This window comes from Lynx canadensis, chromosome C1 (genome assembly GCF_007474595.2).
Source record: "Lynx canadensis isolate LIC74 chromosome C1, mLynCan4.pri.v2, whole genome shotgun sequence".
Classification (NCBI taxonomy): Eukaryota; Metazoa; Chordata; class Mammalia; order Carnivora; family Felidae; genus Lynx; species Lynx canadensis.
Window position 1 is genome coordinate 189,193,841 of NC_044310.1, and position 134,162 is coordinate 189,328,002.

General features: G+C 39.5%; 1 protein-coding gene and 1 pseudogene across 3 annotated transcripts; one reads left to right on the forward strand and one right to left on the reverse strand.

The window, feature by feature from the left end:
• Positions 1 to 34,878: 34,878 nt before the first annotated feature.
• On the forward strand, positions 34,879 to 70,213 carry CD28 (CD28 molecule). 3 transcript variants are annotated; one of them, XM_030325313.1, is made up of 5 exons: positions 34,879 to 34,883; positions 36,672 to 36,801; positions 57,422 to 57,778; positions 58,008 to 58,132; positions 63,486 to 70,213. In XM_030325313.1, exons 2-5 carry the CDS (start codon positions 36,747 to 36,749, stop codon positions 63,612 to 63,614), a joined length of 666 nt encoding a protein of 221 aa, XP_030181173.1. In that variant the 5' UTR covers positions 34,879 to 34,883; positions 36,672 to 36,746; the 3' UTR covers positions 63,615 to 70,213. The 3 variants fall into 3 exon arrangements, with proteins under 3 accessions (XP_030181173.1, XP_030181172.1, XP_030181174.1); XM_030325312.1 differs by lacking the exon at positions 34,879 to 34,883 and having other exon boundaries at positions 36,630 to 36,801; XM_030325314.1 differs by lacking the exons at positions 34,879 to 34,883; positions 36,672 to 36,801 and adding an exon at positions 56,858 to 56,879 and having other exon boundaries at positions 63,486 to 63,820.
• Positions 70,214 to 113,688: 43,475 nt separating this feature from the next.
• Positions 113,689 to 114,122, reverse strand: LOC115519904 (annotated as a pseudogene).
• Positions 114,123 to 134,162: the final 20,040 nt, after the last annotated feature.

Sequence of the window (134,162 nt, forward strand, 5' to 3'; positions counted from 1 at the left end):
AACTGATGGACATTGGGTTGTTTCCAGTTTATTAGTATAACAAACAAGTACTTAATTAACATTCTTACGTATGTATCTTTAACTCAAGAACTTATCAGTAAAGTAGATAAATTCCTAGAAGTCTGGTCCCTGTAACTGGCTTGCTTTCCTAAAACAGTTCTTTTTAATTTTACCCATTTTCATTGCTGCAATAACATTTGAGAGTATAGAAGATTTTTCAATCTACTGACTTGAAAGTCTTCAAATATTCAAAATTAATATTTATTACTTTTGGCAAACAAATATCAAATGTTCTTAATGACTAAATTAAAACATGTGCTATTACTGATTAGTAGGCAAGACAAATCTTTCCAACTGTTTGACAAGCCATCAGGAAAAATAATCCCTTCTTCCTCCATGATCTTATACAATACTTTGTGTATACCCCTTCTGAAGTACTTATTTGATTTTGAGTTATGTTCTTAGGCATCTTTCCAGTTAAAATGTTAGCTCCCTGAGGGCAGGGTCTGTACCATAACCCTGAAGAGATCTTATAAAGCATGTCTGTTCCTCAGTAATCTTTGTAGATGAATTTACAGTCACAACATTTTCCACTTGCTTCTCCCCCATTTAGCAGCTTCCACTTCCTCTTTTTCCTTGGGTTTTGAAATATAATATTTGCCCAGGACAAACAGACACAGGGCTTGGGAGGCAGCATTGTGTAATGGATGTTAACTTGGCCTGGCTTAGCTCTTGGCTCTCTGATTTATGAGTTCTATGACGCTGGGAAAATTGCTTAACTCCTCTGAATCCTAGTTTTCTTCTCTGTAAAATGGAGATAATATGTTCTACTTCAAAAAGCGTTGTACAGATTAAAGGAGATCATGTTTTAAAGACTTCAGCAAGGTCTCTAGGGTAACGCTTGATAAAAAGTAGCTCTAGCCATTATTATTTCCTCAAGAGTACAGATATACTTAAAAAAAAGCCATTGGCTATTTCTTGCCTTCCACTCCAGTGGACATATCAACTTCTGGATTGGAGACCATGAGAAGTTCAAAGTTAACGGAGATTAGGTCTGAGATTTGTGACAAAATCAATCTGGAACATATGTCCATTGATAAAATTTATGTGTTTTGTTTTTAAATGGTTATTTATTTTGAAAGAGAGAGAGAGAGCACACGAGCAGGGGAGGGGCACAGAGAGAGGGAACAGAAGATCTGAAGTGGGCTCTATGCTGACAGCAGAGAGCCTGATGTAGGGCTTGAACTCAGGAACTGTGAGATCATGACCAAAGTCAGACACTTAACCAACTGAGCCACCCATGTGCCCCCCAGATTTATGTTTTTAAAACTGACAGAGGTGCTTAGAGTATCGAAATAAAGAAAGAATAGGATTGGGCTAGGTATTAACCATAGGAATATTTTATTAGGATACAAAATAACTTTGGGCAGTCTCTAACCTAAAGCACTACATTATACAACTCCAGGGAATTTAAAAAGAAAAGAAAAGAAAAGAAAAGAAAAGAAAAGAAAAGAAAAGAAAAGAAAAGGTAAAAGTTGAACTATGGTGACCTTTGTTCTTTCCTAACTAGCAACCAAACTTTCAGGATGACAACCTACTTTTGCCTTTTTTGCCCTAGGACCATTATTGGTATTTACCAGGTTTACCTTACTGTACTTGAACATATGTGGCTGAACTTATTTTCCATGTAACAGTTGAGTCTTAAAAATGTGGGATCATCTCGTCGATCTGCTCACTAAATTTTGGTCAGGTTTCTGCATCCATTGCGGGAGGTGGCTCTGGGAAAATGCTGAGTCACTTGTGTGTCACATTTCCAATACTGCTTCCCTCTGCATGGATCTCTTCTACATAAAGCCAGTTATAAACAGCAAGTGCACTTCTAAAAATCTGTGGAGCAAAAGACAGCAACATCTTCTGGAGTTAAGCAGAATTCACATTTGGGTGAAAGCGAGCTCTCTTTCAAAGGCAGAGTTTTAAAAAAGATGAGCAAAATGCAGACTTCCTGAGACCAAGTAAATATCCTCTTCTACGGAAGCAGACACTTCTTCCTCTTCCTCTAAGGAAGCCAGATCCTGATTCTTTTTTGTTGTTGTTGTGGTTGTTCAAGACTTAGCAGAAACACTATGCTTTATTTGATAAAGGATTATTACAACACAATTTCTATCAGGGTGAAGTGCTTCACTTGACTTTTGGCCAGCTAAGCTCACGGTCATTTAGCGCTTCTGTAACGTCCGACACGGTCACATGCCTCTATGTGTATGCATTCTGTATTCTTTTAGGAAGCATTTTTTAAATGTCGTTTTAATGGAATCTCATTAGAAGCAGCGGTTGGACTTTGCATGTGACCACATTTGTTTTCCCTGGTGTGGATAGACATTCAGATAGTCTATAAGCCCTTTTGAGTGATGGTACCACCCACCTGTGAGGCCAAAGCGGTTGTAAAATCAGTTTGGTGTACAGAAGGTCTTTTGGTTCTTTTGTCAAAGGAAACCTATAATTGTAAAACTCCTCCTTGATTTCATTGTTTACATAGACATAATAATGTTCCCTTGTCTTTTTTCTGTTATGTGGTATGTGGTCATTCTCGATGTTTTGAAGAAGTTAAGTAAGACCCTTAAGTAAACATCTTAGGGAAATAGCTAAGATCTAAAGCTGGCAACACTTTGTATTTTCGTCTATTAAAAAAAAAGGGACAAAGATTTTTTTTCAGAAGCCTTCACCCTCTCCCCTCACCTCGACCCCCCCCCCCCAAAGTCTCTAGTATATCGTTGTGGACTTTTGCCCCAGAAGACTATGTCTCCACATAAAAGTTATGTAATCCTTACTTCCCGAATGGGAACCACCTGAGTACTTAGAAATAACAGTGGCCTCCCACGTGGACAGGCACGTTGGCTGCTGTGTGACTGGAGTCCTGCAGCACAACAGGGGGCCTGCTGGAAGGGACAGGGGAGGAATCCTCTGCAGCAAGCACAGCTGTGTAGCAGGGCTTTGATCCCACAGCAAGGCTGACTCCAGTCACCTCAGTCTCCTTCAGCCACCTGACTGGGCAGGCGTGCTGCCACTGCTTCTAAAGACTTCTCTCCTTTTTGCTTAGGTTGGTTGTGGGATGAGGATAGAATATGGGAAGTCAAAGGAACAACAGAGTATTTGTTTGTTCCTCCATTCATTGATTACAAATGCAAACATTTACTAAGTGCTCCTTATGGCCCAGGCACTGTGCTCAATGTTTTACATACATCGTCTCTCTTAATTCTTACACTAACCAACAAGTAGGCAAATTGCAACCTTCATTTAGCAGTTGAGGAGACCGAGCCTTTGCAGAGGTTAAGAAACTTGCCCAAGGTCACACCATAGTGAGAGGCAAAGCTGGGACTCTAACCTGATGTGATGCCAAGGCTGTGCTCTTAACCACTGTGCTATACTGCCTCCCTGTGTTGGAACATCTTTTATCTCTTATCCACAGCAGGGTGGGAGAGAAGTAGAAGATAAGAAACCTGCCAGATGCTAGATGCCGGGGGGTGGGGGGGGGAATACTATTATACATTTGTCATTATATTAACATATTATTATAGTAAGGCATGTTAAAGTGTTATGGTTATACAAACAACTAGGAAACTTAAATAGGCTCCAGCAAACATAATGCAAGCTGTTTGATCTCTAAAATATGATTATAATGATCTCTTTCTGTTGGGCTCTGTCTCCGGTTTTCTGAAGTGATCTTTTGTTTTGCATGAACAGTTGTTGCTTGAGCAATATGCCAGCTGTAGGGGAACAATTCATGACTCTACCCCCCGCCCCCGTCTTTCTTGCCTCCCCACCACCTCTGATCCTCCCAAGTGCTATTATTTTGAATTTATATGATTGACAGAGATGAGACATTTATTTCTTTTACAAAATTTATTGAAGCAAAAGCATTGCCAAAAGAGGTCCCAGCATTGTATCTGGTTCAGACACAGCACTTCAGGGGAGAAAACGGCTGCCAATACAATTTAGTTGGAAGGTGGAGAGGCTGAAAGAGGAGGAATACTTTGGGGAATTTTGAGCACTCTGTTCTCAGAGTCTCCTATTTTGGGCACCCTGAGGGATAGTTCCATCTCAAAGCACAAATTAGAGTAAGAAGAACTTCTGAGATTACATAATGTCCTCTGATAGAGACATCAGATTTAGGGTTGGTCTAATTTACTTTGACTACTCACTTCTGAAAATTGCCTCTGGGATACAGAATCATCCTTAACTTGAGCCTCTCCCCCATTCCATATTCTGTGTCAAGGAGTATGCCCAGATAACCCAAATCCGATAACCATACAGATAGCCAAAATCTGTATGTATTCCCCAGGTCTTCCTTACAAGTATAAAGCTTTTTGTCACAGTGGAGGGACTCTGTCTTCTGTGTTTGTAGTACACTTTCAAGTGCTAGAATTACTGGCAACAGAAATGAAGGGCTTCAAAGAACCAAAACTACAGCACCATTTCCATGATGATAGAACAATATCTCTTGTTGTCCATAAAAGTAACCACAGCAAGGGCACAGCTTATGTGCTTGTCTTTTTGCACGATGCCTGTGTTTGAGAATAGCCGTTTGTGGGCTTTTCTTTGATGCCTTTTATGTTCCTGAAACAAAGCGTTTACATGCTTCAGAAAGCATACAATCTTTCTTCCTCGTTGACCTATTATACCACATCTTTCACTCTTTGCAAGACGAATCCCGACAGATCTCAGTAGCAGTGTGTCTACTCAGTTGTAGCAAAGATCAATTGTACAAAATTCGGTAAAAGATTCAAATGCTGCAGTGCCATAGCATATTGTTTAAAAACTACCGTCTGATGTACTTGAAAAGTAGATCATGACAAAAGAAAGAGCAGAATGAGAAAACAGAAATGCATCTGAGGGTGCTTGCCCGGATGGCCTGCACAGGCACCTGAAAGCAGACCTTTAGACTTCGCCTTGCAAGGGTGACAATAGTAGATTGTTTTGTGTTTTAGTGACACTCAGAGTTTGCTTTTGGGAACATAGGGACATGAGGTAGCTTGATGAAGCCTGGATAATGAGCCAAAAATTTCAATGGATTCTTATAGTTTGATGATTTAGAGGTAGATACACTGGAAAGTAGCATTAAAATATATATGCTTAAAAGCTGGCACTTGTTCGGTATTAAAAGATTAGGTTGGCAAATGCCTGCCACGCATTTAGGGAAGCTTATGGTATTATCACTCCATGTTGGGAATTACCCAAGTGATTTGAGGGAGATTAGGCAAGTTTATTTTATTCTTATGCACATGAATTTAAGAATTTGGCTGGGAAACTTTCCCTTTTTCTTAAGGCAAATGTCTAAAGTTGATCCCTTTTAAATACTACAGAATTCATTTTCCTCAACTTTCTTAGTATCATAGCCAAATGAAATACTGAGTAGTTTTGAGAAATGGATCTGAAAGAGGGAGGATGAATAAAACCCAACAAATTCCATTCAGAGTTAGCCTGTGCTTAATGCTTACATGCAGTGTGGCTAGGGCAAAGCTACCTGGTTCAAATATTTGTGAATTGTCTACCATGTACCAAATTTCTATTCTAGGCTCTGGGGATAAAACTGTGAGCAAGATAGATAAGTTTCTGCTGTCACTGATCTTAACTTAGTGGGAGAGGCAAATGATAAATAGGTAAGCATACAACTAAATACATAACATTTCAGATAGAGAGGAGTAGAGAATGATAGGGTGGGAAGGGAGCCATGAGTGTTAATTCATAATGAGTATTTAGGGAAGTTTTTCTGATAAGGTCATATTTGAACAGAGGACTGATGAGACAGGTAGGTATCTACGGCAACCATGTTCCAGGCTGGAGAACGTGAAAGGCAAAGAACTTGCAGCAAGCTCCCGTTCTGACTCTGGGTTCATCCATGTGACTTGCTTCGGCCCGTGGAATGTCAGCAAACACAATGACAAGCAGTGACTTGAAAAGCACGTGTGTTTCTTCTTGCTGTCTTGCATGATTGGACCTATTTTCTTTTTCATGTCTGCCTTGTCACGAGAACATACCCAGGTTAACCTGCTCGAGATCTATGAGAAGCATGTGGAGAAGAACCAAGGCCATATTAAACCAGCCGATGGTCAGTCAACTCCTAAACGCCTGACAATGTTCAACTAAGAGCATCTGAAGTGCATTCCCAATGTATGCCTTTGATTATAGGCATGTAAGTGACTCAAGTTGAGACCAGGGAAACCACCTGCTGACCCGCAGACTTACGAGGGATAATAAACGTCTATTGCTTTAAGCCACAGAGTTTTGGGATGATTTGTTATGCAGTGCCACTGTGGCAATACATAACTGATATAGGCACTCAAGGTTCTTTGCAGTATGGCTTTGTCCACCTCTTTACCCTCCCAATGCGCTTTCAGTTCCAGCAACTGATTTACCTGAAATTCCTGAAATGGGACATGGCTTATCATGAATTTCCACATGCTATTCTCATTTCTGAGATGCGCTTTATGCCCGTCTTTGCCTTGGCAACTATCCTTCTTTTAAGGCTCAAGTCATGTGCTGCTGTTCTGGAAAATCATCCTGATGCCCGATGCTGGGTTAAGTGCTCCTTCCCTGTGGCTGTATGAGCATCTCGAGTACAGAAAGGCACACCCATGATTACAATGTACTATACTACGTGTTCTCTCTCCCCTATGAGCAGACGCTGCCCAGAGTCAGAGACTGTGTGTTCCCCATATCCTGAATATAATGTTTGGCGTAGAATAGACTCTCTCCACACACTCGTAAGCTTATTAAAGACATTTATTTACCTTAATAAATAACAGACTTCTAAGTCTCACAAAGAAAGGAGGAATACTAAGAGAACAGGGAAGGCTTCATAGCAGAGGTAGAAATTGAAATGCTCTTTTAGATTTAATAGGTGGAGAGGGTTTGGGAGGTAGAGAACATTTCAGGCAGAAGTGAGAGCCACGAACAGTGGCATAGTGTTATGCTGGTGGTTGAAACATGCAGTATTATTGTAGCAGAGGATTCAGAAGGAGGCGTAATAAGAGGCAGGGCCATTTTGTGGGGATTTGAACAGCACGATAAAGTTTCTGGGCTTCATTTTGCAGGAGAATTACACCATAAGAACCATATTTAAATGGGTTACTTTGGAAGCAGTATATAGGGTGTTTTAGGGGTCAGAAGAAAAAGAGACTGCATATGTGGAACTATCTACACGTGGCATTTGGGACAATTCAGACAAAAGGCAATGGTGAGCGTGGGAATGTGGAAAAATATATACAATATAGTAACTAAATGTGGGAGTTGGGAAAGGAGAGCTAACCGAAGATGACTCCTAGATTTCCCTCCTAGTATCTGGGAAAAAAATAACAGGCTTAACAGGAACATTAAATCCAGTTTGAACACACTGGATTTGAAATGTACATAGGTGGAGATCTCTAGCAAGCAGAGAGAAATGTGGACTTGGCTGAGATAAGAGCTGGCACATTTGGGGATCTTTTGTCCAGAAAGGATTGTTGGAAGAACAAAGCCTAGGGAGATGAGAAGTTCAAGGGCTGATCTACACATAATGTCTTTATTCAGAGGACAATAAGAGAAAGTGGGGCATGCAAAGAAGAGTAGAAAGTAGAGTCAGATAGACTAGAGGGTGCACAGTGAAAAGAGTCTAAGAATGGACTGAGGTACCAGTTTCAGATAGAAAGAAAAGCTGGTGGGAACGAGGACTGGGAAGGGGCTAGTGGATTTGATCATCAGCAGAATGTTGACATCTTTAGGAAAAGAATGTTTTGGCCTATGGTTATGGATCAAATTGCAAGGATCGAGTTGGGATAAATGAGAAATGGAGGCAGAGAAGGTAGAATTCCAAGAAATTTGATAAAGGGAAGAAAAAGAGAGATGAAATAGTAGCTGAGGGTCGAGAAAAGACATTTTTATGATTTGGACCTTTGTATAGATAAATGGGTGGGGTGGGGGTGGGGCTGGAATAAGGGATGGCTCAACAGCTCGCAGAAGAAATGGAAAAAAGTAGAATTGAAAACTATATAAGGGGAGATTTGCCTTTAGTAGGGGAAATTGTACTTTTCCCAAGACAGGACATAGAAGAGGAGCATTTATCCTTCACCATTATGGGAATAACCATGTGTTCACATGGTCTGTATTTGGGCCACACTCACAGTGACAAAATATCACATTAGGTGATCAGAAACAAGACTAAGGGCAAACAAGGCTGTTGCAGGGAGGTAGACATTCTGTTGAGTGGCTTTCATGTCATTTGCCAGGAAGTGAACTGTCCATTCCCTGCCCCACCCTTTACCTCCTTTCTTTCTGTCTTTGCACAGAAGTTGATGGTGTTCTGTAAGGACAGCCTGGGGAATTGATGGGCACCTCAAAAGGAGGGCCGCTTTGATCTCTGCTCAACCCTGATCTCTTGGGTCTTGTCTCTCTCTCTCTCTTTCTCTCTCTTTTCGGTCAGGGAAAGGCCGTGTCTCTTTTTGTGGATTCCCAGTTCATGGTGTGCCTGGATAAGGAAGAAAGGCTGTCCCAGTACTTTCGACTGTGCAGTGCTTGGCTGCATGTCCCAGTTCAGATTCCAACACACCCTATATTCAAGAGGAAGCTTTCAAGTCTGAACTTTGGGCAACAGAGAATGAAAGCATTTATTTTCCTTCTGAACTGTCTGTGCTTTACAAACACCTCAAGGGAAATACTTCTAATACTGGGGCCCTAATAAAGAACATAAGAAAAAAAAATTATTTTACCTTTCTGACGCTTTGTCCTTCTCCTGCACTCACCCAACAAATCCTAAACCCTAGATCAATCCAATATCTGACTAGACATTGTTATCATTTTGCTTTAAACATGTGCTACTATGTCTAGGTGTGTTCCTTATAAGATACCTGTGGTTGCATTTTGTTTTGTTTTTAATCCAATCTGAGAATACCTGTTAAAAAATTTTAAAAAATGTTTTATTTATTTTTGAGAGATAGACAGAGTACGTGTGGGGGAGGGGCAAAGAGAGGAGACACAGAATCCGAAGCAGGCTCCAGGCTCCAAGCTGTCAGTGCAGAGCCGAACTCGGGGCTCGAACTCATGAACCACGGGATCATGACCTGAGGCAGTCTGATGCTTAACACACTGAGCCATACAGGTGCCCTGAGAATACCTATTTAAAAAGATTTTTTTTTAATGTTTATTATTGAGAGACAGAGAGAGACAGAGCATGAACGTGGGAGGGGCAGAGAGAGGGGGAGACACAGAATCCGAAGCAGGCTCTGGGCTCTGAGCTGTCAGCACAGAGCTCGACGTGGGGCTTGAACTCACAAACTACAAGATCATGACCTGAGCCGAAGTCGGACACATAACCGACTGAGCCACCCAGGCACCCCAAGAATACCTATTTTTAAATTGGGGAGTGTAACTTGTTTATGTTTACTGTGATTACTGACCTATTTGAGCATATTTATATCACCTTTTGGGGAGATTTTATAATACTTTTTCCCCCCACTTTTTTAGCATCAATTAATTTTTCTTTAGAAGAATCTCTATATATATATCTATTTTCTTTAGAAGAAATATATATTTCGCATTTTTTAATGGTTACTTTTACATTTTTAACACATCTACGTTAACTCAATGAGGTCTAACATTAATAAACATTTCTATTTTCTCTCAGAACAATATAATATAGCATGTTTAAAATCTGACAACCCCATCCCTTATTTCATATATTGGTTTCTAGAATTTTAGTTCAACTTTGTTTTTATTTCCCACGAAACGATAACTTTACAACTTGATACATTTTCACAAAGGGAATTAACTCATGTCACAACCCCCCAGATCAAGAAAGAGAATATTACTAGAAATCTAGTAGCCCTATTTGTGCCTCTTCTCAGTCACTACCCCTCTGAAAAGTAATCGTTATCCTAATTTCTATCATCATTAGTTAGTTTCATTTGTTTTAAATTTTACATGGACTCTTGGCTTCTTTCTTTGAATATTATTTTTATGAGATTCATCCATGTTATTGGGTGTGGTAGTAGTTTGTTCCCATTGCTGTAAAATATTCCATCGTATGAATACACATATCTTATTTGTCTAGTCTTCTATTGATGGCCATTTAGGTTGTCTTTAGTTTGTCTAGTCCACTATGGGGGCAACTGGGTGGCTTGGTTGGTTAGGGGCCCAGCTCTTGAATTCTGCTCAGGTCATGATCTCACGGTTGGCGAGATCAAGCCCTGCGCTGGGCTCCATGCTGACAGCGCGGAGCCTGCTTGGGATTTTCTCTCCCTCTCTCTCTGCCCTTCCCCCTTTCTCAAAATAAATTAAAAAAACTTAAAAAACACACAAATAGTTCACTATGAACATCTTGTATATTTCTTTTACATCTGTTTCTGGCTACATGCTCTGAGTATATGTTCATAGGTGCCCATTTCTGCTGCACACGTGGAGAGATGCCATCAAATATGCAATTCATACTTTCACCAAAATATGTGAGACTTCTAGTTGCTTCACTTTCTCACCAATACTTGGTACTGTTAGTCTTCTAAATTTTAGCCATTCTGGAGTCCGTGTAATTTATTTTCATTTATTAGTTATTTCTTGATGATTAATGAGGCTGATCACCTTTTCTTCCGTTTATTGATCATTTGGATATATGTTAAAATTCTTTCTGAGGTTTGTACTTGATTATGAGCTCATTTCTAGGTCAGATTTGCTTTTTCACTGTGGAGCCCTATGTGATTTAGGTCGTGAATGTGCACTCTAGAGTGTCTTGTGGATGTGTGTTCCTGAGATGTTCTGTACTTGATTCCGGTGGGACTCTGTTCGACTTTTGGCTTGGGATTCTAGCACATGTGGGTAGTACGAATTTGAACCTCTCACCTGGAAGGGGAATATGCTTGGTGTATCAATTTCTTATAAGGGGAGTTTTTCTGTTTGCATCCCAAGATTGAGATAAACAGCACATTTTATCGCTCCTTCTTCGGAATGCTAGCCAGAGATTTTCTAGATTAGCATTGTCTAAAAGAACATCCAGTGATGATGGAAGTGTTCTATATTCCATGCCTTCCAACATGTTAGCCACTGGCCATAGGCAGTTATTAAGTACTTGAAATGTGTGACCTATGAATTAAATTTTGAATATTTATTTATTTATTTATTTATTTTTAAATGTTATTTATTTTTTAGAGAAAGAGGCACAAAGAGAGGGAGATGGAGAATCTGAAGCAGGCTCTGCACTGTCAGTGCACAGCCTGACTCAGGGCTTGAACCCATGAACTGTGAGATCATGACCTGAACTGAAGTCAGACACTTAACCAACTGAGCCCCCCAGGCACCCCAAGTTTTATTTAATTTAAATTTAATAGTCGCATTCAGTTAATAGCTACCATACTCGATAGTGTGATTCTAGACCAGTTTTCATAGACTGGGCCACCCATTAAGGATCTTGGATATATGCAGTGTCTCTGTCAACTCCCCTCCGTGTGTGGGCTTTAGACCATGTCTCCTGTCCTCATTCTGCCGAACCTGGTCCCAGCATTTAAGCTCTGAATGCTTGGACTGTAGTGGCATCAGTTGGAGTTGTCTTTACTTTCCTTCTCTGATTAAGCACAACTATGTACAGTATTACGTATTTTTGCAACATTGTATTTGAGTGTTCATAATGGAGAAGGGATAAATGTTAACTCAGTCTGAAGCTCTGGTTCTCATGTAACTTCTCAAGCTATTTATCTTCTGTTACCATCACCCTGGAAACTTTCACTGCTAATAGCACTCCACAGCATTATATTTAATGGTTTAATCCTATCCTACATGCCCTGAGGAAAGCTTTGGCTTTGTTAACCACTGATTTCTTAAAGCAATCTCTTCTCTGGCTTCTCCCAAAGCACCACAGTTTTCTTTATACCTGTATTGGTTCTCCTTTTCAGGCTCCTAGGATTTCTCTTCTTCTACTTTCTAAGTTGAAATATAATTAACATACAGTGTTGTCTTAGTTTCAGATGTATAAGATAATGATTCAACAATTTTATACATACATACAATTCTCTTCTTATGCTTACCTCCTTCCTATTACCTAGAGGAATCAGTCCCCAGTCTTACTTCTTTTCTTGTCTTTTCTTTCTTTCTTTCTTTCTTTCTTTCTTTCTTTCTTTCTTTCTTTCTTTCCTATATACATCTTCCCATGATGACTTCTTTCAAATTTGTGGCTTCAATAATATTTTATAAGCTTATGACTCCCAAATTTATTGCCATTTTTGAAATATTAGCTGCTGTATCTCAGTTTTTCCTTTTCCCCATTGATTTACCACTCATCCTTGCAAAAACAAAAACAAATCCAAAATGTAGTAGATTTTTCTAGGCTCACAAGGCCCAAGAGGAAGTGACAAGACTCCAGTGAAGAAATAGCTGCACAGTGTATATAGGCAGACATGACTGGGACCTTTGACTCAGTGCTCCCCTGATTTGTCACCAATATAATTGTAAGGGCTTATAGAATTATGGGAGCCTGGCATTACGAGGAATCGTAGAGATCTTCTTTGGTTTATTTTTCAGGTGAGTAGTAAGTGGCACCCAGGTCATCCAGAGATGCTCTACCTGAAGTTATCTTAGGACCAATGAAGTACGACTCCTTCCCTCAGTTTGAGTAAGTTTAACTTAAGGAAACTAGGAGAAATCCCTGTTTCTACATGGCATAATAACCGGTAGGAAGTTCAGCAGATTCTAGTTATATCAGTTGTTACAAATGGTATTGTATAACAATCTTATGTTACAAATAAAATGGCAGAAAACATACTTAAAAATATACACTTATATACTTAAAAATCCTCAATATTTTCTTTTAGTAATCATTTAAGTGTGTGTGTGTGTGTGTGTGTGTGTGTGTGTGTGTGTGAAAGTTACTACAAAGAGAAACTTTGAAATTTCTTTTCTCTAATCACGTGTCTACTTCAGCCAATGTTTACGGCGGCAACATTATTCCTCATTATTCCTCCTCTTTTCCTGTTTCCTCCAAGGGTCATGTGAAAAACTGTATATAATTCAAAAGAGATATTTCTATAGTGAGAAAAAAAAAACCCTCATATTTAAATCAATTCAAGCCTCTTCCTGACATCTAGGCTGTATCTAGGACACATCTGGACATTGAAAACATCCAAATTTGACTGAGTTTTCCAATTTTCAGCAGAACATTTGGTAAATAAAAGAATAAGAAACTTATAATAACATTTAAAAAAAGGCAACGGCATTTCAGTGGGGCTTATTCCCCTATAGCACAGCCTTTATCTCTTGTCCTTTGTCAGACTTGCCCCACATTGGTGGAGAAGGCTCACATTCACAGGGTGTGGTTTTTGAGGTTGCCACATGGCCTTGCCATGACTTAAAATATCTCTCTCTGGCTGCCACATGGCCTAGGGAAGCACCAAACACAAGACTCATTGACCTCAGAACTTGGTGCCTTATGACTGAAGGCTTTTCCAGGATACTCCCTAAGTTTCTATTTCTAAGTATCAGGAGCACTTCAAGCCTTAAACCATCATCTTGATTGTCTCTTCCTCCCTTTAGTAAAGCTGAGGGTAAAAATTAATTTTGGGCACAGAAGGTGAATGCTGATGTTCCTTGTTCCCCTGCGAACACTAATCCTTACTCTCCAGAAGAAAGTATCCCATCTTCAGCCTAATCCTTTGGAAATTATTTGAATAAGAGGTAGGAGAAACCCATGGGGAAGCTATTCTGGGGAAGCTATTCTACATATAGTCCCAGTCCTTGGGGTACCTGCAGTGTACAATTCAGGTCCAATTCTCTACTGTGTGGATGCATAGAGGGCAATTTACTTCAAGTTATTAAATGATATGTGTTTAAAATTTTGGAAAAACAATCATCTTGAAGGAAAAGGCAAAGAACATTCTTAAGGGAAAGGGATTGTTTTTTCTCTATATGGAAAGGAAAAATGAGATAAATTGGTTTAAAGAGAGAAAAATAAATATATTGCAAGGGAAACTTTCTTCATCAAACATTTTTGAGCGCCTATTATGTGCCAGAGATAGTTCTAGGCTCTAGAGATATAATAGTCAGTGGATTATACAGACATCTACTTTGGCCTCACGGACTTCCTGCTGCAATGGAAGTGTGTGGCAGGAGATGTATCCTAGTGTGTGTGTGTGAAGAGGGGTCAGAGGAGATTTCTCTCAAGACCTGAAGCCAAGACCTGAAAGGAGTTAGATGGACAAAGTCTCCAATTTAGTTGGGTTTCATTTTCAACAATCCTGTTACAAAACAAAACAAAACAAAAGAAAACTTCAGTTCAAATTTATTTTTTTCTACCCTTCATGGTTGCCTGATGGAGATACAATTTTGATTTCAATAGGAGAAATTGGATTGCTACCTCTCTCTCTTCCCCTTTCAGGGATATATATTATTTCTTACATCTCACTGTACTGTATCATTAACTGTTTTACAGGTTGGTCTCCCCTTCTGAATTGTGAGTCTCTTAGGGTCAGGGACTATGTCTTAATAGTCTCTGTTTGGGCACAAAATAGTTCTATGATGAGCAAATAAAGAAATTAAGGGGCACCTGGTTGGCTCCATCGGTTAAGCAGCTGATTCTTGATTTCGGCTTGGGGCATGATCTCACGGTTTGTGAGTTCAAGCCCTGTGTCCGGCTCTACGCTGACAGCATGAAGCCTGCTTGGGCTTCACTCTCTTTCTCCCTCTCTCTCTGCCTTTCCCCCCCACTCATGCTCACTCTCTCTCAAAAATAAATAAATAAACACTAAAAAAAGCAATCAAGATGGATGAATAAAAAAATAGGTGTGGTTGCAGCATCATTTTGCATGGAAAAAAAAATATATCAAAATGTCCTTTGTCCTATCCAATTTATTCAACCCTCAACAAATTTACTGAACATCTCTATGTGCAGGCCCTATGTTTGTCATAGGAACGTGAGCAAAACAGACATGGTGTTGGTTCTTGTGGGGTGTACGGTCTGATGGAGGAAAACAGGCTTCATATACATTCTCACTCAAGTATCTAATTCCTAACTCTACCAAAGGGGACAAAGTAGGTAGAAATACTGAAATAAAAGATTTTAGCACAAAATAGCAGGAAAATTTAAAGTGTTGTTAGAGTTTTGGATATCTGTAAGAAATGTAACTCCTATTTTCTTCCTCTCTCCCCTTCTATATTCCTGTAATAACGAAGTTTGTAAACTCAAGATGCATAATTTCTATATAGGGAAAAGGGCATACATTAATACTTATTCTAGATATTTCAGCTGCTTGGCTTGGTTCCATTGCTAATGGCAAAAACCAACTTTTGGTAAACACCAGTCTGATTTTCCCTGAAGTTGTTTCCCAATGGTCTTGATATTTAGTGAGTCAGAACCTTGTTTTGCATGGAAGTTTTGGAGCTCAAAAAATTACCAACCTCTAAATCAGGGTGTACATTCTTCCATATTGAGCTTATGAAAGGATAAATAGTTACAGAGATAGACAAGAAGAGCAGTAGTCATTTGTACTGCTGTCCAAATGTCAGGAAGACTACTCTTAGAAGCTTAAGAAATAATTATACATGACACAGCATATTTTTATTTCTGGCTTCAGATCTAAGAAAATAACTTAAAATAACTTCAGTATTAGAAGGTGAACATTGGAGGAGCAGAGTGACCTCTTTAATATAGTAGGACAACACGCTACTATTAAGTTGATGTTTCATAGCTCCTTGTGAAAATTGTGGATATGAATTAGGGGAAAAAAATCAGCATCCTTTTCTTTTCTGTTTTTTTCTCGTTTGCCTTTTTTTCTTCCCTTTTCTCCCCCTGAATGCTATCATGTAGACCTCCGAGTTGTGTTGCTAATATTAATAATGCTTGCACATATGCTTTTGACAGTAAATAGATATGGAGCTGAAAAGGCACATGTAGTGGTATGATAATACTGGAGAATACTTTTCACAGGTATTTTATTTCTCCCGTAAAGGAAACTGATAATAATTTGAAAAGGAAAGGCTTATTTGATACTGTTGCTTAATATTGTACTATTCTTTTTTAAATGTTTATTTATTTTTGGGAGAGAGAGAGAAAGAGAGTGAGTGAACAGGGGAAGAGCAGAGAAAGAGGGGGACTGAGGATCTGAAGCAGGCTCTGCATTGACAGCAGCGAGCCCAATGTAGGGCTCGAACTCACGAACTGCGAGGTCATACCTGAGTCAAAGTTGGATGCCCAACTGATTGGACACTCAACCAGGTGCCCCAATATTATACTACTCTTGATGAAAATACGAACTTTAGTTTAGCCTGGTATCGAATTACTTAGCATTTTAATAAAAATATGAGAGTTGAATTGGTAGAATAAGGATAGCCAATTCAGAAAGATGGAATAAAAGAAAAACATAAAAGCGTGAAACACCACTGACAGCTCCACAGCTAAAGCAGTCCACTTCCCCAAACCCATAAGCCCTGTGTTCACCTTGTCAGCCACAGAGAACAGACAATCAAGGATTGTGTAACAGAAGCAGAGAGTAGAATGGGGGTTACCAGGGTGGGGAGGTAGGGGAAGTGGGGAGATGTTGGTCAAAGGGTACAAAGTTGCAGTTATGTGGGATGACTAAGTCTAGAGATGCAATGTATAACATTACGACTATAGTTAATAATACTGTATTGGATACTGAAATTTTACTATGAGAATAGATTTCAGGTGCTCTGGAAACACACAAAGAAGGTGGATGATATGTTAATTAGCTTGACAGAAGCGATAATTTCACTGTGTGTATGTATGTCAAATCATTATGCTGTACACCTTAAATGTATACAATTTTTATTTAAAAATGTATATATATAGGATGCACTTCATATGTCCTAAATCATGCAGTTTCAACAGTGTGATAACTTTCCCAAGGAGGTGACAACTGGTTCTTGTGTTTGTGTGTGTGTGTGTGTAGAATCGTAGTCTTTAGAGGATAAGCACATGCACAGTATATAAAAAGACATAAAGTATATCTATGATACTAATTCTCATAGGGTAGGGAGTAAATAGAAAAAATGTCTAAAAATGTTCCGTAGGGGGAGGATGATAATGAGAATAAATGGTTGAGAAATTGCCCTTAATGTTATCTTCATGATGTGTAGAGGAGATAATTTACTTCTATGTGAAACTACTTAAAGAATTTGATATTTATGTTAGCGCATTAACTAGGAAACGGCCACGATGGGATGAAGCCTGAATGGTAGCATGTTTAATAAATGATGGAAGAGCCTGAGGCAAACTGATAGGCTTCTCAATAGCCTTATTATAAATCTAACAAACCTGGGCTCGAATATACTCTGTTTTGGAAATAATGAAGTGGTAGGAAGTAAATCCCCTTTTGCTTATTTATAGAATCTTATGGACAGAATCTATAGTTTCCACATGTACTTGTACAGTAGACATTGTCTTATCTGACCTCCACTAAATTTACTTGCCAGATTAACAGAGGTTCTCCATACTCTCTGTAATAATCTCTGGCTGAGGTCCATGGTCCAGGGTAAAAGGCTACTCACTATTATATCCCACACTTCTGTTCTCCCCAGCTGATTATATGCTCACTAAGAGTCAGCTTGGTTCATTCCCAAACCTGCTAATACCACTTGCGTTTATTACTATATTTAGTTTGTATTTAATGAAATAGCAGGTAAGCCTATGAAAGCAAAAAGAAAGAGGATTATTGTTTGCACAAACACCAAGTTGAATACTTTAGAAAGAGCCAATAAAGGGAGTCTCAAATTTAAATTGAGAACAGTCAAAGTGGTTGTGTGCTTGATCCCAGCCATGTTCAAGTACAAGTACAGAAAATGTAGAGCTTTGGATTGAATTAGACTTGGGGTTTTTCCAGAGGAATATAAAGGAGGGAGAGAAGGCAGGTCTAGGGAGTTAGTGAGTTAGTGAGTATAGGAATGGATCTTGTCTTTAAGCTGGATAAGGAGGAAAATGAGAACACAGAGGGAGGAGAAAAAGGATGGCAGTCCTGGTCGACTGGAGGGGTTTGAGGTAATGGAATCATCCGAAATATTGGAGATTGTAATTGATTGGAGAATATAATGCTTGAAGTTGAGATCACGAGGGATGCAGTCAATGGTAATGACAAGATAGGATTGGTGGATGAAGTGTTGTAGAGGGCAACTCAATAGGAGTGAATAAAAAGGTTATGGGATATCACATTATATTGGAAGGATGTTGAAATCACCAAGAATGACTTCAGGAATAAGGCTGGGGAGAGACAGTGAAATGGCTCAAGCAATAAAGAAGAAACATGCAATTCAGTAAGCGGTAAGTCAATAAGTGCCAGAGGTGCTCAGAGAACAGAGAACACTGTGGTCTGCTATGCTGGGCAAAGTGTTGTGGAGCAATGGGGTTAACCTGGGTGTTGACGGTTGAAAAGTCAGGTTGGGATAGACAGAGAGGACCGGAAGGTCTTTCAGGTGTGGGTCATAGAATGAGCAAAGGACAAATGGCAGGAAAGAGCCTGGTGTATTTTTGAGGTCAGTGAGTTTACCGGGTGTGGTGGCTTCGGATTCAGAAAGTTTGGAATGCCGGACTGAGGATTTTTGTTTTTGTGCTTTTTGCTTTTTCTGCAGAAAAGTAATTATTGGTTGGCTATTGTCTTCTCTCTGAGTTCTGATCTTGACTGATGCTATCTTGTGAGCCAGAATTCATTCTTGCATTGAAGTTTAAGGTGGTGAGAAATTGCCTACGCTTGTAAACACAGGTGAATAGGCAAACATATTGAAACATAAAAGGGCAAATGGAAATAAGTTAGAGAGTTAGAAAACAAAAATTGAGCCTATGCCCAAGGTTACGTAGAGGCTACATTTGCAGAAGCTTGTGCCTTGTAAACCTCAGATTCTTTATCTTTGAACCCTGATCTTAGAGTTCTTTATCTTACAATGTCACTTCTTCACTTTTGTGATTTTTTTCCATAGAACTAAAAGTAAACTAAGTTAATTCTACCACCCCCACTTCCCTTTGACTTTCCATTCACTATTTTTATGAAGCACAATAACAATCTACTGATTTGAGAGGAGATATTATACCATACAGAGAATGTGTATGTGGAGACCATCTGACCAGGGTCTTCTCTTCCTTTAGCTAGAACAACATTTAAAGCTAAGTTATCAGAAAGTTTCTAGGTGATATAAAATCAGAATAAGGTAATTTTTTTAGTGACATCAGGCTATGCAATGCCCAATGATTTCTGTTACTCTTCATCACTTATTCCAATCGGGGTCCTGGGGGCAAAGAGATCGTGTACTCAAAGAGACTTTAACGTTGAAGAGACTTTAACGAAGGGATTCTTTACAGGGGTGCAGGCAGCGTAAAGGGTACTAACAAAGATGATGAGGCACCCAGGGAACTAGCAATGTTGAGGTTCTGTTACTGTTCCTAGGCCTGAAGGGACACAGAGAGCAAGTGGTATTAGAGGACCCAGCACAAGTGTAGCCACAGGAAGGGTGGCCAACAAGAGCTGTGGCCACAAGCAGAGGATTGCAGCCCCTGCCCAAACGTCACCAGTTGGGGAAAGAGCAGACAGAATAAACACTCTGGTCTCACTTTCCACACCCTCAGGCTTCTCCAATATCTGGAACCCAAGTGGAATCCAGAAGGCAAGGGAGTTCAGATGATGCAGCCAAAGTGGCTAGCCTCTCAAGGTCCAGCAAAGAAGAGAAAAGTCAAGACTAGATCTGGAGAGGAAAAAAGAAGAACCAGCACTCTACTCTTTCAACTCTTCAATTCCCCAGAGTTTCATGTGTTTTCAGTTTCTCCCAAGAGCAAAACTTTAAGATTCTGAAAAATTAGGGACACCTGGGTGGCTTAGTCGGTTGAGCATCGGGCTCTTGACTTCAGCTCAGGTCATGATCTCACAGTTTGTGAATTCGAGCCCCGCATTGGGCTCTGCGCTGACAGTGCAGAGCCTGCTTGGGATTCTCTCTCCCTCTCTTTCTGTCCCGTCCCTGCTTGCATACTTTCTGTAAATAAATAAACTAAAAAAAAAAGATTCTGAAAAATTAAAAATATGAAAAAAATTATTTTTGTCATTAAATTAGGTTTAGGGTTTTAAAGAGGGATCAGTAAATAGAACATATTAGGAAATAGTCCAAGTGAATGGCAGGTGGAAGCCAAAATACCATGTTTGTGATTGCTTAAGTTATGTTGGAGGGAACAGCTTAGTGTGAGGACCCGTGAATCTACCAACTGAGCCCAAAATTCATTGGTCTTATCTGGCACCAAACCCTGTGGGGGAAAACCTGTTTCTGGAGAAAGCAGAGAATGCCAGCTTCCTGTGGGCAATCTGCCTCGCTTTCCCAAAGGAAGAAGAGGAGGAAAGAGTAGGTCTACCCACCAGGGCAGCTGGAGGCTTCAAGTCCAGCATGTGCCTCTTGAGGCCAGCTCCTTCTCAAGAGGAAGATGGATGAGACGAGGCTGCACATGCCTACTTATTGTCCCCAAATTTACCAGGCAGAGAATTTTCTCCACTGCCTGCCAGCAGGGTGAGTTAAGAATGTTGGAGGGAACTGCCTTTTGTTGACCACATTTTCTCATTAACCAGTTCATTCAACTTACACACAACTCTCAGGAACTGGGAACCCTAGAGATGCTGAGAATGCAAAGATGAATAGGATGTGATTTATCCCTGGATGGTAATCAGAAGAGCAGCTAGCAGTTATTGAAGATGTACCTTAAGGCGGGATGTATTTTTCGTTCATTTGTCGTGAAAGATTCATGGCCATCGTATCAGACTGATACCATTGCTAAATTTATTTTATAGATGAAGAAACGGAGGCATGGCAAGTTTCAGGGACTTGTTCCAAGTCACAGAAATTAGTAGAAGAGCTGGGATTCAAATATAGGCCATTTGGTCCCAGAGCTAGTGTTCTTAACCCCTTTCCATGTCACAGGCCAGTGCTGGAGACAGGCCTGTGCACAACTAGTCACAGTGTCACGAATGAGGTAAGTGCTACTGGAGGGATGTACAATGTGCTAGGAGAGCAGAGGAAGGAGTGACTAAACAGGCCTGAGTGCATGACACCTGTGCAGTTTCCCTTGTCCATTGCCAGAAATTGACATAGTGGAGTCTTTTTAGGGCATGCTTTATTATTACTATCCATGGATTCAGATACAGAGCTCAATTTATGTTGTCCTTCTGCTTCTCCCAAGCACAACAGCACTTAAAATAATTTCTTCCTGACATCTTGGATCCCTTCCAAGGTTCTGTTCCAACTTTTGGACAAGGCAGAAACAGGAAGAGGATGTCCTAATGTTCCCTGACTAGAGATTTGAGTTGGAATTTGGAATAGTTTTGTGATTAAAATCATTGCTAAGACTCTATTGTCCTGCACTATACATATGTGTGTATGTATACACACACATAGTTTATATATAAACGATATATAGTTTATAAATCACTAAAATCTTCTGTAAGTTTGAATTTCTATACCTTTATACTTTATAAGTCTTATGTTACATGATGATGACTTTTTTTTTATAATGTGGGATTTTCTCACCTCAAACACTTTTTTTGGCTATGACTCTATCATAAGTTAGTAGTAACATATCACAAACTCTCCTAACAACAAAAACAAATTCACTTTTCTATATCATCACTCTAGGTAGGAATTATTTCAATTTGGCCCCTTTTAATGAATCATTTCACAGATTATCTTTAAGATACTGAACATCCATATCTTTGGTTTTTTAATCACTTGATACTAGAGTAAATATCATTAAGTTTATATGACCAGACTGCACACTATAAACTGGTGCTGTTGTCTGTCTCTAAGAGATGGTCCATTCATGTCAGGATATTAAGTACACCCTGCATTTTGGTGTAAACACCAGGTGGGATTCTAATCCATTCAGCACAGAGCCCCTCACTCTTTCCTTCTTGATGAATGAAAATCTCTGGGAAGTCCCTGCTCAGGAATTCTCTATACCTTTTGAAGTCCATAATCTCACTCCAAAATGACTCAAGAAGAGGGCTGGGTCAATTCCTCCCAAGCCTCCTTTATTCACAGCCTATTTCTATTCTTCAGAAACTCACAGAAAAAAGCCCAGGTTAACATGTATCCCTTCTTGTACTAGGTTACTCTTTCAGGGTTGCAAGGTAGGAGAAATCCTCCCTCCTGTCCAAAGTTAAAATCGCCTGGGAGCTTTGTGCCCCTGACTCATTCCTATCTTATTTTCCTTCTAGGGCCGTCGAGAAGCCATTGTGAGACAAAGTGATCCTCACAACCATGGGATAACCTTTGGGTGAAAGTAGTCTTTGGTTTATAGAATAAATGATGACAATACTCAGAACCAACTAGAGCAGAGGAGTTTCCCAGGTGGGGGTACAGCCCTGCTTTCTGATCTGGCCAGACATCACCACACAAAGTGCACAGGTGCTGGGGCTCTACTCTCATGGCCTTTCCTTCCTTACTACTGGTGTACCATGCTGGCCTGGGCGGTCTGACAAATGGGCCAGTTCTGGAGGGGGGCACAGTACAGTAGCTTTGCAGAAAAAGAGGCTGTGTCTTCTGATGATTTAACCATCACCAAAGGAGTAATATGAAAATTGACAATTGTAGAAAACCACAGGCTGCCTGTTGGTATTGATTCTTCCCTTCCCTCCCCCCCCCCCATAGTAACAGAATCCCTAACACTGGGATTGTGGGAACAGCCTTGAAAGCTCTGCTGCTCATATGACTAAGTTTCGGCCAATGGGATATAAGCGGCAGTGGTGTTATTTCTGGGTTACGCCCATTATGGGGAGGGGCAGGCCCTCTCTTTCTTCGACCTACTTTCTGGTTGGCTGGGATGTTGGTGTGAAGGTATCCATCCTGGACCACGTGGGTTCAAGGATGCAGAACTACACAATAGAAGGCATCTGGGCCTCTGAGCTTTGAGCTGCCATACCAGTCCTGGACTGCTTACTCCCAGACCATTAGCTGAGAGAGGAAAAACCATCGATTGTGTTTAAACCACTATTATTTTGTGTCTCTGTCAAAGCAGTCAAGACTTGATCCTAAATCAGTGTGACTTTGGATTTCAGCAGAATAGAGTCAGTTTTAGTTGAGAACATTGCTTTGTTATTGCAATTCATCTGTTTCAACAGGTAGCGTGACTCTTCTCAGAGCTCTATAGCTTTCATGTAGGGTGTTGCCTTTTGGGGTGTACATAGAAAAAGAAAGCCCTGTGAAATTGGGCCTCTGCTAAAATAGAGTAGAGATCTGGAATTTTTATTTAGACTCAGAAATCCTGCCCAGAACTGTCACTTACTCCAAACGCTGCCATATTTCTCTGGCACTCCCCGTGATTGATGTCTATAAGAGCAGGAGTACTTTCTCAGACACAACTATAGTGTTTAAATTTGTTGCTAGGACATCCATGGAATTTCCATATTCTATCCCAGGAAAGAAATCTAATTTTTCTTTGATGCTACATTCTTCTTTAGCCAGAAATACAAGGCAACCGCTGTTTGCTGTAGTGTTTTGGCAGAACTCTGAAGCGTGGCCTGGATCTGGGAACCCACGATCCAAGAATAAGGCACCATTTACGTACAAAATTATTGAATTTGGGTAGAAACTAGGCTCAGCTATGCTTGTGAAGCCACTGTCTTGCAGGGTCAAAAAGAGCTTATTTTTCAAGTAAGTGTGTTTCACTGTTTACTGGCGACTACCAAAATAATTATTTCCTGTGTGGGTCACTGGGAGTGAGGTAATTCCAAAGAAAATGTTCCATTGTGCTTACTGGGCTGGGCAGTGCTACAACTCCAGACATTCCCTTAAAGCAGCAGTAACCATGTTGAATGATAAAGTCTTGTTCATATACCCCTAGGAGGGAGATTCATTTTCTAATTAATATTTGCAGGACCTTGAAAGAGATGGCAAGTATAAATGTACACACACACACACACACACACACAAGAACATATCTCTGGTGCCCTTATGCTGATTCATTTAAGTAGTTTTATAGATGTTTTACAAAGAGAATGTCTATATGAACCAAGATAATGCTCTCTACTCCTTTCTTTTTTTAAAATTTATTTTTTATTTTTGAGAGAGAGAGCATAAGTAGGGGAGGGGAAGAGAGAGAGGGACAGAGGATCGATCCCAAGTAGGCTCCACTGATAGCAGAGAGCCTGACACGGGGCTTGAAGCCGTGAACCATGAGATCATGACCTGAGCCGAAGTCAGATGCTCTACTGACAGAGCCACCCATGTGGCCCATCTGCTCCTTTCTATGTAAAAGTTGAAACTTACTTTGTAAAGTAGTTAATGGTTTACCTGTCTTGAGGGCATGCTTCATTTGCCTGTGTCTTCTTAGCCCACATTAACAGGCCCTTCACTGAGTGCAATGCTCATTAGTCATCTGTGGATGAACGTATGGCTTGTAAAGGAAGTGAATTTCAGGGAGGGGACTACTATTCTAAAACTGATGTCCCTGGAACTATGACACTGAGATAAGAGAGTTTTTCAGAAGGAGTTCCTGGTCAGCTAGAATTGGTGTATTCCTAAGGCACCAAAATCTATGGTTCCAGAGATTAAACAATTCTGTACTTCCTACTACCATATTCCCCAGGTTGAGAGAAGTAAGGCACGGAATTATCCACACCAGTTGTTAGATACTGGCATAGCAGGTACAGTGAACTGTGGCAGCCAGATCAATAGGTGATAGACAATCGAACTAGGCTGGATGGACTACTACTAAATTTTTTGTTGAGTTCCTATTATGTGCTGAGATACAGAGGTGAAGAAGCCAGATGTGGTCCTTGCCCTTAAGAAGTTTAGCTTCTAATGGAAGAGATGGACAAAAGTACAAATATATAAAATAACTATAAACTGTGGGCATTTAAAAAAGTAAGCTGGATATTGAGGTAGGGAATAAAAGAAGTACCTAATTTAAATATGGCAGCCAGAAATGACTGTCAGGAGGAGAAGCAAGCCTCCAGAAGAGCCAAGGGGAAGAAGATTCCAGGAGAAAGCTCAAGTGAAGTCCTGCTGCCTAGAAGAAACTGGTGTTTCAGAGGATTAAAAACAACACTCATGGGTCTGCAGCAGAGGGAGGGAGGGAGGGAGTGTGCTCTGACAGAAATTCTCCAAGAATTTTTTGATTTACTGTCAAGGACAGACTATCAAATGGAAGACGTGGAGTGCTTGCAGTGGTCAGGGGGCTTGATGTTATCATGCAGAGCAGGAGGTCTGAGGCTGAGTGTGGTCCTTTCACTGGATATTGAAAGTCTCAGCACTGTATGTCTCACCCTGTTGAGGGACAGTGAGTAGAATGGAATGTTGGAATTCATCTAAAATGCAGGAGAAAAACAAGCACAGGTGGAACGGTCGAGCTTGTGATTCTGGCCCGGTATCAGGCCCACATGAGAAAACCGTGGTTGGGAGTGGCTATCTGTGCCTGGTGAGGCATGGAATTGGAGGCTGAAGAGCATACTGATACTGAGGTCTCTAATGTTTTTCACACTTTCTGCTCCTTGACCTTTCAGGATATAAGACATCTGGGATGTGTCCTTTACGAACGTCATTAAGATGCTGCCAGATTCCAGCTGAGGCTGAAGAGCATGTGTGTGTGTGTGTGTGCGCACTTGTGTGCACCCCACAGGTTGGTGGATGGGCTGCTGATGGCAGCCAGATGCACTGGCTTGTTCTGGGATTGTTAACCAGGAGTCTGATGTAATCTCGGGCAGGAGAGAAATTACATCTTCGTTTTCACTAACCCCTGAAACTTAGCATTGCAACAATATACTTAGGCCACAAATCACAGTAATTTTAGCAGTACTCATGACTTTGTCATCAGTAGAAATCACATGATTAAGAGAGGGGTTTTTAGGCTTTCGGACCACCAGTGGGTCCTTGACACAAAAAAGTTAAGAACTGTCAGATGTCATGGACACAGTCTCGACAGTTGGATGTAATAGGAATGTTGGGGACAGAATTTCCACACGTCCTCTTGCATATCAAGCCATGTGAAGTAAGTACTGAGGCAAGACTTACTCATCAACCCCATGTTTGTGCAAATGCATACATATTTTTAGTCAGCTTGTGGATCAATTCAGAGACTGAGTTTCTGAGAAATAAAAAGAGAGGGATTGATCAAGGGAGACTTAGAGAGAGAGAAAGAGAGAGAGGAGGGAAAGTGCCCACAATCTTGGGTACAAAGACTGCATTTCCATCAACGTTTCTTAAGTAGACGGCTGGAAAAAAGCAGACATAATCTTGCAACTCCGACCTCCTGGAGGAAGGCCATTCAGTCAGCCTGAGTCTTCCCCATTTCCTCAGGCTGTAGACCCAGGGTCCTCAGAGGTGACACCTCAAGAGTGCACAATGCAGATTGTTAGCCAGTCTGCCACCTCCCCCGGCTTAGCCACTCAACAGGTGCTATTTTTAGGAAGTCTAATTTCTCAGCAGGGACGTAACACCAAAAGCCCTGAGAAGTCAGCCTGGTTTCCCAAAAGTCTGAGGTGGCACCCAGAGAGAAGAAATCCTTTCATGCCCCTCTGCTGAAATTAAAATATTTCTATTTATGCACCCTGAGGCGATGGAGACAAAAAGGAAAAGGAGATGTTTGTTCACTTTTTCAGAGATTTCAGAAACCGGATTTAAAGCTTACGAGGCCATTCACTCGCTCCCAGCCTCCGCCCTCCACCCCACAAACTGAATGATGGTTTCTGAACGTGCCTCTTCTGTTGATTCGTGGTCTAGTGGAAGCTCTTTCTAAAGGGACGGTTTAATGAGATGATGGTTTAATTGAGAACAGCAAGGAATCAGAGAATTCAACTCTCCCAGGATCGGTCTCAGAGCAGCAACAGAGCGGTTCGGTTCTTTTCTGCTACTAGTAGTCTTCTCATCTGTAAAATGAACCAGTAGCCAGGGCTCCTCCCCATGGCTTCTATGAGATAATGTGTGTGAATTGAAAGGTGCCTGGTCAATGGTCATTAATCTGGAACTGCTTTCACTTCCGTTTCCCTAGATGAATGTGCCAATCCCAAAGAAGTGCCCTCCTTTTTAATTAATGCTAGGTATTAGATTATGATCTAGGCCTATTTCCTATCACCTCTTTCCTTTTCACCCTACAAATTATCCCATCTTACCTCTTCAGTCTTTCTGCAGTATCTTCCTTGCTGGATCATGAAAACATGCTTACCTCTCTGTATCTTCTACCTTAAACAGACCCTCCTCCTGACCTCACATCTCCCTCTGGCTCCTGCTGCCTCCTGTCCACATGATTGGGACCCATCTGCCTGCAGAGAACAGTGTTCTGCTCTGGCCCCAGTGGTAGCTTAGTGGTAAGGACTCTGCTCCTGTAGGTGGGGCCTCTGGTTTTCTAGCAATGACCTAACTTGGCGGGGTGGGGGGGGGGGTAAGTCTGCCTAATTCTGGGGAGCCTGTTGTGGCTGCCCATCTTAGCCACATTCTCTGGTAGTACTCTTACCAGTGATATTTGCATCTTCACCAAAGCCTGACTCCTTTGTCTTTTTCAGTCTTACTTGATTTAAAACCGTATTAGCAAGTAGAAGGGAATAATTTGTTAACCTCCTCCAACCCCAACAATGTAAAAATGCCAAGATTTAAGGGACAGATGGGGGAAGAGTAGCCTGCAATCTGATCTGTGTTCATGGCTTTACTATAATCCCAGTCAGGGAGCCACAGAGAGCCATTCCTATCCTTCCCCTGGCCCTTCCCATGCTCCTACTGAAATCCTGGTCACCATCGTGATTCAGGCAGCTGACATCAATCAGTTGGAACTGATGTAAGAAATTAAACCTACCTCACAGCCTGGATCTAGCATGCTTATGTTCCTAAACCTGTGTCAGCAGCCCAGACCTGCATGCTGACCCATATTGTTCTCAGTGCAAAGAGCAAACTTCTTACCATGGCATGACTGCCCTGAATGCCTGTCACCTCCCTTGCCTTTCCACAGTGTTCTTTCTGCTCCAGCCACACTGAGCTTCTTATGGTTCCTTAAACAAGCCATGAACTTTCAGGGTTTTTCCTAGAAGAAAGTTCCCATTCTTCCCCATTGCTGATTGGGCCAATTTTGCTTATCCTCCAAACTGTAGCATCCCTGCCTAGAGAAGTTTCTCTAAGCAAGTTAGGGGCTTCTTCTTCAGTGTTTCTTCCAGACTTGAGTCTCGCCTGGACTCTCAGCACGTAGAACAAGGCCTTCTCTATTGTGGGCACCAAACATGGGTTTATTGGGTGAACACGTGCCTTTTCAAGGTCACTGCAGACTTCCTAGTGTTGTTTGTTCTGTTTTGAAGCCCACTAAATAGTTCCCATTTCTCTACAAAAGTCCTATTTGACATAGCAAAGCTGGATAAACTTCACACAATGAACAGCAGCATGAGAAATCAGAATCGTTTAGGTTCTTGACATGGATGAGATTTCCCTGTGTTTCCAATATTGATTCTGGCCCCTCAATGAAGAGAATGATGAGTTAGCTTTTAGTCACTTCAAATCTGAGCAGCCTAATATATCTATGTATCTATATCATCTATATCTATATCTAATCACCTATCATATAACAGAAACTAAACAAACCAGTTTAGTCTGAAATTTTCCTCAAGACCGTGTATGAAAGACTTACACACTATGGTGTAAATGGATGTTTCTGGATGGATTCTTCCTTTTTTTTTTTAAGTTTATTTATTTATTTATTTTGAGAGAGAGAAAGTGTGAGTTGGGGAGGGGCAGGGAGAGAGAATCCCAAGCAGGCTCTGCACTGAGTGCAGAGCCCGATGTGGGGCTTGAATTCCTGAACCGTGAGATCATGACCCAAGTTGAAGTCGGACGCTTAACTGACCGAGCCACCCAGGTGACTTGGATGGATTTATAAATACTACATTTGTCTGGACCTTGCCTCAGACCATAGCCTTGCTCTCAACAATTCTATATATTACTCAGTGCTACCAAGAGAAGTGTAGTCACCATCTGTCACCATATAACATTCTTGATCCCTTACTGTTGGGCTTCTTGTTATAGTCTTTTCTTCTCATGTTTCCTTTTTTCCCTTCCATAATTTCTAGGAGAAAACATAAAATCTTCATTTTTATCATCAGTACATATGGAAGGTTAGTAAATGTGTGTGAGTGTATAAGATGTGGGGGTATAGTGACTTAGAAGGGAAAATCCTGCTTTTTCTAAAACTTAAAGGAGAAAATAGAACTTAAAAACTTGGAGTTCTTTTAGCTTATTTCTATATCTGGCACATAGGAAATACTTAATAAACATTTGCTACAATTGTTCTTTTAATTTTAATATTATTAGTATAATAGGATCCAGTACTTGAAAGCAGGTTGTTTTTACACCAAAGCATGTGTAGGGAATATACTCTCCTGGCCCTACACTCTCCATAGGAAGTAGAGATTGTATATATTCTCTGGAGTTCATCCAAGCTACTTTTGGGACAAACAGGATCATGTATTTGGAACAGAGGTCAACAGCTGCTACTCCTCTGTGGCATTCCGGAGATGTGGACAGATGTATTCAGATTGACCTTCCCTATTCTGTGAGTGTGGGAACCAGTGGGAAGGGGTAGGGGGAGGGGAGATACTGTAGCAGGGAGGGTGGGAAGGTTCCCTTGGGGCCCAGTAATATGAGAGACCACTGAAAATAATGTTGAAGTGAATAGCTCTATTTCCTGGAGGTTCTGGGCTAAAAACATGTTAGGGGGATGAAGGCCCTTAAATTTTTTCTAAAATGAGGAAAACCAGGCATGACAGTTTTCCCAAGGCCAGGACAAGAGTGCACTTCCTGAAGAGGTCAGAGGTTTCCTCCTTACCATTCCACTGATTGCACAGTAGGGAATAGAAGAGGGTCAAAACAGGTTTAATACAAGATGTGGAATGAAATACATTCCTTACTTTGGTGTCCCAACCCCAGTCATATTTAATTAACATTCCTGTTACCAGGAAATATCCAAATATCCCAGTGGCTTCAAAAACTTAAAAATTCAGCCCGACTCAAGGTCCTTGGTACCTTTGTGTAATGCCAGAAATAAGGCAGACAGCTGGTCTTCTATAAGACTGAAAGAATGTGGCTCCATGAGGCTGTTAGATTTTCTGAATAATAGGATTTGAGAAAAGCACAGTAGACTTCCCTCCTAATAATACCTTTAGGTCCTAAAACCTGTAAATTCACATGGTCGTAATGGGTTAGCCAGAATCTGGTTGTTGGTAATCTTTCTCAAACTTTCATGATGGTGATCGATATTTTCTGTACTTGCCACTCTTCTTTTTCCCCCAGATTACCAAATGAATGAACCTGTTTTCATGAAAACACCTTTTCCTAAAGCTGAGATTAGCATTGCCTAAGCTCACCATGTATCTTTGCTGATGGGACACACATTCCTGGTCTCATCAGGATGGATTCCTTTACTGACGATGTCAAAACTCTACACATATTATTTCTTCCTCTCGACTGGGTCAGCAGAAAAGTAATGAGAACCACACACTCCTGATTGAAGAAAGACTTTGCAAGTCACAGAGAATTGTCACTGAATCTTTTTTTTTTTTTTTTGGTATAATTAACATACAATGTTATATTAGTTTCAGGTGTACAATATACTGATTCAACAATTTTATGTATTAGTTGCTACCAAGATAAGTGTAGTCACCATTGTCACCATATAACATCATTATTGTACTATTGACTATATTCTTTATGCTGTGCTTTTCATCTCTGTGACTTATTTATTTTATAACTGGAAGTTTGTACGTCTTAATCTCCTTTATCTATTCATTCATCTCCATTCACCTCCCTTTGGGCGATTACCAGTTTGTTCCTGTTTAAGAGTCTTTTTGTCTGTTTCTTTGCTTCTTTATGAAGTTGGTGCTAAAGGTCAGATGTGCCTATAAAAAGATACATTTCTCTCTAAAATCCTTGCTCCTAAACACTGCACTATCAATTACATACATATTCAAGCTGCTGTTGACCAGGGTTATGTCTGCTTCTACCATGATGTATGGATCCAGACCAAATGGAGCTTATCCCTGGTTTGCTACTTACTGTGTGATTGTGGGTAAATTACTTAAATTCTCTAAGTTTCTGCTTCCTTATCTATAAAATGGAGATATTAATAGTACCCACCTACTAGGGTTGTTGTGGAGATTAGATGAGATAATGTATGTGTAATGCTTAGCTACTAGCAGGAAGTCTCCAGGAAATGTTAGCTCCAGCTTTTTTTATTTTTTTAAATGTTTATTTTTGAAAGAGAGAGAGAGAGAAAGAGAGAGAGAGAGAGAGGGAGAGAGAGAGAAAGCTGGTGAGGGGCAGAGAGAGGGAAACAAGGAATCCAAAGCAGGCTCCAGGCTCTGAGCTGTCAGCACAGAGCCCGATGCAGGGCTTCAACTCACGGACCATGAGATCATGACCTGAACTGAAGTCAGATGCTCAACTGAGTCACCCAGGCACCCCTGTTAGATCCAGCTTTTACCACTTGGAGTGGTAGACCTGCCTCTCTAAGTGCTCAAAAGGTTTTTAGGTAGTTGTTTTTGGCTATTTTTTACCATATTTTTCATGTAATCCTTGATAAAACCCCCTAGATGGTTCTTGCAAAAAGATCTTTTTGTAATAGCTGTTTACTCAGTGGGATTAGTCAACAAATACGGCAGTTATTTTTTTGTTTTTCCTTTTTTTAGGCGTAATGTTTTTCAAGATTTGGTCCTGCTGGCTTGTGCTAACATGCATGACTTTCTTAATGTCATTGTTGTCTATTTTTTTTTTTTAAGTTTTTCGTACCAACAGCTGAGGTGATAGTACACAGATCAGAGAGAAAATCTCAGGCTTCATTATTTTCCCACAATCACCATGTGAGCATTTGAACCTCTGTAAGTCAGAGTTTTGGGGAGAATTAGAAACTAAAATGAAAGGCAAGTTTCTTGCTGGAATTTAGATCAAAGAAGATAATATCCTGGTAGGCTTGCTCTATACGAGTTAGAGAGAACCACAGGGCTTCTCATCGTTGTTTGGGTTGACAACTATAATTCTTTATATTCTTCAGTAATACTTTGTAGTTTATACTGGTGTATGTTACTATTAAAGCATTGTGCATCAAGGAGGAATACTATGCTAATTTCTTTTTTTAAACATTATTATTTTTTTAATGTTTTTTTTTTTTATTTTTGAGAGAGAGAGAGAGAGGGAAGGGGAAACAAAGTATCTGAAGCACTGGCCCTACGCTGAGAGCATAGAGCCTGATGTGGGGCTTGGGCTCATGAACCCTGAGATTATGACCTAATCGTGACCAAATCGTGACCTGAGCTGGAGTCGGAGGCTTAACGACTGAACCACCCAGGCGCCCCTATGCTAATTTCTAAAATAAGAGTTCTGGTGGCGCTCACGCTATGAAGTAAAATCAATCCATATAAATATACCGAACATACATTCAATGATCCATTTTGGTTGATCCAACAAACATCTATTCAGCCTATTATAAATGTGGTGAAATGGAGATTCATGAAATCTGATTTCTATCCTGATGGTGGGAAGAGTTACACATTATGTGAGATATAAACAGCTTATTGAGTGAGGTATTTTCATCTCCATTTTACACATGAGGAATTCAGACTGTGAATTTCTAGGATCATGTAGCTACAAAGTGGCCCAACTGAGGTATTTGACCCCTAAACTCACAGGACTTCAAATCTTAGCCATTGGAATTCAATGTGTGATTTTCTCCCTATTCCTACCATTTCTCCAATACCAGCTGGATGTCCTACAGTTCAATTCAGTTCTGACACTGTTTAGTTAGTGTCAGATCCTACAAATTAAGGACTCAGTCCCAGGAGACTTCCTTCACTTCAGATGCCAATTCCAAGTCTCAAGTTGTTCATTTGTACTTCTGTCTGGCTTGCCTATAAACTGGGTTTCTACGACTCCTTACTTAGGTCAATAATTTGCTAGAACAGCTCACAGAACTCAGGAAAACACTTACCAGTTTATTATGTAATAAAGGATATGACAGAGGATGCAAATGAATAGCCAGATGAAGAGAGATATAAGGTGAGGCGTGGATTCTAAGTTCTGGAGATTCTGTCTCTGTGGATTTAGGGTGCATCACCCTCCTTGCTTGTGATATGTTTACCAGCTCCGAAGCTCCTTGAACCCTGAATTTCAGGGATATTTACAAAGGCTTCATCATATATGTATAACCAATCATTAACTCAATCTCTAACTGTTCTTCCCTCCCCAGAGGATAGGGGCTAAGCTTCTAATCATAGCTTGATCATTCTGGTGAACTGCCCCCATCCTAAAACTATCCAGGAACCTACCAAAAGTTGCCTCCTTAGAATATAAGATGCTCCTATCACCCAGGAAATTCCACAGGATTTAGGAGCTGTGCGTCAGAAACTAGGGTCAACGACCCAAATATTAAAACAGAAGATGCTCCTAGCAACTTCATTGATTAGGAAATCACAAGAGTTTTAGGAGCTATTGCCAGGAGCCAAGGACAAAGACCAAAATATATATTACATCACAATCTTACATGCTCTGAGATTCTTTTCTTCCCCCCAGGCTCTTACCCCTAGCCTTAGTTCCTATTAGGTTTCAAATAGCCTATAGAATTTGGACACTTGTATTATATTTTTTTCTACAAGCCATGTAGTTGGGACTTCAGTATACTTGTTGATTGAGTAAGGTCATTTGTTTCATCATGTTGCATATGTCCTTGCATTTCAAGAGCATGTGCGGATTTAAGGAATCTGGAGTTTCTCCAGAAAAGTACATGTGCTGTTTTATGAAACACAGTTGGATTTATATATCCCCAGTGCCGTCTTGGCCCACTAGCTCCTTTCCTCTCCATACTCCAGTGACACAGGCTCTAATAAGATATCTTCTTAAATATGCCTTGCAATGGAAACGTGACACACATTCCCTATTCTTTGGTCCTGAAGGAATTTACAACACTGGGGAGGGTTGAAAGCAGGGAGTCAGTAAAGTGCTGTGGTTAAGGAATAGCGGTTCAAGTTTGAAAGATCTAGGTTCGAATCCTGGCTGCACTGCTTCCTGCACTTCCTAACCCTCTCTCAGGGTCAGTCTTCTCATCTGTGTAATGGGGATAATAATAGCCTCTTCCTTATAGTTTGTGTGAGTATTGAATGAGATCAGGCATGTAAGCTGCTTGGTACATTAGCGCTTGCTACTATTATTGGAAATGCACTAGAGTCTCAGTACTGTACCCATGTACTGAAATGGGGTCCCTTATTTGACCGCTATCATTTCTACTTCTTAGTATATGTGAATGCTTTTGAATTTCAGGAGGAAATGTAAAAGGATTCTAATAAAATGAGTTACTTTTTTTGTGTGATACATTTTTAAAAAAAGAAGTCAAAGTTTGTGTTTCTTTTTATTCTAAAGAATGAAAACCAAATAAAGTTGGTCAAGTAATAAAATCAAGTACATTTAATTACTTGATTAAGTCATCTATCCTCTCTGGGCTTTAGTCTCCTTTTCAAAATAAAGGCATTAGACCAGATAATTGCACTATTTCTTTCCACTTAATTTGATTCTATTAAACACTACCGTAGATACAATATTAACTAGATGCTATACCGTCATCCTTGGTATACTTGAAGATAGTTATTAACTCACATCTTAGCCTTTATCAGTCATTGGAAAGTTTGGGTGGTCTTCGTTTCTACTATACATATTTTTAACCCTGGTAATGAGTTTCAGAGCCTCCAATTCTAGATCTGTGTAGTCTGGTGGCTCCAGAATAGGGGTTATCCTTTAGAGAAGGGTACCTTGCCTTCTATCACTGCTCCTGGAAAGATTTCAGGCCCTAGGTAAGATCTAGAGGGTCAGAGCCAGGAATACTGGGTCAAATTCTAGAGGTGAATTTTCTCCAGGACTGGGGACACGACTTCATCATTTACTTTTAGTTCAGAAGTGTAAGTGAACCACTGCCAAATTGCTCAAAAGTGCAGAGAAATATGTCAGTACAAAAGGGTCACCAAGATCTGTTTGTGAGAAAATTGAAATGAGGACAAAGAGGGTCTGTCCGGAGACAAAATACTTTTGATCTGTCATTTACCAGATGAGGAGGAAGAGACATGAAGACTTTTTCCACTTGTAGCTAGATCATCAAAGATGTTCACAGTAGCATTTCAAAATAGCAAAAAGTTGGTAAGAACATTAAGGGATTTTTTTTAATGTTCATTTATTTTTGAGAGACTGAGAGAGACAGAGCCTGAGCAGGGGAGGGGCAGAGAAAGAAGGAGACACAGAATCTGAAACAGGCTCCAGGCCCTGAGCTGTCAGCACAGAGCCCGATGCAGGGCTTGAACCCACGAACGGTGAGATCATGACCTGAGCAGAAGTTGGACACTTAACCAATGGAGCCACCCAGGCATCCCGAACGTTAAGGGATTTTTAAGTAATTTATGATATAATTATAGGACGGGATATTATATATCAATTAAAAATGATGTTTATAAAGAATACTTACATGTCATGGGAAAATGATTACGGTATAACAGATAATAGTATATATCTGTTGAAAATATAAGTAAAACATAATATTAAATACATGAAACTCTTAATAGAAAAACCTATGGAAGGCAGTGGACCAGAATATTAACAGTGTTTATATCAGGGTGGTAAGATTATGGATGAGTTTTGTTTTAATAATTATTTTTAATAATTAAAAAGGTAAAATGAATCTTTTAATAAATTTTATATATTAAATATGTCCTTTCACAGAATAAAAAGCAGGACAGGTTATCTTAAAAAAATACATAACACCCCAAATTAGGGTAGTCATATAAAGCTTAGATTATCAGGAAAGGAGGAGAAAAATTACGAGAAAGGTCTTGAGAAAGCCAGTGAGTGCAAGATCTTGGCCTGGATGGCCAGATGAGGAGAGCAGTGTTGGCTCCACCAGTGGGCTGGCCATATATGCAGAAGGCCTGGCCAGCAGCAGAGGGTTGTGGAAGCATGGTGACTCGTCTTGGGGAGCCTTCTAGAGAGCCTGTGTTCATGCCTCTTACTTAACCTTGAATGGTTCCTTGAGGAACCTAGGGAGATACAAAGGGGCTTTTGGTTACACTAGTGTCATATGTGAAACTTTTTGACTTTCCCGCTGCTCAGGGAACCCTATCCAGATACTCACTGGGCTGGCACCTGCGTGTGGGGTGTGTTCCTCAAAGTTCCTGGAAGGGGGTTGGGGGAGGCTTGGTATAAACTAAGGCTTGTGTGTTGAATGCTCCACAGAGCTACATATGTCTAACACAAAAGTTCAATTCCTAATATTTATAACTCCTCCCAACACCGATAGGGATGTTTCCCAAACCCTGTAATTCTTGTTGTTGTCTTTTGGACACAATCTCTCCTCATGCTATAAAAAAATCTCTCTGCTGCGGTTGGTTCTCTTCCTCTTTTGAGAATACTTTGTTTGTCTTCCCTTCAATTCTTGGTGGGTTTCAAGCACCTATTCCACAAGCTCTGATACCTGTGTACAGAAAATAATTCTCATCAGCCCATCATAGAGTAACTGACATTCTTTTTCAATGACAAGAAAAGCTTGTCTTTAAAAGAAGAGGAAAAGTCTAAAGTCATCAAAACAATGTAATATCCTGTGTGAAATGTTGCAGTCATGATGCCTTGTGGTTTAAGTCCCTTGATCATGTGCCCTGAGTTGGTGGTGGCTGTGGATGACGGAGACACTCAGACTCTGGCAGGTGCATCTTCAGCTGCCCTCGCACTTTGGGCTCCTCGGGGAGGAGGGGCTGGAGCCCTGGCCCACCGTTAGCACAATGATCCTCAGGCTGCTTCTGGCTCTCAACTTCTTCCCCTCAATTCAAGTAACAGGTAAAGAATTTTGATTTCTTTCCTCCTCTCAGTTTTTCTTTTGAAGTTTTCGATTGGCTTGGCTCATCTTAAATTTCAGACAACTTATGAAATGTAGTTTTTCAACTATTTGAAATGTAGTTTTGCTTTCATATGGCAACCTGCTATTTAGGAACTCATTGATTCTCAGTCTACAGTATAATATTTTAAGAAACATTGTTTGGAATTAAGTAAGATTTATTTAGCTAGTAGTTGACAATGTTTCAGGGAGCTCTAAAAATTATGCTTTGAAAAAAAATTAAGACAATTACTAAAGGAGGGTTGGTTCTGAAAGCTCTGGATTTAGACCACTAGGGTTCATATCACAGATCCATTTCTTACTAGCTGAGCTTAGGCTAGTATGTAAACTGTATGAGTCTCAGTTTTCATGTCTATAAAATGGGGATACTAGTAACTTCATCTCAAGGTCACTGTGGGGATAAAATGAAAAAAATCTGTGTGAAATGCTTAGCACAGTCAGTGCTTGGCTTGCAAGATGAATGTTAGTCGTAGTTCCTATGTCTACTCAAATTGAATTCAGTGTGTCAGAATGAATTCTGGCGTCATTGCAGAAGGTGGCACAATCCAAAATCCAAATGCTAATGGAGAATTAGTTTCTTTTACAATTGGCTGAAATCTGTTACCTTAGATTAAAATCCTTTAAATTCCCAATGATGATGATGAAGATGATACACTTAGTGCTATTATAATGGAACTCCTTTTCAGATTAAGAGATCAAGGGGTAGGGATGTTAATTTGTCCGAGTATATACAGATATGAGTTGTTGGTTCAGGGTCTGAACCACCTTAATCTGACTCTTCAGCTCTTGACGATTATACTATTCTGCCTGATGTGATGTGGTTTACGATTTCATAGCTCCAGATATATCCAGGGTTACATTATCTTTGAAAATCACAATTCCGAACAGAAAGAGCTTGTTGCTTTGGTGGGCTGGGGACGGGTATTCGAATCGTTCTCAGAATTTGAAAAATGTCCCGCTTGGCTCAGGATTTGTACTGATTAGTGAGCACATCTAAATAGGATAATTATTTTTCCTTTAAGGTATGTTGACTAGCCAGTATCTTCAATGTTCTTTCTCATTTATTTTGGTGGTGTGGAGACTGCATTATTTGATGTTGTTCTTAACATCATGTGCATGAACTCCAAAGGGTATAATTTCCCAACCTGCACAAGTGAAATAGTTACATATACACCCATCTATTCCATTGCCTTTTGTGCCAGTGAGCACATTTACAAACTGTGTGTATTTATAAAATGTGCCGATACAACGAAAGACATAAGCTGGTGATGAGCTAGGTTATGCCCCAGTATCTGGTGCCAAGCATTTAAAACTACCAAATATATTTTAAAATAATTTAAAAAATTTCTTTTAGAAAAAGGTCTTTAAACTATTTTTAAGGGATCTTTAAAATTTATTTTTAAAGATATTTAAAATTTCTCAATTTGTTACATAGTCAAGGATAGACGGAAAGGAAATACAAGCCTCATTCTCACCGAAACTATTCAAGTATTTGTACACAAAATACTCTCCTGATGTGCTTTGTGGACAACCATCTGTCATCAACTCACTGAATCTCTTTTGAAGATATTTTTTGTAAGATGCAAAGCTTTATATTTTTCCTTTAGAACATTTATTGAAAGAGGAGTAGCTAAAACTGTCATTAAGGATATACACATGTGGGACCTCTGCTTTCTACTTGGAGATATATCTGCATTTCAAATGCCAACTCACCCCATAATAACTTTTAAGATTTGATACTGAGTGGCCGTCTAATGAAGTAGGGGTAGAAATGCTTTGAAATGCTTCTTCCAGTAAGAAAACTTATGAGAAAAAATAACTACAACATAAAAAGATGCATGATCCATTCTAATCAATGATGCAAAACCTGCCATATGCTTTTTGCCTCTTTGTATTTGCCTTCCATAAAGAAATTATAGATAAAATAATTCTCTTGTCACACTGTAACTGTCCTCCCTAGGATTGAGAGAGATTACTGGTATGTCTGTGTTGAAGCATGTGTGTGTGTGTGTGTGTGTGTGTGTGTGTGTATGTGTGTGTGTGAAGAACTGTTCTTTTCCATTATTTAAAAAATTTGAACTCACTGGCTCACAGCATAGCTTAAAATGTTTATTCTATGAAGGTTAAACCTAACCTGATTCTTCATGATTTTAATGACACTGTAGAAAGATCTTTACAGCTGACTTAAAAAAAATATAATTTAGGAAGCATGAGGAAACCTTAACTTAGACAAATCCTTTAAGAAAGTTCCATGTTTCCTACCAGATTTGGGCAACTGTGCAGTTGAGATCTACAAATTGAGAGGATTTTGTTGGACTTTCAAATAGAGTCCAACTTAGAATTGCAGTCCTTGAAAGGGAATCAAGTTGTGATTGATGGTAGAAGGAAAGTGCATATCGTAGATGGCATTGATCATAGATTTTTCAGCCAGTATTGGTTATTTTCCACTAAGGCTAATCATCCAGCATGAAGATAAAAATCAGGAAAACACCACTTATTTTTGTATGTGAGGATTTCTTTTCATTTTTCCCCAAACCTCCACAAATAAACTGTCCAAATGTCCAGTTTGAACACAGTGGATTTCTCCAATGCTTTTGCATTTCCCTTGGCACTTCTTTTTATGAGAGAGGCATAGAAGGCAGGAGGAAGATGATTTAAAAAAAAAAATCATCAGTGAAGCAAGGTAATTAAAGACTTCATTTTTAGTTCAGCAAATGACCCCTCTGAGGTCGTTGTCCACAACAAGAAGTAATTGACCTCTCACAGGAAAGTGTTGCTGTGAGGCTGGGCTTAGGAAAGATAAGATAGATGAGCATTGAAAATGCTATACAATCGGCAGATTGCTGTATCTCATGACATCCACTATACTGTAGCCCGTTTTTCTGACTATTAAAGAATCTACTGGGTGTTTTGTCATCTCAAGTAAATTTGATGGACATTTCAAATGTACAGACATTGCTTAAGAATTTATTTTACTCTACTCCCACACATATGATTAGGATTATTACTTTTTATTTTTTTAAAGACAACCATCCAGACAGGACTTTTATAGCAAGGACCATAAAACCAATATCAATATATCAATACCAAGGAATAGAATGAGTCATTTTCACAGACTGATTAGAAAGAGAAATCAATCTGTGATTGTAACTCTGAAGCTCTCACATTAAAACCCTTTTTATGGATGGGAGGTGGGGATCTTGCTGCCTCTTCTTTAGACTTAGACTGTCTTCCCTTTTAATGTCTTCATTTTATTTTCCTGAGTGGAGAAATGCCACAAGATTACCATTCAGCTTTTACAACATGTGGTTATTTTCCTCCAAGTAGTTCCTGTATGCAGTGTGCTGACGTTTACAAAATGAAAATTTTTATGCCACTAATATCCTAGAAGACAATTCCATTGTGGTTTATCATCTCTAAAACAATAGCTCTTTATTAACTAGTACGGGCATTGATAAGGATACACGATTGCAAACTTTCTCATCTACAAATTGGAGGGCAGGCAATCTTTCGAAGCAGTTATTTTATAGTAGGTCACTTAAAAGGATAAAATCTTTCATTTTTCCCTTTCATCTTGGTTAAAGTTTTGCTTGCCTTTTTCTTCAAGAAACTTGTTACTTATGTAACTTCATAGAGGCTGGTACTTTTCTCCTTAGTAGATGGTTTAGCTGAACTCTTGGAAAAAATGACATCTGGGTGGTTTTGTGACTAACTGAAGGGGTCTCTGGTTTTTGAAGACGTGTTAAGGAATCTGTGTCTCTTTTATGGTCATTTCTTGACTCTTTTGGTCTTAACATGGTGTTGTCATAAAAAAAAAAAAAGGTACCCAGAGCTTTCAGTCTGAGAATCGTTGCATAAGAATTGGTCCGTGAAGCCGGAGAGAAGGCAACCCAGGCCCCAGGGAGAAGTGATTGCAAAGTAGGGGTCAAACTTCTTGCTTGCCACTCTCATTTTGATGATTCTGAACATTAGAAGAGAGGAACACTGGATGGAGTCAAGGGCTCCTTGGTCACTTGTTAGAGGATGTGAAAAAGAGAGTTTAGACTTCTTTGGCCTAGTGTTTCAATACTCACATCATAGGCATCTTGATTTAGTCTGTGTGTCACCATACATGTTACGTGTGTTTATATTTTCATTGCTGGATGGAAACCTGCACTGTGGTGGAGAATTTCTTAACTATGAGCTGCAACTTTATCTGTGCATCGCCATTACCGTCATCTTGTTCATTTGTCATCATCTTCATTATCTGTGGGACTTCAGCTGTCAAGGTAACTGGGTTAATGGTTCCTGATGGTGTCATAAATGTCACCCACTCATAATTCACTCTGACCTCTGATCTAATCAGGACCCCTTTTCTGCAGTATCTAAGTCAACTTTGTGGCTCATGATTCGCCATGTAATGTATTGATTATAGCAGGAACTCCTATTCACCCACTCATTCACACAAGAATCTGAATTATTGACATATCTTGCATTTTAACAGTGACATAGATTCCCTTGTTAGGAACTGAGGTGGGTGGGTCTTTTCTTTTCTTTTCTTTTTTCTTTTTTGTTGTTTTTACTTGCTGAGATGGTAGAGGTTGTAGTCTTCATTGTTTAATTAAGAACACTTGTCAGATGCTGAAGTGGCAGAATATCACTGTCGCTAGATCTGCAGCTTTCATGTGATGTGATGACTTTCTTTGATATTGGACACTACTAAAAAAGAGGGTACATAATTTAAGACCAGCTTTAGGAACATCGGGTCCAGGAGGGGTCTGTTTCTGATCCACAGACTCTGTCCCATAGAAACTGGGAGAGAATGGGCACGTATAAGAAGACTGTTTCCTTTCACGTTGGAGCTCCTGGGAGGACTAAAACCAGGCTGTTACTAGGTTTCTGTTCTGTAAAGTGCCTGCTTTTTCTTGTGCTTTAGCAAGACAGGTCTTCATTCATGTACTCATTCTATGGGTATTTATTAATATCTTCTATGTGCTATTCTAGGTTCTGTGACTGATATAAAAATCCAGTTTGAGTTTCAATGAAGTACAAATGAGAATTGTCAAATCTTTCTAGAATTTTTTTCTTTCAATTTAGTATCATCGAGAATAATTTTCTGTTCACAGTAATTTATTTTATGCCAAACAGTTACAAACAGAATTCTCCATGCAAGTGGTGGATTCAACCACAGATACTTAGAGATGGGCAAGAACTTAGACATCTCTCCAGCTATAGAAAAGCAAGTTGTGTTGATGGTTCCTAGACGATGCTCATAGAAAGGTGACTTTGCAACATGTCCTGGCATTTTTGGATGATCTTAGACCTGATCCATCTCACTTATCCAGTCTATTTTCTTTCATTCCCTAATATAGGATCCTAAAACCCAATATTGCAGCTTTCTTCATAGTCGCACCTACCTGAACTCTGTGTTTATGCCCTTTCTGATGCTGCATCCCTCCTGGAACTCTCTCTCTCTCTTTCCATCCATCCAAATCCTACTCATCTTTCACTTTAGAATACAGTGCAAGATTCACCTCCTTTGAGGAAGTTCTCCTTGGGCATCCAGCCTGTGTTATGGACTTGTAAGAAGAGTCCCAATGGGAACGTAACTCAATCTAACAAATATTTAGTAAACCTCTGTTATTTTTTTAATCTCTGTTGGAGTCTGAAGGAATATAAAAAGAGGAAAAGCATTATAAAGACTTACTTAGCACACAAGAGCTGCTTGTGTAATTAACCAAGTTCTCTCTGACTTTATGATCCAGTTGAGAAGACTATACATGACAGGATATGGCAGCTGGAAACAGATAACTAACTTGGGGCAACTTCCTCATGCTGTTTGGTGCCTTAATGATTTTGCATGTATTATTCTTGTAATCTGAAGTGTCCCTTACACCTCTCACCTGAAGAAGCCTTCTCTGAGACCCTAAAAGGCAAAGTGAGGGACTTCTTTCCTTCTCAGGTTTCCCAAAACTGTTATTATGCATTTATACATCTTTTTATCTGTTTTTTTTCCCCTAGACTGTGAGCTCTTTGCAGGAAGAATCATGTCTTATTCATCCTGATAACTTAACACGCTGAAGTTATAACTTATTTCAGCACAGTGCTGGAAGCATTATAGGTGTTCAACAAATACCTGAAGAAGGAAATGAATGAGTTACTACTAAAATGAAGAAGCATAACATAAATATGCTAGTAAGATTAATGCAGAATATAAGCATTTATGGAGAGGTGGGAATTGAAGTGGATATTAAAAAATAGGATTTGAATGGATGATGTTATTAATAAATTTGCTAGCTAATACTTATTTAGCACTTATAATGTGCCAGACACTGCTCTACCCGGTTTTCCCTATATTAAATCACTTATTCTTCCCTGAAATTCTTTGAAACAGTTACTATGATTATCTTATCTATAAGATGGGGACACTGAAGCATGGAGCAAATAGAGTGACTTGCCTGTGCTCACACAGCTAATAAATGAGTAAATCCAGACACTCTTGCTCCAGGCTTCATATTCTTACCAATTCCATGTTACTTCAGGAGGGAGAAGCAATACAAATAAAGAAATTAAACAAGGCATACTGTTCCGTGTTCTTGGAACAAAGGACCAGTCTGAATGTGTGGAGGCTTGGAAAGTTAGGGTAGAATCAGGTCAAACCAAGGATTGAATACTGATAACCCAAGTTCAGACTTCATTTTCAAGGCCTTGTGAAGCAGCTGGAAAGTTTTTGGAAGCAGGATGGTCTAGAATGCCTAGAGATTAATGGTAAGGAGGTCATGTTGTAACACTCTGCACTTTGCCAGGAGAAGGGGTAGATTAGAATTTGGGTAGCAAAGGTGGGAACAGAAAGAAACAACTATTCTGCGAAAGGATTGAAAAGTAGAAACTCCAGGATTTAGTGCCTGAAAGAGAGGGAGGGATTAAGAGTGATGCCAAGGTTTTTGGCTTAACAGGGGAATGGTGGTATCACCACCTGAGATGAAGGTGTTGCTGTGCAGCTGAATTTGGGAGCCAAATAGTGTTTAGTTTTAGACACACTGAGTTTGAAATAAGGGCCTGAGATGGCAGAAAAGTGTCCAGTACAAACCTGAAGCTATGGGAGTTGGGTAAGAAGAAAACATCTAGGAATCCTCATCTTTGGAGTAAAGCTGATGTCATGAGAATGGATGGCCACTAGAAAGGAGAGAGTATAACTATAGAAAAGCAGAGTTGAATCTTACCTGGCAAACAGCTCTGGTTAGGAGTTGGCTAACAAAGATGACGAGCCAGTGAAGGAGACATAGACTGTATTTGGAGAAATAAGAAAAGAATAAGTCTCGATAGAACACCACTAAGGCCAAAGGAGGAAAGAATTTCAAAAAGAGATAGTGCTTAATAGCATTAATTGTATAAGGGGAGAAGTGAATAGTGACTTGGGGAGGTATTGGTTTTGGCTCAAAGGAGGCCAGTTGGAATTTTGGAGCTTAGAATGGTGGGGAAGCAAGGTAACACTTCAAAAGGTCAAGAAAAAGTGGAGGGGAACAAAATAGAGATAGTGGAAAGAGAGGAAATTGCTAGATTAGAGACAATTGGGAGCTTATATCACCTATAATGTCTACCATTTTTTCATATATGGTAGGTATGTAATAAATGTTTGCAAACTGAATGACTTCATTACGTTTGACATGTGGAAGAAGCCAAATGCTGTTCTTGAGGGAGGGAGTGAATAAGTGAATGTGCAGTGTTGAAGGGGCGGAGGGGAGAGAAGACCATTGGGAAATAAAAGAGGAAGAGGGAGAAAAATAAAGGATAATGGAAGCAGTTTTCTCCAGGAGATGGGGAGGGAGATTTGGGGCACAGAGGATGGGAGTGTTAGAGAAAGGAGGATAAATGTCTAAGAGGAATGAGGAAGAAAAGAAGAGATTTATAGGGGCAGAGATATGTATGTTAGTATGGAGCTAGGGTAGATGAATGATTCCATGCTGGCATACCTGACATTAAAAACTTTTATTAAATGTGTGTGTGTGTGTGTGTGTGTGTGTGTATATATATATATATATATATATATAATTCTTTCAGAACAGACCTGGGTGTTAAACCTGTATCAACAAGAGCTACTGGATAATACATACCTTGACTTTGAAGGCTTAGCCCATTTGTATTTTAAATTTGCTTGAGCCTTCAAAAATGAACAATATGGCTAGACTTGGCCTCAGCTCATGCCTGAGATAAGAGGGTCACAAGGTTCAGAACAACCTTGCCCAACATCATGGGCAGGGCTCCAATTTCCAGTCAGGGAAGTTAATCTCAGAATCTCCATGTGTTTTTCAGAACAAGGATGTAGCTGCTTGCCCTTGGCTTTGTGGAGGACATGTCTGTTATTCTACAACCCCCCTCCCCCCTTATTTTCCCCAAACTTAAAAGCTAAAGTCACTGATTTCTCAAGGAAAGGGGATGTGATTAGGAGTTTTAGTCTGTTGAATTGTGACAAAACTTTTCTAGGCCCTCATTTCCTTGTCTGATATGTGAGGAGGTTGGATCTGAAGACATCTCAGGTCTATTTCTGGTTTAAAAATGCTTCTTACATGGAATAAGAAATGCTGGCTTTTATCTGCCCTCATGAGGCAACTCAGCCACCTGCCCCTTTGTGCATGCTCTTATGATCTGAGAGAGAAAATACAAAGAATTGCAGAGCAGACATCTCTGAAATTGCTTGGAGAGACTGCAAGCCAGGACATTAAGTACTAAGATGCTTAGAAATTATGGCAGGACTTGGTCTTTGCTCCCTCTCTTCCACCTTCCTGTATAATGTTAAGGTTCAACATAGTAATTACTTTCAAACTTCCAGGTCATGACATTTGTCTAGAAGATTGTGTATGTGCCAAGGTGGCCTCGAGGAGGCTCTTTGGAGATGTAAGATTGAATTATCGTCATACTGTTTATGTAGAAAGCTGTGAAGTACTGGTTACCTACCATTTGGACTACAGGTAACTACTGTAGTAGTAGTAGGTAATTACTACTAGGGTAATAAAACTGGATATTTGGGAGTGGTCTGGCAGCTTTTGTATAAGTTAAGGTGCTCTTCCTGGTTGGCCTCTTAGATTTTCCTTCTAGCATTTGGAGCTGAGAGGACAATTGAGGACTTCTGAATTGTAGGGCTGGGTCACATCACACTCATTTCCGTCACTTTGTGCTTAGGAAGCTTCAGTCCTGGAGCGCTCACACTCTGCACTCCTGGGCAGCGTCCGAATGGGGATGGATGATGGGGATGAATGATAGGGATGGCTACGACAGTGCAGGCAATGGCTTTCGGCAGCCTTAACATTAACTGTTATCTTCATACAGAGGACATCCTGATGTATGTGTTTATCTCCGACTTTCTTGAGCTCTGGTCCGGCACATCTAATTCCTGGACCTTTCCTTCAGGATGCCTTACCCACCTCTCAAATCCAGTGTATCTAAAACTGAACCCTATGGCTTTTTTTTCCAAACAAATTTCCACTCTTCACTTACCAAATTTTGTTAACAATGCCTCCACTGCCACCTTCCCCCTCCCCCCAAACTCTGTGTCCTTTCTGATTCTTGTTCACCATCAGTGAGCACAACCAAGCGCCAACTCCACGTCCGTCCTTTCCATCCAGCCCCCTCCGCAGCTCTGGCCCCATGAGCTCACATCAGAGCTACTGCAACAGCCTCCTGATTGGTCTCTGCCTCCCCTCCACCCTCCTCCAGCTAGTGCACCCCGCACGGCAGCACTTACCACACCGTTCTCAACTCAGCTGTCTTCAATACCTCCCGTTGCCTTTCTAGTAAAATCCAGATGCCTTTTCTTGGCATTGAAACCTCTCTCTGATTGCTATCAGCCATCTTTACCTATTTCCCCTTTATGTAAAAGGAATGTTCTGCTGGTCACCAATGAACCTTTATGCTAAAAGTCATTCCCTTGATCTTAGTCTGTCTAAATTTGCCCCAGACTTCATGGCCCGGCTAAAGGTCAGTCTGCACAGAAGCCTCCAGAATCATCTCATCTGGAAATAAGGCCTTTTTCATGCGAGTGTCCATGACAGGGCTCCTGCACCGCACGCGCTTTGGAGTATAGCTAATTGTGCATTTGCCTTAGGATTTCACCTAGAAGAAGGAGGCTGAGTCTTTTACATCTCCCAGGAACCTAGGACATTTTGTTCTATTACTTATTTACTGAATAAATGCATGACTTTGTCATGGCAGAAGTCAGAATACCAAAGAACAATTTTCTGACACATTGAAATTTCTTTTCAGAAAGTACTCATTGATCATTTTGATAATTTTTCTCTCTTCAGAATTAATGACTAGGTGCTCAGATGGGACTTTTTGCTACTGAACTACTTGACCTCTGAGTTACTTTCCAACAATTGCATGGAGCACAATAGTTTTTCAAAAGGACAAGAACAAATGTCCTCTATGCTAGAGTGTCCAGCCTGTGTATAAAAAGATGAGGGTGAAACATGGAGCTTAGATTGGTGCTGGTTAACAGCAGCTTGTTGAGTAAATTTATTAATTAGGTTTCTATTTCTATTTTTATTGCTACCTATAATCATTGTACTTGTTTGAACTAAGGAATCTGGATTTTGTATACAAATCATCCTTTTGATACGAGTAAATATGCTTGACAGAACTGATGGTTGTACACACACAGTCTTGGGCAGGGCTGGTCCCGTGGCCGGTTTCTCTGAAAAAAGTCATTGCATCTGTCATGGTGGCCTCCTCTTCATGATTCTCTTTCCTTCTGGTTCTGGTAGGCTTACCCTGCCCATGCCCTTTTAGACCTAATGGTGGTCATAATTGCTGCCGTGAGCCAGTTTCTAGCATTTGCCTTGTGGTTCCACACTTTTGACAACAGTCCTTTTATAAATAAGCCTTCCTCCTATTGCCCAATTTTGATCGTGCCATTTGTTTTCCGCAGGGATCCTGAATGAGGCGCTCTCTCTCTCTCTCTCTTTCTATATATATACACACATACATACATATGGCTGGCTTTGAAAATACAACATGCTTTTTCAAAGCTCTTTTTTTGGAGGAGCTTTCCTTAAATCTTTATTCCTTGTGAAAATGGGGAAATTTTTAAGACAACAGTCATTAAAAAACTAGATGGAACAACCACAACGTGATTTTGAAAATGTAATGTGTATTTTTTTTTTTCATTTTAACATGAATTTCAGAGAGTCTGGAGCCATTCAAGGTATGCTAGGTCATTCCTAGCTTTGTTTTTAGCTCAAAGAAGATGGCAAAATTCTGATAAGTGTTTTGTAGTCCTCTTTCTCACATTTGTATGAGGCAAAGCCACCAGCTAGAGTTATCAGAGTCACAGACAGAGGAAAGAGCCACTTTCCTCCCAGAAAGCACAGTGTGTCTTACAGTTCCCTGAGCAAACACTGGATTGGCCTGTGAGCAAGCCTGCCCTTAATGGAGCCTAAAATGGAGCAAGTGGTCAGATGGCCACGTGTTAAAGAGTATCCTAGGCCTGAAGAGGAAATATACTCAGAGGAAAGTTACAGTAACTTCACCGGCTCTGTGGTCAGGAGGGAGGTGCCGTACCCCAAGGAAATCAGCGTCACCTTCATACTGCGTTCGCAAACACCACAGAGCAAGATAGTTGAAAATAGAAAGCTTTCATTTTCTTGGGTTCCTGCCTGACACGTTAAATTCTGTTCAGTCAGAATTTTAAAAAAGGAAACGACGTGATTAGGATCTTACGATCTGATTTTTAAGCTGCAAAAAAAAAAACAAAACAAAACAAAAAAAACCCTCTGATTGTGATGTGCAGAGATGGAACCCAATAAAGTTCTTGAGAGGTTCTGAAAGAAAATCACATTGCCAATTAAAGATGTATTATATTTCTACTTACTGCTTCCTTAACGTCTCAATGCAAATATCAGTCTTGAGTGCTGTCTACTCTACTCTCTAGTTCACTAGCCCTAGGTGCTATTCTGTTTCTCTATGGTGCTATAAGGAAAAGGAAAGATGGCATATCATAAATTAAACATGATACATATATGTAATTCACAGGTGTCCTGAAGAATTTGCCCAGTAAGGTTTGAACTGAAAAGTGACTATGTTTCAACTAATGTTCATGTTCAAAGTGTTTTGTGCAAGTGCATTACAGGTAAAGAAAGTTTGAAAACACACTTTTTCTAGGGGTGCCTGGGTGGCTCAGTCGGTTAAGTGCCTGGCTTCAGCTCAGGTCATGATCTCACAGTCTGTGAGTTTGAGCTTCCAATAGGTCTCTGTGTTGACAGGTAAGCCTGGAGCCTGCTTTGGATTCTGTGTTTCCCTTTCTTTTTGTCCCTTCTCCACTCATGCTTTGTCTCTTTCTGTCTCTGAAAAAAGAATAAACCTTAAAAAAAAACCCAAAAAACCAAACACACTTTTTCTAAATATGACCATGAATCACCAGAAATCACGTGAATCTGCTGAATGCACAAAGTTGGTTTTCTATTCATTCATGATTTAAAGCATTATTTCTAGAAACATAAATAAATAATCTTAGCTGTTCCACTATTTGTGTGACCTTGTTTAAAAAGTCACTTACTTTTTTCATTTTCAGTTATCTCTTCTATAAGATAAAGGGTTGTCTTGGATTATTTCCAACATTCCTTCCAGCTGAGCACTTTTTGCATGATGGTACTCCAGCAAAATGGTGGAGAAAATTGAATTTAATTTGGTTTTATCTTGATCTCACTCCATTTATTCCCCTACTCAATTGTGTTTTCCTCCCTAATTCTCACTTCTAGTACCATCCAACTATCCAGTCCTGCTTTCAGATGATCTAGGATCACTCACCGAAATTGTGTTGAAAGTTTTACACAACGCAACCCAGAGGGAAAAGAACAATACATTACAAGTCATGAAGCATGAGCCACGTCCTTACGGTCACTTGTCCTAAAACTTGGGCAACTTATTTGGCCTCTTTAACCTCAGTTTCCCTATCTATAAAATGGGCATAAAAATGGCTGTCCTGTATGTTTACTTCAGAGGTTTATATGGAGTTCATATGAGATAAAATAGGAAAAAGCATTTTGTAGTCCTATGACTGTAGGCCACAATTACTAATTGAAGTCAATATGTTCCCTACATGGCATTTTAGGATTCATCTTCTTTTGAAATCCAAGCATTAACTGAGCTGGTGAGAAGCGTCCTTCCAGGGTCAGGGTTCCTTCTCTGGTGCTTGGAACCACACCTTAGAGATGGTTATCCGGTTCACCTGTGCAGAGAGTTGACAGCTATTAATGTAGTAATTGACCCATTTACAATAGGGAAAAAGGGAAAGGTTTTTGTTTTTGCTTTTGTTTTGTTTTTTTGTAACCAGTTCTCATGGAAGCACATGTAACTTCCAATTTTCCAAAAGTCAACTGTATCACAAGATCCACAGATTATCTATGGGAAATCTTTTAGTTCTCACTGCCTTGCTTATAAGGAACAGATAAGTACATTTTCGCCTCCAATCTTATTCTTCATGTTGCCTGTTGTTAAGGAGGAGTTGTGAGGGAGAGAGGTTTGAGGTTATAGCTTCCTGTCCCCACACCTTTAGCTGATTTAGCTGCTAGGAAAGGCTTTGAAAGCAAAGCACTAAATTCATCATCAAAACAACTTGTCAATTCAGTTAGAGAAATGTCAGTCAAGCGAATCTTTTGAAACCAGAAGCAAATACAATTGTTGAATTTACAGTATTTTTCTTTTAATGTAGTAGGTTTGACCTAGGTGGACCTTGCCTAAGCACTCGCAAGAAGGAAACCAAATATCCACAGGGAAAGGCTTGGTCTGCTAAGACCAAATTAACCTGACAAGCATGCTTTTCACTCCTAGCATGAACTAAAGAGCAAAAAGGAATCAAATAAATGTTAGTATGGGGAAGCTAGATATTTCTCTAGTTTTTTTGTGAGTCTAGGTATGTTCTTAAATTTTACAATGTGTTCTTAAATTATTTGAAGTACTGTGTGGATTCCCTGAAACTCAGAGAACCAAAATACGTATCAAAGTCCAATGTCATTTGTTGTTTCCGTTATTGGTTGCTATGACTTATCCATGTTATTGCCCCACTCCCCTAGAGTAAGAGGTGTGCATTTTTACAGTGCTCCATTTTAAGAAAAAATAAGAGGAATCAGAATTAAGGTGTCTACTGTAAGTTGTAATGATCACATATATTCAATATCACTTAGAGGAATTGGTTATCTTTTTCTACCACCAAAAGTGAATTTCCTTCATTTAGTGTCTCTTTAAAGCAGATGTAGATTTTGAAGTCCTATGAGATGGTTTCACATTTAGGCTTCTCTGAATGATTGACCTGAACCAAGGTGGAACCAAGGGCTATCAGGATATAAATGTTGAAAACAAGAAGTCCTATCAGCCAATCCTTAACTTGGGTTGAACCCTAAGCTAGAAACCATAGCCACATGCTCACACATATTTGGCAAACCACTTGAAGCATAGCACCTAATTTTAAAATTGTGTGTTGACATGGAAGACAGAGAAAAGTAAACATTGACAAATACATTGGATGTCTCTTTCATCAAATGGCCACGTAATCAATATTTTTCAAGCTTTTTCCTGACACAGTATTAGTACAGGGAGTCACACACAAAAGGATTATTCCTTCCCTCTTGCAGTTGTTGGATGTGCCATCAACCGAGAGAATACCGAATATGTAACAGCCAGCCAAGACACTGGGATCTTGGGTTGCTTTTCCCTGAGAAATTTCTCAATTTGTAGTGCTGAGGTAGAATATGTTCAGGAGATATCCCAGCAGTCTTAAACATGCTGAGGTTTGACTTTGGAGGCTCCACGATAAACAGAAGGAAAATATTATCACTATATTATGCTTTGTGAAGGAAAATCAGTTTCAGGAGAGGAAGACTACCACTTCTCCTTTGTGAAAACAGAAAACACCGAACAAAGTTCCAGGCAGTCAACTGTGTTCCCAGGAAACTTGGAGGTAACTCACATTTTCTTTGCAGTGATCTCTTAGGCTGGAAGAACGTCTTTTCATAGCCCAGATGTATAACCTTTACCTCAGTTTCTGAGCATAATGAGTGAAGAAGAGATGTAGGCAAAACAGTATTACTTACTTGGTTGGTCTGTGGGCCTGAGGACAATCATTTTTAACTCCTCCTTCTCCCTCACTCACCACATCTAAGCCAATGCTGAGTTCTGCCAATTTTTTTTTAACTGTTCCATCTTTATTAGAAAAGAAACCAGAAAAAGGGAGTGGGGCAAGCCCAACCCTAAATGACCCCTCCACTATGACACAGGCAAAGCCCGGCTCATCCGGGCATCAAGGTGTGGACACGGCCACCTAGACTGGGCGTGGACATGGTTATACAAAGTCAACATCTCATAGAAAAGGTTGAGTTCTGCCAATTTTAACCTGTAAATATTTCTTGAGTTCATCCACTTCTTTGTAATTGTAGTTCAGGCCCTTATCACCTCTTGCCTAGACTACTATGATTGTATCCTAATGGTCTCCATGTTTTCTTACTTGTGCCCTTCAAATTTACCTTCCATATTTTTTTTTATTTATTTTTGAGACAGAGAGAGACAGAGCATGAACGGGGGAGGGTCAGAGAGAGAGGGAGACACAGAATCCGAAACAGACTCCAGGCTCTGAGCGGTCAGCACAGAGCCCGACGCAGGGCTCGAACTCACGGACCATGAGATTGTGACCTGAGCCGAAGTCGGCTGCTTAACCAACTGAGCCACCCAGGCACCCCTCCATATTTTTTATAAAATGAAATCACCTTTCTGCTTACGATGCTTCAATAGGTCCTCGTCACCTGCAAGAGAGAGCCCAAGCTATGAACTCTGCTTGTTTGCCAATCTTGTCTTTTACAAGTCATGGTCCAGCAAAATTGAGGTAGCTATAATTCTCTACCTCTGCCATACTCTTTCTCACCTCCTTATCTCCTCTGCCTAGACTCTTCTTTTTCTCTCTTTGTCTTATATTCCCTGCAGTCCACTACTTCATGCCCCATGTCCTACCACACAGTCTCCTACTTCACCCCACCCCTGACACAAAGGCTCATCTTAGCTAGGCTTTTACTTAATAAGTTTGTTGAATAAGTGTGTGCATACATCAACACTTAGGTCAGCACTCACTTTCAGAAATCCTGAGCTGGTTCTCCAGTCACACCCAGAAACACTGTGCAGATCACTGTGCCAGTATTTTAAAAGTAGCCGTTTGTTTACGTATCTTTCTTTCCCATCAGGCTGTAAGCTGCCCGAGGATAGAAACTGCGCCCTGTTCATCTTTGGGAAATGAAATTTTCTCTTCTGTGTGCATCTTGGGAAGGTGTCATATTCTGAGTTACACAAGAATATTAAGCAAACTACTGGAGTATAAATGCTAGAGCTTCTCTTTCTTCTTCCGTCTCCCTTCCTCTCTCTACCTCACTGTGGGTGCTGGGAGAAGGAAGCCAAAGTGGCTAACCTTCCAGGGTTTCTCTCTAGATTTTCTTGGTTTATCTGCTTATTCTCCCTTTTATTACCTTGGCAAAGAAGTCCTGTTGTCATCTTTTTCCTTATAGCAGCTCTTGAAGGCAGAGCAGGAAGAGTTTGACTGTCTCTTAAAACAGAATCCAAATAATTAGTAAGAGAAACAACCCCTGGAGGGCTCAGTAAGCGGAAATACCAATAGCTAACCTGTACTCCTTGAAAAGGAGGGCAGATGCTGGCATTTCTTGCTGGGTTTGGTTCTTCTAGTCAGAAATGGCTCAATGATTCTTTCTAGGTAAGCAAAGTCTAAAACCAAACAAAATAAAACAAAACAAAACACAAGTTGCATTTCCCTATCATAACAGGTTGAACTTTTTGATTCCTTACATGTGCTTTTCAGTGCTTTTAGGGAGTGTTTGAATGAATCATAAATGAAGCTCAGTTGTTGAGACACACATTTTGAATAAGGATTTAGTGAGCTGGTAATCAGGCCTAGCTGCTGATAACAATGATACAGTCAGATTACCATCTTTCACTTATTGACTATTTAATGAGATCCTATTATTCACATGGTACCATACAAAGAAACATAAAAGGTTGTCCTTGCTCAAAGAAGACATGGAAACTAGAAGTCTAGAGGAAATACACACAAGTCAAAAGCTTGAAGTATATGAAACAGGAGGTGCTCAAAATGTAGAACCTGACCAAATGATACAGATAGTAATCGTTTTGAGACCTGAGAAGGGAGATATTCTAGGCCATGAAATTAGTTAACAAAGTATGGAGAGAGCAATGCTCACACAGTACGTTGCTGAGATGTTGACTTAAATAGTCTGGCTAATGGAGGCTTGGGTTTGAGGAAATGAGGTTGGAAAAGCCCGTGGAGGCCTATGAGTTGAGGATAAGAAATGAGTTTTCAACTGTAAGGTTCTGTAACCACTGAAAATTAGAATCTCCTGAGAAACTGAAAGTACTGATGTTTGGATCCTGTACACAGAGATTCTGATTGAACAGGCCTGGGAATCAAGGGTTTTTAAAATTTCAGGTGATTCTAATATGCTGTCAGCTTAAGAAATCTGTTACACGATAGTGATTTTCAACCCTAACTAAATATTAGAATCAAAGGGGGGAATTTTTATGGCGATACTAAAGATGATCCATAGAATGGGAAAAATATTTGCAAATCACATATCTGATAAGGAACTTGCATCAAAAATATATAAAGAACTCTGATGATTCAACAATAAAAAAGCAACCCAGTTAAGTAGGCAAATAATCTGAACATTTCTCTAAAAAGGATATACAAATGCTAATAAGCACATAAAAATGCTCAACATCATAGTCATTTGAGAAATGCATATCAAACCACAATAAGATATGGTTTCATATCCACTAGAATGGCTATAATAAAAAAGATGAACAGTAACAAATGTTGGCAAGAATGTGGAGAAATCAGAGCCCTCATACACTGCTGGTAGATATGTAAAATACTGCAGTTGCTTTGGAAAATATTTTGTCAGTTCCTCATAAAGTTAAACAGAGTTAAACCATATGACCTAGCAATTCCCCTCCTGGTATACACCCAAGAGAACTGAAAACGTGTCCACACAAAAATGTGCACACGAACATTCATAGCAGCATTATTCATAATAACGAAGAAGTGAAAGCAAATGATGAATAGAAAAAAATTTGGTATATCCATACAGCAGGATATTATTTGGCCATGAAAAGGAATAAAGTTCTGATACATTTTACAACGTAGATGAACCTTGAAAAGATTATGCTAAATGAAAGAAACCAGACAAAAAAGGCCACATATTGTATGATCCCATATATGTGAAATGCTCAGAATAAGCACATCCATGGAGATCGAAAACAGTTTAGTGATTGCCAGGGGCTAGAGGGAAGGAAGAATGGAGAGTCATTGCTAATGAGCATGGGATTTCTTTTTTGGGGTAAGAAAAATACAATATTCTGGAATCAGATTGTGGCAATCCATTCATAATTTATGAGTATAGTAAAAAAACCATTGCCAAAGGGAAAGGAGGTGGAGGTGGTGGGCAAAATGGGTGAAAGGGACTGGGAGATATGGCTTCCAACTGTGGAATGAGTAAGTCATGGGAATAAATGGTACAGCACAGGGAATACAGTCAATGATATTATAATATGGTTGTATGGTGACAAGATAATAGCTACACTTGTAGTGAGCATAGCATAAAGTATAAGCTCGTTGAATCGCTATGTTGCACAACTGAAACTAATGTAACGTTGTGTGTCAACTATAAACAAAGAAAACAAAATGAAACACAACCACTGAATTGTATACATTATATACTTTATTATAAAGTATAATTATAATATACTTTATAAGTATAATTGTATACTTTTTTTATAAAAAAAAAAGAGTGGCTTTATGGTACATGACTTGTATCCCAATAAGTTGTTTTAAAAAATGAAAATAGATGATACAAATCCCTTATCCCATCCAGCATAGACAAATTTCATCAGAATTTCTGGAAATGGGACCTGGATAGGTTTTTGTTTTTGTTTTTTAAGTTCTTGGTGTACAAATAGTGTTTAGAACTATATAGGTGATGAAAAGCTTTTAGTGATTTAGTTCTATGCATCTTCCTTCTTCTCAAAGCAAAAACAAAACACCTGAGCACTTGAATTCAAATCCAGGCTAAATTGTAGGTTTTATTTTAATAGATTTTTATTCTATTTGGCTCTTCAGTATGGGTGTGTGGGATGTTGCTTCAAATAACCTTAAAAAATATTTTTTAATGTTTGTTTATTTTTGAGAGAGAGAACGAGCATGAACAGCAGAGGGGCAGAGAGAGAGAGAGGGAAACACAGAATCCAAAGCAGGCTTCAGGTTCTGGGCTATCAGCACAGACCCTGATGTCAGCCTTGAACTCATGGACCATGAGATCATGACCTGAGCCAAAGTCGGACGCTTAACCAACTGAGCCACCCAGGCACCCCTAACATTTTTTTTTAAAGAAAATGAAAATAGGTAGACAATTATTAGCATACCCCAAAATAATGGCAAAAATGTTTGGTTCTTATTAAAGTTTGAGTCAGAGACACAAAGCAATTCATTGTTTTAGAATAATGGAAAATTTAGAGAACTTTGCAAAGTTGATTCTTAATGCTTAAGTGGTCTATTTCTCAGGTTATTGTAGTTTACTTGGGTTTTTTAGTCTTAGCTTTGCTCATCATGTGTTTAGTGATAGACAAATCATCTATTATTTCTAGGCCTTAAACAGTCATTATATATATATATATATATATATATATATATATATATATATAGTTGTGTTCCAGGCAATGGGGATATAGTGGGAAGTAAGATGGGATGGATATGGTCTCTTCTACATGTAGGTTATAACCCCTAGCTTCAGGTTCTTTGCTTTAAAAGTGAAAAGATTGAACTAGATGGTCTCCAGATTCTTTGATCATTTACTGGAATAGCATAAAGGTAGAAAAATGGCAAAGAGGGGGAACTCTTGTATATCTCTTCTATCTTCTGTGATTTAAGGGAACAAATATGTGAAGTTCTTGAGAAGGCTTCTCTCAGAATATGCCATGGAAGGTAAGTTAAACTCCTTGGGTTATGTTTTCTCTTACTCTTTATCCTACTTCATCCTTCTTACTCTTCATCCCAATAAAGTCAAATGACTCAAAACATTTTAATTCCTTCACAAAAACCTGCATCACAACTTAAAGACAAATCTATTTGTGTATCTATGTCAGGTGTTACAAGCCATTTCTAAGTATCCCACTCAATCAGGAAAATAACAAAATTAAACATGATTAACATCTTTGGAATCTTAGTCAAGATTCAAAAATTCCAAACGCATAGGTGTGGTGCTCAATGCCAAAAGGAGGCCACCTTCTGCCCTCCAAGTGAAAACATTCTCCATTGTCCCATTCTAAGAAGGATGGAAATAATATAAAAATGTAAACTTTTAAACTCTCAGTGTATTGTCTTCCGAAGAGTTCTTGCATCTTCTTCTGCCAAGAGAAAGCCTTTGCTGGAGATCTGTTTATTTTGTTCATTAATATATCTTGATTTCAGGGGGATAAAAAAGTCCTCATGACCTTGTTCTAAGCAAATGATTTTTCCTCCTTCAGAAAACAAGATTTTGGTGAAGCAGTTGCCCAGGCTTGTGGTGTACAACAATGAGGTCAACCTTAGCTGCAAGTACACTCACAACCTCTTCTCAAAGGAGTTCCGGGCATCCCTTTATAAGGGAGTAGATAGTGCTGTGGAAGTCTGCGTTGTGAATGGAAATTACTCCCATCAGCCTCAGTTCTACTCAAGTACAGGATTCGACTGCGATGGGAAATTGGGCAATGAAACAGTGACATTCTACCTCCGAAATTTGTTTGTTAACCAAACGGATATTTACTTCTGCAAAATTGAAGTCATGTATCCACCTCCTTACATAGACAATGAGAAGAGCAATGGGACCATTATCCACGTGAAAGGTAACACGCAACTCTACCAGTGCACCACTCTAAAGTAATGGTTTTCAATGGCAGTCTTGAAAACTAGGTCATGATCAGTGACTTCCCAAAGAGGAAGTCTGCACATTCTAAGCTAGTGATATTTTGCATATTTTGATTCATCTCCCATTCTTCCATAATGTTCAGAAGGAAGGAAATGTACTCAAGTGCCATTCCCATGTCATTTAACCCACTCTATTCTATTTTTCAGAGAAACATCTTTGTCCAGCTCAGCTGTCTCCTGAATCTTCCAAGCCATTTTGGGCACTGGTGGTGGTTGGTGGAATCCTAGGTTTCTATAGCTTGCTAGCAACAGTGGCTCTTGGTGCTTGCTGGGTAAGAGAAGCAACACTGCTTTTGTGTACCTTTTCCACTACACATGTAATCTGAACATGTTCAAAAACTGTGCCTGTGTGGTTTATTTTCTGTTTAGCATGTGATTGTTACTATTGTTGCTATTATTTCCCTGCTAGGTTTGAGTAGGCTCTCTTTTAGCTTTCAACTGTATTGGAGATGAAAACCTAATGTGAATTCTAGTTTTTAGAAGGCATTAATTAGGTGGCCAGGCAGAATAAGAAGCTAAATGGGTATATTACGGGTGATGGTTGGGAGTCTTAGGGCCAGGTACTTTTCTTCTCCCCATTTTGCAATATCATTATGACACGTAAAATAGCTTTAATATACATATATGTATAAGAATCTAAGCAACTTGGGAATCTAGGCAATGAAACCAATGAACAATTTTGGTTCAGGGTCAAAAATTGTGAGAAATTTGGCTACTGAAATTATGCATTCTGCATTCAAACCTAGCAAAGAAACTAGGTCTGTTTATCTGAGTCATATTTTTATCTCCTCTGAAGCAGTTGAATTTTGTGAGGCCAAGTATGGTTGCTGTCATTATGAAACTATAATGGGAGTTAGACTTTTCTGAGCTCTCAGCACTGAATTAGAGTTTACCAACTTGTGCAAATGTTCAAGTAACAAACTTGGCATATTTTTCTTTACCTTCTTCAAAATTGAAGTTTTGAACATATCTTGATGACTGTATCTACTGTTAAATTGGGACTCCCTTACCAAAGGGTCTTTGCCCTTACTCAGAAACCTCCCATTATCATGTACATGGTGTGGGACAGAGTATCTCCTGCTTTGATTCCATGTTGTCTTTGAATTTTTTTCTATAAGTCAGACGCATGTATGAGTCATGTCTTCAATAAGAAATGTTACTCCTCAAGGACAAAGGACTATTTCTCTTGATATTCACCATCCATCTGGTATTAAGCATATTTAATGCTTAATGAGTGCTTGTCAGATTGTTGAATTGATAACCCCCATAAAGGTCTTTAAGGCATATTCCACACACTTAACTAATCTACACATGGGTCAGTGAAAACCATGACAAGTGGAATCATCCTATTTACTATAGCATTGTTATAGTGCTGGGGTGGTGGTGGTAGGTGGAGGTGAGGAGGGCATCCCCGGGTTCATGGTCATGTCAATGATAGATGCAGCCCGAGATCCTTTTAAACTTCATTGGCCTATTACCAAAGTTTGCCTCTCCATCCTTCCCATTCCCCACATGCATTGTGAGAGATTCTAAGGGCAGATGGACATTTGCTAAGCTGCCTGTTGCCTAATCTGTACCTTCTGCAGGGTAGGGAACAAAGTGGCTACTTTTTCCTGGAAATCCTTTATACTAGATATCAAGTTGATATTTACCTGTCTTGCCTTCTCTAAGTTGCCCAACCCTGAGAGCTTTTTATGTAGAGAAAATTGCCTAAATTCTTCCTCTGATGTCAGTTGAGTCCCTCATCTTTCTGGATCTTGGTGTTTTCATACAAGGCACCTTCCCACTTTTGAACCTCTGTGGTACTTGCCAATGATTTAGAATGTAGAACCTTAGTCCTTATTTTTATCCCTTAGGAATTTCAATGTCTTAATCTAAAATATAGGTGCAGCGGCTTTTTGGGTACATCTCCAAGACAGGTGCTCCCCTATAATATGCTGACTTAGGTCAATGTAATTTACCAGCTTCCCAGGAGGTAGTTTTGAGAATTACTTTAACTTTCAGTGGTCAGAAGGGTGCTGCTCATCATTTAAAACTTATTGTAAATACGCATTAGAATATCAGTTACTATTATCAGGCACTAATTCCAGGCTCAGTGACTGGGACTGCCCAGAGGAACAAAGCCTGCTTCTCCTTTTCAGTGAATTTAAACAGTTTACTTTCAAATTGGAAACATCATAGATGCTATGGGCTTTTCTTTAGTAGCACTACTTGCTTTGTCTTGATAAAACTTATTTTAGTCTTATTCTAGTTCATAGGTTCCCCGTGAATTAGGAAGAGCCAGTTGTTGGCATAATCTTATATCCTGTGGTCTCTTGTAGTCAGGTTGTCCAATAAGAACTCTTTATTTGCATCTCAACCTGGATCTTTATACTCTCTGACCAAAAGGGTGTGAAATAAATATATATGTATATTTTGTAGAATAATACAGCATTTTTACCTTTGGCTCATCTTTCTTGCTGCTGTTACTATCTAAGCAACCACCAACTTGCTAAGCTAGACAGGGCATTAGGGATCCCTAGAGTTCAGCCATTTCCTGGGTCCTATTCTGGGATCCTATTTTTGACTGGTCTACATTGTGCCTTGGTGTAGCTGCTGTTTTCCCGGAACTTCCTGAGTGCTTGTGATGTGCTACCGTAGGCAGTTGTAGGTTGAGTGGGTCTCTGGGAGCAGCTGCACATTCTATCTCTGTTCTTGACCTGTTGCTGACATTTGAATAAATAAAGAGCTATCCTCTGCCAGGCTGCTGCAGAACAGCACCTGTTACTGTCACTCAATCCACCATTCACTCAGCTGAATGGTAAAACCTATTCTCTTTCTTAAAGGAGCCTTTTAAAAAACATGGTCTTCTCCACTATCAATCACAATGTAGGGAACGTAGATAGTATGTGGATAGGTAGTATCTGCCTTTAAATTCAGTGTGTTCTTGAAGACTGTGTCTTTAAGCGAACTGTCTTTTGTCTTGCTGTTGTTTTGAGGAAATAAGGAGGTAAGAGTGGGAGTGGAGGAAGGGCAAGGGAAGATAGATTGTGAAGTCACACATCTTTAGCAGACACAGCGGATTGGTGAAGGGGCAGAATAGATGACCCAGTCACACAGACACATAAGGCAAATACTCCCCACACATATAGGCATGTGCTAGATGCAGCTGGACACTACGGGTTCTGTATGGTGTTCCCAGCCATGCACGTGTCATTTCCATCCCGCTTTTATGTTTATGGCTAAGTGGACTAAGTCCACTATATGATAACAGCATGAGGGTAAGCATGGGAGCCAATTGAGCAGATCTTTCATAGTCTTTGTGCAACCTGGAGAGCCTCAGACTCAAGACATCTTCATTATTGGGGCCAGCTATAGTTTTATTTGGGTGTCTGAAGGCAAAGGCTGCCATTGGGAGTCTGTCAAGGGAAGTCCTCAGAGCTGCAGTGAGAGCTAAAATTCTTGCCAGGGTATCATTAGCAGCCTTCCACATTTATTTGGGGGCAGACGTTTCCTTGCCCTTACTCCTGCCGTGTCATAACCTTGTGCCCAAGAGAACTCTAGTCTTTCATTTATAGAAAGGATGTAGAGCCAAGATGTTTGAAGAGCAGCTTCCCTCACCCACTTGGTTTCCATGGCTACTTCTCTTGAATGAGTCTCCCAATTATGTCTGTTTAATGTTATGGTCTTCTTAGTTTCAGCCGGATCATTCATCCATCATTCAAGTCCCAAATCACCAAAGCTGAATTTGTAACCTTCTCTTACAAATCTACTTCTCCTACTGTCTTGTCTTATATCATGGATGGAGCAGCATCCTTCCAGGCTCCCAGGCTCAAATCATCAGTCATCTCTGGGTATGAGCAAAAAGGAAGGGACAAGCAATCCAATAATATTCATTCTAAATTTGGTCACATATTTTGTATCCATTACTTCCCTTTCACTCCATGCATTTTCACGATCAGACTCCTTCGATCATGATTTATCAGTCTTGGCACTATTGACATTTTGGGCTGGATAATTCTTTGTTGTAGGGGGCTGCCCTGTGCATCAGAGGGTATTCAGCAGCATCTCTGGCCTCTACCCACTAGGTGCCATAGCATTCTTCCTAGATGCGACAACCCAAAATATCTTCAGACATTGTCAAATGTCCCCTGGAACAGGGGATAGGGAGCTGGTTGTGTCAAGAATGAGGCTTAGGTCGTCTGGTTTGGGCAACCGTATATATGGTAATATCACCCGCTGAGATCAGCAACAATGAGAGAGGACCAGACTTTAGGGGAGGCTCTTGAGTTTCCTTTTGGACATGTTGAGTTTTAAGTGCCTTTGAGGTCTAGGTCAGAGATATAAATTTGGGTGAATAGTTGCAAATGGGGATGAGATTGCCTAGAGAGAGAGAGGAAGGAGTGAGTAGAAGTCTATGGGGAACTCACATTGAATGACTACTTAAAGAAGGATGAGCTTGCAAGGGAGGCAGGCAAGGAGTAGCCAGACAGGTAGGATGAAAACCAGGATGGTACCGTCTCACAGAAGGCAAATGGAAGAGTGTTTCAAAAAGGAGAGAATAATCATTAGTGTAGAATGTGGCTGAGAATTCAAATGGTGAGAACTGAAAACATGTTAGCTGTATTTGGTAATGTGGGAGTCAGTATTTTTCCAACCTTCAACACTTGCTCCTGCCCATTTGACAACGAAGGTATGAATGGTTCATGGAGGAGTGCATGGAAATAGGCCAGGGCAGAAGTCACTTGCTTACGTATTTATTCAAGTGTTCATTCCATTCACATGCAATATATCTACTTATGCACCAGGCCTAGGTGCCAAGAAATAGACATTTTGTTTTTTCATAATAGAGAATTCTGCATTCAGAAATCTGGGTAGCTTTCTATTTCTAGAATTTTTATGGGACTTTTATCAAATATGTAAATTTTACCATCACGTTGGTTCAGAAAAGATGCTCCTAATGCCCAATCAAAACTTTGCTAAGATTTATGGCAAGTATGCTCTTGCTCTGGGTTTAGGATTGCCCCTACTTTCTTCCCTTACCCCTGATAGAAAGGGGAAGAAGGAGCAGAGTCTGAGGAACAGAGATGAAGGACACTATTGTCTTTACAGAAATGTACGTGCATATAAAAGAATAGGAATGTAAGTAGTTGTCTAGAACCATAACTCTCCACTAATTTGGACTCCACTGCTATTAATTTTATGATCATTTCAGAATCTAAGGTTCTCTTGGATTACTTAAGGAAAAACAGCTTGTTAACCAAATGACTAACGTAAGAAGATTGTAGTGGAGAAGCTCAACCTTTTCATAGGAGGAAGGGCCTTAAAGAGTATTTACATATCAACAAAGGATACGTTAATTAGATATGCTTTTGGAATTCAGATCAAATGATTGTATTAAGAGTAACATGGGTACATTTATCTAAAATACGTTCTTTGATTCCGATTTCGCAATTTGGAAGAGTCCAAAGTAATTAGGTTTGATTAGTCACTATCCAGGTCCAAGGCGCTCAATGAAGTCAGGTGTATTCAGCTTCATTTGACAGTCTATGTTCTGAATAGTTGCTCCCAAGTCTTAGAGCTCCTCCCGTGACGTCTCTTTCTGTGCCCCCGCCCCCTTCACAGTGATGTTTGTCTTTTCTGCAGATGAAGACCAAGAGGAGTAGGATCCTTCAGAGTGACTATATGAACATGACCCCCCGGAGGCCAGGGCCCACCCGAAGGCACTACCAACCCTACGCCCCAGCACGCGACTTTGCGGCATACCGTTCCTGACATGGACGCCTATCCAGATGCAAGCCGGCTGGCAGCGCTTCACCTGCTCAACACAACTGCTCTGGATAGGAAAAAACTGCCTCGTCTTCAGCCGGCCACCAGCTCCCATTAGGGGCTCCTATTAGGCCAACGATGCCAATGTTTCTTGAATGACTAGACCAAATAACATTTTGAGGCTCTGAAATGAAGTTAAGGAATATTGCTGTGGCAGGCTCTATCTTGTAGTGCCATGACCCAAATTTCAACTTACCATGTATTTATTGACTTGATCAAGAGGTTACAGTAGAGAACAAAAAGCCAGTGGATTCTGTTAGCCTTGAAATCTGTTTTCCATTTCACTTCTTTTTCATCTCACTCACCTGAACACTGTGGCCAAGTGGAGTGTCATATGGAAGGACTTTTTAGATGGAGAAGAAAGGTTACAAAACCATTCCTTTTGGTTAAAGAGGGGTTTAGGGTGGGGGTAGGTAAGGGTGGGGGAGGGGGGAGACTTCATATTTTTAAAATCATTAAAACACTGTCTCTCATTCATGAAATGAGCCACTAGTTCCTATTTAATACTTTTGGTTAAGAAAGATATAGACATTGTGTTTTTTGTTTTTTTGTTTTTTTGAATTCTGGTCATATTTAGTCCTTTGGACCAGTGGAATACCTTCAAAGCAATTTGAAGCAGTCTCGCTCTTCTTACTCCCTGCAATGGGAATTCAATGTAGTATTGACAATATGATTTGAAAAGAATAAAGCAGTTCCCCCAAACCACAGAAGAATGTGTCAGGAAATGAAACCACCCGATGTCAAAATTATTTGAATACTATGAAGTGTTATTTCTTTAGCAGATCATTCCAGTCACATCATAGAGGGGGCTTTTCTGTTCCATATATTTCAGATTTGCTGGGTTGGTCTCTTTGTTATCTGTGCAGAAATCTAAAGTGGGATGCTGAAAGCGTATCCAGAGCAGCAATCATACTGTGAAAAAGGGGTGTTAGTACTCATTAGGGTATATGGAGGATGAGTCCCAAGATGCTTCTTCTAAAGGAGGAGAATAGAAGGGAATGATGCGACTCTTGCCAGTGTGCTCAGGGAGTGGCTGGCATCTGGTGGAAGATTTCCAGAAGACAACAGGCAAAAGGAAATGTGGCAAGAACTCCTTTACAGAGACTTTATGTGCTTTAGGGCTCAGCGCTCCAGAACTCTGTGGGTTCAGCTGTGTGTTTACTCTGGAGGTCCAATGACATGGAAAAGTATTTTGGAGTATGTCTTTTGAGTCCACATCAAAGTTCTCAAGATACTCAACAAAGCCTGACCCTGTAAAGCCTGACCTTGTAATGAGCACAGATATTTTTCTGCCTCCGGTTTGGGTCAAATGGAGTATGCCTGCGGACCTTGAAGAAGAGCTTTACTGCTGCCTTTACAATTTGTTCAGTGCCTCGATTTATTCAGACGTTAGAGGAGTCTAGGTTGTAGAAGCAGATGAAATAGATCTTGTCCAAGTCCCATTACTAGCTGGCCTCAGGCAAGTTGCTGACTTTCTAAGACTCTGGCTTTTCAACTATAAAATGGAGGTAATGATCATAATGTACTGGACCAGTGATGTACTGCTCTGTCCCTAGACTATAATCTCCATCAGGGCATGGCCCAAATTTGTCCTTTTTTCATGCTTGTCCCTGATGCTTAGTACCATACCTGACAAATAATGTTAGCTATTATTATTATTGCCATATAAATTATGTATAAAGATTAAACTGGGAAATGCCCCGAGAAGGGGAAGAATATTGTAACACAAATTTAAACCCACTACCCAGGGATAAGGTGCTATAAAATTTGAGAATCTCTTAACTTCTGCCATTTTCCTGTTTTGGAATATTTTAGCTTGTAATGAAATGTACAGCATTCTGCCCCCCACTTTTATGTATAGAAAGAAGTCTTCTTTAATTTTTTTTTTGTGTGTGTGATGTGGGGAGGGATAGGAATCCTATGATTTCAGACAGAAAATATTGTACTTCAGTTGACTTTGAAATGGGCTTCCATTCCATGAATATAATTAACCCAAAGAAGGTCAAACTCGCTAGTACTTGGGTGACAAAAACTGAATTTTTACTGGCACGTGTGCTGCATTGCCAGCCTCTTGGCACACAGAGTTCTTTAATCCAAGTGACTGGATTGGATTTGAAAATGATAGAGCTAGAGAATTTTTAGAAAGGGCAATGTCAAAACATAAATTTCAAAAATGGAAAGATTTGATCTTTGGTAAAAAAAATGGTTTTATTTTCTGATGGGAAAAATAGGTCTACTAAAGATGAATCACACTTTAGATTTCTCTTACTCACTCTGAACAGAGCCAAAGTAGAAATGTTAACAGGGAAGTCCATTTTCATTATTAGTATGAGCCAAGAAATGGTTTAAAAACAGTGGTTGGAGCAATGCTTTTACAGTTTCACATAAGGTAATTATGAAGAAAATAATGCCATTTGCTGCTATTATTGTAACAGTCTCATAGTTAACAGTATTTCTATAATTTTTGATTGTGAACTCACTTATGTTGGACTAAGCATGCCAGTTTAAAGAGACCAAGTGTACATTATGTTCTGTGTACTCAGTGGTAAAATTACTGAACTGTCACGTACCTGTTTTTAAATTTATGCTTTAGTATTTGTCTTTCAAAGCAGGTATGCTTCAGTTTTGGCCATGAATCTGGAGAAAACTTGCTATTTAAAAATGGTGTGGGATAAATCTTTTAAAGTAAATCTCCAGTTTAGCTTTTTAAAAAAAAACCCAAACGTTCAGATAGTAGTTTTATTTCAAGCAAGGTACACTCCTGGTTTGTTTACTTGGCTTTAGTCACAATTTCTCATCAGACCAATGGTTTAGATCTTTGAGATGTCAGGCTGTGCATTTTGTGTGATGTGAATGTTCTACGAGAGACATCAAACTTTAGTCTTGACCCCATCAGTCCCTTGGGTTAACTAACGGATCCACTAGTTATCATGGCTAATTTAATGGAGATGTTGATGGTTAAATGGATGTTAGATCCCTCATTTCAGCTTTTTGCTCTGCTGGATAAGAGCCACAGCCCACCTGGGGACTGACCCCAAAGTGTTAAGTTCAAATGCATTCTGGAGGTTAGAGATGGTGGCAGTGATGGACCCAGAACTAGGGTCATCACTGCTGTAGACCTGTAATTGACCCAAGTCAAGGACAGTGGCAAGGATTTTCTCAAGTCCTGGGCTGAGTGACTTCTCACTCTAAGCACATTTGAAGCTCAGGAAATCTCTCCTAGAGGTATATGCATACTTTCCAACATATTTCTCCTCAAACATCACAGGCATGTTTCCATCTCGGGGCTTTTACACATACTCTTTCCTTTGTCTGGAATGTTCTCTTCTGCTATCTATCTGGCTTGCTCCCTCATTTCCTTCAGGCCTCTGCTCAAATGTTACTTTCTGCCCTAGTTAATACCCCCACTTGCCCCACCAACCCTATATACTTTCCTTGGTTGCCTTGTTACCATAGCATTTCACCATCTCTTATGCAAGATTTTTAAAAACTTATTTATTTGTTTATTGTTTGTTTCCCCAAAGTAGAATGTAAGATTCATGAGGGATGGAACTTTGTCTGCTTTGTTTATTGCCATATCCCCAGTGCCTAGAAAAGTACCTGGAATGAAATGTATATTTATTGATTAAATGAATGAACTGCATACACCTTATGTAGTAATGGTCAGCTTAAATGTACTAATCATACTCTGAGAAGGAGAGAGTCAGCTCTGTTTTCTACTTTTCTATTAATAAGTTCAAAAATCCATTTTATCAGTGAAACAGGAGGTAAAACATATATAATACACAGCCAAACTTGATGAAAGAAAACCTGATAGATAGAAGTTCATTCACATTTTAGAAATTTTTGTGCAGTGATGAAAACCAATACTGTTAGAATCATCTTAAAAGGTCATGCTAAATAAGCCACAGACAAGAGTAAGTTGCTTTTCCATTGTAGTTCCCAAATTTACTCTTAACAGAGTATCGACCATGTTTTAAACATGACTTTAGACTGAGACTTCTAACACTGTTGCCTTGGTAGTTAAAATCCCATCTCACTATGAACTGCTACTCATTTCTCTCTCTTTTTTTTTTTTTTTTTTTTGACCCCAGCAAATTCTATAAATGCCTTGCCTGGCTATGATTCAAAAAGAGCTCACAGATGAGAATGCTGGGGATAGATAATTTCAGCTTCTTTATCTGTCATGCTCATAACTGAACACTCTAATGGCTTGTAACAGTTTAAAAATAAAAGACCAACAACAAACAAAATAGTGGCACTTTTAGTAAATTGAAAATTCAAATCAGATATGTTAATCACCAGACACACACACACGCACACGCACACACACACACGGCTATCATCTTGCAGGTAGGGGAAGGCCCTTGAAAAAGAGACACAGAGCTTGTCTGATAATTTACATAGCGGCTCCTATTTATTTAATTGCAAACTCTTCTTTGAAGGTGGCCTGACGTTAGATAGGTGTACCATGAGTTCTTCTCCAAAGTGACTCTTCTTTGTTGAAGTGGAGCTCATTAAATTTAATAAAGGTAAACTTGAAAAAGATGAGTTTATATGCATCCTCCTACTCCAAAAAACCCTGAACTTAGCTAATCACTCATGAATTCAATTGGACGAACCAATTCAATCAGAAAGGGACAAGACTGGTAAAAATCAGCCATTAAATGTATCTGCTCAATAAGTGCTCCTTTATTGGGCTAATAAAAATAGTGTAACCTAGTTATGTAAAAAGGTTCTAGCACCTTGAAACCCAAGTTCAAAGTGAAATCAAATGCAAACTTAATAACTTTACCTAACAGATCTCCCACCATGTTCTAACTACATAACTATTGAATGATATAATTGCTCACAGCCCTGAATTACCTTTTTTTCTCTAGTCTGATAAAAAATATGGATTTTTTTAAGCAGTATCCTTTCTCCTCTCTCATCTTGCCTGTAACAGAGATAATGGATGAGTGAGAAAAATCAAAGAAACTTCTAGATCCATCATAATGGAGGCCAAACCACCACACCGGCAGCAGCAACTGGAATGGTCTGAGAGTCATTACAAGACCCTTGTTTGGTAACTTATTTGTGTCTCCTAAGTTGAGGCACTGCCTCACTCTTGACTTTTCGTCAGTGGTACTCAGAAGTTTGGTTCTTAAGGAACAAATCTGCATGGGTGGATCTCTCCACTGTCTCTGATGGCATCCCAAATGAATGGATGCTTTCCCTTCGAAGATTCACAGGCTCTCACAACTTAGAAACCCAGACCACTGTCCAGAGCAGAATGTAGTACACTTTTGTGGTATTTCTTTTGTTCTTTTCAGGGTGTGTGGACACTTGGGCTCCATACTTGAAAAATGCTCGGGATGAAATACAGGTGATCCAAGAATATTTTGTCTTTTCTAAGCTGACCTCATTATTGAGACTACTCAAAAGGCCAGAATGTATGCTTTCCAAAGACCAGCTACGTATCCTGTTTGCCTGATTAAATTGTGAAAGGTGTTGGAGTGCCAGGAATTCAAGGGGACGAAAAGTCACAGAAGGGTGAATTTATCCTAGAGTAGGGGTGGACTAGATTCTCCTTACATTGCCTCTTGATAGTGCTGTCTTGATGACAGATTTAAACACTCCTCTGGCTCCAAAGAACAAGTTGTGAGAGCTGGGTGGAAATGTCAGTTGAAACAGAAGAGCAGCAAACAGCTTTGTTTTCCTATAGTTGTGGTTTTACTTGGTGATGATGACACATGAAGATGAAAATGTGCAGCATGAACTCCAGTTGTTATCTGAGTGAGCATCTCTGCCAACACTGAAGGATATGTGTGGGTGTCACCTGCAAGCAAAGAGAGAGAGAAAGAAAAAGAGGCCCTGTTTCGGAAAGAAGAGCCAGTTAATCAAAGATCAACAAGTGGTGATGTTTATTTCATGAGCTTTATCTTTGATTTCCTTCCCCTCGTTAATCTTCAAGTCTCAATTTTGTCTCTGGACTAAATATATAAGTGTCTGGTGATTGAGGAAGGGGTGGAAAGGTGGGCTTGAATGGGGATCATGGCCATTACTATAGTCATTTGGTCATTTTTTCGTCTCCTGGGCACAGATTAACAATTGATATGTTAGCTTCTAAATGGTATGTTAGCTTCTAACTTTTGAGAACCTGTGGCATATTATGCAAGGATAGACAAACTTGAGATTGCTGTTGGGACCCTTTTTCACTCCCAACCCTGTGCAACTCTTGTTTCACTTGTTTTATGCTTCTTCCTCCTTCCTTCCTATTCATTCGTTCAATAACTATTCAACGAGCACCTGCTCAGCTCTAAGAAATGGGGTAGATACTGGGTATGTGGCAGTGAGCAACACGGACATTATTATCTCCACACTTACGAAATGTAAAAGGTAGACTTTATATAGCCCTTTTCCTTCTTCTTTAAACACGCTCCTCCTCTTGGTAACCATTTAGTCTTAATTATGGGCTCAGACCTTCATGTGGCTGTTTGATAACCTCTGTTCTGTTGGTTTGCCTGAAATCTATTTCTTTGAGATGTTCTTATTTAACATTTCTAGCACCTTTAATGTCTTAGATGGGGTATTGATAAACTTTTTCTGGAAAGGGCCAGATAGTAAATATTTTAGGCTTTGCAACCACATGGTCTCTTGCAGCTATTCAACTCTGCCACTGTAGTGCAAAAGCAGCCATAGACAATATGTAAACAAATGAGCATGTCTGCATTCCAATAAACCTTTATTTGTAGACATTGATACTTGAATATCATGTAACTTTCATATGTTACACAATATGAGTATTCTTTTGATTTTTTTTCCCAACCACATATACATGTAAAATCCATTCTTAGCTTATGGGCTGTTCAAAAGCAGGCTGTGGGCTGCATTTGGCCTGCAGGCTGCAGTTTGCTGACTTAGACCCACACCACAATTTTAGTTACAATTATGTCTTTGAGTTCCAGTCACCATCTGCATTTTTAGGGCTGGAAGCAATCAGTTTGGATGTGTAAAAAGGCTTCTTGGAAGTGGTGAATGTTAAGCATCTGTTTTGAAAGAAGGACATGGATCATGCAAGAAGGAAGAAGAAACTTCATCTGAGGGAAAGTCATTTTAGGTAGAAGAAATGGGAAATTAAAAGTAAAGATGAGGAGAAGCTGTTTGAATGATGATGCAGTCCCCTGTACATTATTGCTAAAAGCCTAAAAATCTTAGGAATTGTGGTTACTCTTCTCTCAAGTCCAGTTTGCCTTTTCTCCTCTTTTCTAAGCATCAAATCCTTTTAATCTCCAAAGAAACAAAGCAAATTTTGAGTCACAGCAGGTAGGGCCAAGAAATATGGCTTTGTTTAGTGTAATGAACAGGACCACTTTCACGGTGAACTCTTCCACACGTAGCACAATCCAATCCAACATGGGGTAGGTGCAGCAGAGATCAGAAGCAGCTGTCTCAGAATTGGCCCCCTACTTTCTGCCCATCATCCATGATTTCAATCTGCACTTGGCTGCCATTTTATAGGGGACCAAGAGTGACCACCCCCTGGAATCCAAACTTTCACAGGGAAGTGGTAAAATCAGTTTTACTTACATAAGAAGGACACTGACCTGGCCGTTACCATTCTCTCATCTCCATTCATGTCTCTTGTCTACAGCTGCTGGTTACACCCAAGGTACGAACAGTCTCTGGAAGCAGTCCAGCATATGTGGGCACCCCAAGTCATACACCCATCTGGGCAATTTAAAAATAGAGCCAAATGTAGCATTTAGTCTGATCTGTCCAGCCAAGATGAGGAAATTGCCTCTAAAAGGTCAGATGATTAAGATCATTGTGCCAATAGTCTAGGATGTCAGTAATGAATAAAGATTCTGGCAGAATGAATTTATCCTGACTTTGTATATGGCATTCAAGTTCTGGGTCTACATGAACAGCCTCAGGAATTCCAAGATTTTTCTTTTCCGTCATGTAGGCCCACTGTGTATATTTATGTATTGTGTGCCCTGCACAGGGCCCCTAGCCAAAGGGGGTGGAGGGGGCTGAAATCCCTTTGGATCCCCTTAAGCTACTCACCTGCAAGAGCTAGGTCCACCTGCAGAGAGTGCCTTTCTCTACTGCCCACACATATGGACTGCTGAGGTCCTGACAGAATGCTTGCCTTTCTGCTACTTGGTGACTGCATTCCTTATAGAATAAATTAGGTCCTCATTCTCAAAACAGGAATTATCTAGGATGAGCAAGAGTTAACAATCAACCAAAAAAGTGGAATTGTTCTTAATACCATAAAAATTTCTCTCTTGGGTCCCTTCTTTATTCTTTTCTGCATTATTTATTTATTTATTTATTTATTTTTCTGCACAATTTAATTCCGTTGGGTGGTTTTCTCTGAAATACTTCTTGGTGGGGGGAGGGTGGTTTAGGAGTAATGTGAGAAGAAACTTCCTGGCTCAGATCTCAGAGGAAAAAAATCTGTGCCCTGGAGAACACCAGGTTTGGAGTTCTTTCCTGGGCTGTCCTTGGAACTTTTCTGTTAATGGCAGAATGTATTCTTATTTTGTAGTTCTCAGTACATGAGTGGCTTGGACTAAATAACTTCAAGTCTGATATCTATAATAGGTATCGTATAATCATATTCCCGATTATAACTCTGCCAAAATAATTGTCCCCAAATAAATTCATTGCTTTGGGTTTTTGCCCATCACCACATTCCTATTTTATAGCTATAAATATTTTATGTTTGATATTTTTTAGTAAGGATTATTTGAATAAATCTATAATTTCCTATAACTCTTAAATTCAATAATTGATCATAAAGGTTTCCATTACTTTCTCTTAAGAAAATCATGAATTTTATTCATACATTTTAGGTCAGAAATCTTGAAAACTTTTTGGAACTTATGGATTTCTTGTGTGAATTTAATCTTAAAAGCACCTTCATGTTATAGCACAAGAAACTATTACATCATTTTTAGAGTTTATCATTTTCCAAATAATAAACTTCTTGATGACATAAACTTTACATTATTTAGTCTTCCATGGTGAACTATTATCTTGAATATGATACGTGTTCAGCACATCTTTTTTTGTTGTTGTTAACATTTTGTTTTAATTTAATTTAATTTAATTTAATTTTAAAGAGAGAGAGAGCGAGAGCGAGTGAGAGCATGCCTGTGCAGCAGATGGCCGGGTAGGGCGGGGGGGGGGGGGGACGGGGGAGAGAGAGAGAGAGAGAGAGAGAGAGAGAGAGAGAGAGAGAATCCCAAGTAGGCTCAGCGGTATCAGCACAGAGCCCAATGTGGGGCTTAAACTCACAAACCATGAAATCATGACCTGAGCCAAAAGCAAGAGTCAGATGCTTAACTGACTGAACCACATAGGTACCCCACTCAGCACATCTTAATTGGATGAATAAATAGATGGATGAATGAACATCTGTCATTTGATAAATATCTGCATGCAAGCTGTTTTGGCCTTTGACAGATTAGATCAACTAGCTACTGTGAAAAGACTTGGGAAAATTGAGGACTACTGATAAAGATTTAGAATTTCATAGATTGTCGAAATGTATTCTATTAATATATACATTTTCAGACATTGTTTAGACATTCAGAAGCAAAACCCATTTCCCCTTCCTTGGCAACAAACAGAACTCTAATTGTGTTCATGTATCTACCCCATTGTGCTTCTGCGGCGTTCCAGGGAGTGGGTAATAATTGGTTTAAGCCAGAATAGTGGTCCTATCTTCTCATTAGTGACTGCTTTAAGCATGGACATGTGACAACATTCTGAACTAGAGCCAAGGCAGTGTGTTCTAAGAGGTCTCTGGGAAATTTTTTCCTGGCTCTTTAAAAGAGGTCGGTGGAAATAAACAGTCTCTTTCCTGCTACAGAGTGTTGTGTCTGTAAGTGGCATCTGGAACAGTCATTTTAGGACTGAGAGGAGAGGAGAGTTAACCCAAAAAGAACACGCAGAGATACACAGAGCGGGAAGAGAGGAGGAACCTGTGTTCTGATGACATCGTTGAGCTGTAGAATGAACCAACACTGAAGCTGTTCTTCCTTCAACTTCTTGCCATGTGAAACAATAAATAACTTTATCATTTAAGGCATTTGAGTTGGCTTTTCTGTTGCATGAAGCTTAAAGCATTTAACTAGTAACTCCTTTATGCTTATTGATGTTCATAAACACTCAGATTATATTACTTGGTATACACAGAACTTGACTCACTAGTATCTTGTCTCATTGACATGCTCAGTAATTAGTCTCTGGTAACTGTGAATAACTAAATGTTATGCTAGATGTATACTTACGACAGTATTCATACCTGCTGACATGGGAAACTTGGGAAACTTGCTGCCTTGAACACACTGCCTATTGGGGTGTTGTAGATTGCAGAATAGCTGAAGATACAAGAAACTCACAAGAGATCAGTAAGACTTAACTGATAAGAAGGAGCACCTCCTACAAGGAGTCTGGGGAACTTATAGTCATATATTTTTATTTTATTTTATTTTATTTTATGTTATTTTATTTTATTTTATTTTATTTTATTTTATTTTACTTTTTTAATCTACTCCCAAATTAGTTAGCATATAGTGCAACAATGATTTCAGGAGTAGATTCCTTAATGCCCCCTACCCATTTAGCCCATCGCCCCTCCCACAACCCCTCCAGTAACCCTGTATGTTCTCCATATTTAAAAGTCTCTTATATTTTGTCCCCCTCCCTGTTTTTATATTATTTTTGTTTGAATTAAATATATATGTGAAATACAAGAACACTGGTTTGCTTCCTTATAGTGTAGGACACTACACACCAGTAAAATCTAGCTGACTAGTCTCTTTTTATCCCTGTGTTTGTTTCTCTTTTTTACCTGTTTATGCCTTTATTGTCAATAATTGTTTTCTGTTACATAAACATGCCAAAAACTGAAGTTTCTGACACATTCTCTTTTTTAATTTTTTTAATATTTATTCATTTTTGAGAGACAGAGCATGAGCGAGGGAGGGGCAGAGAGAGAGGGAGACACAGAATCCAAAGCAGGCTCCAGGCTCCGAGCTGTAAGCACAGAGCCCAGTACGGGACTCAAACTCACAGACCGGAAGATCATGACCTGAGCTGAAGTCAGACGCTTAACCGACTGAGCCACCCAGGTCCCCCTACTCTCTTTCTTTCTTTCTTTCTTTCTTTCTTTCTTTCTTTCTTTCTTTCTTTCCTTTCTTTCTTTCTTTCTTTCTTTCTTTCTTTCTTTCTTTCTATATAATTTATTGTCAAGTTAGCTAACATACAGTGTATACAGTGTGCTCTTGGCTTCGCGAATAGATTCCTATGATTCATCACTTATATACAATACCCAGTGCTCATCCCAACAAATGCCCTCCTCAATGCCCATCACCCATTTTCTCCTCCTCCCCACCCCCCATCAACCCTCAGTTTGTTCTCTTTATCTAAGAGTCTCTTATGTTTTGTCTCCCTCTCTGTTTGAAACTATTTTTAATGCTCCTTAAACTCCGGGGACCAATAAGAGAGAGAGAGGTCATAGTAGGTGTAAAACAATAAATATTTAAAAATATCTTAAATTTAAAAATTCAAAATGTACTTTATTAAAAATATAATTAAAAAATTACATTGTTGATTTAGACCAGCAGCTTAAAATTAAAAAACAAAACAAAACAAAAACCTCTCCCATTTTTCTTCTACTGAAATCCTACCAAAAGGTCAAAGTAGGTTTGCTTAGTAGGCTTAGCCCCGATTACTTCAGTATCTCTTAGTTTCTGCTGTGGCTACTCAGGTAACACCAATCTTCCTTGGGATGACACATTAACTTCTAGAGTAGCTTTGGGATTTCCTGGAGGAAGCCTTGTGTCATGTGAAGAGAATGCAAACAGCACACATATGTTCAGTATAGTGATAGACACTGAGAAGGACAGAGAGGTTTAACACATAGTCCTGATCTCAGAAATTTACTATCTGGTTGGGTAAATAGAAGAGATTTACATAAACAGTATATGCTAAGCTCCAACTAAATGTTATACAATTCAAATTCAGAGGTGAAAGATCATGGTGGACTGGAATTTCAGATCTGGCTCTGGACTGGAATGAATGTTACTGTATATATATCTTTTCAAACTTGTGTGAAGTAGAATTGCTTTGAGGGGGAGTATTTGCACTTTCAATTTTTAGAAATATTGTCAATTTGCTTTGCATAGAGATCATACTGATATATATTCCCATCAGCCTTGTACGAGAGAGCCTGCTATCCTATTTATTACCAATAACACAGTTTTATCACAGTTTGATCTTTGCCAATTTGGTAGCTTAAAATGGTATCTCATCACTGAGTTAATTTGCATTTCCTTTTTTGTGAATCAGATTCAGTATCTTTTCATATGGTTAAGAGTCGTTCATATCTCATTTTTTGTGAACTATCTACTCACATTCTTTGTCCATTTTGTTTTCAGCTGTACTATTGCCTTTTAATGTAGGACCTCTTTAAGGAAAGTAGCTTTTTGCTTGTAACTCCTTCATTTTAGTGATGAAGATGCAAGCTCCTCATCAATATCTGCGAAATACTCATTCTGCGCCTGCACTGAACTTGGCACCGAAGTTAGATATAACCCCTGTCCTCAGGAAGCTTCCGGGTTGTGGGAGACACAGTACCAGTCCCATGTTTTTTTGGTCTATTATAAATAAGGCATAGGGAGTTATTGGAGCTCAAGGGTGTGGCACCACCTACGCATGGGAGGAGTTGGGGAGACTTAGGGAAGTATTCGTGGAACACGTGACACCAGCTGAATCTTAAAGGACAAGGGAGACTTAACCAGATCACAGAGAAGAGATTTACATTTCAGGTAGAGAGACCAGCTTGTGCAAAAACACAAGCATGGTGCCTTTGAGGAGTTCAGCATATGATTTCAGAGTGGCTGGAGAGCAGGTTGATATCGGAGAATGTAAGAGATGAGACTAGCAGTGTGGCTGACTTCATATTATGACAGACCCATGCCAAGAAATTTGGAGTTTATCCCAAGGGCATTGGAAAGCTAATAAAATATATATATTTTTTAAATCTTCATTTTAAATTATTATAATTTATGATTAATAACCTTACCTTATGGAAAGCCACACAATAAACACTAAAAGTCTTCCTCATCCTTGTTCCCTCTGCTACAGTACTAGTCTTCATTTTTTTACAGTTTCTATTTATTTTCATAACCCTAAATATGTGTATATTCATATTTCTTGATTTATTAAACTTAACGGTACTTAAATACTTTCCACAGTGAAAGATGAAGATCTAGCTCATTTACACTAACTCCTACCCTCCCAACTTTCTGGAAGAGTTTTAAGCACAGGGGACCTAATTAGATTTGCATTTTAGAAAGGTAATTTTGCTAGTGTGTGAAGGGTGGTTTGGTAGCTGCTATAGTAAGTGGAACAAGAATGTGGGATGGAGGGAGGGGTTAGCGGAAGGTGCTTGGGAAGGTTAAGATGGTGGCTGACTAGGAGTTTTTGGAGGGAGGGAGAGAGTTGCTCTCTGGGTGCTGACTGGTGCTACAGCAGGTGGTACTTGCAATCTAAGACACGGATGTAGGAGGAGACAGTGATTTTTAGCAGGGAAGGAAGGTGATGAATTTCACTTTGGATATGTTGAGTTGGACATGTTTCTGGGAATCCAGGAAGAGATGCCTTCTGAGGCAGCTGGCCATAGAATTGTGGCACTCAAGAGTCAGACCTGGGCTAGTAGATAGGTTTTTGAGTCAGGCATCCATCCACAGTTTATTCATTTTCTCATTTGTTCCTTCAACACATATTTGTTGAGTGTCTTCTATGAGCTACACGCTGGGTATAAAATAATGGCAGCAGACAAATTTCCTCCTCCTGGAACTTTCAAAAAGGTGGAAGATAAACAGTAACACATAAACTTACAAAAATATGCATACAGTCTGAGGTAGGCGCTATGAAGAAAAGAATAAGGCTTATGAGCTAGAATAACAGCATAAAACAAATTTAGACTGGGGGGACAAGGGGAGAAATTATGCATAGGTAAATCATCTCTATACCTAGACCTGGAGAGTGCCAAGCATTAAGGAGGTCTTGAACAGAGGGCCTTTTAAAGTTGAAGTCATGGGCAGGCCAAGCCCTAATCTTCGTGGAGCTCAAGATAAAGTACTAAATACCTAAACATCATAAATTAAGGCAACAAAGTGTCAATAAATATGCTCTATTCCCCGACTGAGATGAATTTCATGATGACAAAATATAAAAATAAGTGTGAAGACAGAGCAAACTATGGACTACAGCTGAATTCTGCTATTATCACATATGGCTGGTCTTCCATTAGTGGGTTGAGGTGTCTGAATGAGCAATAAAATTAAGACACATATCATGCTCTGTTTTTTGAACTAGGTGCTGGTTATTTGCTCTGAAAACTCACTGAGCTGTACATGTATGATTTGTGTACTTTCTGTATTGTTACACTGTAGCAAAGAGTTTTAAGAATTTGTCATATACTTATGTCATAATTCTATTTTTCTTGTTTTTATTTCATCAAAAATCATATGTGTTATAATCAAGACTTTAAACACAATTTGTGTATCACTGACTGTAATGTTGAATGGGACAACTTATCTGTGTTCACTGTAATTCTTTGTCTCAATTGAGATGATGCCTTGATCTCAGATGGTCAGAATATAGTCTGTAGAGAAATTTGTTATAGGATTACTTATAGGTGAATCTTCTTCATATCCATTTCTTTATATTATATTAAAATGCCACTTTTGTTGTATTTTGCACATGTAGTTTCTCTTCATTTGGAAAAATAATTTACTCTAAAATAAAAAGTGCTTTCAATTTATTTTAAAAAGAAAATATCCATGTTTATATCTATTTATTTTTTATAATAAATAACAAGGAATAGTCCATAACAAATAACTGTAGCCAGAACAAGTACAGAAGTAACTTCATTTTCTAACAAAACCACAATTTGTTTTTTATTTGAGGATCTTCTGTTATTTCACTTCATTCTTCTAATGGATTCTCTGTCTTGTCTAAGCTAAGTCTAATTGCTTTAACAGTATTTAGTTGACATTCCCATCATGTACTCAAAAGCAGTTGTAAGGTCAAATTTGCTATCTGTTCCATGAGGATTTCTGTCTTTTGACAGGTCCATAAAATATTGTGTATAATCTTTGAATTTTTTCAAAGAAAGTTCACTCTCAGCATATTTGAAGCCATATCTCATATAGTGCCAAATACAAACAATGAATCATATGTGACCTCTGTATTTTGGGCCAAAAATTCTGGCTTATCTACATTTTTCTTTCCAACCATGTTAGTGTCATTCTCATAGGCTTTCTTTTGACAATTGGAAAAATTTATTAAAATAAAATTGTTTTAGGGTCTCCTGGGTGGCGCAGTCAGTTGGGCATCCATCTCTTGATTTCAGCTCAGGTCATGATCCCAGGGTCATGGGATCAAGCCCCCCATCAGACTCCACGCTGTCAGCATGGATTCTCTCGCTCTTCCTCTGCCTCTCTCTTGTTAGCCTGTGTGCACAAACACACATGCACACGTGCCTGCGCACTCCCTCCCTCCAAAAAATAAAATAAAATAAAATAAAATAAAATAAAATAAAATAAAATAAAATAAAATTGTTTTATCAATTTCTTTTGAAGATTTGAGTAAATGGTATTAATATTTTTATAAATGTTACATACTTTGCAATTCTACCATGTAATGCCCATTTAGTTGCCCTTGTAAATGTGGTGGATATGAAGATGTGCGGTCCAGATCCCCTGCAGAATCAACGCTTCATTTCTGAGCTGCTAGAGTGCTTGCTTCAGATGACACCTTCTCTAGGAATTGCTCTCTGCTTTACCCAGAGTTATGCCTTCTCCCTTAGAACAGACTTTGTTCAATGGTGGGTCAATTTGGAGGTGCCACCATTGGGACAACTCAGCAGGGCCAACCATCCCTTTTCCAGAACTTCTAGTAGAATTGACTCAGGCTTTTGTTTTAACTGTAACTGCATCACAGTTCAATTTCTTCCTGTGCTCAATCCATAGTCCACATGAGGGTTCACTTTTGGTGTTGTACATTTCATGGGTTTTGACAAATATATAGTGATGTGTGTTCATCATTATAATATACAGAATAGTTCAGACTGCTAAAAAAAATTCCCTGAGTTCTACCATCATCCTTTTCTTCCTCAAGGTCTTGATCATTTGCCTATTTTTGAGCTATAGATAGTTACTTCATACATTTCAATGTAAAGAAGAGAAATGATTACATTTACTCTAAAAGAGAAGAAAATTTGAAGTCTGACAGCACGGTCAGCAGTGTTCATTAGGTAAGATAAGTGATGAAATCAGCTCTTCGGATTTGGCAACTGGGGCCTTGGTAAGACTAGTTGCAGTTAAAAAGTGGGGCTGGAAGTGAAGTTCTAGCAGGAAAAATTGTTATCAGATAGTGAAAAATGGGAGGTCAAGAGAGTGAATTTCTGGCAAGAAGTTTCCTTCTGAAGAGAAGCTTCTTGACATCTGAGCTCCTTTATTGGTCTGGGAACTCCTTGATGGTATCTCCAAAGTTCAGCACACTATGTAGTAACTGGTCCATGACAGTCTCTCAAATGTTTGTTGATTAGAGAGCAAGAGGAAAGGAAAGTTTTGTTGTTGTAAGAAGGCAAAAATTTAAGCTGCTTAAGGAAAGAGGGCAGTTAGTAGAAAAAGAGAAATGAGAGCTGAAAGGATAAGAGAGAAAGTCATGGATGATGAAAGATCCTTACCGAAATGGGGTGGTAGTGCTGGGGATGGGGACCTAGGGTTGGCTAGAGCCCTGAATCTTGGCCTGGAGAGTGATTCTGGTTGCCTTTTACAATACATATCTGTACAGCATGCCCTGAGCATCCATTATTTTTAGAGTGTGGGGAAAGGCCATTTCAACCATCTATTCCTGATCTTTTTGCTGCACTATGCACTAAATAGAAAGAAATGGACTGAGTGGGATTTGTTTTCTGCAAAGCAAGCTCTTCAATTCTTCTCTTAGTGCAAAATGCACAGGATGACTTGATTTCAGAAAGGCAAATACAAATCATCAGAGCTTGCACTATATTCCTTTTATGTGTGGACAGAGCAATTCCCTACATGGGATCAATTGGTTCTCTGAAGATTGTTGCCTATACCTACAAATAACACCCAAAGGTACTCCTGTTTTCATTCTGTTATCTAATGGTATGTAACAAACCCTCCCAAACTTAATGGCACAAAACAACAACAACAATACAATAAATAATAATAATAATAATAATAATAATAAATCTTATGGTTTGAAAGTCGACTGGCTCAGCTTGCTGATCCTCACTTTGGTCTCTGGAGCTTCTTGAAAACCTGAAAACCTCCAGGCTTTCCAAAACTTCCCAAGGCTTTCCATCTTGAAAGCTTCTCATGTAGTCTGTCAGCTGATGGTGTCTGGCTAGGAATTCCAGGGGTGCTGTTAGCCAGGGCTGTTGGCCTACATGGAATTTTCTATATGGCTAATATTCCTAATAGTATGGCAGCTGGGGGCCAAGGGCAAGGATCCCTTGAGAGATTCAGCAGAAACAGTTTGCCTTAGAAGTTAGAGCAACCCATTTTCAAAGGGAGGAGAATTAAACTCTAACTCAAGATGGGAGGAGGGGCAAAGAATTTTAAAATAGCCATATCCCAAATCCCAAATCAACAACAATGTAGTGAAACAAAGCATGGCAAAGTGGAAAGGGTATAACATTTGGAATTAGGAGACTTGACTTGGTGAATAATTTGCTATATACGATCACTTTAATATTCTATATTCTCTTTTTTAAAAATGTATATCCTCTTTTTTTATTTTTTTAAAAAAAAATTTTTTTTTTCAACGTTTATTTATTTTTGGGACAGAGAGAGACAGAGCATGAACAGGGGAGGGGCAGAGAGAGAGGGAGACACAGAATCGGAAACAGGCTCCAGGCTCTGAGCCATCAGCCCAGAGCCCGACGCGGGGCTCGAACTCACGGACCGCGAGATCGTGACCTGGCTGAAGTCGGACGCTTAACCGACTGCGCCACCCAGGCGCCCCATATATCCTCTTTTTTTTAAAATGTAGTGTTTTTTTTTTTTTTTGAGAGACAGAGACAGAGAGAGAGAGAGAGAGAGCAGGGGAGGGGCAGAGGAAGAGGGAGAGAGAGAATCTTAAGCAGGCTCCATGCTCAGCATGGAGCCCCACTCAGGGCTCAATCCCATGACCATGACATCATGACCTGAGCCAAAATCAAGAGTCGGGGGCTCAACTGATTGAGCCACCCGGGTGCCCTAACATTCTATATTCTCTTATGCTTGGAAATGAAGATGTCAGAAGATAATGTCAGTATTTGTTGGGAATCCTTCATCTGCATTCAGAATATCTGTAGTCTATATTACTTCTAAATTCCTTCTAAATATCTTATATATATGTGTGTAGCTTTCATATGCTGGCATTCAAGGAGCTAATAGTTGGGGTGCCTGGGTGGCTCATTCATTTGAGATACTAACTCTTGATTCTTGATTTTGGTTCATATCATGATCCCAGGGTCCTGGGATCTCACCCCACTTTGGGATTCTGCACTGAGTGTGGAGCCTCTTCCCTTTTCCCTTGCTTGCACACGTTCTCTCCCTCTCTCTAAAAAAAAAAAATTAAAAAAAAAAGCTAATAGTTGAATTTTCTATAATAATGTATGGCCAATGTCTAAAGAATGCTTAAAAGCACCAAGCACTGTAGCACATGCATTGTATATACGGTTTTATCCAATCTTCACAACTTTTCTATGTGATTGCCTTTATTATTATTTTGTTCATTTTAGATGCAATGAAACTAAGGCTTTGAGAATTTAAGTGTGTTGTCAAAGATTCAAACTCAGAGAATTTATTTCCAGAGCCACATTCTTAATCACTTTGCTTTACATGTTTCTTTCAACTTATTGCAACTCGTTGGTGTCCGTGACTTGTGGTAAACTGCAATTGTTCTTAGATGTGAATCTGAAACTTTCCTCTATGAGGTTCATCTGTGGAGGCAAGTCACTTACCTAGAGAACGAACTATGCTAAGAATTGCTTGGATATTGCAGGTTCCCAAGTGCTTAGCACTGCCAGCCTCTTCACATTTTTGCTAGCAACTAGATAGTCAAATTCTTTCAACCTTCTCTGAACAAGACTATGGGGCTTGGGGATAGGGTATGCATGTGTATGTAGGAGGGCTAATGAGTGCATTCTGACCTGAGGCTGAATTTTTATTTTCTTTTCCTATTTATCTGAATCCACAGCCTCCTCTATCAGTCATTAATATAGCTCTTGCTACCATCCAGCCTCAGTCTCTTCCTCCTTGGGCAGTTGGCAACAACAATAAGGACACACTTTGTAATTCTTGGAAGACTTTCCAAAGATGGAATGGGCTGATGCGGCGGGCAAGGAGTTTCTCATCTCTGAAGTTAAGACAGCTGGATGATCATTTGTCGAGTATGTAGGAATTAAATAAGCAAATGAATAAGACCATAGCTATTATTTGTTTAGTGCTAGGCACAATGTTAAGCATCTTAAATATGTAACTTCCCATCTTCAAGATAGCCCCGAACACTGTCTATTTTCAGCATTTTTCAGCTGAGGGAATGGAGACCCAGGACAATTAAGTAACTTGTCTAAGGCCATGTGACAAGAAATGGCAAGGCCAACTATTTCATCCAGCTTCAAAGCTTCCTCTCTTTTCACTAGTGCTCATGTTAATTTCACTATGGGTTATGTGCTTAAACCATCCTGACCTTAAGATCTCTTCTAATTCAGAGATTCTACAAGTCTGTGAACTTCTGTGTCAAAGCATGGTAGTAAAGGGGTATGAAATAATACTGTATGAGGCTTCCTTCCCACTTGTTTTTCTCTTCTTCATAATTTGGTGGGGGGAAGGGGATAGTCCAGAAATTGAAGTGATTAATACATCTCCATAACTCTTTTAACAAACAAGTGAATACAGTGGTTTTCACACTCAAATCAAACCCAAGATTGTTTTCTGACTGTAGATGGGTCTTTGCAGAATGTAGTCATTTATAAATTAGGTGGAGCTTGTGCCTGGCTGCCCTCACTGGAATGGAGAGAATGAGCCATGATGGTCTGTAGGAGTGTGGGGGTCATACTGGGGGAGGTGTGGGCAATCTTTTGAAAGACAATACCACAGTCAGAGATATGTTACACCTGGGTGGCCTCTGGGTGTTTGGGAAGGATTACAAGTACTACATATAATACAAAAGGAAAAAAGAGGGGTAGGGTCTGGCCCAAGAACTTATGATCTGACTCATACAGGCATGAAAACATTTGAGAGAAGGGGAAGATGTGTGCTTCAGTCAGATATGAATGCACACATATAGGATAACAAATGTGTGCTTTGAGAGCATACTGGAACTTTATCATGTCCCCAGTAAGGAATTGAGTGCCACTTGAGCTATGCTAAGGCCTAATATGTGCTGGGTGAAAAAACTTACTATGCATTCTGTCTTTATATTAGCATGCAAACCATGCCTTTAAACCCCATATCATAGAGTATAGGCATCTAAACTACTATACAACTTGAAACTACCATGTAGTTTCATGTTGGGTCTTGAAAATTTATAGTAAAATGACCTACAATTAAGACTTCATATCATAGTATTATTTCACAAGACAGAATAATTAAATATAAATTATGATGATTATTTACCTTTATGAAAACTTGCTATGTAGGTCAGGAAGGGGTAAGTATCACTACAGTATAATTCATGTTTTTGTTGTTTTGGATTCCTGTTAATACTTTATTCCCTTGCATTCCTATCTGCTATTCTATGTTACATAGAATGGGCTTACTCATGTAGTCTTTGCTCCGACAAAACATTGTTTTGGAAAATCTGTTATTCTCCACATATTAACAGATATTCAACATAGCAAAAAATTAGGGAGTGTGTTCTAAGAATAAGGTAACAAAAATATGAGTATGGAAATGGAAAAGAATGGGCAAAAGGTAAAGTTGTGCTTGTTAAAGATAGGATTTTGCAAAAAGGAAACAGAAAGGTGGTCAAAAAATTTGGGGAAACACCACAGATAATATTCCCTTCAGAAAGTCACCATATATGTTAGCATATTAAAGGTTTTGAGAAGCCTTGTAATTAAAAAATGGATTTACCTTTTTGAAAAATTGAAGTATAGTTGACACACTATGTTACATTAGTTTCAAGTGTATAACATAGTGATTTGACAACTCTGTATGTCATGCTAATGATCACCAAAAACTGATTTACCTTTTCGACAAATGTTTCCCAACTAATTGTGATCCTTTTGGTTATTTTTAAATATACAATATCTATTAATAACTCATGGAACTAGTGTTCTGCATCACATCTTGGGATGCTAGTTTAGGATTCTCTTTGTTTCTACTTTTGGCCTCTACAGAAGTTTGCTAATATTTGTCTTATCTGGTTTGGAGTTGAGAATTAAAACACCAATACTAATACTAAAGATCTATAGCACAATTCAGCTTATAAAGTGCTGTCATATATACTTTCTCCATTGATCTTCATGGCAACACTCTGAGGTAGACATATTGTTCCATTTTTCTAGATGAAGAAAGTAAGGCATGGAGGGTTTAAGTAGTTGTTATGGTAGCACATGTACAAGAGAAAGGAGTTGAACCTTAGCCTTCTGCCTCTAAATGACAAACCCATACTGACCACACGATTACAAATTTTGAAAATGAATCTATATACTTGATTCAGTATATGTGACTGGATGGGACGAAAGGAAAGAGAAGTGTGCAACTGTATAAACATCAGTGAAGGTCCTAGTCTTTCTCTGGACAACCAGCACTCCCTGCTGGAGCAGATGTGTGGATGTGGAGAGCTTTCCTGTTCTCTTTAGACCAATATTTTGCTCCAGGAGATTGATCTAAAAGAAGACCAAAGTCGTTTAAGGAGAGACAAGTAGCCTACGCTACTCTTTAAGTTCAGACCAAAGGGTGCAGAATCCACCCATCTTCAATATCTCCAATGGACGCTGGAAAAAATAGTTTATTTTGTTTATTGACATGGATTCCATAATGACTCCATGTTTATCATGATTTGGATTTTTCAGTTAAAAATTTTTTTAACTAAACACTTTAATCATTGGGAGGAAAGGACACAAAAAGCACCACTACTGAAGTGCAGAATATTTTATCCCCGTATTTGGTAACTAGATCGCGGATCAAACAAGGGCAATAAAATTTTAACTCCCAGAAGGATTTCTAAATAGTCACATCCAAAAGTTTTTAACAAGAATTCTTAATGGCACGTGAAATTCAAAATTTCACAATACTGTTCTCAAAATCAAGGGTTTCATCTCTAATACATATGCATGTGCCTCCATGTGTGTGCATGTGTGAATGTGTTTGTACAGCCATATGAAGCACAATACAGTTAGATTACAAGATCTTCATGGGAAACCTCATTTTAAGGTCAGTTATTGAATTCAAGTGTAGGAGATCTTTTCACAGTATGAATCAAGAAATAATCTTGAAAAGGAAAAAAAAAAAGACTTATAAAGAATGGAGGGGAGAAATGTGCCCAGGGAAACAATGTGCCCAGAAGCCATACTTTTCTCTTGACTCAAGTAAGGAGATCTCTAAAAATATAATATTTATAGATACAGAAAACATTTTTATAGAGATCTTTTGTAGGCGACCATTTGCAGATAATATTCCAGAGTATATTTCCCTGTCAGAGCTTTACTGTATTTTCAACATTTGCATGGATGTATGTAAAAATGTATAGGAGCATAATGAGCTACACCAATAGAGTCATAGTTAATGAAGCAAGTGGTTGAATTAGGAAGTATATGTTAAAATAGAAGTTCTAGAAGGCAAAGAAATTGGTAATATGTTGTAAACGTGCTGCTATTAGATTTGGTACAAGAATGGGATATGGATGAACATAGCCCATTGATACAAATGTGATCAGAGGATCAAGACAGAAGACTATAGTTGGGACTAGAATCCTGAGGGTTTCATTAATACTCTTTCCTAGGATTTAATTCAGCAAATCAATCAATGTGATACATCACATTAATAGAAGAAAGGATAAGAACCACATGCTCCTTTCAATAGATGTAGAAAAAACATTTGACAAGTATAACATCCTTTCTTAATAAAATTCCAAAGTAGGGATAGAAGGAATATACCTCAGCATCATAGAGGCCATATAAAAAAGACCCACAGCTAATGTCATCCTCAATGGAGAAAAACTGAGAGCCTTTCTCCTATGGTCAGGAACAAGACAAGGATATCTACTCTCACAATTACTATTTAACATAGTACTGGAAGTCTTAGCCTCAGCAATCAGACAACAAAAAGAAATAACAGGCATCCAAATTGGCAATGAAGAAGTCAAGCTTTCACTATTTGCAGATGATATGATAACTCTATATAGAAAACCTGAAAGACTATACAAAAAAAAAATTGCTAGAATTAACACATGAATTCAGCAAAGTTGCAGGATATAAAATCAACATACAGAAATTGGTTGCATTTCTATGCACCGATAATGAAGCAGCAGAAAAAGAAATCAAGGAATTGATCTCATTTGCAATTGCACCAAAACCAATTAAATACCTTGGAATAAACCTAACCAAAGAGGTAAAGGATCTGTACTCTGAAAACTATAGAACACTTAAGAAAGAAAGAGGACAAAAAGAAATGGAAAAGCATTCCATGCTCATGGATTGGAGGAACCAATAGTGTTAAAATGTCTATACTATGCAAAGCAATCAACAAATTTAATGCAATCCACATTAAAATACCACCAGTATTTTTCACAGAGCTAGAACAAACAATCCTAAAATTTGTATGGAACCACAAAAGACCATGAATATCCAAAGCAAACCTGAAAAAGAAAAACAAAACTGGAGACATCACAATTCTGGACTTCAAGCAATATTAGAAAGCTGTAGTGATCAAGACAGTATGGTACTGGCCCCCAAACAGCCACATAGATCAATGGAACAGAACAGAAAACCCAGAAATGGACCCACACATACATGGTCAACTAATTTTTGACAAAGCAGGAAAGAACCATCCTTTGGGAAAAAGTCTCTCCAACAAATGGTACTGGGAAAACTGGAGAGCTACAGGCAAAATGAATGAAACCGGACCACTTTCTTACACTAAATACATACATACATACATACATTCCTGGAAACACACAATTACTAACAAGGAGATTGAATGAGTAATCAAAAGCCTCCTAACAACAAAAGTTTAGGACCAGACAACTTCACTGGTAAATTCTACCAAACATTCAAAGATGACTTAATATCTATCCTTCTTAAGATCTTCCAAAGAATTGAAAAGGAGGCAAGGCTTCCAAACTCAGGTTACAAGGGCCAGAATTGCCTTGATACCATAACCATCGAAGACACCACAAGAAAAGTTATAGTCCAATATCCCTGATGAACATAGATGCAAAAATCTTCCACAAAATATTAGCAAGCTGAATTTGACAATTTGCTAAAATAATTCAGTAATAATGAACAATAATCTTATTACTAAAAGGATCATAGACCATGTTTATTCTACGGGTGCAGAGATGGTCCAACATCTGCAAATCAATCTATATGATGAAGGATAAAAATCGTATGAATATTATCACCTCAATAGACACAGAAACAGCATTTGACAAAGTCCAACATCCATTTATGAAAAATACTCTCATCAAAGTGGGTATAGAGAGAACGTTGCTCAACATAATAAAGGTCATATATGACTAACTCACAGCTGACATCATACTCAATGGTAGAAAGCTGAAAGCTTTGCCTCTAAGACCAGGAACAAGATAAGGATGCCCACTCTTGCCACCTTTATTTAGCATAGTATTGGGAGTGCTAGCCACGGAAAGAAAAAGAAATAAAAGGTGTCCAAATAGGTAAGAACGAAGTAAAACTGTCACTATTTGTAGATGACATGATACTATATATAGAAAACCCTAAAGGTTCTACCAAAAAGCTGTTGGATGAATTCACTAAAGTTGCAGGATACAACATCATCATACAGAAACCTGTTGCATGTCTATAGACTTACAATTAACTATCAGAAAGAGAAATTAGGAAAATAATCCCATTTACAGTTACACCAAAAAGAATAAAACACCTGGGAAGATACCAGTGGTTGCTAAAAGGGCTTCTGAGATGCTGGTAATGTTCTCTTTTTTGATCTAGGTGTTAGTTACACATGTGCATTCATTAAGTGACAATTCATTGAATTATTAATTCACTTATGATGTGTCACTTTCCTATAGGTACATAATTAATAAAGAAACAATTTAACATTAATAAAGATACATACAAAGTTTTGAATTAAAGTATAAACAAATGAATTGCACTAGTACCAGGTTGGGGAGGCAAGTTAATTAATGGTAGATGTGGTATCAGACAAACTCTGAAATTTTAGCATTTTAACACAGCAAACATTTATTTCTCACTTATGCAAAGTCTGATGCAAGTTGTGAAGTCTACCTTCACCTGGAATCTACCTTCATCTTCCAAGTTCACTGCGGTAGAGAAGAGAGCAATGGAGGGGGACACTGTCTTTTAACTGCCTCAGCCCAGGAGTGACACATGCCATTTCCATTCTCAGAAATATAAACTGGCTTCAGCTGAACTGCAAGGGACGCTGGGAAGTATAGGAAAGTAAGTGGGATAATTGATGAATACTAAGTGTGCCATCACTGGCTAACAGAAATTGCCTTGCAAATACTTTGGTGTTTTTTGTTAACTACAAGTTTAACTTATACCTCATACGTATGTATGATGTGTTTGCTAAGCATAAAGCAACTTTGGAAAGCATTGGTACAAATCTACTCAGGAAAATAAGGAGGTAGTTTTCTTCCATCAGAGCCAGGTCACATTCGAAAAATTGTATTCCGATGGTACAAAAATTGTGTCATCTTTTAAGAGGGCCACTGACCAGCAAGTACACGTCCAGAGATGGGTAACTACAAAAATGCATTAGCCTTGATAGACTAGGATATATTGCAGTGATGAATAAACCTTTGTCTTAACTGTTTACTACAATAAAGGTTTGTCTCCTACTTGTGTCACAGTCTGGCAGGTGCCTGACAGGTAGCTTTCTATCCCATGGTTTCCAGCTTCTTCCATCTCTGGCTTCCACGTCTCCTAGGTTTCCCATGTTGGGCTCTGTGCTGACAGCTCAGAACCTGAAGCCTGCTTCAGATTTGTGTCTCCTTCTCTCTCTGCCCCTCCCCTGCTCATGCTCTGTCTCTCTCTGTCTCTCAAAAATAAATAAACATTAAAAAAATTTAAAGATAAGGAAACCAAGTCTCAGAGAGATTAAGCAACTTGCCCAATGACACACAGATGGTAAGGGGCAGACAGAGCTAGGATTTGAATTCTGGTCTTTCTGAACCCAAAGCCTGTGCACTTAAACCCTATGCCACACTGCCCTCAGGGAATTTGTATCAGGTAGTGTGGATAGCAGTTCAACAGGAATATTTCAAAGAAGATTTTGTCATTGTGTCTGAATTAGACAGACACGGAAGGTATTTCATGACAAATATATAAAAAAACTTTTGGGAACATTGACCGTCTCTGTTGAGTAACTCATGCTTTTGTGTGGAAGGGAGTTGAAGCAGCAGAAGAAACATACAGGGAGGCAGATTTAAACAAAATCCATTGCTGGTGCAACTTGAACTTTGCCGTAAGTATGGTTGCCCTAAGTAATGAATAGCATTGGGAGGTATGGGGGGATAAAAATGACCCCATGGTGTTATTTCCTATGCCTGAAGGTCCAGCCAGCATCAAAGTAAATCTTGATATAGCCACTGCCAGAAAAGTTGTGCTTTCACTGGTCGCTCAACATCTCCCTCTGGAGGGCTTGGAGATACAGATCCTTTCTCTTGTGTAGGCTGTAGTAATTTTAGTCCACACTCAGCCCTACATAGGAGTAGGCTCTGACAGCCTTAGTAATTTTGTCAAGTAGCCATAGAGACACTGTGCTGCTCCAGAAATTCATAGCCCACAAAGGGAGAATGGGTTCTGAAGGCATTGGAAATGCATCATAACTTCCTGTCTCTGGCTTGTATTAGTAAAAATAGATGTGCAAAACGAATACAACTGGACCCAAGCATTCAATCCAAGTAAGAGACTCAACTGGACAGAATAGAGTACTACTAGTTCTTCATCTTATAACAAGCAAGATTTTAATTTTGACCCAAGTGCCCTTTCAGGAATTGCCGCGTGCCAAGAACTGTATACAAGAAAATGTACACTCACTAGTTTGCAAAAGTTTATACCCTGTCTAAAGTGGTTCGGAGGTCACCAAAGAGCACAACAGTACAATATGTCATTTAAATGTAAACAAAATAGAGTTCACCTACAAGGAGGAGAAAGAATAAATATATTTAGACCACACAGTCAAACAGATTATCACATTTGGGCAAGAAAATGGCTGTAAGATTTCCAGTTGCTAAAGTTATAAGAGAAACACAGTACTATATACTTTTAAATTTCTGACAACAGGAAGCAAATAAATCCATCAGCATATAGTTTTTTTTCCCTTTGAAACTGCATGAAATCACAAATAAATATCATGGGGTCTTGTATGAAACATAAAGATTTATGGAGTGAATAGAATCTAAACTTTAGTAGCATAAAGGATACTGAAACAAACCCTCAAATGATTCTTGAACTTATAAAGACAGAAGGAATAATTTTAAGAAGCAACAATGAAGTCAATTTTGTAACAGACTGTTGATAAGGAGAAAACATTATTTTTCCAGGGTTTAAGTTTATAAAGAGATAGAATGTGAGGCTTTATACCAGAGATTCTCAAGCGTTAGTGAATCACCTTGGGATCTTGATAAAAAGGTGGATTCATAGGTCCTTTTCACTAAGGAGCTTTGGATTCAGTAGGTCGGGGGCAAGACCCAGAAATCTACATTTTTAACCTCACTCCACCAAGTGTTTGAGGTGAAGGTTGTCCTTGGATCTGATTTTGAGACACACAGATGGTGTAAGTGGGCTTGGGGCAGGTGCTGGATCAAGAGCTATTTACAATTTGTGGGAAATTAACTGGAGGCACTTCACAGCCTACGTGGAGCTGAGGCTCATTTGGAAAGGGAAAGTGTCAAGGTCTAATGAAGACCAGGCACAATCTGAGATGCTTTGCATACACTGACTCATTTAAAGAAGTGAGGAGCCACAGGCAGTATTTCTCTTTACAACACATTAGATATCTATTTAAAGTCTCTGCCACAAATTGCTTAGAGCAAAAAGTCTACCATATCATAATAGTTACAGAATTATGTGAGCTTGGTGTTATGTCCAAGAGTCCCAAGAATATTTATATCCTCAAATGGTTTCATTTTTTTTTTTTTGTTGCTCACAGTTATGAAACACAGAAGTTTATAGGCTGTGTCCCCATGAAAATAATTCACACTTTGAAGTTTTTTCTACATCCGAGCAATCTAAACACAACAGCGGTCATCATGAACTGGAGGGGTACATGGGTGATGGTGATGGCAAGGGAATCGGGGTCAAGATCAGAGAGTTCCTTCAACATTTCCCATTGCTGCCACCGCAGGCAGTATCCAGGTTTTGAAAGCAGAAACAAAAGAGAGACAAAACTCCACCTTGCTCCTTGGGCCTAAGAGTGGTTAGCTTTTGGGGGGTTGTGTTGATACACACCCCTATTTGCGATGGAGTGCAGGTTAGAGAGCATGTGTAGGAGAGGGAAAGATCCATGACTACTGCTCAGTCTAATCTATGCCCCAGCAATGGTGGTACAACAGGAAACCTTTGATGGTCCCCTCAAGAGATTTCCCCATCACGAATCTTATTTGTAAAGCTTTCATTATACCAGAGAACAGGACATTGACCTTGGGACAAAGTTATGGAAAATAAGGAAAAGTCCAGTCTTCTGGATTCAGACCAATCAAAGACTAGACAATGGCAATGTATATTCAATACTACCTTCAAACCAAGTTGAAAAGTTAAAGTGTTATCAGACATTTGTCTTTATAATACGAAACAATTAATTGAACCACTTTTTCTTCCCCTCCATTAAATGGCTGATTAAACATCTGTTTCATCTCAACACTCTGATTTTCATTATTTATTGTTTAACATTTAGCCCTGATAATACTGTCACTTTCAAGTGCTAAGAATATGTTTAAACCAACTAAAATAAATCCATTATGTTTTATTTAAGGGATTTTTCTCTGCTTGTCTTTTAATCTTCTAAAAAGCAGACAGCCAACTTATTAGCTCATCTATTTTGGCACAATAAAACAATGAATAGTTTTAAAAACTTGGAAAATGTAAGACTTCAGAGAAATCACAACAATATCCAGTTTATAATGCTGTTTATGTACTTTCTATGGGATGTATAGGTCCTCCTGTGGAAGGATTTCCTCATTCTGAATCCCCCAAGGTCTCTCTGACTGATTTCCCTCTTCCTCTGGCACTGTGTGTGTTTAAAAAATAATGGCCAGGAGAAAAATAACCATCTTTCTGTTGCTTTGTAGACACACATGCAGTCCCATACAATTTCTATTCCTTCTTCCTCATAAGGGAGGAGATGAAGAACTGAGTTTAAGCACATCATCAAAATTGCACAGTAAGTGGTCAGGAGTCTTCAAATGGCACTAAAAGAGGCTGAGTTACTAGAGGAGGAAAGCACAGCTGGAAGCTAGCTATTGCATCATCTGGCCTTCCTCTGCTGAACAAAGAAAATTATTCTGTAAGTATTTACAGATGCTCTTATTTCGAGTGCCATAATGCATTTGTTTCAATGGAGGTTTTCAATCTGCAACTTTGAAATTTCCCTTATTATGGAAAACCCCATAACAATTCATTGTACCCTGGAGTATATTTGAGGGAAAATAGTTGAATCTTAAAGCTAAACTAGCAATTTGGATAACCTTGAAGGCTGATTTTTCTGGGATGTTTCCATTTTATATTACAACACGGAAGTTCTGCCTTTATTTCAAAAGAGAAGGCTTTAGAAAAGGCTTTCTGTAGCCATGAAACTAGTCATGCTGTGTAATTTTCAATCTGTGTTGAACACTATGGTGTGAGTATTCAAACTGATATTCTTAGAACTGTGAATTTGTTCGGGAAAGCCAAGATCAAGATAGGCTTCTAAATGCAATTGTCATTTATTAGGTTTTTAGCTTATTAGGTTGAAGCTTCCTTCAAAAATCCTATTTAAAATTTTTTTAATGTTTACCATTTATTTTTGAGGGGGGGGGAGGGGCAGAGAGAGAGAGGGAGACACAGAATCCAAAGCAGGCTCCAGGCTCTGAGCTGTCAGTGCAGCTTGAACACACTAACCGTGAGATTATGACCTGAGCTGAAGTCAGATGCCTGACCAACTGAGCCACCCAGGCGCCCCTCAAAAATCCTATTTTACACAGAGCAGCAGAGACAGGTGGCAAAAATCTAAACATTCTCATGTTTAATGTAAAGATTAGTGGTAAATACACTGCTGGTTATTTTATGACCATGAATCATTTGCTCAAGAAATAATTTCACATTTAATAAGGGAAAAGAGGAGGTTCTCTATGAGTCAGTTCAAATAACGGATGTGCCACTGTCACCCTTCTCTCTAATGTAGGAAAGTAGCTTGTGGAAAGGAGAGACACACAAATTGTTTTAGCAGGCCAAGAACATAATGAAAATATGCAAAAGGAGAAGGTTCACTTGACTGAAGTCACTTGTGTCTTTCTGATACAGAATCTTGGGGGAATTTCTCTGTGTATCTCCTGGTCTCTACCTGACAGACCAAAATAAACGGGAATAACAAGAAGTTTTCAGATATTTTCGTTTAGTATTGACTTTCCAATTTCTCAGAATTGCTGGCCAGTGGTATTCCCCCCATATGATGATTCATCTCACCAACCCTCTCATGTGTCTTTAGCTTCATTTCTTATTAGAGTAAGTGCTGAATAAAATATATGTTGCATTGGAGTTGGATTTAATTAATCAACCAACAATTATTTATTATCTTAGAAATGTCCTGTGCTAGGTCCTGCGTTGGGATCATACGGAAGTGCAAGCTATGATCCTTTTCAATAAGGAATTTAGATTTTTACATTTGTCATTAGGGTCTTTCCAGCCAAGGACCAAGGCTCTAGCCAAGTTAATTCATTTTTTTGTCCATCCACAGGATTTAAATTCCTTCCTCTGGGAAGTTGCCTGTGCTATCCACCTAGAATGCCTTCCCCATGTAATTCTGCCAATTCACATACTTCAAGAACATTTCAAAATTGAATTCTTTCAAAAAGGTGAAACTCACCCCAGTTTGAGTTTTCTGGGTCACCTCTGCAACTATGTATGGCACTTTCCACTTTGTGTGCTCCTTATGAATTCTTTGAACATGGAGACCATAATCTATTCATTTCTGTGTCCCCAGTATAAAAAATAAGCCCATTAAGAAAGCCCATAAAAATGATAATGATATACATTTATTTTCAGTGAAAGGACTGATCAAAAAACCTAGCCTGTCATTATTGGAAATAGAAATATGAATCTCTTAAGAATATCATGTACCCTGATCTCCTGATCACCTTTCCCACATAATGGTATCTTTTGCTTGAGGAGATAATGACAAGAAGCCTCTGAAAACTTGGTCATATTTTTAAACAAATTTGTTTTTGTTTTTAACAAAAACAGATTCATATATTACTCATATATATGAATATAATGATCAGCAGTATCTTTTACAGATGCTACATAAAGATAAAAGTTGCAATCCCCTTATCAATGCGTGTGCCCATTGACATAATTCCCTAAGCTCCTTAGGAGTTTTCTGCCCTCTGATTGGGAAATGCAAGTTTAAAATGTTAATTGTTTGACTGAGTTTGGAGTTGTAGAGTGCAAGTTTAGACTAACTTGTAACAACACAAATGCCATGTCTTATAAATAAATAAAATATGTATCTTATAAATATATAAGAGAAAGATATATATAAAATATATATATCTTATAAATAAAGTAATCTTTTAACTTGAAATTTAGGGTCCAGATTTTGTTTCCTTATTTTCTTCTTCATTTTCTTTCTCCATCCCTCTCTCCTTTTCTCCCTCTCCCTCCTTCCCTCTCTCCTTTCCTTCTTATTTGCTGAACTAGATGTCTTGACCCTTTAAATGATGTATCAAGTCCAGTTCATTTTGGCCTATACTAAAGGCAGATTTGAACCTTGTAATCAATAAGAATCATTAAAGTAATTAGTAAACAAGTTTACTATGTGTTAGGCTTTACTGCATTATTTCATTTAGCCCTCAGATCTCGAGGAGGTAGCTCCTCCTCTTCCTCTTTTCCTTCTTCTTCCTCCTTTTTCCTTTTAAATATTAGTCTGAATCCAGATTTCCTTATCTTCATCATGCAGTTTGACCTTCAGCCTGTAGATTTAGCAGTTGTTAAAAAGCAAAAATCAATCCAGTTCCTATCTTGTTCCCAAGCTGCTGACAATAAGGCCTGGGAAACCTTTTTCTGGCTGACAATTACTCCAAACCAGCTTTTCCCCTACGCTGGCTGGCAGAAGCAGGGAGGCAGCTGGGGCTCCCTTGATTGCCAGAGCAAGGAGGGTTCTGGGGCAAATGGAGCTCTTGGGTACATTTCCCTCCCGGGCTGGGCTGCTTTTCTGTTTCTCCTCTTATTGTCATTGAGTGCGTGTTTACTTTGGTCTTGATATGCTTCTCTTAACAAACTTGGAACTCCTTCCACAGCACAGAGGTAAATAAATCTTCCTTCCCTCCTTCCTTCCTTTCAAGACATTGAAAGCACGAGTGGGGGAGGGGCAGAGAGAGAAGGAGACAAAATCCCAAGCTGGTTCCATGCTGTGGGTGCAGAGCCTGACATGGGGCTTGGACTCCTGAAACCCTGAGATCATGAACTGAGCCGAAATCAAGAGTGGACGCTTCACCACCTGAGTCACCCAGGAGTCCCTCCACAGAGGTAATTTCAAAAGTATGTTTAGGTGGCCATGTCTGGGGTTTATCCTAGGGACAAAGGCTCTGATTTCTTTTTTTTTTTTTTTTTTTTTTTTAATTTTTTTTTTTCCAACGTTTATTTATTTTTGGGACAGAGAGAGACAGAGCATGAACGGGGGAGGGGCAGAGAGAGAGGGAGACACAGAATCGGAAACAGGCTCCAGGCTCTGAGCCATCAGCCCAGAGCCTGACGCGGGGCTCGAACTCACGGACCGCGAGATCGTGACCTGGCTGAAGTCGGACGCTTAACCGACTGCGCCACCCAGGCGCCCCAAGGCTCTGATTTCTAAACATATGTTCTATACACAGCATTTAAAGTCATCATCTTGACAATGACCCTGTGGCCGAGGTGTATGAGCAGCTGAGCTCAAACTGTGCCGGATCCCACCTATGGCTCTTTATGAGGTACAAAATAATTTTTTATGAATCACAGGGCAAGCCAGTGAATAATGTTTTGACACCATTCTTAGTATCTTTACTATAACTATAATAAGTTTCACAGGGCAGTTCTTTATAACATGTTTTAATATCGGACTATGGCACAATGCTAAGACTTGCATCAGTAAAATTAACTCTACGAGGGGCAAAACACAGTGTGCAAGTTTCAGATGGTTTGATTTAATTTGAAGATAAATTTTTAGTGTATTCAGTGCAGTGAAGAGGTCTTTCACAAATATTACTTCTTGAACAGCTGTGAATCCCAGGTTATGTGGGTAAGTAAAGATATTTTATGTTAGCCATTTCCTTTAAGGCAGTGAGGAACCAGAGAAACTCACTGAGGGTCTATATCTAAATAGATAGTCATTCCCTTCTCTAAACATGTGTGAGGGGAGAATACTGGTTTGTATAAAGAGCTTCTACATTTTCTTTTAAGACAGTTTGGGCTCAATTCCAGCACACAGAAGAATAGATAATTACAGAAATAAAAGAAAAACACAAACCCCAAAGTCGTTCATTCAGCTTGATTAAAATTCAGCTGAAATCAGAAATTGGAAATATTTAGTAAGTAACAGGACCCTTGAAATAATGAAGAACTGTTGATATAGGTGCTTTGGGAATACAAAATATTGAGTTGGCTTCTTAACATCTTGTTTTGAAAGATAAAGTATGTTAGAAAATATGTGCCTATCAGCACCATAAAATTTGGGTTAATTTAATTCCTATTTTGTTTCTTAGCATTATGTTGAGTTTCTATTTCTCTTTAATAGAAGTAAATAATTTTCCTAAAATATTGAGATTTTAATGGTTTCAAGGATTGCTGGCTTATAATTTTGAGGGTTTGAATACTTGAAATAAAAAATTATATTCATAGAATCCTCAATGAAGAAAACTGTTAAGTAGAAAACTTTATTTTCCATAGGAAGTTTTATTCATTAACTGTGAAGAGATTTCTATTGCACCAATTGTCACTTATCCCTTTTTTCACAGCAACAGAGTTTTTAGCTGAGTATAGGGATACCTAGAATATAGCTATGTGACTAAATTATGGCCAATAGGATGTAAGCAGAAGTAATTTGTAAACTCGTGGAAATAGTCTCAAAGGGCAAGTATATGCCCTACTTTTCTTCTTCTTTTGTGGAGTCTGGAATGTGGATGGAATGGCAAATTGTCTTGGGCAGTGTAGTGCAAAAATAGAAGGACCTGGGATTCTGACACCATAGAGGGTCATACCTGCCTAAGACCTTTTATATTCACACTTCATTTATATGAGACATAAATAAATAGCTATTTTATTACAGCTACTATTATTTTGGGATCATTTGAATGTTGAAAATCCTAACTGATAAACCAGCTTTGTGCTAACAGATCTGCTGACTCTGACCTCATTGATCGAGTTCTAACTCACTCAAACAAAATAAGACTTGTCAGATCATCTTATAATTAGGAACGTGGAGCACCTGGGTGGCTTAGTTGGTTGAGCATCCGACTTCGGCTCAGGTCATGATCTGGCAGTCTGTGGGTTCGAGCCCCATGTCGGGCTCTGTGTTGACAGCCTCAAGCCTGGAGCCTGCTTTGGATTCTGTTGTCTCCCTCTATCTCGGCCTTTCCCCCACTCATGCTCTGTCTTTCAAAAATAAACAAACATTAAAAAAATTTAAGAAAACTTAGAAATGTACCAAAATGTATGTTTAGTATAAAGAAGCTATTTTATAAGTTGAATAAGAAATCATAGAAACATAATATAGAGTCTCAATTTTCTGAGACAACTGCCAAGCCCCCAAAGGTATGTGCTTTAGACCCAGAGCTATCCAATAGAACTTTGTGCAATGATGGAAATATGCTATATCTGTGCTGCCTGTGCTGCTTGATTTTGTAGCCACTTGCTACATGTAGCTATTGAGCACTTTAAACATGACTAGAATAACTGATAGATTGGACTTTTAATTGTATATAATTCAAATTAATTTAGATTTAAATAGCCAGAGGCTTAGATCATGACCATAATGATTTTAGTTCTCAAAACTTTTAAAGCTTAATAGTGTACAGAGAATATCTCTCTTTGAGACTTTCAACTTTCTAGAGAAATCTCCAATATAAATGGATTACAAAATATACACTTAGATGTCCTGACTTGACTTGCTTTATAAGATTGTTAGCCATAAGACCATTAAATATTAGAGAAGGGGTCATCTACCAAATATGATGTTTTGATATAGTTGATATTGAGCTACATTGGAACAGTAATTAGAAGCAGGGCCAATGATGTACTGAGGTCTTTCCTGGATAATGACAGTAAAACCAAGTAATTAGCTGAAGGAAAATGCTTCCTTTTTTGTCTTCTCTGGTGGGAATGGCATGCGTGCAGCTTAGCCAAAAGTGGCAATATGCATAGTAGTTAAAGCACAGATGAAATTAGACCAAGATTCCGGTCTCAGTTCAACTAACTCAGTGTGTGGTCTTGGGCAAGTTGCCTAATTATCATTTTTGGATCATCATCTGTACAATGAAGAAAGCTATGGAGCTGTGAGGCTGAAATGAGATGATACTCATTAAGAACTTGGTGCAGCACCAGGATCAGAGGAAACATGCTGAACCTTACAGAAGGATAGGTCACAATCTAGGTCTAGAACCAAAGGGTGGAAATGAAAAGGATGAACAAAGGAGAAATTCTCCAAAGGAGACAGACTTAGCCACCAATGGAAATGCATAGATCTTGCAAATGCTTTGGGGTACTTCCTGTGGAGGCAGAAATAGAATTTATGAAAGTTAGAAGAGTATCACATAATTAACATATGTTCAAATAGACAAAACGTGACTCAATAAAGGCGATGTGTTAGGAAATGAATATGAGATCTACTTTTCCAGCAAGTTGAATCAGAACCAGAAATTTCTGTCATATAGAGCCAGAAAATTAAAAGCAGTCTCATGATTTTGGCAAAGATAAAGGTGAATCAAGTTTACCTTATTTATTTGTTTATTTATTTCCCTGAAAACCAGAAGATATTAAAAGTCAAAACCAATGCGTATGGAAAATTGGGTGTTCTCTAGTCCACGTCTCTTACAGGCACATAATTAATTAGAAAATCAAATATACCCTGTATGCACTAATCCACATTTAGGGAAACTATCTCTTTTGGTTTGTATTGAGGTGGTGATGTAGGATGAGAAGGCTCATGTTAGAAATGAACGAATTGACTATTCTCATTTTCTAACATTTTTGGTGCTGAAGTATTTGACTAGTCATTTGCTATTTTCTTAGGTATATCGGAGGAAAAAACAGAAGTGAGTTACGAGTAAATGAATTATGATCTTAATAAAAGTACACAAATCTAAGAAAATTATGTGGACCAAATAAAAATTTTACCAATCAAATAACCTCTGATAACCTTTGTCAGATTGCTTTATCCAGTTTCAACCTAATATTTTATTATCATAATATTTTGTATATTCTTGCACTAAAGCCAATGATATCCCAGAGGACGTTATTACAAAATCATATGATTCTCATCCTAAAATAAAAATATGAGCAAAAAAAAAGTCATCTGAAATTTTGGATTTTCTTATTTTTGTGATCTAATCTGGCTGCATTTCAGGAGAGGACTGTTGGTCATTCCAGGGATTATAGTCACTGGAAGATAGGAGTGAATGTAGGGTAGGGTAGGATTTAAAGGGATAGTGATGAGAAACTGGTGTTACTTAGAATTGGCTAAAACCATAGCTACTTGTGTAGTATGCCATCCTGGATTTGAATGAAGGTGATCCGGTTTGAGGTATAGCTGTTTAACCTGTTCCTAGATATAGGGGAGTTTTCTGGCATTGTGGATCCAGCAGGGTTTTTGGTTATAAGCATCAGAAATTAACCCCAGCTAACTTAAATGAAAAGTAAATTGGCAGACAACTCACAGAATCAATAGAAGGTCTAAAAAATTGGGCTTAGGCTTGGAAAATAGACAGGAACCAAGAGAGACTTGGCTGCAGTAAACATGGCCAGAGTCTCACCTGGCCATGTCTATGGCATTAAGTCTAACCTCTTAATGCCACCCTCACTAATGTCCATGGCATTAAGTCTAACCTCTTAATGCCACCCTCACTGGGCTCATGATGCTGGCACTGTCACCACGTACAACTTCTCAGCCATCCCTAGATCTTTGTGTTGCCAGCAAGAGTCAAAGTCTCTGATAAAAGCATCTGATTGGTAGAACCTGCACCCTTTAATTTGTCTTTCATGGCTGAGTTGAGTATATTCAGTTCTTTTAGTTTCACTTCAAGATATAGACAGTAGGGGATTATCTCCCAGAGGAAAGCTGTTCAGATTAAAAAAAAAAAGATAAATATCCATGATACTTTCTGGACCATATATACCTTGGAGTTGGATTTACTGGTTCCTTGAATGAACAGGACTGCTCTTGGAGGAGGTGGAGTTGGACATACTGGGTTTGGGATGGGGCCACCCAAAGGAGGAATACATATCTGTGACAACTATAAATGTTTTCAGAACTTACATAATCAAGATATATCTTAAACATGGCATAGGGGATGCTGGGGAGATGATGTCTGAGAAAGCCCACCTTACTGCTGATAACTCCAAGCTAAAACTTCTCCTGGGTTAACTGGGAGCTAGGGCTTGGAGGCCAAGCTTCCATTCCCCCTACCACTCTAAAGCCAGATAAAGCCCAGAGAAAGCCTGGGGACAGTTTGAAAGCTACAGTTCCTGGGGAGGGCTTGGCCCACGGACACCCCTAAGCACTCAGGGAGAAGGTTGACATTAGCCAGCATGAGTGTGCCTGTCTTTTTGTTCCCCAGGAAGACAAAGAAGGCTGTTTTTCTCCCACAGAGAAGGTAGGCATCCTCTCAATTTCTCAGAAAGGGATTGAAAAGCTTTTCATCAATGCAATGGACCACACAGTCAGAGACCCCTCTGCTTTCACCACTCTCAAGATTCTAGTGCTACAGTATCCTCAAGGACAAAGAAAATAACACTATATCTCAAGGGCCAGCAGCCATAGAGAAGAGTAAATAAAAGAATCACAGCAGACTTAAACAAAATCTGAGGAATTTGCTAAAGGAAAGACTTTAAGCAAACAATAAATAAACGAAAGACTTCAAGAAAGGAAAATATATTCAGGGGAGAGACTCCTGGGTGGCTCAGTAGGTTAAGCAATGGACTCTTGATTTTGGCTCAGGTCATGATCTCTCGGCGCATGGGATGGAGTCCCACGCTGGGCTCTGTGCTGACAGCATGGAGCCTGCTTGGGATTCTCTCTCTCCCTCTCTCTCTGCCCCTCCCCTGCATGCATGCTCTTTCTCTTGAAATAAATAAACTCTAAAAAACCTAAAAAAAAAAGATGTTCAGGGGAGAAAACAGTGGTAATGTAGGAATCTTGCTATATATATACACATACATATATACATATATATATACATGTACATACATATATATATACACATATACACATATATATATAGCAATATATATATATACACATACATATGTAGTTCAATAAAAGTGGAAAATCATAAACTATCTGAATGTGTATAACCTAAGAGGAAACTAATATGGAGGAAGGTTGAAATTAATGAAACAGAAATTTTAAAATGACACAGAGACTAAATAATTCTGAAAATTGGTTCTTTGTAAAAGTTGGTAAAATAGATAAGTTCATGAAGATTTGATTAAGGAAAAAAGAGAGCAAAAATATGTGAAATTGGAAATGAGACAGGAAGCATAACCACAGAAATGTACGAGATTGAAAGAATTGCAAGATAATGCCAAATAACTCAAGTGCAACAAATTTGGAAACTTAGAAGAAATAATTTTCTAGAAAAATAGAATTACCCAAATTAATTCAAAATTAATTGGGAAACTTGATTAGACTAATTACTATAGAGTTATGATACAAATCAACTGTGCTTGCTAAAACTATAAATTCCTACAACTGATTGTATCCCAGATCTGATGAACCAGAATCTCAAGTCTATTATTAGGTCAGGGCCCAATAATTTCTGTATTTATCAAGAGCCTGCACTGATTTCTATTATCAGTGAACTTAGGAAATGCTGCCATAGAAGATTTAGGCTAGGTAATTGTAGGCCTACAATTTACAAAAAGGTTTTAGGATGGGATGTTTTTATAGCTGAGTTCTATTTAGCCTTTAAATAACAGGTATTTTCAGGGCACTTGAGTAGCTTAGTCCAGTAAGCATCTGACTTCAGCTCAGGTCATGATCTCACGGTTCATGGGTTTGAGCCTTGCATCAGGCTCTGTGCTGACAGCTCAGAGCCTGGAACCTGCTTCAGATTCTGTGTCTCCCTCTCTCTCTGTCCCTCCCCTGCTCATGCTCTATCTCTGTCTCCCAAAAATAAGTAAATGTTAAAAATTAAAAAAATAAATAAATAACAGGCATTTTCAGTGTTATGTAACTATTCCAGACCATAGAAAATGATGGAAAAATTCTTATGATGTCAACATAATGTTAATACCAAAACTTGATATAGTACAATGTAATAAAATAGCACATAGAACCCAGCAATGTATCACAATAATAACACACTATCACCATATAAAATTTATGAGTACGAGGGTGATTATTTCAATAATAAATTGGAAGAGAAAAAAATATGATATCAATAAGTGCTGAAAAGACATTTGATAACATTGGTTCCTAATAAAAACTACAAGCAAAATAGGAATAAAATGAGATTATTTAAATATAACAATTTCTGTTTTCTAAGAATTAATAGCAACTATAATTACAAGTAGCAAACAATGCTAAAATCCTACTATAAATCTGATAATTTATGAATATTTACATATATGTATATGCACAAATTTGCTTGTATATGGCTGTATGTATGTGAAAAATACAGAGGGGTGAGCCTTAACGTTAACATGAGCTGTAAAGTTGGAAATTGAGTCAGGGTGAATGGAGAGGGGATGGGATGAGGGACAGAAGCAAGTTAAAAAAAAAAAAAAAGCAAAAGCAAACAAAAAAACTTTCCTAAAATGGTCCAATGTGTAAAATGTAATGCTATTTATGTAAAAATAAATGTGTGTGTATTTATCTATAAACAAATATTCAAGCAAATGAATATTTTTAAGCAAATCCCAAATGCCATATGATTTCATCTGGAAGTATTTCAGTAAGAATCTCCAACATGTATCTTTGTGTATGCTGTGCCAATATCATGAACCAGGAAAAACGAAAACGTGGAAGGATGCACACTGGGTTGCTAGTCTTGGCACCTCAGGGGGTGGAAGTGGAGAGATAGGGGCAGGAGGGATATAATTAGCTTTGTTTTCACATGCTTTGGAACTGTGTTGTTTCACTCGTTGCATTAAACATGGAAAAAACATGGGAAAACATGGAAAACTTTGATTCTTAGTTGGCTTTAGAATCAAAAAGACTTTTGTGAAATCTGCCATCTTTTCTCTCATACTCAAGGTAGGAAGCTTGAACAGTTGTGAATATGAAATAGTTGAGTAGAAAAATATTAGTGAGGAAACCAATGGATTTTTACCAAATGGTTTTTACCAAACCTGTTAAAGTTAAGATAATATTCAATGGTCAGAGAAAGACCACAAAGCTGTCAGGGAAAGAGCTTATGGATTTTAGGATGAAGAATCATATCTAAGAATAGTTTACATATATTTATTTATATGTATAGAAATAATCATGTAATCATGAGTCATGTAATACATGAGTATGATATATACATATAGTAAGACTACACCTAAGGAAATAAATCTAAATCTAAATTTTGAAATTTTTTTGCATTAAATACTTTCAATCCTCAATTTTGCATTAAATGCTTTCAATTTTTTGCATTAAATGCTTAAATTCTCCAGTTGATGGACATATAGACTATTTTCCAAATGACACTGTAGTAGTTATCTTTTTTTATGTTGTTATTCAAAATGATGCTTAAGAAGAGTATATAATAGCTAAAACCTTTTAAAGTTAAGTAAGAGAAACAAAAAAAGCCTAGGCAGGAAGGAAATCTAGCACACTACTGCTAACAATGCTTGTCTTTCAAAAATGATACCATATATATTCATAAAAAGTTATTCTATTTTGTTTTGTCAGACTTTCTGTAATTAGCATGTATTTTTATAATGAAAAAAGAAATCAAGAAACTTAACACCTTTTCTAATTCAAGTTGAAAAGTTTTTTGACACAAAATATTTGTAAGCATATTGTGGAGGTTGTTAGAGTCATTCTTTCACCCTTTGTGGCATTACACAGTTGGTGAAACATTACAGAAAGGCAGAAATACATATGTTTTTAGTAAGGGTCAAAAAACAACTATAAGAAATTGCAGACAGGAAAATATGACAATACTGTGATGTTAGTATTTTGGATCCACTATCAGGAAAATACCAGCCTGGCAGGAAGTATGAAAGAGAAGCAAAAAAAAAAAAAAAAAAAAAAAAAAAAGATATTATTTGTGACCCAGTATGACAAAAATAGAAGCATTACTGGACCAGCTCTAGAGCATCCCAATTCCCCTTTCATTTAATTAGTTAATTTCACTTATTCATTGTCATTTATTCATTCATACAAAAATATTAATTCATTCAAATATCATATACTAAATTAGACAAGTTAACCTCTCGGAATGGCGGTTTTCTCATGTGTAAAATAGGGATCTTATGGATTACTGCCTACAGCGTATCTCTGAAGGCTAGGGATAATGAACGTGAAGGTCCTGGCATATAACAGGTACTAAAATAATAGAATCTGTTGTTGTCATTATCATTCTTATTAGGTGCCTAGCTTAGCGCTAACTACTCCTGACAGAAGGTTTCACAACCATTTTACTAAGAAGGCATCAGAGTGTATTAGATACTATTTGCAATTAACAGTGTACAGAACTGTGTATTATATCCCACAAAGTAGATTCAGTATTTGTCTACAGTTTTTGCAGTAATTTTTATTGTCTGTGTCAAATCCTTAATTGAAAGATGCCTTTAGTCCCTGTATCAGGGCCGCGTGACTGCCACTAGACAGGCCCAGTGGTAGATGAAAACTTTTTGCTGGCAGAGAAATCACCTCCTACCCACACTAGAAGTGATGTTGTGGACCTCTCCAATCCCTCCAGATTCTGTTGTTGGTTTCTTGCTAGGAACTGCTAGGGGGCAGTTGTTCTATGAACACCTGGTAATAGCAAACATGTGTCCCAGTGGCTAATGCATCCCATGGCCACTTGGAATAGTAACAAGAGCCTCCAGATGGAAGGATACTGCAAATGAGATTGTATATAGTTAAAAGGACATCTGGAAGTCTGGGAATACACATGTATTTTATGTAATTCCAAATCCAATTTAGACGGACACTATGACCTTCAGGCACCTAATAAGAGAAGGCAACTCAGATGTATGTTCCCATCAGGTGCTAACTCTTAATAGCTGGAGTAGTGGTTACAGTGAGTGCCCAGCATGGTCAGCTGTCAATCATAGGGACTATCATTTCTGTTGTTGCTAGCATAATAATCATCATTATCAAGCCCTGTGGTGATTGAGAGCTCTACCAAGAAAGAACTTGCCCAGACCTCATTCTGTTTAACTTCATGATATACTTAGTGTAAGGGAGGCTGCTTTTCTGGTTATAAAATCTGGTCTAGGTAGTAAAGGATTGTAATATATGGAGACATCTGCTTTTTACTCCAAAATTCAAATGTTGGCAGCTCTTTTTCTGTCCTAGAAATCATAATGCTTTGTTTAAAAAATTTTTATGTTTATTTATTATTTTTGAGAGGCAGAGCATGAGTGGGGGAGAAACAGAGAGAGAGAGACACAGAAGCAAGCTCCAGACTCTAAGCTGTCAGCACAGAGCCCAAAGCGGGACTTGAACCCATGAATCACGAGAGCATGGCCTGAGTTGAAGTCGGTTAGCCGACTGAGCCACCCAGGTGCCCCGAAATCATAACGCTTTAGAACAGCTTTTCTTAATGCTCATCCCTCTCTTACTCTGGGATACACATGAGTGCTACATACCCCCGGTGAATGTATTCAGATTTGATTAAAACCCAGAAGACTGGTGAAGTAAAGCACTACAGTAATTTATAAGTGCCACAACTATACATAGTTCACCAGAACAGACAGCTGTTTTAGTTTGGGTCCTCTCTGAAGCAGAGGCCGAGACAAGGATCAGGATGTGAGTTATTTGGGAGAGAGTTCTTTGAAACAAGAGTGAAGGAATGGAAAGAGTGAGGCAGGGAGGGAGGAAAAGCTAACATAAGTGTGTATTATTGAGGTTGTTGCTTTAAGCAATGGGGTCTAGATTCTCTCAGAACTTTGGAAAAGCATACAGAAGCCTCTCAGAAGCATCCGTCTGAAGGACTGTGTCCAGTCACCCATAGTGGAGAATTTCCTGGGAGCTTAACTGCCCTGAAATTCTGGGGTTATATCTGCACCTAGCTGGGTTGGGATTCAGAGATGGCTATGGGGTAAAACAAAAACAGAAACAAACAAATCAGGGGTGTAAAGACCTCCAAAAATCTGCTCTTCTTTATGAGCAATAAAAACTGTGAAAATCAACCTTTTTTAGAACTCTGGAAATTAATTAAAGGTTTGCAATAATCCAAGGAGTATTTACTCAGGAAAAATAGCTGAATCTCAGTAAGAACAGTAAGTCTTGTAGCATATCAAGGCTGACCACAAAACTTAAGAGGAAAAACTGGTGAATTGGGAGGTTTTGAAAAGCTCTGATATATTCCAACAAATCTGGAAGGCCACATGCTTGTACAGGACCATGCACATACTCAAGAAAGGCCTGGAAGGCGTTGCTATCCCACACAAGCAAATAAAAGGGAAAAATGAATGAATGGAAGTGGTGCAATTTATAATGATCACCTTGAATTGCCTACAGTTAATTTTCAAACACGATTCTAAATTTTGTATTCTAAATACACTGCTAAGCTTAGCTTTTAAAATTCGTTAACGATTTTTTTCTTTATAACACATCTTACCACAGAAAGCAACCTAGATGGTGGGAACAGGGTAGAGAGCCACCGTCTACGTGATCATCTATCGCAGTGGATCCCAAGTTTTAGTAGCATAGGAATTACTTAAGCTATTTAAACTGTTGATTTTGGATTTCTCCTGTTCTCTAAACTCCCCCTGCTCTCTTCGTCCCCCACTAAGGAGTGTGACTCAGTAGGGGGGAGGGTCCTGAGTGTCTGCATTGCCAAAAAGCATCCCTGGTGATTCTGATGCAGGCAGTCTGTGGATTCCAGTTGAAGAAACAATGGTCTTGTCTAACTCATGAGTTTTTATAGGTGAGACAAATGAGACACAGAAAGGGGAAATGACTTCCAGGTCACACCATGGAGGTAGAGGAGTAGAGTGACAGTCTAATTTCAAATCTCGTTACTTGTGGTTTTGTGTGTTTTCCAAGATATTACAGTTCTTATATATTTGGGTTAGGATAGCCCTGCGGTCACTGGTCAGATGTGCCCAGCGAGGCAGTGGGCCATGTATGAGGGAGTATTAAACCTGCCACATACCAGCCCATGGCTTGGGCAATCTGAATTTGTGCTACAATTTTTTTTAAATGTTTTATTTAATTTTGAGAGAGAGAGAGAGCGATTGAGTGCGAGTGAGTGGGGGAGGGACAGAGAGAGAGGGGGACAGAGGCTCTGAATCAGGCTCTGTGCCGACAGCAGCAAGCCCAATTTGGGGTTTGAACTCACAGACTTCGAGATTGTGACCTGAGCTGAAGTCTGACGCTCAACCGAGTGAGCCACCCAGGCGTCCCTGAATTTGTGCTACTATTGCACATTAAAAGCATCTTATGCAGAGCATCAGAATGTGAGCAATGCCACTATGGCCACCATGAGAGGACCAGTGAATGCAATGATGTATTTGAAAGTACTTAGAGATTTCAGAGTGTGGTGACCCAAGGACCCGTTAATACTAATTGCTTCTTAGACTAGAGCTACACAGTGCTAAGCATTCACATATTCTCAGACATGTGGATCACTGATTTAAGTGTTCCGTTTCCTGCTGGCATGTGACATCATGAAACCACAACTGTAGAGAATTCCAATTCACAGTTATAAATAAACTTGGCTGCAAAGATCAGAGACAACAGAGGCTATGAGACAGAGTGTTATGCACACTTTTCTAGGATAAAAGATCAGTCTAGAAACTATATTATTGTAATTTGATATCACTGGGCTGGTGTCAGTTGGGGAACAAGGAACAAAGGAAAGCCTCCCATGCAAAGGCATGGTACCGTAGGAAAATATGGTGCACTGGGGAGCTGGGAGTGATAGGGAATTTGGAGTGGCTTGGTGAAGGAGAGAGAAAGAAAGAGAAAGAGAGAAAGAGAAAGAGAGAGAGAGAGAGAGAGAGAGAGAGAGAGGAGAGAGAAGAGAGAGAGAGAGAGAGAGAGAGAGAGAGAGAGAGAGAGAGAGAGACTGGGGGGGGGATAGGGAGGGGCATGAACACTGATCATTGAGGTCAGAGTAAGAGGCAGGATCCAGATCACTACAGGCCTCAAATGATATTTTAAGGAGGTTGGACATCATCTTATTGACAACAGGGATCCACAGGAGGATTTCAAGTGACAGACTGCAGTTTAGAAAGATGTATGGTTGGTGTATGGAGGGAAGCTCGAGAGGGGGTTCAGGAATAAAGACTGATTAGAAATGATAAGAACCTGAGCTAGGTTAGTGGTTAGCAGCTCTTCCCATGCTTGAAGATGACCAACTTCAGTTTCGGTTACTGGGTCAGTCTTCAGGAGGCCCAATCTTGTGAATTTTTTGCCTATTGCCTTTATCTTTCTTTCTTTTTTTTAATGTTTATTTATTTATTTATTTTGAGAGAGAGCGAGTATGAGGGAGGGAAAGAGAGAGAGAATCCCAGTCTCTTCACTGTCAGTGACTGATGGGAGGCTCGAATTCACAAACCATGAGATCATGACCTGAGTTGAAATCAAGAGTCAGATGCTTAACCAACTGAGCCACTCAGGTGCTCCACTACCTTTTTATTTCTTAGGAGACATTCCAATAATCTGATTCGAGGACCAAATTTCAGAGATACAAGCTTGAATGATGGGAATAACTGTAACAAGAAAAAGTGGTTAAAGAGAGGGGAGGAGGAGATCAGAAAAGGAGAAGGGGAGAGGAAGAATGGAAAGATATATGAACATGTAAAACTTAGAAGAAGATTCATCACGAAGCTGCAAAATTATCTTACAAGGATTGCTTTAAGAAAAACACCCAGAATTTCAAAATGGATATCTTCTGTAGTGATTAAATTTATTTCTAAATGCATTTTTAAAGAGCTTATTAAAATTAATGAATTATCTCATAGTGATCTCATGCATATAGATCATGCGAAAGAGGTAAAAGGTTATTGAGTTGCACAAAGGAAGCTGATCAGTGTCTTGCGGTTTGACAATATGCATTCTGAGTAGGAGCCAGAACCTAACTTCACATCTCAGAGGAGCTAAAATTTTCTGAGAAGGGGATGAAAAATGTGCACTCACTGGGGTTGGTGGAGGAGGCTAGGGCTGGAAGCCAGGTTACCAAATCACTGTCTGGAGCAAGTGGGCAGATGTAAAAAGTGGGAGGAATGTTCAGACCACACCGTTTCCTAGTGAAAATGCTAATGCAAACTTGTAACCATAGCAACACAATAGCCCTATTAAAACAAAAAAAACTCAGTGTCAATTGCACTTAATGGTCACGTAAAAAACAATCTTCCTCTTTTTACTTTTTACTGACAAGTAAAATTTTGTATTCAGTTTTGTTTCCTTTCTATCCATCAGATTGACAATACTTTGTTAGAAGATTGCAATTTCTTGATAATCCTTTCTCGCACAGAGGCAAAAGTTTTAGAAATATAATCTGCCTGGTAATTTTGGATTGAATGCCAGACATTGTGAATATCACCTTGTTGGGTGCTGGTTATTTTTATATTCCTATAAATATTCTTGATGCTTGCTCTGAGCTCAATTACTTGCATTCCTTTGAGGCTTGCTTTTAAGCCTTGTTAGATGGGACCAGAGCAGCTTCTAGTCAAGGGCTGATTTTTCCCTAACTACTGATTCTTCTACCCAATGGGCTGTGAAATAGGAAACTTTCCACCCAGGTTGGTGGAAGCAGGAACTATTTCCAGTCTTAGGTAAGCAACCAGTATTTTTTTTTTCCCCACTAATTCTTTCCCTGACGTCAGGTAGTTTCCTTACATGTTTATACTGATCACTTTCTACCTGAACATTCCAGGGAGACTCTCTCAGATCTCTAAAGCTCTCTCTGTGGAGCTCTCACCTGTGAAACTCTAGCTGCCTTGGCATCCCTGAGTTCTAGCTCCAACTCCACAACTTGGGGAGCCCTCCTCCCTGCACTGCCTCTTGGAAAGTCTTTCTAGGCAATAAGCTGGGATGATCACAGAGCTCTCCTTGTTTCACTTCCCTTCCTCAGGGATCACTATCCTGTGCTGCCTGGTGTCCAATATCTGAAAACTGTAGACTCATATATTTTGCCCATTTATTTTTTATTTTTTTCTAAAAGGGAGCATTAGTTAGGTTCTTGTTACTCTACTTTGCCTGCAGTAAAATTCTCCAATTTTATGGCTTCTGAGTGTGTTTGATGAATAATATATTTGGAGAACAGAATAAATTACATCTTGAATGATGAATTAAAGCTTCTTAATGGTTTAGGATAGCTTAATAAAATTTACAACATTTTCAAGTGTCAAAACATAATTCTCATGATTTTATATTTGTAATTTCCATATAAATACTTAGTGAGCAAGTATCAAAGTTTGATTTCTCATTAATGAAGTAACCAGAAAGATGATAAAGCCAGTTAGGAAACTGGACACAGAGAAAGTAAGTGATGTATTAGAAGGGAAAGAGAAAGAGAGAGAGAGCAAGAGAAATCAAGAGAGAATATAAATGGAAAATTATGCTGGAATAGGATTGATAAATTAGATACAAAACTGGTTCATGTCCCATAGGTAAATAAAATCATAACCTTTGGGATTATCTTCTCAGATGAATAGAAATAATTTTTATTTCTATTATACAAAAACTCATTTATATAGTATTCATTTTCACAAATTAACATCTAACCTTTACAGACTTAGACATGTCTTTAAAATGTCTCATGTCTTAAAAGGTGATCCTTGGGTGGGCTTAAGTCCATGTTTTAGGGAGGCATTGAATTGACACAGTCATCTTTTGTGACTCATTTCCAAGTTTTGGAAATCTTCATAACATAAATATCACCTATAAGTCAATGAGATCTGCCATTACCTAGCTGGTCACTCGGGGTCTATGTTTGCTCATTAAAAAAAAAAATAATAAACTACAGTAGGGTTTTAAAACTGCAGTTACATGTTAGAATCACTTGGGAGAGCTTTTAAAAATTACCAAGACCAGTAATATTCCAATATATGTATATTACATATGTGTGTATATGTATACTACATTTTCTTTATCCATTCATCTATGGATGGACCTAGAGGGTATAATGAATGCTAAGTGAAATAAGCCAATCAGAGAAAAAAAAAATCATATGATTTCATTCATATGTAGAATTTAAGAAAAAAAAACCCCAAATGAATAAAGAAAAAAAAATAGACTCTTAAATACAGATCACAAATAGGTGGTCGCCAGAGAGTAGGTAAGCAGGGGGATGGGTGAAATAAAAGGGATTAAGAGTACACTTATCTTGAAGAGCACCAAATAATGTATAGAATTGTTGAATCATTATATTTTATACCTTAAACTAATATAACACTATATGTTAATTATACTTCAATAAGAAGAAACACAAAACACCACCAAAGCCAGGGTCTCTTACTAGACCAATTAAATTAGACTCTGAGGGTGAGGTCAGAGCGTTGTTAATTGTTTAAAAGTCCTCTGGTTATTCTAGCGTGCAGCCAGGGTTGAAAACTACTGGTTTAGACTGCGTTTCTCAGACTTCTTTCCATAATAATGCTCTGTAATTCTATGGCTTGAAATATAGGCAACCTGCTTTTACGCTGAAGAAAGTAGACATAAATATAAACTCTGGTAGCTTTCTTGCACTACCAGCGACGTGGAAATGATTTAGGGCTGCCAGTATTCATTCCATGGTGTGGAAGCAATGGGAAAGGCCAGGGGTGGGATAGCTGAATGACCGGTCTTTGTGTTCCAATTAGATATAGTCAGCTGGAAAGAGATAGGGATGTCTACAGACAATTTCTTTAAAGAAAAGAAAAGAAAAGAAAAATCAAAATTCATTATGTGTCCCTGCTTCTCTACTGTTGAGCTCATCCATATTCCCAGAACAGGTATTCTTTTACACAGTTATTATGGGAGATTGAATTTCTGATCTAAGACTGTGTATCAATAAATTAAGGCTGTGACCAATACTATCCATAAAAAGAAAATAATGGAACAAGTATAAGCCTTTAACATGATTTCAAATAATGAAATTCTACTTCAAATTCTATTCTTTCATGCTTGTTACCACTGAAAAGTATTTTGGGTAGGTTTTTTTTTTTAATTGAAAAGGATTTTTTTCATTTTAACGGTTTTTATTTAAAGCCGTATATAAGATTACTTTAGTACTGCATCTTCTCAATTGTTTCTTTCCTTTAGTTGCCCTTTTCCTTTCCTGCTTGATGAGATTTGCCTTTACCTTCAAGGATCTTTTTGTGGTCTTTGTCCAGTTTTAGTCTAGTGATAACCACCTTGCTAGGATGATGCCCACATGGACAGGCATGCCATTTGCCTTCGCTCACTGTACTCATTCAAGGTAGATGATGTATTTCTTCCAGTAAACCTGGACTACTTTGCCAATTCGCTGACCTTTGTAGTGGCCTCACACAACCTGTACTTCATCATCCTTTCGGGTGGGCATGGAATGAACCTCGTACTTCTGTCTCAGCTCTTTGGAGAGAGAGGAAGACTTCTTCTTGCGAATGTGGGAAGATGCATTGAAATGCCTTTTGTGGTTCTTGCTCTGGTCAGAAGTCACAAAGGGATTGAACTTCATTTTGGCTGCTGGCGCTTTAGCGATGGCAACAAAAAGGAAGGGCAAAAAACAATTTTTTTTTAAATTTTTTTTTAACGTTTATTTATTTTTGAGACAGAAAGAGACAGAGCATGAACGGGGGAGGGGCAGAGAGAGGGAGACACAGAATCAGAAGCAGGCTCCAGGCTCTGAGCCATCAGCCCAGAGCCCGACGCGGGGCTCGAACTCACGGACCGTGAGATCGTGACCTGAGCTGAAGTCGGACGCTCAACCGACTGAGCCACCCAGGCGCCCCCAAAAAACACTTTTTGAAAGCAAGGGCTTTTGATACTCTTCACCCTAAACCTACTATTTATGAGAAATACAAAGTAAATGTAACTAGCCAGCCAAAAATTAAAAGTTGCTTACCTTAATAAGAGGTTTTTTATTTTAAATCATGAATTAATGTTGAATATTTTCCAATGGTTTTGGGCATCTTTCTCAATAATTACATGACTTATTTTCTTCTATCTGTTAACGTAGTGAGTAATATTAATAGATATATAAATACTAAACTGTTTTTACTTCTTGGATTAAACCCTACTTGGTCATGATGGGTTATTATTTTAATATACTATTTGATTCTATTTCCTCCCTGACACTTTTAATGATAACAATCTTCTTTCCTTTATGGTGAAACATCCTTGTGAGTTGCATAGGAATGGGATTAATTTTCATAGCAATTTGACAAATTAGAAAACTCAGACACAAATGTGGTAAATGACATTAGCCAAGAACAAATGGTAAATTAGTGACAAAATCTGTACTTAAATGTTTGATGCCTAATTTATGGCCTAAGAACTCTTCCCCATTACTCTCCTCTAGTAAATTTATGTTTTCATCAAGCAGATTTCCCAATCATGAAGTATTTCAGATAACCTCACAATATTTCACATTACCTTAGAATACTATCTTGAAAGATTTTCAATTCTAGATAAATCATTCACACTATTTAAAATCCTAATTCTTAATGCTTTTTCTTCTGCTCCACAGTAACAGTTCTTATAACTACATTTAACAATCATGGGGCTTAGGGAAAAATGTGGGGTAGATGTGGGAGGAGATGAGAACAAGAGAGGAAAGGTGTATGGTTGAGCCACTGGCTGAGTTAGAGAACCCACCTAGATGAGTAGATTTGAGGGTAAGCCTGAATGGATGGGTTCAGAGAGGCTTGGACACATTAGTTTGAATTTCCAGGTATGAAATCTACAAGGCAGTTGAAAATGTAGTTCTGAAAACTCTGAAGAGAGGTTGGGCTGGTTATGTACAATTGGTAGTGATTGGCATAGAGGTGGTACCAGAGTTTTGGGAAAGGATGAAATCACCCAAGGAGAGTATGAGGAGAAAGGAGAAAGGAAAATGGAAGGCCAACATTTCTGTGAATAGAGAAAGAGGAACCAAGAAGGAAAACAGAAAGAAGGGTCACAGGGGCTCCTCGGTGGCTCAGTCAGTTAAATGTCTGACTCTTGATTTCTGCTCAGGTCATGATCTCGCGGTTCGTGGGATGGAGCCCCACGTTGGGCTCTGCACTGACAGCGTGAAGCCTACTTGGGATTCTCTCTCTCTGTCAGATTCTCCTTCACAGCCCTCAGGAGGAACCAACCATGACAGTACCTTCATTTTAGACTTCTAACCTCCAGAGGGTGAGACAATAAATGTCTGTCATGTAAGCCACCTGGTCTGTGACAACTTTGTTATGGTAACCCTCACAAACTAATACAGTAGGTGTCTACTAATTAGATGGGGTGGTCAGGGAAGACCTCTCTTTGGAGGTAATATTTAAGCTGAGGTCTAACTAAAGGCAAGAGCCAACCCTGTGAATGTGCACCCCTGTGCATGTGCATGCTCTCTCTCTCAAAATAAATAAACTTAAAAAAAAGAAGAAGAAGAAGAGTCAGAGAGTTGGAGAAAAACAGGAGTAGGCAGTATCCTGAAAGCCAAGGAAAGAGAGATTCTCCTCCCTTCTCACCCCAACCTTTTCTTCTCCCAGGCTTTCCCATCTCAGTAAATAGCTCACCATTCACCCAGCTGCTCAAGTAAGCAAACAGATACCTTTCTGATTAACTTCCCCCCCACCAACCTCTTCCCACCAGAAAGTCTTATCAATTCAGCTCCTAATTATATATGAATGTCTGCACTTCTTTTTCTTCCACAGGCACCCCACGACTCCTAGATGCTAACACCTCTCCCCTAGACAACTGCAACAGATTTCTGAGTGGCCTCCCTGGTTCTGATCTTATTCTCCTTCTACCTAGACCATTCTCCATGTAGCAGACAGAATGCTTTTACAAAAGCATGAATAAGATCATGTCCTTCCTCTGATTAAAACCCTCCAATGGTTTCTCATTGTACTTTGACTATGATCCAAACTTTATCATGACCTAAGTGGACCCACATTTGAACCCTGTCCAGTTCTCTGACCCCATCTGCACATTCTGCCACTGCAGCTCACTAAATCCAGCCACACCAAAGTCTTTTCTCTGTTCTTTAAACATACCAACTCCATTCTCCCTCTGGGCCATTGCGTTTACTTATCCCTTTGTCTAAAGTGCTCTGCCCCAGACCTATGCAAGGCTGGCTCTTGCCTTTAGTTAGGCCTCAGCTTAAATATTACCTCCAAAGAGAGGTCTTCCCTGACCACCCCATCTAATTAGTAGACACCTACTGTATTAGTTTGTGAGGGCTGCCATAACAAAGTTGTCACAGACCAGGTGGCTTACATGACAGACATTTATTGTCTCACCCTCTGGAGGTTAGAAGTCTAAAATGAAGGTACTGTCATGGTTGGTTCCTCCTGAGGGCTGTGAAGGAGAATCTGATCCAGCCTTCTTTCCTTGGCTTTTGTGGGGCTGTCTTCTTCTTGTGTCTCATCGCACCATCTCCCTCTTTGTGAATCTCTGTGTCCAAACGTCCCCTTTACATAAGAACCCCATCATATTGGATTACCACCCTAATGATGTCCAACTTGATTACCTCCATAAGGACGATTTCTAAATAGTCACACTCTGAGGTACTGGGGGTTAGGACTCCAACATCTGAAAGGACACAATTCAACCCACATTGCCAACACCAGTGGTCATCACATCGCACCGTTTCATTTCCTTCATGATATTTGTCTGTATCTGAAATTACATTATTCATTAAAATTTCTTTTTAATGTTTATTTTTGAAGGAGAGAGAGACAGAGCATGAGCAGGGGGAGGGGCAGAGAGAGAGGCAGACAGAATCTGAAGCAAGCTCCAGTCTCTGAGCTGTCAGCACAGCCTGACGCAGGGCTCGAACTCACGAGCTGTGAGATCATTACCTAAGCCGGAGTTGGACACTTAACTCACTGAGCCACCCAGGCACCCCTACATTATTCATTTTTTTGCTCACATTGTGTTATTTGTCTCTGGAAGCTCCACAGAACATGAATCTTGCCTGTCTTTGCAGCAGACTCTGCTGGTGCCCCTGACATATCCCCTGTTGCCATAGATACCAACAGCTTCTCACTGCAAGCTTCCACAACGTTCTGTCTGAGGCTTTTCCTCAAGCATGCTGGTCCTCTTGTGAGGCAGGCTGGAGGAGCCGAGAAGTTACTGACAGATGGGAGGTGACAGAATATTTCCTTTCCTCTGCCCCGTGTCAGGGACAGTGATGAAGTTTCCATTCTGCTGTCTCTGAGAGGTCCAAAGCAGGACTGAGCCAAATTATCCTTCCTGCTCATGAATGTACCTATATTGGCTTTTTCTCCTCTGTTTACTTCCTCACTCCCCTACCAGTGTTTCCAGAATCTCTTTCCAAATAAACGACTTACACTGAACTTCTGTCTCTGGGTCCGCTTCCTGGGGAAACACAACCTAAGGCAGACTTTATCACTGTATCCCTGGCACCTAAACTCTACATAATACAACATTTATGGTTAATGCTCAATAAGTCATGATGAATTAATCAATAGAGGGTGGTGGTAATAGACAGCATAAAATGCTATTGAAAGAAGTCCTGGAGAAGAGAACTTAAAAAAAAAAAAAAGTCCATTTGGTAATTGTGATCCTGGAGCCATGCTAGAAGAGCTTATTAGAACAGTAGTAGGGAGCAAGTCTGATTTTGGTGGGTAATATGAGGTGAGAAAGATAGGGGCAGCTGACAGGAAAGAGTCAACTTCGTACAACAGCGGGGTGGGAGACAGTTTGTTTTTTATTTTTTTGGATGACAATAATTTGAGCATATTTGAGGCTGATTCAATGGAAAAGGAGAGAATGATGACAGAAGTGAGAAGGGGGACACTGAAGGGTCAGAATTGTAGGTGATAAATTAGAGGCTGAATTAGTGAGTACAGGTGGAGGAGTGGGAATGTGCACACAGAGGCCTCTGGTCTTCCAAGCAAAGTAGGTAAGAACTGGTAAACAGAGATATCAACATCCATACAAATATACAGTAATATATTCTTTTTTTCTCCCCGATTTCAAAAGTGACAGGTGTTCATCACAGAACATTTAGAACAATAACATATATTAAGTACTTACAATATTTTCAGGCGATGGTCTATGGGCTTTACAAGTGTTAACTCATTTACTCCGCAATCTATCATATGAAGCAGGTACTGTTTCTATCTCTACATTGTAGAGGAGAGAGATTGAATCAATCGCCCAAGGTCACAAGACTGGTAACTAGCAGACCAGGATGTGAACCTACCTTGTCTAGTTCCACAGTCATCCTGTACCAAATGCAAAGAAAAGCCCAGAAGGAAAACTTATCCATCAGAGAAAATAAATAAAAATGTATGAAACTTAGATATAGAAATCCCTAGGAGTTTATTGTCATTTGCTTCTCTTTTCTCAGGGAAGTGGGTGGGGACTCTGAAGCAGGGAGGTGGAAGTAAGTAGAACTCAATAATAGTAACAGTTTGAAGATGTTTCTTCTGGAAAAGGAGAAAGGAACTGATGAGGAATTTTGAACAGCACTAAAGAGTCAGCTTGAGATCATAAATACTAAATTGGGGGAAGGTAAACCAGCATGGTTCAGAGATTTTTCTCAGGGGCATTGGACTGGTGGTTGGGGTAGATTTTTCCATGGGAGGTCCACAGAAGGCCAAGAGAAATTGACGGTCTTGAAGAGAGTGTGGTTAAAAGACTTGGATCTTTTGGCTCCTTGAAGGCAGACCTTGGGACAGATATTCGGAAGCAAGGAGTTTACGGGGAGACAATTGTAGGAAAGATGCTGATAGGGGAGGGCAGGGAGCGTGACAGGGGAGGGAAAGACACCAATAAAGGGTGTGCTCTGCAATCAACAGGAGCTTCATCCTGCTGGGGGACTCTGGGAGCCAGTGTGGAAATACATCTCCGAGTTATCTCCCCTGAGGGGATTCCCACTAGCCATTGGTTAGGACTGCTCCAGGGGTAATCATGCTCTCTCAGCATGAGCTGAGAGCTTCCACATGTGGAGATACAGAAGACTCTGATGGCCAGAGAAAGGCTTCAGTCAAAGAGATGTTGGCTGTTGGAAGTCTGGGAAAACAAGGCCCGAGGGGATAATGACCAGGCATCAAGAGTGTCTGCTACAGATGGACCATGGATTTGCAGTTGGTCAGGGAGGTAGCAAACCTACAAGGAGCCTAGAAGAACAGTTCTGGGATGAACATCTTTTTGGAAATTATTTTAAATAGGTAATATTGGCACACAGGACAAAAGTATGAAAATAATATGCAGTGAAAAGTAAATCTTTTCGCCATCCATTTCTGTCTCCTACCATTGCTGGTGTTCTGTATATCCTTTTAGAGATAGTAGGGTACTATGTGTGTGTATGCATTATAGGTATATATATTATACACATATATTTATATTATAGCTATACTATACATAAGCTGGGTACAGTTAATATATGTATCATTTATTTTTATGTAAACTACCCCACACAAGTGGTAGCATATAATACACTTTGCCTCTTTCACAAGTATATCTTGGGCAATTTTTCATATTATATATATATATATATATATATTTAATATTTATTTATTTATTTATTTATTGAGAGAAAGAGGGTGAGGGGCAAATAGAGAGGGAGACAGAGAATCCCAAGCAGGCTCTATGCCATTAGCATGGAGCCCAATGCAGGAATCAAATTCATGAACCATGAGATCATGACCTGAGTCATAATCAAGCATTGGATGTTTAACCAACTGGGAACTTTTCATATTGTTGCGTATAGATTTGCCTCAATTTTTTAAATAACTGCATGGCATTCAATTTAATGGATGCATCACACTTAATGAGTCTTTTTCTGAAATAATTATTCTTATACATGTGTGTTATTTAGCACACTCTAGTAATGTATAGGATAAATATCTAGAAACAGCACTGCTTGGTCAAAGGGCATGTGCATCTAAAATATTGACAGATAGGGCTGAATTTCCTAGAACCAATGTACACACCCATGGGATTGACTGTCATAATCAGGCCAAAGAGCAGAAGCACAGGAATAGGAAGGAGAAAAGGGAGGGGCAGTTGGATAATGAAATGTCAGATATCAAGATTCTGGTGTAGTAGTTCCCTCTCCTGCCAAGGTCCAGGGTGTAGCCATACCAGGAAGTTGTTGGTGTGGAGTGCTATGCAGGTGAGGGTCAATGAAGCAGAAGTCAACGAAATATGAGGTGTTGGAATAACTCACCCAGATGACAAGCCAGTCAGTCTATCCTGGTGTTTGTCATGATATGAAATTGTGAAATACAGTTACAGAAACCTTCAGCTTCCCTTTAAATCTAGCAAGGAAAAGATGCCAGATGCCTACCAGTCCTTTCTACTCTGTGGAGCAGAAAACTCTTCCCACTTGAGCTAAGGGAGAAGTACATCAATCAACATGGCTGCCCCAGGGGACAGGCAGTGATGTCTCTATTTTTTATAATGGCATCTGGGGCAGTGGGACTGGCAGGGTTGTTTTCCTGAATCCTCCAACTTCACATGAATATCTGTTAGGCCTGTGGATAACTCATTTTCCAACATCACCAGTCTTCCAAGTGTTGCTGAAATTGCCAGACCAACCATGGCCTGGCACCCTTTTCTTGGTAATATAACCAATAGCAACAATAACAACAATAGAGATTAATGTGCTGAATCAGTTAGGATTTGTAGTTTAAACACTGGTTTAAACCAAAGAGGAGTCCTTTTTTCTCTCAGATAACAGAATCCAGGGATAAGCATTCCACAAAAGGAGTGGCAATTCTACAATGCCAGTGTTGTGTCAGACTTCTTTCCTCTCTGCCTCTTCAGTGCTGACTTCTATCTCATAGTTTCTAGATGCCTGCTGGAATTCTAGCCATCGTGCCCATGTCCCATGCTGGAAGAAGGAAGAAAGGGTCAAAGGTAAAAGGGAGCATGCCAGATGAGTCAGCATTCTCCACCCTTATCTTTTAATGAACTTTCCCACAAGCCCCACTTAGTGATGGAACTTAAATCTCATTGCACAGAGTAGTCACATGGTCGCCCTTATCTCAGTTGTGGTCATCACAATCCATTGGCATTTAAGTACATTTCCAGGGTTGTGTAACCATCGCCATCATCCATTTCCAGAATATCATCATCTGAAATAGAAACTATAAACCCACTAAACAATCACCTCTCCATTCCCATCTCCCCTCAGCCACCGTTAACTTCTATTTTACTTTCTGTCTGTATGAATTTGCATATTTTAGGTGCTTCATATAAGTGATCATACAATATTTGTCCTTTTGTGACATGCTCACTCAACTTAGCATAATGTTTTCAAGGTTCATCCATATTGTAGCATGTGTCAGGATTTCATTCCTTTTTATGGCGGAATGATATTCTGTAGAATGGGTATACCACACTTTATCTATTTGTCTATTGATTGTGGGTTGTGTCTTAGTCTGGTAGGGTTGCTATAACAAAACACCAATTTTAGTGACTGGAAATGCCAGGATAGTCTAGTTCTGCTAGAAGCCTTCTTCTGGGCTGTAGAAGGAAACTTCTTGCTCTGCCCTCATGGGAGGGGTGAGGGATCTCTGTGGGGCCTCTTTTTAGAGGGACACTAATCCTACTCATGAGGACTCCACCCTCATGACCTAATCACTTCCCAAAGGTCCCATCTCTCAATACTATCACATTGGGCATTGGGATTTCAACATATGGTTAGGGAGACACAGGCATTGAGACCATTGAGGCTGCTTCTAGCATGTGGCTGTTTTAAATAATGCTGTTATGAACATTGGTATATGGATATCTGTTTGAGTTCCTGCTTTCAATTCTTCTAGGTAGGCACCTAGGACTTGCTGGATCACGTGGTAATTCTATGTTTAACTTAAAAAAAAATTCTTAACGTTTACTTATTTTTGAGACAGAGAGAGACAGAGCATGAACAGGGGAGGGGCAGAGAGAGAGGGAGACACAGAATCTGAAACGGGCTCCAGGCTCTGAGCTGTCAGCACAGAGCCCGACGCGGGGCTCGAACTCACGGACCGCGAGATCGTGACCTGAGCTGATCTCAGGACTGAGATCACCGACTCAGAGCCACCGGTGAGCCCCTATCTCACCGAGATAACCGACTGAGCCACCCAGGAGCCCCTATGTTTAACTTTTAAAATGAGGAGCCCACAAATGCATTTTGCATTTTGTATTTTATTTAGTTTTTATAAACTTGCAGTTGTTGAAACCACACATTGAAATTCTGATAGAGAGGAGCCTCATACTCTGGATCCAGCCAGTTAATGCTGCCCACTGAGCAGGGTACTTCTGAGTAACTTACGCTAAAGTGAGCTGGATGGATTAATCTCCATTTTGGAAATGGGAAACAAATAAGAAAGGCTAAGCCACTCTTCTCTTGGTAATGAGAGCTCCACTAACTTTCCCTAGCTCTGCCCCTAGGAAGCTTCACCAAGTGCTTGTGGGCAGCCTTAATGGGTTTATACTAGATTCCCTTGATCCAGGATGAACTTGTGAACACCACACAGTGGAGTTCCAGGCGGGAACTATTTCTACCCCGATGCTTGACCTCAAGCCAACCTGTCACAAATTTATCAAGGAGAGGGAAGATGAACTTAGTTCATTGCATGATCCAGTAATAGTTCTAAACATGCACTAGTATAGTGGGTAAGGATATGGCCTCAAGGCTAGATGGCTTATGTTCAGATCCCAGTTCTACAATCCATTGGTTGTGTGATCTTCACTATAGTTATTTAACTTCTCTGTGCCTCAGCTTCCTCATATGTAAACTGAGGATTAATAATAGTGCTTTGCTTTTGCATATGATTGTTGTGAGGGTCACCTGAGTTAACACAGTTAAGAAGTATTTTAGAAAGATGCCTGAACTCTGGAAAGGCTCTGTGAGTGGCAGAAACTTTAGCAGTATTGACATGATTATACCCAGGAAGTATAAATTCTATAAACCATAATAGTTATTAGCAAACTAACTATAGATCACCACGGTATCACTGGTCATGAAGAAAAAAAAAAAGAACAAAATTAGGAGGACACACATGAACAAAGCATAGAGAGTCACAGCTAGATGGGTTGAAAAAGTCACTCTTCACTGTGTTTGGTCTGATGTTACAAGCCTGGAAAATGCTAACAGCCACTTGGTCTCTTAAATTTGTTTCTCACTTCCAAATTGGAGATAATTGCATCATTGCGAAGATTTACTGAGGCAAAGATAGGGCTTTATAAGTTATTATCAGTAAACAAATATAAACACTTAAATTAACAAGGTGAAGTAGCCCTTCAGCTACAACTCCCATTGTCCAAATGCTTTTGTGACCAGGGAGGTTGTGGAAAATATGGAGTAGGTTCAGAGGCCAAGGTCAGACATGAGTAAAAGGTGGAGCTTCTATGTGGTGCACTGGACCCGATTAGTATCTGCCCACTGAGGATGTGGAGAGGATGAACTGCACCAGAGTCTGAGGAATTTGGGCTCATTTTTATACACAGGTGATTTGAAAATACCAGAAGGAGTTCTTGAAGAAAATGGTGAAATCTGAGTCCGCCCCCCCCCCCCCCCCGAATATCCAATGTACTGGAGAAAGAAGCTGCACACCCAGTGTGTGGTTGTAGCAAAGATGGGGGATGGATCGGAGGCTCTCTAGCCTTGAGGCAGCTTGGTTATCAGGTCTGAAAGATTCTGTGATGTAATCTGCAACTAGGTGTTTATTTAGCAGTCACCTTGCGCCATCTATGGGTCAGGATGTTTCCTTGCAACTTTGACTGTAAGCCCTTGTGGCACCTTCAGATACAATGTGATTTCATTTTTGTGAAAGCCTTGTTTCATTTTTTGGTTTCCTTGTTTTTGTTTTGGATAGATTCAACACTTTCTGTGACTATCAGGAATCCTCTCTCTGGAACAAGGGAGAAATTTTGCCTTGAGATGTAGACATGCATGAAGAAGGACCTGGACGTCTGGATTTCATTTGGTAATGTGTTTCGAATAGCCAGGAAATCCTCTCCTCTACGTTAAATGACCAGGATGTCATTAAAACAAAAAACAAAAAACCTGTGAGGCTTGCATTTTCCCACAGTTTTCTGGGAAAGGGGATGGGCCAGACATTGGAGTTATTTCTACTTTCTATTGTCCCAGCGTTTTTTTCTTAGCGCCAGTTGGTATAGGGAAGGCCACTGATGGAACAAAGGAAAGTTCAAGCGTTGTGAAAGGAAGGAAGGCAAGGGAAATCAGGGAGGACTCTTTGGAGACGAAGTAGGTTCTGGACTTTAGAGGAAATGAGAGCCACAGGAAAGGAGGAGACCACCTGTCCCCTGTGTCTGTAGTTCAAGACAGCCTCACGTAGAAAGAAAAACTAGTTTCTCATGAAGTTGCCTCATATCAAGCTTTTTTCCCCCTTAAGTCTCCATTTCTATGGCACCTGCCTGTTTTTGTGCTGAGTTCCCTTGTCCTTTCCCTGGTCCAACCATGCCGGTGCTCTCTCTTAGTTTCTGGAAAACGTCATGCTCTCCATCACTAGGGGCTTTTGCATCTGCTGCTGCCTCTACTTGAAACCCTCTGTATCCTGGTAAGTCCTCTTCATCCTATAGACTTTAGCTTCACAGTCACTTCCTGAAGGAGGCCTTGCCTGATCCCCTTGGACATGCATGCCACATACTGACTGCATTCTGACCTCTCCTTTGGAACTAACATCACTCTTGTAGGGCTACAGGTCCAACGGTTGTCTTCCGTATTGCAATCAGGAGATCCTGTCTATATCCCCATTGGCCAATAAGAGGACACATGGAGGGATCAGGAGGGAGAAATAGCAAAATTGTACATGTTCCATTATTAAGTTTTCTTTGGAGGTCTAATTTATTTTATTATTTTGAAAAGTTTTTGTTATATTTTTATTTTATTTTTTAATTTTTATTATTTTTAGAGAAATAGAGTACATACAAGCAGGGGAGAGGGACAAAGGGAAAGAGAGAATCTCAAGCAGGCTCCATGCTTGGCATGGAGCCTGATGCGGGGCTCAATGCTATGACCCTGGGATTGTGACCTAAGCTGAAATCAAGAGTTGGGTGTTCAACTGACTGAACCAGGAGGTTTATTTTAGAAAACAAGCAAAAGGTAATAAAGTACCCAATCACCAATTCATGGTAGGGTTGGGGGTGAGCATGTTGTACGTACCATTTTCTCAGCACAGCAATGGGGCAGGCCCCTGTTTTCTGACTCCCCTCTGGTCCTGTGGGGAGAAGGGGAAACACTCTAGGGTAGAAGTTGTTTTTATTCCTGTCCTTGAGGATAGATGTAGCATAATGATCATGCAGAGAGGCCTCTAATTGGAGCATGATAAGACCACCAGATTCAGGAAGGGAGAGAACTTTTCTCCATCAATGAATTGAGAAAAGCCATTTCCCAGAGTTCAGAGAAGAATTGGAAAAATTATGTCCATAATGCAATCCTTTGAAATATGTACTAAAAATATGTAATAAACTGTAAATCAATTACAAAGAGGACTGTGCTGGGGCTTGAATGTATTGAGCCCAACTGTAGAGCCAAGCATTTTGAACTGGAGAGAAATAAGAAGAGAAGGGGCCAAGTGATCCAGCTCTATGCTTCTTTTTTGTTTTGTTATGAATACAAATATGTTATGAATGCAAATGAATAAAATCTTGTTATATTCAAAATTATATATATATGTGTGTGTATCTATATCTATATCTATCTATGTATGTGTGTGTATATATATATATATATATATATATATATATATATATATACATACATGCCTTTGAAGGTGAGACAGAGAAATGGTGTCCTATGAGGTGATTTTGGCTGCAGTATTTATGGTGAATTGGAGAGGTCAGTCCAGGTAAAAGGGGTGACTGGTAGGATTAGAACCAAATACATGAAGCAGTGTCTAGACGACCTGGGGCTTATAGACTGTGGGGTATTCAGGGTCCCCAGTGGGGTTGCCCAGATGTCAGGGGCACCTGGCTCAGCAGTTAGTGTCAAGATGGTCCTTGAAAACTGTTCCCAGTTTTGCAAGCAACTGTTGCCTCTCCTGTCCTGAAGCCATGTGACTATCCTGTCAGCATAATTTGAGGCTCATGAGGGAATGGCTTTGCATTGCCAGTGGGAAATACCTGGTTTTGCAAAAGTGGGACAAAAATAGGAGTTGGAGTTTACATGCAGTCCTGGTCATTTGACTTCTGGTTGGGTGAAGAGATATAGAATACCGAGGGGGAGGGCAGGAAACTACATCTTGATGGTTGTACCTTGGCAATAGTGTGTTTCCTGAGTAATGAGGTCAAGGCATAAGGAGGCTCACTGATACCCCTTTAAGTTTTAGAAAATCCACATAGGCTCAGAAGGAGTTGCTTATGCTATACCCACAGAGTTGACTAAGATCTTTTGAATCCAGTCTGACCAACCCCATTATCCTGATTTTGACAAGGGAAAACCCCAAGTGTTGGATTTAGGAATATGTATTGAGTTTCTACTGTCCATACAACATTTCATGGCTCCTTTCATTGTTCTAAAGCCCTCCTTTGCTAATAAATCAAGATCTGATCCTTCAAAATTTCTTCTGAAGAACCCATCCTTTGGGGGAATCCCTGAGGAAGTAGTAAAAGAATGCTGACCTGTCAGGAGAGTCTGGGTTCCACTCTCAGCCTCACCATGAGCTTCTCCATGAGCAAGCCACTTCACCCTTCTGGAGCCCAATTTCCTCACCATATGATGAAGGAGCTAATGTTCCTTTCATGTCTAACATTCTGTAATTCTGTGTTCTAGTAACTGGATGGAGTGATGCAGCTTGGTTCTAGAAAACAAATAAAGGCATCCTTCCTGTAACACGCTGACTCTATCCTCCCAAAATTCATATGTTGAAGCATTAAACCACAGTGTGATTTTATTGGAGACACAGCCTTTAGGGAGTTATTTAAGGTTAAATGAGGTCAAAAGTGTTGGGTCCTAATCCAATAGGACTACTGTCCTTATAAGAAGAGAAAGACACCAGAGGAAAGGCCATGTGAAGACATGGTGAGAAGGTGGCTATCTGCAACCCAAGAAGATAGCTCTTCCCAGATACCAACCCTGCAGGGCCCTTGATCTTCCAGTCTCTGGGACTGTGAGAAAATAATTTTCTGTTGTAAGCTTCCCAGCCTATGGCATTCTGTTATGGTGGCTCAAGCAGACTAAACTATTTCCTTACCCCTCAAGAGCTAGATTATGATTTATTGGTCTGTGGCTTCTGGGTGAGGCTGCATTTAACTTTTTCCATCGACAAAGGAAGAGCAAAATAAACTTGATGCTGGAAAAGAAGGCATTCCTCTGCTGGAACACTTATAGGCCATGTCTATTAAGGCCCTAGTGATCAAGTCTTTCTCATGGTAGAGTCATGGATGTCTCTGGGGTATTTTCTCTGACACCGACCAGTTCTCTGACACACCACCTGGATATCCAGCAGTTCAACTCAATTATGACATTATCTACCTGGAGTTAGCATCATATCCCCCAACTTAAAGGACTGGCCTCACATCAGATGCCAGTGGCAAGTCCCAGGCCCCCTGTACTTCTGATCAACTAGCTATAGATCTGGGGTTCTTAGGACCCCCTCCTGAGGTATGGAAGTTTGCAAGAATGGCTCACAGAACTTAGGAAAACTTTACTTAGGTTTACTGGTTTATTATTATAAAGGCTACAACTAAGGAACAGCAAAATGGAAGTGATACAGGGCAGGTATTGAGGGGGTGTGGCACAGATTCCATGCCCTCTTCAGGCACTCAATTTTCTCAGCATTTGAGTGTATTTATCAACACTGAAGCTCTCCCAACCTCATTGTTCAAAAGTTTTTATAACCCAATTTCCAGTCCCTCCCTCTTCTTCCCCAAAGTCAGTGGGTGGGGCTGAATGTTTCAGTCCACTGATCCTTTTGTTCTTTGTGATGATGAGCTCCAAGCTGAGGCTATCTAAGGGTCTTACCTTAAGTCACCGTATTAGAATAAACTCAGCTGTGACTGAAAGGGGCTCATTATGACACCTCTATCAGGAAATTCCAAGGTTTTTAGAAGCTCCATGCCAGGAACCAGGGATAAAGACCAAATACATTTCTTATTATACTACAAATCCAGCATGAAACGCATATAATCTTGGGTGGTCCCCTTGTAGTTGTTGTTGAGCCTGTGGAGCTACTTTCTGAGCTAAAATTGAGCATGGAAATCTGAAAAAGATGTAACTTGACTCAAGGTTTTGTCTGCAACCTCTGCCAAAATATCTTGGTTGTACAGCAGTGGATAGAGTGGGCAGCTGTGGGGGCAAGTGGACTGCAGGATTTCCAGAAAGGAAGGTCTATACTGTGATCCCAAAGACCTAGATCACAAGACAAAGAACACGGAGGTGTGGAGAGTTGGGCTGGTAGGTCTTTTCTTCCTTGGGTGTTCCCTATTTGGGGCTTGGCAGCAGGTGGACAGTGAGTCATCTCTCAGGACCACCTGTTTCAAGGACCCACAGAGGAGAAACAGGAGCAGGCAAGCAGCAAAAAAAACAAAACAAAAAAAAAAAAACAACAAAAAAAAAAACCCAAAACAAACAAAAACAAAACAGGGCACCAGATATAGAGAAGGGGAGTCCCTGTGAAGAGTCTGAGGGATCTGAAGACCCAGAGTAACAGCTATGTCAGTGTCCATGGTGGACTTGATCTGGACCCTGAGATGTCTGTGGGTCAGCAGCAGATCTTGTTCAGGCTTTCTTCGTGTGACAAGATGTTGACATTACTCAGTGGGATGGAGAATGCAGGGCCAAGGGACAGCTGTAGGTTCCTGTGACCACACTGTGCCTGGTCCTGCTGTGAGTATTATGCATGTGTGCTTGGATAGCCCCAGATCTGCCCAGCCAGACATACTCCCAGGGCCTGTGGTGAAATCTTATTTATTCTCATTCTTGGTATTGGAAGTATGTTTAATTTGGAAAATGACCACACTGAAATCTGACTTCATATTGTCCTCTCAAAGCAGCGGGTGAAGCAAAATGATTTCCTTCTCTTTTGTCCGTCATTGACATAGCTACACTAGAGTTCATAATGTCATTCCAAAGGCATTTGCTGAGAATCTTGGAGGTAAAGGATCTTTCTGAACCCTTATGGAAGTAAATATTTTTAAAGAGTAGATACATATTGGGGCACCTGTGTGGCTCAGTCGGTTTAGTGTCCGACTCTGCTCAGGTCATGATCTCGTGGTTCTTGAGTTTGAGCCCTGCGTCGGGCTCTATGCTGATAGCTTAGAGCCTGGAGCCTGCTTCAGGTTCTGTCTCCCTCTCTCTCTCCCTCCCCCATTCATGCCCTCTCTCTCTCTCTCAGCAATAAATAAACATTAAAAAAAAGAGTAGGTACATCTTAACGTTTTCTGTTCTTGAAAGTTCATAATCTATGGGCCAGATGGAGATTTTTCTATATCCAGAATACAGGATTTTTCAGAACATCTGAAATTTTATTATATGAATACATACAAGAGTGCATAAATATATTTTATCCATGTAAGAGAATAAGCTCTTTTCATGCACTTTATAAGCATTTTTTTAAAAACAAGATTATTTTGCTAATGAAACATATTATAGGAAGTATTAAAAGAATGTAACACTTGGAATTAATTGGAGTACTGTATGATCATCTAACATGATATTTCTATGAATGTAGAGACGTTGAAACCTGCAATCTAATTAATTTCTGAATCCTTGACATATCTCACTTCATCTAAATAATTTATTTTATTTTTTAATGTTGATTTATTTTTGAGGGAGGGAGAGAGAGAGAGGGAGTGGGAATGGGGAGGGGCAGAGAGAGAGGGAGACACAGAATCTGAAGCAGGTTCCAGGTTCTGAGCTGCCAGCACAGAGCCCGATGCGAGGCTTGAAGCCACGAACTGTGAGATCATGACCCGAGCTGGATGCTTAACTGACTGAGCCACCCAGGTTCCCCATCTAAATGTTTTCTTTAAGAGAGTTTTGTTTTTCTTTTTCCCTTTTTAGAACCCTACATTATTGGTACTCTATACAGGATACATCCTTGCTAAAATTTTGTTGGATATGTTTCTTTAAAAGAAAGTAGGCTGAACCATTTATTTGAATATCCCTGGAATTACCCTAACAGAATTGGGAGGCTTATTTAAAACAGACCCAAGACGACCGAAGGGAGCACAGATTTTTAATTTGTGGTTTTAAGTATTCACAGTTCCTGGGTGCCTATTGCTTCCTCTCTCTCGACAGTTCCGCATTCTTCAGTACAGTGCAGTTCATTGCTTTGATCTGTTTTCTTTCACACTCCACTAAACACACAGCTATGTGAGCTGAGGTATTAAAAGCCCCCCGCAGGTGGCCAGCTCTCTGGTGGTGGGTCTGAAGAGAAGGAGATACTATTACTGGCCTAAGACTCCCTAGAGGTGGGAACAGCCCCGCTCCAGCTTTCTGAACCTTTTTATTTTCCCCTTCGGTGCTCAGAATCTGTCGGAGATTCTGTCTCAGCTGTAGGCAGCACAGACTCCAGCCGATTTTACCCCATTTATTAAAACGACATTGGGTGGCTGGGAGGGTTCCTGGCGGAGTTGGAGAACTAGCCAGGCATGGAGCTGTAGTAGCAGAGCGCAATACCTGCCATCACGCCACACAGTGTGCTGGGCGGGGAGGGGGGGGGAGGGGATGCCATCGCCCCTGCCCCTGCCAGGTGCTGAACTCTGTCGCAGACGCGATAGCACTTCTGCTCCAGGTGCATGCGACCACTGCTGCCATGGAAACACCATCTTGCAGCCGCTGGGCCACCTCCAGAGAGGGTCTCGGCCACCTCCAGAGAGGGTCTCGGCGTGGCTGCTTCTCTGTATCACTAGCACCTGATTCACACTCTGGAGTGGGTGCTTCTGATTGGTGGATGCTGATCCTGCGCCCCTAACTACCTGCAAGGGATGCTGGAAGAGATGCCTGGAAAGGCAGTATCTGGCGTGTCCGTTTTTATAGTAGCAAGAGGGCTCTGCCTCCCCTGAAAAACTCGTAAGAAAGTCCTCAAATACAGAGGGGACATTCAAATGGTAGGCAGCCAGAAGAAGTGACAACTGTCCGTGATATGAACTAAATCAAAATACACTACCCACCCCCCCGCCCCACCCCCCGCCCCAGGGAAGATAAAAACCTTGCTATACACAGATTCTTAAAAAACAATCCAAGACAAAACCTGCCCAAAGTGACCATGATAGCAAGGAGAGAGTGGTTTGTCCTTACTTTTGAAAATCTTCACTACAGTGAAAATTATTTCAAATGTAATTGTTTAAAGTTCACTGGGAACTTTCAGTTTCATCTAAATATTTTCTTTAAGGGAGTTTTGTTTTTCTTTTTCTCTTTTTAGAACTCTACATTTTTGGTATGCTATGATATTGGATTGGAGTGGGTTACAAGTATTTTCCATTCATGGAGACCTCTAATTTGTACGTAGGAGTCATGTTTCTAGAAACTTCCAAACCAGAGAGCTTCAGTCCTTAAAACCCCTGTGGGAATAATTGGGTTTTCTGTAACTCAATTTAGCCAACATCTCCTCGGATTTTGTAAGAAATCAGAATTAGAGCCAAATGGGCCACTTCTACTTAGAAAACAAAACAAGACAAAAGCTGTCATATCTCATTTGATTTGTACTGTGTCACTTTGGCACTGAAGGTTTCCAGTTCATTTACAGTCACTCTTACATAGAGGTACAGTCTCAGAGTACAGGGCATGTGGCATAATGGTGAGAAAAGGAGAGAGTGATGTGGTGGGAAGAGTGAGAAGCCAGGCAATGGAGTTTCCTGAATCGTGTTGGACAAGCCATTTTATTTTCCAGAGAGCACCCTCTCCGCCCAGACCCTGCTGACCTTGGTCCAGTTATTTCAGACAGTTCAAAATAGTCAACATTGCTACAACAAATGAATCGGGAATTGTTCTAATATGATTTCCACCTTCCCATTGGCAATAGCAAGTCTTGATCAAGGGCAAATAGAGAGTAGGTCAATGAGGTAGAAGAAAATTATGCATGTACTTAACTTACATCATTGTTTAATTAGCCAATTAGTTAATTCACTCTGTAACCATTCACTAAGACCTTATTACATACTAAGTGCTGTACTAACTGATTTACATTTATTACTTCATTTAATAGTCCCTGTGACAACCCTGTTTTATAAAGTAGATCTAATTCCTTCCCCTATTTGAGAGATAAGAAAAGTGAGGCTCAAAGAGCTTAAAAGGCTTTTGAATTTGGTCAGAATTTTATAGAATAAGGCAGAACAGCACATCTTCCAGTCATGCATTCTTTTGAACTTTTGAACTTTTTAGGTCATCATCACTGCATTCCTAGAATGAGATCTTCTTTCATGGTGAGTGTATCTCTGTCTCATACACTGCACAAACTGGGAGGCGAGGGAAAGTTCTCATGGGCAGATTGAGAAAAGTGGTCTCATTCATGTAAGGAATTTGTGTCCCATGTCAGGCACAGCTAAACACTGCCCTGGGAAAGCATGACATCGCCACACAAATTGGAAGCAGGGTAGGGGCACCTTGGTGGCTCAGTGGGCTAAGCATCGACTCTGGACTCAGGTCATGATCCCAGGGCCGGGGGGTTGAGCCCTGCATTGGGCTCCGTGCTGAGCATGGAGCCTGCTTAAGAGTCTCTCTCTCTCTCTCTCTCTCTAATAAAAAAATAAATGAGTAAATAAATAAAATTGGAGGCAGGGGAAGATATTGCTTGGAAGGACCCCTTGGTGGTGGGAGCATTAGTGGCGGGGGAGAGGGTTGTACAAACAAAGCACACAACTGCCTCCACTCCCACTTTGTTCAGTGCTGTAACTAGAGGCAGGCCTTTGGTCAGAACATCGACAGGTTAAAGCCTGTGTGTGGGCCTGCATATGTGGCTCAAACCCTAGAGTCAATTGTTGGTGGTCTATAGTCTTTTTCTATTGCTGCCATAACAAATTAACACATATTTAGCAACTTAATACTCATCTATTATTTTACAATCCTATGGGTCAGGGGTCCAGGCACACATGGCTCAGCTGGTTGTGTTCTAGATTTCACGAGGCCAAAATCAAGGTGTGGGAAGGCTGGTATTTCTTTCTGGAGACTCTGGGGATGAATCTGCTTATAAGCTCATTTAGGTTGTTGACAAAATTCATTCCATGTGACTATAGGAATGAAGTTCTATTTGCTTGCTGGCTGTTGGCCAGGTATCATTCTTCGCCTCTAGAGGCTACCCACATTCCTTGGCTCATGGCCTCCTTTCATCCATTTTCAAAGCTGATCGCATCAGGTTGAGTCCTTCTCATGCTTTTAATCTCTCTGATTTTCACCTTCTGCCTCATTCTCTTCTGCTTTCAGATGGAGAAAGTTCTCTGCCTTTAAGGGCTTATGTGGCTAGATAATACAGGCTAATCTCCCTATTTAAGGTCTGTACTTTAATTCTATCTGCAAAGTTCCTTCTGCCATGTAACACAACAAATTCAGAGGATCCAAGGACTGGAGTGTGAATATCTCTGCAGGCCATCATTCTGCCTTACCATAAGGATTGCTGGTAGTCCTAAAACACTGAGCTCATCCTGTATCTGATAT

Excerpts from the sequence above, each read along its gene's own strand:
- CD28 (XM_030325312.1), top strand. The coding sequence starts at position 36,645 with ATGACGGAGACACTCAGACTCTGGCAGGTGCATCTTCAGCTGCCCTCG. Across the intron at positions 36,802-57,421 it reads CCCCTCAATTCAAGTAACAG|AAAACAAGATTTTGGTGAAG; the intron begins GTAAAGAATTTT and ends TTCCTCCTTCAG. Across the intron at positions 58,133-63,485 it reads TGGCTCTTGGTGCTTGCTGG|ATGAAGACCAAGAGGAGTAG; the intron begins GTAAGAGAAGCA and ends TCTTTTCTGCAG.